At 50.1% G+C, this 142844-nt stretch overlaps 1 protein-coding gene across 5 annotated transcripts; it reads left to right on the top strand.

The window, feature by feature from the left end:
* Positions 1 to 36723: 36723 nt before the first annotated feature.
* Positions 36724 to 131552, top strand: SCN5A (sodium voltage-gated channel alpha subunit 5). 5 transcript variants are annotated; one of them, XR_006609302.1, is made up of 29 exons: positions 36798 to 36895; positions 53067 to 53381; positions 54890 to 55008; positions 62401 to 62490; positions 63772 to 63900; positions 70172 to 70263; positions 73402 to 73632; positions 75163 to 75226; positions 76567 to 76708; positions 77237 to 77434; positions 78637 to 78816; positions 79647 to 80018; positions 84720 to 84852; positions 86014 to 86252; positions 94195 to 94368; positions 95647 to 96003; positions 100291 to 100731; positions 101996 to 102148; positions 104921 to 105041; positions 105945 to 106099; positions 113328 to 113501; positions 116865 to 116987; positions 118926 to 119207; positions 121515 to 121568; positions 122083 to 122220; positions 122838 to 122942; positions 124508 to 124778; positions 127989 to 130108; positions 130199 to 131552. XR_006609302.1 is itself a non-coding variant. In XM_004759336.3 (28 exons), exons 2-28 carry the CDS (start codon positions 53109 to 53111, stop codon positions 129227 to 129229), a joined length of 6051 nt encoding a protein of 2016 aa, XP_004759393.1. In that variant the 5' UTR covers positions 36724 to 36895; positions 53067 to 53108; the 3' UTR covers positions 129230 to 131552. The 5 variants fall into 5 exon arrangements, 4 of the variants coding, with proteins under 4 accessions (XP_004759393.1, XP_044945080.1, XP_044945081.1 ...); XM_004759336.3 differs by having other exon boundaries at positions 36724 to 36895; positions 127989 to 131552; XM_045089145.1 differs by lacking the exon at positions 70172 to 70263 and adding an exon at positions 69945 to 70036 and having other exon boundaries at positions 127989 to 131552.
* The last annotated feature ends 11292 nt before the right edge of the window (positions 131553 to 142844 follow it).

The raw sequence follows: 142844 nt of genomic DNA, 5'->3' as shown, positions 1-142844 counted from the left end.
CATAGCCAGACTTATCAAAAGAAAAAGAGAAAGGACCCAAATAAATAATGCAGAATGAAAGAGGAGAGATCACAACCAACACCAAAGAAACACAAACAATTGTAAAAGAATATTATAAACAATTATATGACAACATATTAGACAATCTGGAAGAAATGGATGCATTCCTAGAAACATAAATAACCAAAACTGAAAAGGGAAGAAAGAGAAAACCTGAAAAGACCCATAACCAGCAAAGAAATTGAATCAGGGCACCTGGGTGGCTCAGTCATTAAGCGTCTGCCTTCAGCTCAGGTCATGATCCCAAGGTCCTGGGATCAAGGCCCACATCAGGCTCCCTGCTCTATGGGAAGCCTACTTCTCCCTCTCTCACTTCCCCTGCTTGTGTTACCTCTCTCGCTGTCTCTCTCTCTGTCAAAGAAATAAATAATCTTTAAAAAAAAAAAAAAAGATACTAAGAGGATCCAATAGTGCATTAAGAGAATTATACACTGTGACCAAGTGGGATTTATTCCTGTGTTGCAAGGGTGATTCTACATCTACAAATCAATCAATGTGATACACAACATTAATAAAAGAAAGGGCAGGAACCATATGATCTCAATAGATGGAGAAAAAGCATTTGACAAAGTACAACATCCTTTCTTGATAAAAATTCCCTGCCTTGTAGGGATAGAGGGAATGTACCTCAATATCATAAAAGCCATATACCAAAAAACTCACAGTGAATACCGTCCTCAGTGGGGGAAAACTGAGAGCTTTCCCCCAAGGTCAGGAACACAACAGGGATGTCCACTCTTACCACTGCTGTTCAACATAAACATAGTACTGAAAGTCTTAACCTCAGCAATCAGACAACAAATGGAAATAAAAGGCAGGCAAGTCATCAAAGAAGAAGTCAAACTCTCACTCTTTCACAGATGACATGATAGTCTATGTAGAAAACCCAAAGATTCCAACAAAAAACTGCTAGAATTGATACAGGAATTCAGCCAAGTTGCAAGATATAAAATCAAGGCACAGAGGTCCGTTACATTCTTATACAACAAAAATGAGGCAGAAGAAAGAGAAATCAAGGAATCAATCCCATTTATAATTACACTAAAAAACATAAGGTGCCTAGGAAAAAACTTAACCAAAGAGGTAAAGGATCTGTACTCTGAAAACTATAAAACACTCACAAAAGAAATTGAGGAACTCACATAGAAATGGAAAAACATTACATTCTCGTGGATTGGAAGAACAAATATTGTGAGAATGTCTATGCTACCTAGAGCAATCTACACATTCAATGCAATCCTTATCCACGTACCAACAACATTTTTCACAGAGCTGGAACAAACAATCTTAAAATTTGTATGGAACCACAAAAACCCTAAATAGCCAAAGGAATGTTGAAAAGAAAACCAAACCTGGAGATACCACAATTCTGAACTTCAAACTCTATCACAAAGCTGTAATCATCAAAACAGTATGGTACCAGCAGACACGTAGATCAAAGGAACAAAATACAGAACCCAAAAATGGACCTTCAACTCTATGGTCAACTAATCTTCAACAAAGCAGGAAAGAGTATCCAATGGAAAAAAGACAGTCTCTTCAACAAATGGTGCTGGGAAAACTGGACAGTCACATGCAGAAGAATGAAACTGGACCACTTCCTTATATAATACACAAAAATAGACTCAAAATGGATGAAAGACCTCAATGTGAGACAGGAATCCATCAAAATCCTAGACTCGAACACAGGCAGCAACCTCTTTGATCACAGCACCTTCTTGCTAGACACATCTCCAAAGACAAGAGCAACAAAAGCAAAAATGAACTATTGGGACTTCATCAAGATAAAAGACTTTTGCACAGCAAAGTAAACAGGTAACAAACTGAAAAGCAACCTACAAAATGGGAGAAGATATTTGCAAATGTCTTATCAAATAAAGGGCTAGTATCCATTTCTCCAAAGAAGACAAACAAATGGCCAAAAGACACATGAAAAGCTGCTCAACAACACTCATCATCAGGGAAATAAAATTCAAAACCACAATGAGATACCACGTCACACTGGTCAGAATAGCTAAAATTAGCTATTCAAGAAACAACAGACGTTGGTGAGAATGTGGAAAAAAGGGGGCCCTCTTACACTGTTGGTAGGAATGCAAACTTGTGCAACCACTGTTGGAAACAGTATGGAAGTTCCTCAAAAGGTTAAAAACACAAGTACCATATGAACCAGCAATTGCACTACTAAGTATTTATCTAAAGAGTACAAAAATAGTGATTTGAAGGGGCAATGCACCCCAATGTTTATAGCAGCAATGTCCACAATAGCCAAAATATGGGAAGAGCCCAAATATCAATCAATAGATGAATGGGTAAAGAAGATGTGAGATTATATATATCTAGATCTATAATAGACATATATAAATATATACAATATTACTCAGCTATCAAAAAGAATGAAACTTTGCCATTTGCAATGGCATCAATGGATCTAGAGGGTATTAAGCTAAGTGAAATAGGTCAGTCAGAGAAAGACAAATACCATATGATCTTACTCATATGTGGAATTTAAGAAATAAAACATATGAACAGAGGGGAAGGGAAGGAAAAACAAAGTAAGATAAAAAGAGAGAGGGAGGCAAATTATAAGAGACTCTTAACTGTAGGAAACAAACTGAGTGTTGCTGGAAGGGAGAGGGATCAGGGGATGAGGTAATTGAGTGATGGCCATTAAAGAGGGCGCTTGAGGGATGCCTGAGTGGCTCAGTTGGTTAAGTAGCTGCCTTCGGCTCAGGTCGTGATCCCAGGGTTCTGGGATCAAGTCCCACATGGGGCTCCTTGCTTGGCAGGGAGCCTGCTTCTCCCTCTGCCTCTGCCTGCCTCTCTGTCTGCCTGTGCTCACTCGCTCTCTCTCCCTCTGTCTTTGACAAACAAATAAATAAATAAATAAAATCTTTTTAAAATAAATAAATAAATAAAAATAAAGAGGGCACTTGAAGTAATGAGCACTGGGTCTTGTATGCAACTGATGAATCACTAAATTGTAACTTTGAAACTGATAACATAGTATGTATTAATTAAATTGAACTTAAGTTAGAAATTTTTAAAAAATAATATTTATAAAGATGAGGTAATACTGTGAAAATGTTGATAATCTAATGTTAAATGAAAAAATAAGTGTGAAAAACTGCATATGATGTAATATTATGATGATCTTTTAAATTCTATGCATTAAAAAAAGAAAAGATGGGATGAATACACCAAAATATTTTACAGTGGTTTTGTTTTGATGATGATAGAATAGATGATATTATTTTTTTTACTTTGTGCATTATCAAAAACTTTTTTGAATTTTTATATATATATTTTTAAAGATTTTATTTATTTATTCGACAGAGAGAGATCACAAGTAGGCAGAGAGGCAGGCAGAGAGAGAGAAGGAAGCAGGCTCCCCTTGGAGCAGAGAGACGGATGTGGGACTCGATCCCAGGACCCTGAGATCATGACCTGAGCCGAAGGCAGCGGCTCAACCCACTGAGCCACCCAGGCGCCCCGAATTTTTATATTAATATTAAATTAAAATTCTTGAAAATATTGTTTAAAGTTAATATTTATGTTAAAGAAATATCCAGGATTTGACCACTTCTTATCACCTTAACAATCAACTTTATCCAAATAATTATCATCTCTCACAAGTGTTTTTTCAATAGTCTCCCAAATGGTCCCCCATTTGGGACCAATTGTTCTCAATTGTCTATTCTCCTCAAACAGCAGCCAGAGCTTAAAATCCAACCATGGCACCTATGGTTCTCCAAGTAGATGTAATTACAATGGTTTTATGTAATTTGCCTCTCACTCCTTTCTGACCTCATCTCCCAGCCATATTGTCCTCCCTCCTGTTCCTTAAATACACAAGGCATGTTCTTGCCTTGGTATAAAGGCCCTTGGAATTTGCTTTTCTCTCAGGCAGTATATCCACATGGCTCTTTCCTATACTTTCTTCAGTTCTTCCTGACCAACCTGTCTAATTACCAGCTCTATCCATAGCACTTATCGCCCTCCCAGATATCATACATGTACTTGTTTATGGTCTGTCTTCCCCACTGGAATGTAAGCTCTATGAGGGCAAGGACTCTACCTACTTTGCTCACTGATAGTTCCCTATACCTAGAACATGTCAAAGTAGATTCACAATATTTGTAAAATGAATAAAACACTTTCTTCTTGATCAGTCCACAGTTTACTTCTTATAGCCCCTACCTGAAGGCTAGTCATCTGATATACAATAATATAGGATAAACATTTAGCTCCAATTAAAAAAAAAAAACTATTTAGAAAAGGAACCACCTCCAGAAGTACAAGTCCACAGTATACACTGGAGCATGTACTGCTTGCCCTGACAATGGAGGGATTTCTTGGCTCTGCTTCTGGGAGAATCCTTCATCCACTGTCCTACTCCCTCATGAGAAGGAGCACTGGGAAGAGACTCATTCTGAAGAATGGACAACTTATTGCACTTTCTGTTGGCATCTGTGGCCTTGGAATTGTCTTCAGGTTTGAGCAGTCACAAGCCATTATTTGCCTGGACTGAAGTCTCTCTGGCAATACAACTCCCTGAAAACAATGACATGATTTCCATCTCTTGCATTTTAGCAACTCAGTAGTTTTTGCTGGGTTATGGTCTTTCAGTCTAGACTTGTGGGTGGAATATTACTGCTTTTTATCAATAAATATCTTGTCCCTCCCACCCCCATCTGCAGTCCTTGGCTGAATGGCCTTCATCCTGGCCTTAACCACCCACTGTATACAGATTTTGTTGAAAAACGTTGGCTTGGGTGGGGAGGCACATCTCACCTGCCCAATCCCAGTCTATATCTCACTGAGCAGCTCTATAAATTAGAGTCATGTCTCCATTTCTCTACAGGGAGTAGTGGGAAAGGATCATTCAGGGGGAGAAAAGGCAGGAAGGGTGTCAGTCTTCTCCCAGCTCCCATTCTTACTGTCATCTCTCTGTTTCCAATCATTGGTATGCTGGAAAATGTTCAACAATTAGCTCTTCAGGAGGAAAAATCTCTGATTTTATTTTTTTAATTTTTAAATTTTTTATAAACATATAATGTATAAAATCTCTGATTTTAGCAGTTTCTGATTTATCGGGTATAAATACTCCCACCATGGTCCATATCAAGGCTACCAACATGACATCCCTGAAGGCAGAATGGAGAAGAAGTGTGCGCAGTCAACTAGAGCCAGTATGAGCTGGCTCCAACACATCCCTGTTTCCAACCATCATGCCCTTTCTCTAACAATATTAATCTAGGACACTCTCTAAGGCTAAGATTCCAAGACCTCAGGGTACAAGTCAGAAAAAGCCTCGCTTTCTGCTTCCATATGGACCGGTTGAGGCAAAGTTTGTCTTTCTTTATGTGCCTTCACTAAGGCTGCGGGAAGGAGCCCACAGATTTCCAAATCCTAGAGCTGTTGTTTTTTCAAAGTCCCTTAAACTCCTGCTGTAAAGAGCAGGTTATCTGAGTCTCCAGATACAACAAGCTATAGCTAAAAGCATAGCAGGAATTTCCAGATTCAGGAGTGTCTTCCAGGTTCAGTTGGTTAAATATCTGACTCTTGATTTTTGGCTTAGATCATGATCTTAGGGTCATGGGATTGATCCCTGTATAAGGCTCCATGCTCAGAAGTAGTCTGCTTAAGATCCTTTCTCCCTCTCCCTTTGCCCTTCCCCCTGCTTGTGCTTTCTAAATAAATAAACAAATAAGTAAAGTCTTTTTAAAAGAAGGAAAGAAAGAGAGAAAGAAATGAACGTCCAGATTCTGATTTGACATGGGAGAGTCTCAGTATCCTGCCACTTCTCAACATATCCAATGCCACACTTTAAGGTATATTAATAGCAGTACCCACCTCCAGGTATCAGTTTCTGGTTAAAAGCAACAGACACCAATTCCAACATAAAACAAATTTACTAGAAGACCTTGGGGAAGCTCAGAATGGAAATAAATGCTGAATAATCAGCCAGAATAGCAGCCAGGTCTCTGGGCAATAGGCACCAACAGACAATCTCTTCAGGGAGCCAGGACCAATTAGTTCCAGCCTTTTCCCTGCAGGTGTCCAGTCAGGGATTTGATTGGCCCAGCTCCAGCTAGACAGGGCAAGGGCATTTTGATTGATAGCCCCAACAAGACTCCAGTCAATTAGCTCGTCCCATCCCAGAAACACACACACACACACACACCCCAAAAACAAGTTAAGGCACTCTTACCAAATAGGAAGAAGTGATTGGACAGGCAAAAATGCCCAGTGAAGGTTACAGATGGATGTGTGTGTTGTAGAAATCACTCTGGCCACAGTGATGAATCATGGAGAAGCTGAAGTTTGGGACAGAGAGACTGGAGGTTGTGTCAAATGGGAACCTGTACTGTGGATTTTAGTCTCTGGAGAGGCTAAAGTCACTAGGTATGCTCTGTGAGAACCCCACTCCCCACCCCACAACATGGACCAGAATGTCAGCTTGCATCTTCATCTGTGGTGACAAATCCAAATCCTTTTCCTTCAAACAAATAGTTCTTGAACCCAAATATGAGCGATGCACTCTGTCTCTGGAAAATCACTCATATATTCCCTGATGTGGAAATATGTTTGAAGAGTGTTCTCTTCAGTGGCCCCAAATGAATCATCACCCAAGAGAGTTTAGGCAGAGAAAAGCAGGATTTGCCTATAGACATAAAATCTATACCAAGAAAGTTCATGTCTACTGCTGACCCATTAAAACACCGGTTCTGATAATAGAACCAACACCAAAAACAAAACTCAGTTGATATGTTTCATTATATGAAGAAAACAAATTCTAAAGGGGTATGCATGATGAGGACTCATTTTTTTCCCTGATTAGAACCAAGTGAATTTATTACTAGAAATGTGGCTGCTCCTGCTTACAGACTTAATCATATTATAAAGCAATATAAAGGCATGTGTTGTATGCCTGTTGAATGATGATGCTTCCTATAGTTAGAACAGGGAGCCCCAGAATCATTTGGAGGCTGAAGATGTCTGCAAATGACCACTCAATTCATCAGGTAAGCAATATGGTGCTCTAGACTGAGCTCTGGAAGAGAGGGCAGAAGGTTCTAATTTGATTCCAGGCCTTCCCTTGCTCACATGTCACAATCTTTGGTTGTGATCAAAAACAACTTCCCTTGCTTATACAATGGGAGTAAAGATTCCTGCCCAGTAGAACCCACCAAGAAAGTTTGAAGGAGATAAAAATGCTCTCTCTTCCCACTGAAAGAAGCAGAAAAATAACAGAGGAGAAAATCAGAAAACCCATCCTGCCACGAAGTGCCCTAGCGTAGTTCACAGAAAGGGCAATGCTGCAGCCCCACCCCATGGAGTGTAGATGTGTTGGGTGGGTAACACCGTACTTCGCTTGCAAAGGAGCATCTAACGACATGCAGGTTCCTCTCTGGAGAAGCTGGTGGACAGCTTCTCCAAAACCCATTTTGGGAGGCCATGCTTGCATCCTACAATTTTTGACCTTTGAGCAGATACCACACACTACACCACATTCCTTGCCTCATCCAACTTTGAATGACCATACAGCTTTCCATTCTCAGGGCCTTCTCCAAAGTCACTGAGCTTTTCTGCACAAGCACACAATAGGCACTACATCCCAGGTGTACACAGAGAAGGGGAGATGTTGAGAGCCTTCAGCATAACTCTCAACCAATGCAGTAAATACCCAGCTTTCTAGGCCTCAGAGGGCAGTTCAGAGTCAGCTTGATCAGAGACGTCTGAGCCCTGGTTATAGAGGCAGCTTTTTGCAAACCTGAGAGTTAGAGCCCCCTTAACTTTTGTGCCTTAGATGACTATCTTGGCTCACCCTACCCCCCGCACTGCCCATTTGCCCACAGCACTATCCAGCTTTGGGGGGATTTTCTGCTTTCCTTAGCTAACTCTCTCTGCTTCTTCACTTTTGTCACCTTCCAAATACTACCTGTCCCCAGTTCTTTGTCTCAGCTCCTGATCTGAGGGAACCCAAATTAAGACAAACTCCCAGATATCCCATTGCTCAGAACTAGGAAGCTGCTTTCTCAGGCTGTCCACAGACCCATCATCCCATCTGCAGGCTTGCTGTATATTATTCCCGGAAAAAAGCTGCAGGAAGGGAATCACTTCCCCTAAGTTATATGAGGTATATACAGGGTCCTGCCCAGAAGTGATAACGTAATCTCCCTGTTCTAGTATCCTACCCATCACCCCCCGCTCCTGATTGATGATGCTGGTGAGGCTCCTTTCCCTATCCTCTCAAAGTACTAACGAAGATTTGATTTGGGGGGGGATGGCCTTAGGACCAAGCAGATCCTTGCCTCCCCTTCAAAACTGTTCTGTGATAAACAAAGGTTCATTACAAGCTCAAGTTTGGGCTTTTCAGCACATCTTGTAAACTGACAAGATTCTTCACAAGTCCACGACCACCTATGGCTCCCTTTTCCATTACTGCGTTTATTGTACTGGGCATCTTGGAAGTCCACAGTTTGCACCAAGACCCTCAGGTTGGGACTTTACCGAGAAGTTGACATATGCCTATTCCTGGCATGTGGCATTATGTCACGTGGCACATGCTAAGTGTCCTTCACTTAACAAGTAGCTTAATTTGTGTCACTCAAAGCAGCAGAGGACTGAGAGAAACTTCCTGTTTTCCCCTTTGTTAGCTACCCCATAAAAGAAGTCAATGAGCATGTGAAGCTCTCTCCTGAGCACCAAGGAATAAGGAGTCAAACTGATGCCTTCATTCCAAGTGGGATCATATGTGTGGACTGTGATGTCCAACTACTCCACCCACTCTCCCATCTTTGGACAGAGCCTGCACTGTGTTTTACAAAGTTTTAAATCTCTGAATATGAATCTCCTTGAGGAAAATAGCACTTCAGATGTCTTTATCTTGCCAGTTGAAACATTTCCTATAGCAACCAGTTCTCAAAATCCCTCCCTGGATCTCTCCCATAAAGAATCTATTACCAAAACAAACTTCTCTTAGTACATGATGGGGAGAGGACTCCTGTGTCACCCTTAGTCCTCCAAGAGCTGATGTCAAGTCATAACTATATGTGCAAGAGATTTATTGGGTAGACCTTTATGAAGAATAAAAGGGAGGGTGCAGGAGTCTGCAGGGAGAGCCTCAGACTGAGATGCAAATCTGATGCTCTGGAAGAAGAACGGGAAGGAAGTAAGATTGGGCAGGAAGACCCTCGGACTGCAGCGCATCTGTGAGAGTTGCTGGGGAGTCCCAGAACAAAGATTGCCCAGTGGAGGACTATTTGTTGAGCAAGAATGGCCCAACTCTTGTTCCCCCACCATCTTCAGTCATTGGTGGGAGCAGCACAGAAAAAGCAGAACTTTTGCATTGCAGTAGATCCTGAAGACACCATAGCTGGAGCCCACCTGAGCAGATATCCAACAATGTATTGTCTGAGAATCCTTAGCCATATTGGACCAGAAAAGTTGTTTTCTAGTTAGATTTAGCAACACCTCCTGCCAAGTACCTGTGGTTCTCATGGATTGCCCTCAGTACCACGAAGCAGGGTTTCTGAAGTAGAGGTCCATTCAAAAAGCCTCCCCATGTTAATCTTGATCTTTCTCAGTGTGCCAAGTACTCAAAGAGAAGGCTAACCTCCTTCCCTTTTTCAGGGATGTCCTTTCCCCTTTAGTAACATTTACCAGGCTGGGACTAGAATGAGGCAAGCAAGGTGCTCTGAGCACTAAATTTAGGGAAGAGTTCATTCTCAAGGGCTGATCTTGCACTTGCATTAACCCAAGAGTGAGTGCCTCTTTATATTTTGCGCCCTGGCACCTTTTTTGCCTCATCCTAATCCTGGCCTTAATGACCAGTGCTTTTGATCTATCCACTGAACTCTGGAGTATCACTGGCAGTAAGTTTGAGGTTATTCTTCACCATACATCAATGCCATGGCCTCTGACTTGCTGTTCCCAACTCTGTTCTTATCCTCAGTTCCAGAGTGATTCATCCAGTACACAGGTTTCTCAGGCCCAGTGATGATATCCTCCACTCCATGTTCATCATTCTCTCAGGTGATCATATTCTGAACTTTGCCATCACCCATTGCAACACCAATCTCCTAATTTTGCCAACTTTTCCCTCCCCAGTACACTTAACTTATTATTCTCGTTGAAACAAGTCTTTCAGTGCTGTCTTAAGTGACTTTCCATCACTCTTATCCTCTCCTGTCCCACTTTGTTGTTGTTTCTTTAAGATTTTATTTATTTTTAGAGAGAGAGCAGAGGGAGTAGCAGAGGAGGTGGGAAAGAGAGGGGAAAAAGTCTCAAGCAGGCAGATCCATCTCACAACCCTGAGATCATGACCTGAACCAAAACCAAAAGTTGGACACTTAACTGACTGAGCCACCCAGATGCTACCTCTTACCTGCTTTGATGTCATGGTCTAGCTTTGTATTCACATGTTTGCAAACACTTTCACATTTTTGTCACCTTCTCCCTGCATCTTACACATCTTGTAAAACTTTGAACTGCTCCAGTTAAACCCAAATTGCTACATTCTCTACTCCTGCTCCAAACAGTTGCTGGTCTCACTTCAATTTCATGACCACAAACTTTAGATGGGTTCTAAATATTGTACAATGATCCCAATGCATTTCCTTAGAAAGTTCATTTTCCTTCCCGCCAAAATGATATTTTTGTGCCTCTTTCTCTTTCCTCAAATCTCCAACCCTCCTAACCCCTGCCTTATTCTCCCACTTAATTCTCAGTCTATGCCCCTAACTCTTTCATCTTTATTCAGTGATGCAACTTCATTTGTGTCATTAACCTTCCCTTAAATTTTATTCAGAATGGAAATTGCCACACTTCAGAACAAAATCTTGGATTGTCCCATAACTTTTCTGATTACTTTCATGTAATAAAAAGTCCATTGATTACTTTAAGTCCAAAAACACAGTTGATTTGATATTTAGAACCTTGGTCGCCTGTAACAGCCAGGGCTCCCAACTTCATTCAGAGTTCTGACTACTCCCCACCCTCAGGTTGAGGTCTGCTGCTATAAGCTGCCCACTGCCTGGGAAAGGGGTCCACTCACTTGCCTTCCCCTCTCTCATAGATGCTCTTTTTAACTCTTACAGGGCTTGGGATTGGAGAGACAAGGGAAGTAGAAAATTCTCTTCTTTCTGAGCCTGGGCAATGTTTAAAGACCATTTGGGGGCGGGGAGGAGGCTTTTATAAGTTCATCTAAAAGCTCTCATTCCTGGAGATCTCTCAGCTATAGTTCCTTTGTCTGGAGTAATATGCTCTTCTCCAGATGATCTGCCCACTCACTTCTTTCCACAGCCCTGAGAAACCCTGAGGGTCCACCTCCAGATTCTGTCTGCTTAGAGGCCCTGCTACTAGATGATCTCTCTTCTCTCTCTCTGGTAACTCACATTTGATGCATGGGAACACACAAGGTCCTTTACCTGAACAAATTCTGGCAGGGTATGTCTATCACAACTCCTTCAGCCTCTCTGCCAGCAGAGGCAGCTGTTTAACATCTTTAGTTTTTTAATGTCCCAAGCAGGAATCAAACACTAGCCACTACATCTCCCACACACATAACTCTCAAAATGGACCTTCTCACAAGATTCAGATAAAAGACAAGTACCCCACAAAACACCTCTCCAGGGCATTGGTCTCTATACATTGTCTTGGTACATGCCATATCCCCATCAAAGAATCATCCTCAGAAATCCTTCTACTTTCTTTTTTTTCTTTCTTTTTTTTTTTTTTTTAGAGAAGGAAACTCTTTTTTTTTTTTTTTTAAGATTTTATTTATTTATTTGACAGACAGAAATCACAAGTAGGCAGAGAGGCAGGCAGAGAGAGAGGGAAGCCATCTCCCCACTGAGCAGAGAACCCGATGTGGGGCTCAATCCCAGGACCCTGGGATCGTGACCTGAGTCGAAGGCAGAGGTTTAACCCACTGAGCCACCCCTTCTACTCTCATCTTGACAGCCTTACCTCTTCAACCCTCAATGTGGTGGGGTTTAAGAGTCATATAACTATTTTTTCAAAAAGTGGCATCGTGGTCTAACACCTTACTTCGGCATGTCAGTTCTGGAGTCTCAATCAACACTTCCAATTGAACATCCTGTAACACTTCATTGAAAGAATAAAGTTATCAGGTATTCTCCCACTAGCAAGTAGATGAATCTGCGTGGCTGTATGAGCGTATTCTCTGAATTCCCTGCTCTTAAAATGGAAAAAAAGAGTTTCATCTCCAGGGTCATTCTGTGCCCTGATCACATTATACCCTCATCCCCACTATGGTTACTATTCTCCTTTATCATCAATGTTGTCTTTCCGATCCGCCTTCCAGATGGGATGTTCTATATCCCATCTTAAAACATGGGGCGACTGGGTAGCTCAGTGGCTTAAAGCCTCTGCCTTTGGCTCAGGTCATGATCCCAGAGTTCTGGAATCGAGCCCCACATCGGGCTCTCTGCTCAGCAGGGAGCCCTCTCCCCCCACCCCGCCTACTTGTGATCTCTGTCTGCCAAATAAATAAGTTAAATCTTTAAAAAAAAAAATATGCTCCCTCTCCCTTGTCCACACATCTTCCTCCTGATCCATCTCCCTGCACGCCGTCACAGCAAATTGGCTAAAGAATGGTCTAGATTCGCTGTCTGCTCACTTCACTCTTGTTTGTTTGTTTGCCTTGTTTGATTTCTTTATTTATTTTTTTTATTTCTTTTCAGCATAACAGAATTCATTGTTTATGCACCACACCCAGTACTCCACGCAACACATGCCCTCCATAATACCCACCACCCGGCTCCCCCAACCTCCCACCACTCCCCACCCTTTCAAAACCCTCAGATTGTTTTTCAGAGTCCATAGTCTCTCATGGTTCACCTCTCCTTCCAATTTCCCTCAACTCCCTTCTCCTCTCCATCTCCCCAAGTCCTCCATGTTATTTGTTATGCTCCACAAATAAGTGAAACCATATGACAGTTGATTTCTTTATTTCTAATTCTTATTCTAATTTTAAGATATAGAGAAAAGCACAATGAACAATTCCACAGACAACCGCCCATTTACCCACCTCTCTGAATAACAAACGCCAGTCCTTCAGTAGTTAAGGACAGGACTCTGGGGCGAACCCTCCTGAAATCAAATCCAGATATGCCCACATGGGACTTCCAGTGAGTTATCTAACCTCTCCTGTCTCACCTTCCTCTCTGCAAAAATGGCTAGTAGTTGCATCCAGCTCATAGTATTGTGAATAATCAAGGATGGAATCAATAAGTCAGATCTCTGCTTGGAGCACTGTAACTGTTCAGCAATCCCATTACTTCAGATCTCTTCCTTTATTCTTAAAACAATTCAGACATTAAAGATGAGTTGAGGTGTCCCTTGTACCTCTTCCCAATCTCGTCTTCCTCACTTCTCAGAAGCAACTATTTTCAGAGATTTAGAGCACCTATATTTTTGCTGGGTTTTTATATTTATATTACATAAAATTTAATGAATAAGATACAATATCAGGTAATTTTGTAAAATATGTGTAAGTGACATTTCATGTGATTTTCTACATCTCATTATTTTTTGAACTTATCATTCATTTTAACTGTTAGTTATTTTTCATCTTATGAATATACCAGAGCCTAAATAAACCATTTCCAATTGGTGAACATTCACATTGTTTCAGATTTTTGGTGTTACAAAGAATGCTGCTCTGAACAATCTTATATACAATTGTTTGTGCATATATGCAAAAATTTCTTTAGGGTATATACCCCTCAAGGGTTGTATATACTCAAAGTGCTCAAAGCAAATTCTACCAGTAGTGTAGAAATTTCTTCCTTATTCACATCATCATCCACACTTTGGATGTCAGAAATTTTAATTTGTATTAATATGGTGAAATAATAAATCATTGATTTTTTTTAATTGTACCTTTTTTTTTAAAGATTTTCTTTATTTGACAGAGAGAGAGATAGTAAGAGAGAGGGCAGGAATGGGAAGGGGAGAGAGAAGCAGGCTCCCAACTGAGCAGGGAGCCCCACATGGGGCTCAGTCTCAGGACCCTGAGATCATGACCAGAACCAAAGGCAGCGGCTTAACCGACTGAGCTACCCAGGTGCCCCATCATTGATATTTTAATCATACTTTACTGGTTCCTATTTTTTCTTATCATTTAGAATTTGTATTTTGTACCTGTTGAAATAGCTCTTTTAGATTTTTTTTCAAGTAGTCTCTACACACTACATGGAACCCAAAGCAGAGTTTGATCTCACAATCCTGAGATCAAAACCTGAGCTGAGATCAAGAGTCAGTTGCTTAGCCAACTGAGTCACACAGGTACCCCTATATTTCTTTAGATATGTATTATATATCACTTCTATGAATACATGAAAAAGAGTATGTAAGTAAAACTTTGGTACACCAAAAACTAATATAACACTGTATGTTAATTATACTGGAATTTTAAAGAAATGAGTATATATGCAAAACTAATAAATTATTCCTAAAACATCTTTACAGTCCAACTTTTTCAAATCATTTTTTAATTTTTTTAATTTTATTTATTTGTTTTTATTTTTTTTATAAACATATAATGTATTATTAGCCCCAGGGGTACAGGTCTGTGAATCCCCAGGTTTACACACTTCACAGCACTCACCATAGCACATACCCTCCCCAATGTCCATAACCCAACCACCCTCTCCCTACCGCCCTCCCCCCGGCCCCCTGGTTTGTTTTATGACATTAAGAGTCTCTTATGTTTTGTCTCCCTCCCGATCTCATCTGGTTTCATTTATTCTTTTCCTATCCTCCAACTGCCCACGTTGTATCTCCACTTCCTCATTTCAGGGAGATCATATGATAGTTGTCTTTCTCTGTTAAATCATTAAAAAAAAAAATTCTTATTTTGAGATAACTGTTTATTCACATGCAGTTGTAAGAAATAATTCAGAGAAATCCCATATGTTCCTCATCCCATTTCACCCAATGGAAAAGCCTTTCACAACTATAGTATAATACCATGACCAGGAAATTTACACTGATAGGCTCCACAAACTTTATCCAGATTTCACCAATTTTTCAAGCCTTCATTTGGGTGTGTGTATTTTGTTCTATGCAATTTTATCACTTACAGTGATTCATATGACAGCCACAGAGAAGGCACAGGACAAATTCATTACAAAGATTTCCTGTGTTCCCCTTAACAGTACAGTCACCCTCTCTATCCCACGCCAAACTCTGGCAACCGCTAATCCATTCTCTCTCTCTACAATTATGCCATCTTGATAATGTTACTAAATAGAAGCATGCAATATGTAGTCTAATTAACATGTAATTGGTTTTCTTTACTCAGCATAATTCCATTGAGATCCTTCCAAATCATTGGGTTTATCAATAGTTTATTCTTTTTGATTGATGAGTCAGATGCCATGGTAGGGATGTATCACAATTTGTTGAACCATTTACTCATCGAAAGACATCTGGGTTGTTTCCAGTATTCAGCTATTAAGAATAAAGCTGCTATGCGGGTGCCTGGGTGGCTCAGTTCTTTAAGCGTCTGACTTCTGATTTCACCTCAGGTTATGATCTCAGGGTGATGAAATTGAGCCTTAAATCAGACTCTGCACTGGGTGTGGAGCCTGCTTGGTATTCTGTCTCTCTTTCTCCCTTTCCCCTCCCCCTCCCCTCACCCCAGGCTAGTACACATGCATTCTCTCTCTTTAAAAAAATAAATAAATATGGGACGCCTGGGTGGCTCAGTTGGTTAAGCAGCTGCCTTCGGCTCAGGTCATGATCCCAGCATCTTGGGATCGAGTCCCACATCGGGCTCCTTGCTCCGCAGGGAGCCTGCTTCTCCCTCTGCCTCTGCCTGCCATTCTGTCTGCCTGTGCTTTCTCTCTCTCTCTCTCTCTCTCTGATAAATAAAATCTTTAAAAAAAATTTAAAATAAATAAATAAATAAATAAAAAGAAAGAAAGAAAGAAACTTGCTATGAACCTTCATGTGCAAGTTTTTGTATAATACACACTTTCATTTCTTTAGGATAAATGTCCTAGAGTGCTTCTATAGACTGAATGCTTGTGTCCCCTCCCCCTTGTTGAAATTTAATCCCCATTATGATGGTGTTTGTAAGTAGCGCCTTCAGGATGTGTTAGGTCATGAGGGTAGAACCCCTGTGAATAGCATTAGTGCCCTTACATAAGACATCCCAGAGATTTCTCTTGCCCTTTCCACCACATGAGGACACATTGTGAAGACAGCCATCTGTGAACCAGGAAGAGGGCCTCACCAGATAGCACATCTGCCATGCCCTTGATCTTGGACTTCCCAGCCCCCAGAACTGTGAGAAATACATGTCTTTGTTCATAAGTCACCCAGTCTGTGATATTTTGTTTTAGAAACCCAAGTGGACCAAATATAAGTGCCATTACTGGATGATACAAATGCAAGTTTACTTTTGTAAGAAATTACTATTTTCCAGAGCGACCAGAATTTTACATTCCTACCAGCAATGTCTGAGTGACCCAAGTCCTCCACATTCTCATCAGCATTTGGTGTTACCACTATTTTGTATCTTAGCCATTGGAATGGATATATAATGATATCTTCCCATGATTTTAATTTGGATTTCTTTAATGATTAATGACATTGAACATCTTTTTATGTCTTTATTTGCCATCTGTAAATCTTCTTCAGTAAAATGTTTATTCATGTCCTATGTTCATTTTTCCTTTTTTGGGGTTTTTTTTTTTTTGTATTATTCAATGTTTCTGTGTTGAGATTTGGTAATACTATATATATTCTAGGTAGTCATCCTTTGCCAGATATGTGGTTTGCAAATATTTTCTCCCTGACTATAACTTGTCTTTTCATCCTCTTAACAGGGTCTTTGGGGCTGCAATAGTTTTAAATTTTGAGGAGATACAATGGGTCAAGTTTTCCTCTTATGGATCATATGTTTGGTGTCAAAATCTCAGACCTGAAATCTGACATATTTTTCTAAAGTTTTTAGATCTACTTTTACATGTGTGTGATCTATTTTGAGGTTTTGTGTGTATGTGGCTTAGGTTCACATTTTTGCTCACAGAGGTCTAACTGCCCCAAAACCATTTGTTTAAAAGTCTATCCTTTCTCCATTAAATTGTTTTTGTAGGGCGCCTGGGTGGCTCAGTGGGTTAAGCCACTGCCTTCGGCTCAGGTCATGATCTCAGGGTCCTGGGATCGAGTCCCGCATCGGGCTCTCTGCTCAGCAGGGAGCCTGCTTCCCTCTCTCTCTCTCTGGCTGCCTCTCCGTCTACTTGTGATTTCTCTCTGTCAAATTAATAAATAAAATCTTTAAAAAAAAAATTGTTTTTGTAACTTTGTCAAAAATCATTTGGACATATTTGTGTGGGTCTATTTCTGAATTCTCTGTTCCATTTTGTTGATTGGTATGTTGATCCCTCCACCATTGCTACACTGTCTGGATCACTGTAACAGTGTTGTAAGACTTAGTATCAAGTAGAGTAATGTCCTCACTCTTTTTTTCAAAGTTATTTTAGCTATTCCAGGTCCTGGGCCTTTCCATATAAAATTTACAATAAGTTTTTCAATGTCTATAAAAGCCATTACTGAGTTTTTTTATAGGAATTGCACTAAATTTATAGATTAATTTGGGCAAAATTGATATCTTTACCCTATTGAGTCTTAAAAATGAATAAGGTATGTCTCTTCATTTAGATCTTCTTGAATTTCTTTTATCTACCATTTTGTAATTTTCAAGATCTAGATCCTATGTGTTTTGTTTTAGCTATACCTGAGTATTTCATTTTCTTTGGAGTAATTATAATGATATTAGGGTTTTAATTTCAGTCTCCATGTGTTCATTGTTAGTGTATAGAAATCTAACTGAAATTTGTGTATTGATTGATATTGCATCCTGACATCTTATTTAACTCATTGATTAGTTCTGGAAGTTTGTTTTTGTAGATTCCTTGAGATTTCCTACTAGAAATCATGTCACTTACAAATAGGGACAGTTTAATTTTTTTCTACTCTGCATGCTTTTTTGTTTTTTGGGTTTTGTTTTATTGCCTTATTGTACTGGCTAGAACTTCCTAAGTATTATGTTGAAAAGTGTGGTAAGAACGGATATTCGTGCCTCATTCTTAATCTTAGAGGAAAAAGCATTTGGTCTTTTGCTATTAAATATGTTAGCTGTAGGTTTTTCGGTAGACGTTCTTTATCAAGTTGAGGAAGTTCCCCTCTATTCCTAACCTGCTGAGAGTTTTTATCATAAATAGGTGTTAGATTTTGTCAAATGCTTTCTTCTGCATCAGTTGATATGATCATAACATTTTTCTTTTTTAATGCCTGTTGGTATGGTGATCACATTAATTTATTTTCAAAGATTCAAATTATTTTCCAACCAGCTTTGAATACCTGGAATAAATCACACTTGGCAATGGTGCATAATAATTTTCATACATTGCTGGGTTACATTTATTAATTTTTTGATGATTTTTCATCTAAGCTCATAAAAGATATTGGTCCCTTTTCTCTTTCTTGGTATGGTCTTTGGCTTTGATATAAGAGTAGTACTAGCTTCATAAAATGAATTGGGAAATGTTCTCTCCTCTTTCATTTTCTGGAAGATATAAACATAATCCCTTTTTTAGTGTATGTGCTGCCAAAGCGAGCACAACATAATCCCTTTTTTAAAAAAAATTTACCATTTAGACCTCCTCTTTTATGTACTGCCTCTTTGTATTTTTTGTCCGCTTGTCTCTTACGTTGTCTTCTAAATTTGTGAGATTCTTTATGTATTCCAGATATAAAGTCATTATCTACACTGAGAACATTTTCTCCCAGACTATCTTTTCTCTTTCTAGTCTATTTAGAAATTAATTAAGAGCAGCATAATACAGTGGTCACGTATATGGCCTCTGGCTCATGATAGCCAAGGTTCAACTCCCACTTCTACTACTTACTAGGCCTGTGACTATAAGCAAATGGCATACCCTGTCTGTGCCTTCATTTCCTCCTTGACAATACGCAGATAGCAATGGCACAGACTTCAGAGGATTGTTTCGACCATAAATATGTAATAACTAAAAAGAAGTTCAAAACAATCACTTGCAAAGAATAAGCCTTCACCATACATGTTAGCTACTGTTTATTTTTAATGATTTTTATAAAAAAAAAAAAAGATTTTAGGGGTACCTGGATGGCTCAGTGGGTTAAAGACTCTGCCTTCAGGTCATGATCCCAGGGTCCTGGGATAGAGCCCCACGTCAGGCTCTCTGCTCAGCGGGGAGTCTGCTTCTATCTCTCCCTCTGTTGCTCCTCCCCCTGCTTGTGCTAGTGTGCTCTCTCTCGCTCTCTCGCTCTCTCTCTGTCAAATAGATAAATAAAATATTTTTTTAAATGTCAAGGAAGAAGGAGGAGGAGGGTGGGGGAGGTGAAAAAGAAGAAGAAAAAGAAGACCAGCTCTGGCTGCACCCTGGGCAATGGCACACCATCCATTAAATCACTTCTACAAGTCAGGTCTGGCCTACCCACAGTCTCAGCCAATGGTGACCAATTCTGAAGACAAGCTCCAAACCCACACTCTGTGGTAAACTCCTCTACCATCCATAGGCTGTGTGTTCCTGTGGGAGCCATTATCATCTTTAAATAGCCGTGGGGGTAGCGTTCTCCTAATGATTTTTTTCCCACTATTATGGTAGAAAATTTGTCCTCTGTCCATAGGACATAGCAATGTGTCACATCTGCTACTTTTAGATCCATTAAAGTCTTCTTTACTTCTTTTAGTAGCTAAGCACTTTTTACTAATTCATAATGGTATTTTCCTTATGTGAATAACTAGTATGGTTTCTGTCTCCTAACAGGACCTTGACTGATACAGTGGCAGTGTACACAACTGAAAATTTGATTACTTTGAAAATAGATTATCTCTGCACAGAATTCGGTATTTTTCTATATTACTTATTATTTGTTCCAATATCATTTTTGGGGAGCCACTCACTCCCTAAGTGATCTAAAATACCACCCCTGAAATATATAGTATCAAGCTCCTACATATGCTTGGATCTGTTTATGGGCACTCTGTGCAATCCCACTAACCTACTTCTCTATCCTTGTCCTTGCAACACACTATGTAAATTACTATTTACACTATATAAATTACTGTAGTAACTCTGGCAAGCAGTCTCCCTTCCCTGGTCTTACTCAGAATTTTATTACTGTCCTGGCCTTTTCATTTTCTAAATGAATTTTTGAATTATTATTTGTTTCATAAAATCACCTGCTGGAATATTTATTGAAAATACAGTGAATTCAAAGATTATTAGGAAAGAAAATGACATCTTGAAAATATTCAGTCTTCTAATCCAATATCAAAATACAGCTACTTATTCAGATCTTTATGTCCTTCAATAACATCTGAGAGTAATTTTCATAAAATACTTGCCAGTTTTTATTGTATTTATTCCTAGGAAATACTGTGTTGCTATTATGAAAATATCTTAGTTCATTCAGGCTGCTATAACAAAATACCATTGAAGTAGGACTTATGAGCCACAAAAATTTAGTTTCTGGAAGCTGGAAGTGCAAGACCAGGGTGCCAGCCTGGTTGGGTGAGGGTCTTCTGGATTTCAGATTTCTCTTTGTATTCTCACATGGAGGAAGGGGCTAGGGAACTCCTTGGGGTCCCTTTTGTAAGTGCTCTGATCCTGCTCATGAGGCTAGCCACCTCCCAAAGACCCCACCTCCTATTTCCATCACCTTAAGGATCAGGATTTCAGCATAAGAATTTTAGGAGGACACAAATATTCAGATGATAGCAGAAAGGTACATTTTACCTTTTATGAGTACCTCCCATGATTTTTGCTATTGGAGAGGAATGCTATTGATTTTCAAATGTTGATCTTGTATCTGGAAACTTTTTGAACTCTTTTTGGTGCTATGTTTGCACATTCTCTTAGATTTTCCTTGTAGACAGTCATGACTTTTGTTAGTAAATGTTTTGTGTCTTCCTTTCAACGCTTCAGCCTCCATTTCCTTTCTTCTCTTATTGCACTGAGGGCCTCCTGAGGGATGTTGATCAGTAGCAGTGAGAGTAGGCATCATAATTCTGTTTCTGTTTTAGCAGGCAACTGAGAGAATGGAGTTCAAAGGGCAACAACTAATATCTGAATTGAGACAGGCTCTGTAGGGAAGAACAAGACCTGAGCATTTGTTGAACAGAGACAGATCCTTGAAATGCCATATAAGCCAGTGAGAAGCTTGAGAGTGTAAAGTTCTTGCAGGGGCCCAGAAATAGTGGAGTTCACACCCTCTTGCATCCCTTTTCTCCCGAATTCCACCCGACTTTCACAAGGAAGATTAGGAAGAAGCTTGATAAAGGTCCATCCCTAGTGCTGGCAGGGAAGAGGAATAGCATTCACAGCCAAAACTCTACCCAGACCAGTGCTCCCTAATCCCTTCTTAAAAACAAAGATTATTATTCTACATATTCTATCCCATTATTAGAATTAGAATTATTCTATATTCTATCCCATTATTCTACAATGGGAAGGACAAAACATGAGCCTGAGAGCATGGTGGAAACCCACTACATCTGGGAGACAAAACAAACACAAAAAAAACCTCTACAGGGGCAAGGGGGGACAGGAATATGTGGGAGAACCAGGATTGTATTGAGAGGCATGAATAATTTTGAAGGATACATTCCCAAGATCCAGGTTCACATACCCTCCCAAAACTGAGGCTAAATCAATACATCAAAGGATGTTTACCTCCCTGTTGTCCACCACCATGCTAACAAGTGTCCTATAAGAATAACTGGAATACAACTGAGAGTGGCAGGAAATTGACTCCCTGAGAAGGGCAACATAAAAGGAAGACCTAAAGCCAATAGGAGAAAGCTTCAAACTCAGCCCAACCGCTGATTAGACTGCCACCACCACCACCACAACCACCACCTTCTACCTGACAGCCTGGCAAAAGGAGAAGAATGCTCAACCTGTACCACTTGGAGTCGATGGTGGCCTACATTTAATAAAGTTGAGATAACAGGACTTCCCTAACACAATATTAGAAAGTTCCCTAGCATGAAATGTAGAGTAGATTTATCATGCATAACTGCATATCAGCCCTTTCCAACCTAACTCTCAAAATAGTCAAAGACCCTTCCTTTCTCCAAGGCACTGAAAAACACACTAATGGCAGGGGGGGTAGGCCAGAAACCAGCATCTTTGAGAAGCTCTGCACTGTCTGTCCTCTGCAATCAGGTATCATGATGGTATATGCTGTCAGTGACCTGGGAGCCTTGATTTCAGTGGGATGATGGAATTCCAGAGTAGCAGAGGCCAAAAGGCAATGTGTAACTGCCTTAATTAAAAGATAAGGAAGTGTACTTTTACTATAATAGGTAGCAAAGGAAAAGAGGTAACCAAAATAATTTGCAACATAGCAATCATTGAGGATGGCTAATTGATGGGAATGAAATAAATGGGAAGCCTACTAAAATTCACTTGATCTACTTAACAGGAGAAACTCCAGATCCAGTGGCCAGAAACATAACTTGAGTCACTACATTTAAGAGTCAAACCTCTCCTCCTTAACAACTTCACAGGCTAAGATCCCTTCACTTGAAAGGAAGACAAATTCTCCTTGAAGAGTGGTATTGCAGAGCTCCTGTTAAGTATATACTGTAAATCTTCTACCAGGCTTTTCTCAAAGTGATCTGTAACCAATTACTATAGTAATTGTGCACTGGGAAAAGGGAAATATACAGACCTTTCAAAGGTTACAAAACACTGACTCGGGAATCGACACTAATTTGAGGGGACACAAAATGCCTCTATGGTCTACCAGTCAAAGTGGGGTTTTATGAGAGTCAGGTGATGAATAGTGTCAAGGTCAAATCATAATTGATTCTGTAGATTCACTGACCCATGCTCTAGTTACTGAACATAGATCTGTGTAGTTCAATGTAGTCACTACTAGCCACATGCAGCTGTTTAAATTTAAATTTCCACTATCACTGGAAGTTTATTGGACAGCACTTGTCTAGACCAGAGATTAGCAAATTATGGCCTGTGGGCCAAATCTGGCCTTTTGCCTTTTCCTTCTTTTTGTTCTGTTGTTGTTATTGTTGTTGTTGGAATTTCATTTTGTTTTGCTTGTTTTATTTGTTCTTTGGTTTGGGGGGATTTCTTGACATAGCCTGCAAGCTAAGAAAGGTTCTTATTTTTTCTTTTTATTTTAAATCCCTAAAATAAATCCCATTCAATTGTAGTGAATGATTTTCTTAATGTACCATTGGATTCAGTTTGCTAATATTTTGTTAAGGATTTTTGCAACTATATAAAGATATTGGCCTATAGTTTTCTTTTCTTTACTTTTTGTACTGTCTTTATCCAATTTTGGTATCAAGATAATATTGGCCTCACAGGCTGAATTTGGAAGGTTTTCTTCCTCTTCTATGTTTTTGGAATAGTTTCAGAAGAATAGGTATCAAGTCTTCTTTAAATGTTTTATAGAATTTGCCTATGAAAGCATCTGATTCTGGACTTCTGTTTGTTGGGAGTTTTTTCAATTACTGATGCAATCTCATTGCTAGTAATTGGTCTGTTCAATGTTTCTGTTTCTTCCTGATTCCGTTTTGGAAGGTTATATGTTTCTAGGAATTTATCCATTTCTTCGAGGTTGTCCAATTTGTTGGTTACATTTTTAAAGTATTGAGAAGGAGGAGGAGACAAATATCTGTCCCACAAATATTTAGTATCTGGTACTTTACAAAAAAAAAAAAAAAGTTTGTTGACCCCTGACAGTTGGAATGGCATAGTTGACAACAGGCAAAATCCCCACATTGGATCTTCAACATACAGTGTAAAGGCTATCATAATAGAAAGCTCCTTGAACTTGTTGTCTTTGTCCAGAGAGTGAACCAAAAGCAGTATCACACCCCTGAGGGAATTTAAAAGACTGGTGCCACCAACAAAGACTTTAAAGATGCAGAAGTAATGATACCTATCACATTCCATTTAACTTACTAGTTTGTCCTGTGCAGGAGGCAAATGGATCTTAGAGAATTACTGTGGATTATTGTAAACCTAATGAGGAGGTGGTTTTAATGGCAATTGCTGTTTCACATATAGTAGCTTTACAGCACTAAATCAACACGGCCCTTGGCCCCCATATGTAGTTACTAACCTTGCAAATACTTTGTCCTCCATATCAATTTGTAAAGATTGCCAAAAAGCAATTTGCTTTCACCTGGTATGGCTAACAATACTATTGCACAGTTTTGCCACAGGGCTGATAAATTTGCCTGTTCTCTGCAATGATACAGTTTGCAGAAATCTTCATCATATTGACATTCTACACAATAGCATACTTCAGTCTTTTTATAAATATTTTCTTTATTTATTTGACAGAGACAGAGAGCACAAGCAGGCAGAGTGACAGGCAGAGAGAGAGGGAAAAGCAGGCTCTCCACTGAGCAGGGAGCCCAATGTGGGGCTTGACCCCAGGACCCTGGGATCATGACCTGAGCTATATAAAGGCAGACGTTTAACAGACTGAGCCACCCAGGCACCCCAACATATTTCATTCTTGATATTATGCTGATTAGATCTGATCAGCTGGAGTCACCTTAGCAAGACAGATGTGAACCAGAGGATGCAAGATAAACTCCATTAAAAGGAAAGGACATATAACTTCAGTAAAAATTTCCAAAGGATCTGAAGCTGTTGAGATATTTCCTTCAAGGTGAAATATAAATTGAAATTTTAAAATAATTTACAATAGCACCAACATCAAATACTTGGAATAAATATCACAAAATAATGTGTACAGGAGATGTAAATTAAAAACTAAAAACACAATGTAAGAAATCAAAGAAGAAATAAATAAATATTCATGAATTGAATTGTTCATGAATTAAAAGACTCAGTATTTCTAAGATGTTAATTCTCCCCCAGACTGATCTGTAGATTCAGCACATTCTCAATCAACCTCAGCATAATTTTTTGTGAGAACGAACAAGCTTGTTCCAAAATTTATATGAGGCAAAGAAACTAGAATAACCAAAATACTTTTCAAGAAAAAAAAAAGAGGGACGCCTGGGTGGCTCAGTTGGTTAAGCAGCTGCCTTCGGCTCAGGTCATGATCACAGCGTCCCACATCGGGCTCCTTGCTCGGCAGGGAGCCTGCTTCTCCCTCTACCTCTGCCTGCCATTCCGTCTGCCTGTGCTCGCTCTCTCCCTCTCTCTCTCTGATGAATAAATAAAATCTTAAAAAAAAAAAAAAGAAAGAAAAAAAAAAAAGAAAAAGTTGGAAAGTTCTCATTACCAATTCATTTACTATAAATCATTAGTAATTAAAAAGTATAGTACTGATAACAGGAGACACGTGTGGATTAATGGAACAGAATAGAGAGCCCAAAAATAGATCCATAGCAATTCAATGAAGAAAGAATGGTTTTTTAAACAAACAGTGCTGGAACAATTGGACATTCATATGCAAAGAAAAAGAACCTCAATCCGTACTTTGCATCATATATGAAGATTAAGTCTAAGTGAACTATAAGCCCTACAAAATTCCTAGAAGAAAATCTAGAGGAAATATTTTTCAACCTCAGACTAGGCAAAGATTTCTTAGATACAACACAAAAAAGCATACACATATACATATACATATAGAGAGAGAGAAAGAGAGAGAGAAAATAAATAAATTATACATCATTAAAATGTAAAGTTTCTATACTGAAAAAGACATTTAAGAAAATGAAAGGACAATCCACCACTGGAAGAAAATGTCTGCAAAGTAGAAAACTAATAAAGGACTCGGATCCAGAACATATTTTTTTAAATCTCAACATTAAATAATAAACAAATAGCAAACTAATACAAAAAATTGGCAAAAGAATTGAACAGACACTTCACCAAAAAAAAGGTTTAAGGATAGCAAGTAAGCACACAAAAGGATGCTCCACATCATTAGTCATTAGGGAAATACAAATTAAAACTACAATGGTATACCATACATACAGAGTTGAAATTTAAAAAAAAACTAACCAGACCACATGTTGGGAAGTATGTGGAAGAAGTGGAACTATCATACAGTGCTGGTGGGAAAGTAAAATGTACAACCACTTTAGAAAACTGTTTGATAATTTGTTAAAAACTTAAGTATACATCTACCATATGATCCAGCCATTTTACTCCTAGATATTTTTACTTAAGAAAAAAGCATATATTTATACAAAGACTTGTACCAAATGTTCATAGCAACTTTATGAAAGCTAAAAACCAGAGACAAACCAAATTGTCCATCAACAGGATAAACAGACCATAATACCACCATACAGTGGAATACTACTCAGCAATAAAAAGGAATGAGATATTGATATATAAAACAACATGGGTGGATTTCAAAATAATTGTGCTTACAGGAGCCAGACCCCCCCCCCCAAAAAAAAATAGTATGGCATGGACCTCTTTTTTTGAATAAACCTCTAGAAAAATGCAAATTAATCTACAGTGACAACAACAGATCAGTAGTTACCTGGTGAGAGAGGTTGGGTGTAGAAAGGATCAGCAAGAAAGGATGGCAAAGGGCCACAAAGAAACTTTTAAAGGTAACGGATATGTTCACTATTTAACTGTGGCAGTACTTTCATGTATACACATGTAAAAATTATTTAAATTGTGCACTTTAAATTTTATTCTATGTAAATTGCATTCCAGTTTAGAAAAGAGAACTCATTACAAAATGTGATCCAAGGATCAACGTTTGAGTTATCTACTGATATGTAACTCCCTTGCCCAAAACATCATGGGCTTAAAACAATGACCATTTAATTTGCTCATAAGTTTGAGGATCGGGAATCTGGACAGGGCTTAGCTAGGTGGTTTGCAACATGTGCCAAGGGCTGGGGTCATTCGCCCAGCTACATTCAGCTGGTGGTCAGAGGAACTGGAAGACCCAAGAAGGCTTTATCCACATCATGGCATCTTGGTCCTCCTTCATGCAGACTGTATCTTACCACCTGGCAATCTTGGGCTTCCTCACAGCATGATAGTCAGACTTTTTCCATAGTGCTGATGTCCAAGAGAGGGTTCCAAAAGGAAGAAAACAGAAGCTCAGAGCTCTTCAGGTGCAGCCCCTTGAAGTTACAAAGCATCACTTCTGCTACATTCTATTGGTCAAAGCAAGTCACAGGACAACCCAGACTTCAGAGGAAGGAAAGCATACTTATCCCTTGATGGGGTTGTGCAAAGAATCTGCAGCCATTTTAATCCACTATGACCAGGGAGCCACAGTGACTGCTACATGTTGCCTCTTCCTACCCACAAATCAAGTCACATGTCACTGGAATAATGACAGAGAAAAGCCCAACATCTCCTTGACCATGTAGTAACAACCAAAGCATTAGGAAGATGGTTTCTGCTATTCAAATTTCCTAGAGCACGTCTAAATTCAAATCCAGAGTTCAATCTGCAAAAGACTCTAGGAAATCTAGTTTCTGGCTTGGGTAGAGAAAGGTACACCAGGAGGAGGCTAACAAGGAAGCCAAGTGCCTGACCCACTACATCCATCACAGCAGGGATCAGATGGCATCAGGAACCACCAAAAGGATCTTTTTTGCTCCTCATTGTGGACCAACAGGTATGGACTGGGCATGTGAGCCAGGAGGCAGATGGAAAGCAGCTCCCTGCTCTCTACCCCCAGAGGCCTGGATACAACCATAGAAGGCATGCCTACTAGATGCTTATCTGCTGGGGAAGGGCTTCCCAGCTGGCAGCTCGGGCCTGGGTTTATAAATTGAAGAGATTCCTGCTGAGGTCTGGACCCTGGGGACATGTGAGAGCCATTCAATATGAAATTCTGAAAAGACAAAAGCCAAGCCAGTGTTCACCCTTCTCTTCCCCTCTGAAGGTCTGCTGATAGATGAGAGTGTGGCCCCTGTGTCAGCCCAGCCTGAAGCCAAGCCCCCTGGGAAGTGTGACTGATCTGGTCCCCAGCATTGCTCTCCTAGAATGGGGTGGCCATAGGGATCCTGTCTTTACAACCCTCAGAAATTACAAGGCTGCCTCCATCAACAGATGAGTCCAGAGGAAGGTCACGCTCCTGCAATGCACATCTGGGGTACCACGTCCCGAAGCCCTCCCCCAGGAACCCCAGCAGTGGCCACAGCCCTTTACAGGCCCTTGTCAGATCACTGCTCGTCCTGGGCCTGGCTCCCACCACGAAAGGTGAGGGGCTGGAGTGCTCGCTGTCTCAGCCCTGGCAGCCAGGATGCTCTGAGCCTGTAAGAGTGGGAGGCAGCTCTTCTGCTCTCCTGTCAGCGCTCACTCGAGAAGCTTGCACTCCAGCCCCTGCCTCTTGATACGCTTACAGACAAGAGGCAGCTTTTGTACGTTGCTGCCAGTTATGAGCATTTTCTGGCTTGAAGCACTGACTTCCAGTGAAAAAACCAATTCTCCTACAAAGTCTTCTGAATTCTCTTGTCAGGTCTGGCACCTTTGTACATCCACTTCTCTTGAGAGCGTGAGGACGATGTGAGGTAGGCCTTATGCTGGCAAGGGCCACCCTGGACCCACACCACCCAGGGCAGAAATGAGGACAGAAGTCCCAGGCAGAGTCCCTCCTCGGTGCCTGCGGACCTAGGGTCTTTCTTCCTTCCCCAGGCTTTTCTCTTAGAGATAGGGAAAGTGAGGCCCAGAGGAGTCTGGCTGTTGTTCTGCACAGCACTAGGGATTGAATCCATTGGAGTGGCTGACCCCCCTCCGCATCCTGTCCTCTTCCTGTTAACACAACATTTTGTATTTTTAGGATGTTGTGGATGCTGGGGTAGAGCAGGTGCTAGGGAGGCTCAGAGGTTCCCTAAGTGCGCTAGGGACTCACCTGCAGCCTCCCCCACCTCTTCTCTACCACTACAGAGAGGAAATATCTGACTAGAAAAACACCACCACCATAAAATGAAACGTGACCAAAAATAGAACCAAAAAGAAACAAACAAAACAACAACCACACACACACACACAAAAAACACGGTATTTTGCTTCAAAGTCCACGACCCCTGTTTCTGGGCAACCAGAGCCTCTAGTTCAAGCTCATATACAGAGCAGTAAAGGTAGAATTCCTGAAGCCCTGCGCCTGCTCCAGCAATCTGGGGCTCAGAACAGTGGCTCTGACCACCGTCTCTTCAAAAATCACACATACCTGTTTCTCCTCCACTCACACACACTCACTCACGCATTCCTGAAGGAAGTACCACTTCTGTTCAAAACGGTAAGGATGTCTTCATTTTTATTTTTAAATTTTTAGTTTATTTATATTTTCATTTACACGCAGGCAAATTCATGCTTTTTGGTGTACTGCTCTGAGTGTTGACAAATGCGGAGTCACACCACGGTCAAAAGACAGAACATTCCATCATCCTGAAACCTTCTCTCCCTCATGCTATCCCTTTGTATGCAAGCCCACACTCCCTCCACACCCAGCCACCTAGCAGTCACTGTTCCTTTCATTTTTCCTTCTCCAGAATATCATATAAATGGAATCATAGAGTATATGTAACCTTTTGATGCTGGCTTCCTTCACCTAATATCACACATCTGAGATTCATCCATATTATGTATATCAATAAAAATGCTTCTTCAGCATATAAAAATAAGGTGTGATAGAGAATCAGTGGCCAAGCACAGTGCCTATCTGGTGATCCTGTCCAGCTCTGAGCATAGTTCACCAGGTCCTCTCTAACCAGCATCATACCCTGGGGTATGATTCCATCCCTGCCCCTGACCTGCTTGCTCATCACAGCCCACAGCCTGCCCAAGCCCAGATTTCCCAGCCATCCCGTCACCATCTACCTACTGCTGACCCTAGTTCATGTGACCATCCTGGGTGCTCCAGAGTCCTTGTGGGGCTGCTTGGCCCTCCTCCAGGAAAGAAAGCCTCAAATGCCCGCAGAGCCATGCAGGGAATGTTAATAAACCTAATACAACAAGAAATGGTGGGAACCAAAAAGAACTGGAGAGTGTATGTCCCAGCGAAAGACATTCACAGCAGTATAAACTGTTTCACACACTGTACCTGCCCCTTGAAAAGAAACTACATCTATGGGCTGCATTCAGGGGCCAGGATCCTGTCAGCCACCTCTGAATCTCTCCTATGTTCCTCCACTCCACCACTGCACTGATGGGAACCATGACAGCACACAGGACAAACATGTCGCCGTTTTGAAGGAGGCAGAACTCAGAGGGACCACCATGTTCCCCACAGAATGTGATGGGACATGGGGGATCAGGTTGCCTTATGTGGACTTGGAATACTTCTCTGGGATATGCTTCATGCAGGTAAGGCTGTCAGAAAGACCAGCTGAGTGAAAGGGAGAGTGCCAAGGAGACCGTGCCCCAGCCACAGGAGCCTGGGTGTGTACCCATTGTGCAAAATCCGTCGCATCCGTCGCTGGCTCTTTCCTTACTCCTGCCATGTCATAGCCACCAAGAACAACACACTCCTGGACATATACAACCCAGGGTAGGGGAATGTGGCGAGCTCCACACAACCCCTCTTGGGTAGAGCTCCCATTGTCCCTCCAGCTGCCAGCAATGTGACTACTGAAAGCTCACAGCTGTGTCCTTTCCTGATGTCGCCCTTGCCTCAAGGGAGCTGCTTCACCCAAGGTTACAGAGGCTCGGCGGGAGCAACCCAACACCATGACTGGGTAAAGTATAGGCAGTGAAGCTTGCTCCCTCTCCTCTGGTCTCAATTTTTGGGAAGACTCCAAGAGGGTTATCCAGCTCCAGGGTCTCCTGTTGGCTTAGCTGAGACCATTGCCGGTAACTCCTCCCTCTGCCCAACCCTGCTTCCCTCACACCCTACAGATGTGGTTTCCGAGAGCATCCCTATAAGCCCCTTGAATGCAAGTCTCCACCTCAGAGTCTGTTCCTAGGGAACCCAACCTAAGGCAAAGGGCAAAAGGGCTTTCGTTAATACAAGTATCAATTTCACCCACAAAGCATTCCATTTCTCAAACAGTTTTCCAGATGTTATTTCACTTGATCCTATCAAAAACTCAATGAGGTGGGTAGGTATACAGTTACTCCATTTATATATGAGTAAAGTAAGGTCCAGAAAGGTTTTGTGTCTCATCCAAGGTCACATGGACAGTAATAATCTGTTTAAAATAAACTTCAGGCCCTCCAAGCCCGGCTCTCAAGATCCCTATAATGGCCAGAACTGCTGATGGGAGAGGGGCATCATTTTGCAGGGAGAAGGTGGGACAGGCAGTGGTAGGAGCAGGCTGCCCCATACACTTGGGCTTCATACTATCCTAGGGCGCGATGCACCTTGCTAGACATCAGATTTTTATCTATTTTCTCTCAACTCTCCAGCAGATGGCAGTCGCGTGACTTGAGGAAGGGGCAGCTCTTCCTCATTTCTAGACCCAGCATCATTTGGGCTAATGGGGAGTCTACAGCAGCAAGGGGTGCATACATGCTTGTGTGTGTGTGTGTGTGTGTGTGTGTGTGTGTGTGTGAGAGAGAGAGAGAGAGAGAGAGAGAGACAGATTAGAGCAGAGTGTACATGTGGGAGACAGTATATCCCACCTGGCAACTGTCCTTCAGATGAAAAAGGTAGCCTGTTCATCATTTAGGAATAGGAGGGATCAGGTCACCATCCCCATGGAAACATGTCCTTGACAATGAATACATTTCTCTTTTTCTCTGCCCCTCCTAAGATAGAAGGTCTCAACTGCTCGAGCTCCAGAATAAAGCAAAATCTCTTCTGAGGGGAGCCCCAGCAACACACAGGGGTAACCTGATCACTCCTTACAATCATCTGGGGTGGGAACTGAAATGGAAGACTGCCTTCAAAATACAGTGGAGTGAAATACCTCTTGCACTGTCATGAAAATGGCAACGCAATCATTTAAAAAGGCATAAACATCACAAAAACAAAAAAACGTGGAAGAGGAAGAAACAGTGGTGTCAACCAGGACTTCATGGAAGTTGGAGCAGCAAATGACTTGGCAGCACTGGAAGGCTGAGCTCAAAGTGCTCACAGAGGGAGAGGTGCCAAAGGAAAACAAAGGACACTCTCGTTCCCCCTTGAAGTTCTAGCAAGTTTCTGGGACTCTGGCACAGGCCCGGGCACTGGGGATACCTTTGGAAATGAGGAGGAGGGGTGCAGCTAAAAACAAGGAGGCTGGGCAACAGCCTGTATTGAGAGCACCTGGGCTTCCAGATCCCTCCCCAGCAGACACAATCTGGTTCCAACTTCAAAGAGGCAGTCTCATTCAGTCACACGTAGAGTGGAAGAGAAGCATGAAGGTGCTGGCTTACAGTTGACTGTCCTTGGCGGCCAACATCTGCAAATCTCCTGGCCTTACCTCCATGTTTGTGCAATGATTATGTCATCTCCCCGCATGATGGTCTCGTTCAAGGCAGGAAGAAGGGGAAGAAAGCTCTTCTAGCTGCTCCAGTCCTTTTATCAAGAAAGCACATGCTCTCCCAGAAACCATCCCACCCCAGGCAAACTGTGCTTAGGACTCGTGGCCAGTGTCCAGTCATGTGGCTGGCACTGGGCACAGGGGACATGAGAAGGCAGGTACTTAGTCCGTACAGCCTCCCTGAGAGAACCAGGCAAGGAAAAAGTGTGGGGATGAATGTGGAGCAAGCGGCACTCCTTGATAGGGAGGCTTTAGAGGGAGGACAGTTGGGTGCCCAGGATCCAAGGTCTTTTCTCTCAGCTGGTCATTTTCTCAGTGTGGAATTCCCCCATCCTTTGCCAGAGGTCCAGCATCTAGCAGGGATAGGGAACCAGGGTCCCACTAGATCCCACTACTCTCGATAAAGCCCCTCACTCCTACAAGATGCCCCTTCCCAGAGTCAGAGATAGTTAGCCACTGATGGGGGAGGGGGACCAGCACCTGGCTGGGAGGACAGGGAGACACCTTTCTGGGTCTTCCTGGCTTCTGTGTAAGCGTTCCACCAGGCCTCCTGCTTTCAGCCTCCAACCTGTACTTCCGCCTTCCAAGATGCCTAGTCCTGAGCGTCCAAGCAAGCTGACCCCAGATCAGCTTGCTTCTTTACCTCTTGGGACCCCAGGCACGAGCAGAGCGAAAACAAGAGAAACACGAGCTAGTTACCGCTTTTTCCACCAATTAACATCTCCTACCCTACCTGTCGTCCCTCTCTAGGGGAACGGATAAATAAAGCGTGGTGGGTGCCTAACAGAGAACACACGGCAGCTGTCAGAAGCAAAGAACTGACTGCCCACACCGAAATGTGGCTAGAGCTCCAAAGCAGAGTGTTAGGGGAGAAACACAAGAAAAAGAATGGAAGTTAGAACAATAGCCATTTATATAAATGAAAAGCACATATACACAAATGGCCAATAAACCATGAAAAAGTGCCCAATTTCATTAGTCATCAGGGAAATGCCAATTAAAACCACAATGTAAAACCTCTGCACACCCACTCCAGTGGCTAAAATGAAAAAGATAAAAATACCAAATACTGGAGGATGCTGGAGGATAAACCAGAACTCTCATACAGTCACAGCTGATGAAGTATATATTGGTAGAACCACTTTGAAAAACTCTTTGGCAGTGTCTACTAAAAGCAAAAACACTCTCCCCCAGCAACTCTCTCTCAGAAATGCATACATACACTCCCCAAAATTCATACACTAGAATGCTCATAGCAGTGCTATATATGGGAACCCCACATTAGAAACTACCGGACACCCATCTGCACTCCAATGGGGAAATAAATTGTGGTATATTCACACGATGAAATTCCGAAAAGCAATGAGAACAAATAGCAATATGGATGGGTCTCACAAACTTAAAGTTGTTCAAAAGAAGCCAGATACAAGAGTTTCTACTCAAAGATTCCATTTTTGAAAGTATCAAATCTAGGCAAAACTCGGGTGCCAGGGTGGCTCAGTTATGCGTCTGCCTTTGACTCAGGTCATGAATCCAGGGTCCTGAGATTGAGTCCCACCTTGGGTTCCCTGCTCACCGGGGAGTCTGCTTCTCCCTCTCCCTCTGCCCCTCCCCTGGTTCGTGCTCCCCCTCTCTTAAATTAAATTAACTAGGCAAAACTAGCATGGGGAATTCAATGTACGCCAGTATAGTAGTTAACCCTGGGGGAGAAGCAGTTGTGACAGTTAGAAGTCACAGAGGAGGCTTCTGGGATGCTGGTGGTGCTTGGTGTCTTGATCTGTGTGCTGGCTATAGAGAGGTTTTCAACTAGTGATAACCCTTGAGCTGAACGCCTAGGGTCTGTGCTCTTTTCCATGTGAAAGTTATGATTCAGCAGAGAAAGAAAAGCCCAGGGCAATAAAAACAGAAAACACATAAGCGCGAACAACAATATTATACAATTTACAAAGATGTGTACGTATTTAAAGACCTGCTTTTTCTCCTAGAGAGGGAGCCTGTGTGGGCCAGAGAATGACAGTGAAGTGATGATGGTGACCAAGGGAGTAAAGAAAAGGAAGTAATGCAAGAGAGGAATTGGGAATGAATGTGCAAACACAATGTTCTCAACCCAGCTTTGAACTGGAAGTTGGGGGGGGGGCAGATAAAGAAAAACCCCTCACTTAAACTTTGATTGTTCTGGACTGCTGACTGCATGTTCTTGCTTCAATTAAATGGGGTCTGGGGCCCTTTCCAGCCTTTTCCTGCCCCCTGCAGCCTCTCTCAGACCAGCAGATGGGTTAGCTGAATCTCCACGTGGTCAGAACTCTGACATCTCCTTCTCATGGGCTTCCCTCCCCTCGTTTCCATCTGGGGTGCCTGTAGAGTCACGCCTTAGCCTACCTACCCCTCTGGCAACATCCAAGTGTCCAACGCTAAGGAAGACAATGAGAACTCCAACTCTGCTGAAGCGAGGGTGCTCTCTAAAGATCCCTGCCCCCATGCCATGGACCCAGCTGCCTCCGTCCTAGCTTGGTTTTCTGCTTGGCACGATGTCCATTTGTAAGTTTTAATCTTCATTCCGGGGTCTAGAATCTGGTCGTGGAAAACCTCGGGAGGACCCCCTTCTACAGCCCTTTCCTCGCACCAAGGAGGTGTGAGCTCAGGGGAAGGCGGTCCCGCGCGCCCGGGGGGGGGGGGGGGGGGGGACAGGGGGGGGGGAGGGGGGTGCTGCCAAGTTGACACTGCCTGCACTTCCCGCTCTGGCCGCTAGTGGGAGATGCTGGCCAACCTGAGGCCCGTCAAGGGGCTAGAGGCCAGCGTGCTGTTTTTATGATTCATCTGTCTGGCCAGGAGCCATCCCACCCAATCCAGGGCCCGAAAGCGTCCAGTGTCTTAAGACTCTCCTGTAGACCGACTTTCTCACCGATTCCCCTACCCTGGACTGGCTGTCCTGAAAGCACGGGTAGCTCCTCAGTGTATGTGTAAGGCCCCCAGTGACACCTGGAACCCCACACCCAGATCCCAAAGGGACAATGGACTCATCGTTACCTCTCCAGAGTTCCAGTGGAGGGGCAGGTCACAGTCTCTGAGATCTCAAATCCAGCACCTTGGAGCTTTCTGAGATACCAGCCCCCATTTTGCCCTCCAAGAGCAATTCTTGTATCTTGGGGCTTTGAAAGTGTCAGAAAAGTAAAGACGGCTGTGGGCAGTGGCCACTGTGCAGGGCAAAGCATACCGTCCCTTCCAACTATGTTACTGGCCTGTGGGGAAAATCTGGTAGCCCATTTTGTTTTAAAAACTTGTGTTCCTGGATATGTTTCCCTATGGGTCAGCCTGGGTATGAGCGATAATTTGCCACTGGTCTATGTGTCCCTATGTGAGAGGCAGTGTCTGTCTCAGTATCCACATGTTTGAGCGTCTCTCTGTGTGTAAAGGTGTTGGTTGTATGTGTCCCAACAAGGTGTATGTATGTGAGCATGTGTGTGAGTCCATTTCAGGGTGGGTGTCTCTGTGTTTGTTGGTTGTGCCCTTATTTCTGGTCTGTGTGAGTGCGAGTGTCTACTATTGTGCAGAATTGTGTACTATCCGTGTTTCTCCAGCAGAATGTGGTCCCATGTAACTGTGTGCCTCTGTGTCAAGGGATACGAGTCTCTGAGTCATGTATCACTGAGTTTGTCAGAGTGTGTCTGCCTCAGTGTGTGTGTCAATGATGTGTCTGCCTATGTCCGTGTGGGTGTCTGTGTGTCAGCGCAGGTGTGCGTGTGTCGAGTGTGTCTGTCAGCCTCAGGGAATGTCAGCATAGGTGTCTGTGTGAGCCCGCATCAGGGTCTGTCCGTGTCCAGGGGGCTGGTTCCCCAATGTAGGGTCCCCAGGTCAGGGAGGATGCCTGCGTGTATTCTCCCGTGTGTGCCGGGATGCGTGCCTGTCCGTGTCCGCGTGGGTGGCTATCTGTGGCGAAGCGTCCCTGGGTCGGTGAGTGTGTACCCCAGCGTGTGCCCGCGTCTGCGTGTGTCTGTCTGTGCCCGCGTGGGCGGCTGTCTTTGGCGGGGCGCCCCCGGGTCAGCTTGGGGGTGTGCGCCCCGGCGGGTGCCCAGGGCTTCACCCTCTGAGCGGGCGGAGCGCCACGTGCGGAGTCCGGGGCGCGTCGCTCTGGGGCGGAGCCAGCCGGGGGCCCCAAGCCCCAGGCCGAGCCCAGGCGGGGCCCGCCCCCGACCCCGCCCCCAGCCCGAGCCCGCGCCCGCCCGCCGAGCCCCGGAGCCCGAGCGGAGCGGCGGAGCCGAGACGGCGGCGGCGCCCGTAGGATGCGCGGATCGCGCCCCCGGGGCCGCTGAGCCTGCGCCCAGTGCCCCGAGCCCCGCTCCGAGCCGAGTCCGCGCGGAACCTCAGCCGCCCATCCCGGGGCCAGGGCCGGGGGACCAGCAGGTGAGCGAGCGCCCCTGCGCCTGGGAGCACCGGCCGGGCCGGAGCCCCCTCCGCCTGCCGCCGCCCAACTTTCCTCCCCGAGGGTAGGAGCCTCCGGCCCCTATCCACCCCCTCCCCTGCCCCGGGTGCGCCCGGCAGTTCCCTCCCCCATCGCTGCCCCCGAGGCGGGAGGGAGAGAAGAAAGGGTGCAGATCCTCCGGGCTGGAAGGGATTCCCCCCGGGGTGTGGGGGGGCGTCTGTAATCGCCGTGCGCCCCCTCCCCATTCCTTTCCTTCCGGGTTTCCCGGTGCGCTGTCGAGGGCCCGGGGAGGAGGAGCTGCGGCCCCGGCTTCCCGGCCGACCCTGGCGCAGGCTCGGGGAGGGTCTGGGATTGGGACCCGGATTCCCGAGGCCGGAGACCCCAAGGTCAGAGCGGCGACTAGGCGCGCAGTGAGTGTGGTTCCAGAAAGCCGGGGAGCCGACCGAGCAGGGCTGGGAATGGGGGAGGGAGCCAATCACCCCCTTTCTCTGGGCCCCACTGATTGGTCCTCTAGGGGTGTCTTCTTTGGGACCGGATCGCTGCCTGTCCTGACCTGGGAAAGATCTCTGCGCCCTGAGGGAGCAGAGATCTAAATACGTGTCCTATCTCTGCGAGCTTCGAGCCCGAAGAGATCTCTGTGCCCTTTGACGCCCTAACGGGGCCGCATCTGGTCTCTAAGCGCCTTGAAGGAGGAGAGACTTCCTTGTGCTCTCAGCAAGGGAGATCTCTGTGCGCTGGGATTGGAGAGAGTTCTCTGCCCTGCTTGCTCTCGCTCTTACCCGGGCAGATCCACTCGCCTTGACGGGAGGGAGGTGGCTTTCATCCTCTGTGTTATTTGATCGTCTTTGGTGGCATGGGAAGGAACGGGAGGAACGGTTGTACCTAGCCTTGTGGAGGCTGGAGGTGCAGAAAGCCGTAATGGGGGAAATGCTGGGGACGAGGCCCTGGCCATAGGCCTGCCTTGCAAACACCTGTTGGAGGCCAGGGCACAGATGAATCAGCCAGGAAGCCATGGCTGACGTTGGGGCAGGAGTCAATCTTCTCTCCTTAGAGCATTGAGACCAGTCCTAGGAGGGCAGGGTGAGCCGCCTCTTAGGCTTTTTGGTTGGCATTTCGTCCCCCCTCCCACTGAGACCCTAGTCACCTTCCTCAGTGAGCCTGAACAACGGGGTGGAGACAGACACACCACATGACCCCCACCATGCGGCAGCACCTCAGCCTTCTCGCAGATTCCCACCAAGCCCCTCATGATCTAGAGGGACTCAGAGTAGCAGAGGCCCAGGCCACTGGGAGCTCAGGCCCTTGTGGCTGTCCTCAACTCCATCTCCTCACCCTCAACTCCTCCCAGCTGGAATCGGGCAGGTGCACGTGAGTGGGTGGTAATGGAGCTGGAAGGCGGAAGGAGGGTGGCACAGGATGATAGCTCATACCATGCTGCTGTCACAGGAGTATCAGGAGGGGAGAGTCAGGGGACAGCCAGACCGTGGAACACAGATTTGATGCTAGAATGTCCCACACTGTGCTGAAATGAGACCCACTGAACTTTTAATCGAATTCTGTCATTAGTGCTACATTGGACAGGAGAAAACCAAGGCCGGGAGTGGGTCAAGGACTTATCCAAGGTCATCTAGAGAGAGTCAGTAGATTTGGTGCACCACTCAGGATGAAGATTCCTTGAGAACTACTTCCTGGGGACCAAAATGAGCTAGGACTGACCAAAGAGGATCTGGGCAGAAAGGAAACAGGCTCTGGGATGCCGGCAAAAAACCTTCAGCCCTGTGTGGCCTGGGCAGCTGCTGTGCCTCTGCGGTGCTTGGCCCATCCCTGGTTGGTGATCAAAGCTCTTCTGGAAAAGTTCCAGGATTGACTCACTCAGCATGAAGACCAAGCTCACAGGAGTGGTGGGAAGCACCAGAGACAGCTGGGAGTTGTGGAGAAGAAGAGGCTAGTGCCCAAGCCATTCCAGAAGGGAGTCGTGCAAACATCCTGGAGCAGTGGTCAATGGCAGTCTCTGTTCTGTTCACAGGAGGGTAGTTCCCACTGACTTTTGGGAAAGTTATTGGAAGGGTATCACTATCAGAAGTGTGACCCCATTGCCCCCCTGAAAGAGGAATGATTACTTTTGGCCAGAGGAGTCAAGAGTATCTCTCTAACAAAAATAACCTTCCTCATGGGTTTTGAAGGATGAATAGGAGTTTTCGAGATGGAGAAGTTGCAGTCTAGCCATCAGGACCGGCATGAGCCATGCAGATTTGTGAAAAACACCCTTGTTAGTTCAGCGACCCGTTGGGTCTCATGGTGCGAGGGAGGGAAGAGCAGAAGCTAAAGCCAAGGTCACAGTCACGGGGGCCCTTGTGAGCTCTATACTCAGGAATTGGGAATTTATCCTCAGTAATGGTACTAAAAATAGCTAACATTCACTGAGTGCTTTCTGTCAGCCAGGCATGGCACTAATCACTTTATAAGGCTCATCTCAGGAATCCTTACATCAGCCCGGGGGGTGGGACCTTACTGATGACAATACTGCAGGTGTCGAAACTGAAGTCCCAACAAGGTGAACTAACTCGCTCACTGTCACACATCTACTAAGTAGCAGGCCTTGGGTTTGAGCCAATGTGTCAGGTCTGCCCATACAGACCACGAGTGCCCTCAGAAGTCCTTCGGTTGAAGGAAAGGAAGAGTCAGGTCACCACAGGTGGTGGAACCTGTGGCATCCCAGCTTTCTTCTCTGTTCAGAGACGTGCCACTTCTTCCCTCCCTGACTTTGATTTCTCATTAAATGAGATTCTCCACCACCACCCCACCACACTGCAAGAGTGAAGTTTAGGTTGGTAAGTTTGATAAAGAACAAAGGAGAAGTGACAGATATTTCGGGGTACTGAGTGGAACCGTTACTACTTCCAGAGACAGATCCAAACATGCAGTGGTCAGTTGGAGGGGAGGGTCCAGTGTTTGGCAGGAGACCGGGGCTGGAGGTGGAAACTAGGAATCATCTGCAGATGCTGGCCACGGGAGTCATGGCAGTAAATTAGATTGTCCAGCAAGATTGCAGACCAGTGGTCCTCAAGCCTGGCCACATTAGCATCACTTGGACAGCTTTTAAAAATTGAAAAACATGGAGCGCCTAGGTGGCTCAGTGGAATAAAGCCTCTGCCTTCGGCTCAGGCCATGATCTCAGGGTCCTGGGATCGAGGCTCGCATCGGGCTCTCTGCTCAGTGGGGAGCCTGCTTCCCCCTCTCTCTCTGCCTGCCTTTCTGCCTACTTGTGATCTGTCTCTCTGTCAAATAAATAAATAAAATCTTTAAAAAATAAAATAAAAATTGAAAAACAAAACAAAACAAAAAAACCTATGCCCAGGCTCCACTCCCTCCCCTCAAGGTTCTAATTCATTTGACTCCAGGGTGAGGCCTGGGCATCAGAAATTTTCAAAGCACCCAGGTGAGCCTGATGTGGAGGAGAGAGTGCAAGAGAACAGCTTTGGTCCAGATCCCTGAGACACTCCAACAATTGAGGCCGGAGAAGTCTGCAAAGGAGGCTGAGAAGGAGCAGTCGGAGAGGTGGGAGGCAAGCCAGGAGTGGGAGGTGTCACAGAAAGCAAGGAGAGAGCATGTCCCAGAGGAAGGGGAGTCTTCTGTTTCTTTTCTTTCTGCTGAGCGTAAAGAAGATGGTTCTGAGAAGTTCAGGCATAGTTCAAGAAGAATGCCTACTTTTAAAAGGAGTGTCCATTAGATTGAGGAACAGTGTGGATGCTGGTGACAGTGAGCACCAGAAACTTCCTTAACACCTACAGAATGTGGTGCCCAACACAGATGGTTAGTTGTTGAATGAATGAATGAATGAATGAATGAATGAGTGAATGAATTGGTGAGAATAGGAGCCAGTTTGGAGTGGGTTCAGAAGTGAGCAGGAGGTGAGGACGTGGAGACAGCACGTGTAGACAGCTCTTTGCAAGAGTTTGATGGTTTAAGAGGGAGAAAAGAGATAGAAGGGAGCTGGCCAGTGGTGGAGTCAAGGGGGTATGTAGGGAGAGCCCAGAGTGGACTCTAGGCATGTGTATCCATGCAGTGCACCCACGGGTGGTACTTTTAGGGCAAATACTTTTCCTGACAGTGAGGGGCCAGAGGTCTGAGTTGAAGTTGTGACTCAGAGGGGGATTTTGATGGCAGGAACTGTGATTCCTCCTGGGGGTGGGGGACAAGAAGGGGAGGGAGATCTTGCTCTGAGATGAGAAGTGTTCCAAGCAGTGTTTGGAGACACATTGAGGTCCTCAAGAGCAGATAACCAGGAGTAGAGGGATAGGGTGGAAATCTTGTGGCAAACTCTATGAAGGAGGCAGAGAGCGAAGGGATGAAGCCAGGGGGCAGGCTGTGGACAGAGACTGGATGCTGCAGAGAGTAGACCAGGCATGGGGGGGCTACAGAGTAAGCCAGGACTGGATTCCCACTGCCTTCTGCCTCCCCAGGCTGACCTGAAGTGTTGGTCTAAGGCAGAGTTCAGCTTGGGGTGGTGGGGGAGGGCCCAGATAAGACATTCAGCATCTACTCGGTGCCACAGAAGATTCTAGAAGGTGTACAACTCAGATTCAGTAACTGCTCTCATGAAGTTCACATACTATCGGGGAAAGACAGACCAGATACCACTAAGCAAATAGATACTGAAGGTAATTTTAAATCATGACCAGGGCTATGAAGGAAGTAAAACAGGATGATGTGGTGGACAGACAGGAGTGATCCTAGACTGGCTGGTCAGGAAAGACCTCTTGAAGGAAGAGATTGAATTGAGACCTAAATAACAAGAAAGAAGCAGGGATGCTGGGTGGCTAAGTTGGTTAAGTGGGTGACTCATGATTTCCCATCATAATCTCATGGGTCATGAGATCAAGCCTGGCTCTACACTAGGTGGTGAATCTGCTTGAGATTCTCTCCTTCTGTGCTGCTGCCCATTCATGGGGTCTCTCTCTCTCTCAGATAAATCTAAAACAAACAAACAACAACAAAACAAAACAAACAAACAAACAAGGGAAAACCTATCCAGAGGAAATCTGGAGAAAGAATGTCTTAGAAAGAGGGAACTGCAGGTGCAAAGGCCCTAAGGCAGAGAAAAGCTCCTGAGGCATGGTTGGCTTCTGTGACCAGAGCAGAGAAAATGAGGTGGAGATGGAGAGGTTTCATGCCTCAGTTTCCAACTGCCACCCTTTCTGTCATCTGCCTCCTTCAGACTGCCCCTTTGTTATGCACAGCTTATATGACAGCCTGGGGCTGGCAGTGGTTCCTGGGGATGAAACTATTTTTAGACATAACTCTTCTCTCCGTGGGCCTAGAACATTCCGTGTCTTTTTAAGATGATCAATATGGAATGGGTGCTATTTATAGAGACCCCACATCAATTATTGGGGCCAGGGACCCTCAAATGGGAGAGGGAGTCCAGGAGTAGACTTTTCCGGGGCAAGTGCCATAGATGGCACAGCTTTGGCACCATGTGACTCGTGGGCTCTTTGAAACCTGTGTCACCTCCCCTGCCAGATCACCCTCATCCCGTTCCCAAAGAGTCACAGCCATGGGCTGGGGAGCCGGGTACCCACAGCTTTCCTACCTCCAACTTCATTTCCTGGACAAGGTTCTGGCATGCCCCAAGCCCCGCAGAAACTTTAGTGGTTATTGAAACTGGGGTCCAGTGGGACAGTTCTGTGACTCTCTTTGTCTATTCTTCACTCTGTTTACTACTCTGGTTAGGCAGAAAAGGAACCAAAGACCCTTGGGGCCTAGTAGGTTTACCCCTGGGGCCAGAGCGAAGGCTGCTCAGGACAGAGGAGATGGCTGGCAGGAGTTGGGAGCTCAGCATGCTTGCGTGCATGCACACACACACACACACACACACACACACCAGTGGAGGTCCCTGTAGCCCAGAGATGCCAGGGGAGGGTATCTGGAGGAGGTGGGATTAGAGCCCAGCCGTGGCAGATGCCCAGAATTGGGAGAGGGGAAAGAGATCAGACTGTGTGCGCGGGCCTGTTGTGGGAAGAGAGCATTTATGCTCAGCGGCTGGAGTTCAGTTCTTTCTTTCTCTTCTTCAGTTTCTTCTTCTGACTGAATCTCCAGGGAGGCAGTGGGAAGTTGTGCCCCCACAAGTGTGTTAAGCAAGCGAAAGGACGGAGCCGCTCTCGTGGCAGCTGTGTGGGCGCGGGAAGGTCCCTCACCCACTAGGAGATCCCTCCGTTGTCATCGCCAGGGTGTGTGCTCCCCTCCTTACAGCCCTGGAGGCCGGGGACCAGTGCTGGTCAGCCTCTAGGCTCAAGGTCACTCGGGTACGCGGGTGGTGCGAAGCCCGGGACCCGCGGTGCCCAGGCCCCCACCTCCTGACCACTGTGCCCAGGCAGTCCCCGTGCTTTCTGGGAATGGATTTTGAGAAGCAGAAAGGCTCTTCCTGGCATCAAGAGGGTGGTAAATGCCTTTCTGGCGGGTATTGATTCTTCGAAGTCCTGGGCAAAGGAAGGGCCTGGCTCCAGAGGCAGTGTTCAAAGGGATGGAGGGCAGGGAGAGGTTTGCCTGGAGCTGCTGATTTCAGTCCTCAGGTTTCATTAGCCGTCCCTCCAGCTGGCCTGGCTGGGTCATCTAAGATGTGGGGGAACATCAGACCATGGGAGGGATCAGCCCAGCCCCATCAATACTTCCTGTGTGGCCATCAAAGCCCCAGCCTCATCGATCTGGGCCAGTAGCAGGGAAGGGGTACAAAGGTCGCCTCTGAGCCAAAGTGCCTGTTCCTGCTGCCCAGCACTGCTGCCTGCCTTGGGGCCCACCCCTGGGAAGAATCCCAGCCCCTGAGTCTGTTCCCCCTGCCCCAGCCAGAGGACACCCAGCTGCGCGTGCGGGTGCAGGCAGGCAGAGGGGGCCCGCCACAGCAGGACTTGAGGGAAAAGAAGGCACAGGGTAGGGGCCAGCCATTTGCAGCGCCAACCCCGCCGCCACCACCTCCACCCCCGTGGTGGTTGGATGCGGCACAGACTGCCAGTTAAATAAAGCGACAGCTAGTTGCTAACAAAAGTGGAAACCCAGGGAAAGCCCCCACTCACTTGCTGAGCTGGGTGCCGGTTAGATGTATAATTGCTGAGTTTCTGTTTCAGGAAATGTCTGAGGGAAGGAGAGAAAAATATTCCCTAAGGATCCCCCGGGGGCGGCTGTCCCCAGAGATAGCTGGACTTCGAGTCCCTCCCAGTCCTCGCCTTTTATGATCAGGCGAAGGACTTGTCCCCAGCTGGGTCCCGCGTGGTCACAGTGCATTGCAAAGGGAAGTTGGCAAATGCGGTGTAAAAGCCTCAGAAGCACTATGTCAAGCAGGAACATTTGATGCAAACAGCCCATACAGTGTGCTTCTATATATGCGAAGTTCTAGAACAGGTCAGACTCATCTATGATGATGGAAATCAGAAAAGCTGACCAGAAGGGGACACTAGGGAACTTTCTGGGGCGGTGGGAATGTTCACTAGCTTAACTGAGGTGGTAGTTACACGAATGTATGTATACATTTGTTAAAACTCATTCAACTATACACTGAAAATCAGTGCATTTTCATATAGATAGATGTGCCCATTCTGTCTCATAAACAATTTTGTGGCATAGATCTTGTGTGTGGATGGATTGGCTTATCTTTCTCTGGGGGTTAAGGGACCCTAAGCGCCCCCAGGCTTCCCTAGGGTACTCCTGTCTCCCTAATGCACACAGTAGGTACTCCATAAATGCTTTGGTTGCCATGACTTCAGTGTACAGTTCCCCTGTGAAACCATTTTTTTTTTAGCCCAGGTGTTGAGAAAAATGAGTTGGAAGAAACGGGGCTAGAGACTTAGGATGCTGATTTCCAGCCATCTCGCAGGCACCTGTGTGCTGGTCGGGTGCTTCCTGGGCCACCTTTCTGGCCCAGTTGTGTGTGGTGTGTGGCTATAGACGGTACACAGTCTGGGCCAGCAGTGCCCTGGTTGACCGAGCCAGCTGTCTGACTTCTGAGTTCTTTTGGTCACATAGTGGATCCTCCAAGCCCCCACCCTGGAGTCCCTGGACCCCTAGGCAGCTCTGGGCTGTGAGTAACATCTCAGTGCCTGACATAACGTTCCAGACCCCTGTGCATGGAGAAATAATTGGGCTTACAAGACAGACTCAGGCCTGGAAGGAAGCGGATGCCAGGCGCCCTGTGCAGGGGGCCCTGAATGACCTGGGCTGTGTGTGTAGTTCCCCTGACCTGGCACCAGCAATACCAGGGAACTTGAGACGAGCAAGCCCTTTCCAGGCTCCCAAAGGGCCCTATCCTTACTGTGGGGAAGGTGGAGTTTGAAAAAACAGGAACTCTGGCTGAATCCAGGGCTCAAGCCAAAGGTGCCCCCACCCCATTCCAGCTCTCCCCTCAGCTCCCACTCCAGAGGGAAGGGTCTGGTCCCAGGGACCCCTTTTTATTCCGCCTGGGGAATCACTTAAGCAGAGCAAACGGGTGGGGTTTTCTTGTCAGCTGAATTAGCCTCGGCTTCAGCCAGAGTGTTGGAATAAATGAGATGCAAATGTATGTAAATGAGGGCATCCCCGGCTTCTGGGGTGGGCGTGTTCGCCTCCAGAAGGGATGGGGGTGGGGATTCTGCAGGACTTCCCCAGATTGCTGGGGGCTGGGATCAGGACTGGAGAAGGAAAGCCCCCGGGGGATCATCCTCCCCCAAAGCTCGGGCTCTGGGCTAGACAGAGTTAATGTCTATGCAGCCTCAGAGGAGCGGAGCCTACAGGGAGCCGGTTCGCTGAGGCCCTGCACAAGGACTGCCAATGTGCCTTTGATCTGGGAGCAAGGACCTGAATGCACAGGCCACAAGAACCAGCTGGCACCCCCACTGAGCCTTTGTCCAAGCCGTTACCCTGGGAGAGCCAGGACTGTGCAGATAATTGCCTGGGCTGGAGGGATGCCGTTGACCCCTCCCACTTCCCCCTCTCCCGACCCCCATCCCCACCTGTGGGTCCAGTCAGTACAACCACCCACAAGCCACTGCCCCAAACCGGGTGGCCACTTTCTGGGCTGCTGAAGACAACTCTCCTTCAACCCATCCCCGACCTGTCCTCCCCCTCTGCTTCTCTCCCCTCCCCCACCCCCAGGGCTAGCCTGAGGCCCAGCCCAAAGGCAGTGGAACTCTAAGTGTTTAGGGCCCAACAGCAGGGAGGGAATGCCATCTGGTAGAGAGGAACATGAACTACCCATGAGAGTCACATATGCAACTTAAAATTTTCTAGTAGCCACATTTTAAAAAGTCAAAAAAAAAAAAAAAAAACAAGTGAGATTAATTGTATCATTTCATTTAACCCCATACATCCAAAATGTTAACCAGCATAAATTGTAATCAGTGTTTAAAAGTTAATAATGAAATTTGTGGGGACTGTACCACTCTGGATGGCCACTGGGATAGCCACATTCCAAGTGGTCAGTAGCCATGTGGGCTGGGTGGCTACCCTTTTGGACAGGGCCGTTCAACAGGGCCAGAGCTGGAGATAAAAACTGCTGGGGAATCATTTCCAGCGGGGAAACTGCTGAGTCCCTGGCCATTGGCAGAAATCGGCCAGGTCTCCCTGGGAGCAGCCACCCACGCGTGGGCACAGGCAGGTCGGCCAGCCAGGCTGCTGAGAGGGAGGAAGGACCAGCCTTGGCTGGACTCCTCATTTTGTAGGTGGGGGGGGCGGTTCACAGACATGCCCCGCCCCTGTCGCAAATTGACCTTACCCCTTCCTCCCAGCCCTCTGTGCCAGCAGAAGTAGGAGGGAATGTAAGTGCCTTGGTGAGACCTGGCTTTCACCAGACAGACTGGGGCCTGCTTACTTAACCTCGAAGCATCAGATTTCCCTTTGTGTAAAACAGATACTAACCTACCCTCTCCCTAGAATTGTTGCAAGAATGAAATAAGGTGATCACAGCAGCACTTCCGGCAGTCCCAGACACATCATGAGCCTACAACCTTGCTGGATTGGCCCACCCAGTTTGTGGCTGAGAAAAACAAGGCCCAGAAAAAGGGGGCTTTGTGTTGTTCATCTCCAAGCTCACAGGCTGGGCAATAGGAAGGTTAATCTGGCATTCATTCATTCATTCATTCACTCATTCATTCACCAGGCCTTTAGAGGCACCTCTACTGGGCCAGACTGTGGTTCGAAAATTCAGGACACAGCCGAAGGGAGAGGGAGATGTGAAAGGAAGTCAGTTAACTGCATCCTGTGGTGAAGTGGGTATGGGGATGCAAGTGTGCTGAGAACACAGAAGGGAAGGCCAGCCAGGCAGGGAGGACTGGGAGTGGGAAGCAGAGGAGGCAGCAAGACAGGTCTTTCGAAGAGGGATCCTCTGAGTTGGATCTAGTAGGAAAAAAGTAGTGACCACAGCAACCACAATAAGAGCAACTGGCATTCTTAAGATACTTCCTGTGTGCCGAGCCTGTACAAGTATTAATAATCTAAGCCTCAGAACAGCCCTGTGCAGCAGGTACGATTATGACCCCCCCATTTTACAGATGGGAAAACTGAGGCAGAAACACATCAGTTAACTTGCCCAAGGACACGTGGAAATAAGTGGACAGGACCAGATCCCACAGGCACTTGAATCATGTCCCTATCCCATTTAGAAACAATATCCTGCAGAGAAGGAGTGGGAAGGCCAAAGGCGGAAGCAGAACCGGGCACAGGTCTGGGTTCTCTGGCCCAGGGCGTTTCCTCATGGCCCATCTTGGCAAGGCTGAGTGGAAATGTCCTCACAAGCCACCACAGAGTCTCTTTGCTGATGGCTCATCTTCATCTCCCCATCATCACCTGTTGATTTAAGATCCATTACCTTGGGAAGAAAAGTGTTCTATGAAGTCATTTGTAAGACCGTGTACACAGCGGGTGCTGATTACTGAATCATTCGATTAATAAAATGAGTCTATGAGTTGAGGTGTTAATTAGTTTTAACTCATTCTCCTCAAGGAAGAAATGAATTCACTCCTCCTGCCCTCACTGACACCTGTGGGGAGTGAGCCCTGGCCTCATGGGCACCCACATGCTCTCCCTGAACCTCTTGCTGAAGGACTGAGGAGCCGTGGAAGGCAGGGCCATGGGGCAAGGGCACAGGTGAGCTGAGTCTCCAGAGCGGGAGGGAGGAGGGAGGAGCCAAGGAAGCCAGCAGAGATTTTCTAGGAAGCCTGGGAACCGCTTCCACAGAGTGCCTTGCATAAATTTACATAGCAAAGAATATTCTTTGCATGCTGTGTTCCAGAGGCTGTGATTCCAAGGCGACCAAAATGCTAGAGGTGACTCAGGATTCCAGAGCGTGCCTGCCTTGGGATATGGGAGGGGAATGGGAAGGAAGGCTCCACAAGGAGGGACTAGGCTGGAGTCAGGCCCCTCTTCACCCCTCAGGTGACCAACCTTTCTGGTTTGTTCCCGACCAAAGGGTATCGCCTCTCAGGATGCAGGAATCTTAGTGCTGAAGCCAGAGAAATCCGGAGCGTCACTCCCTGGCCCTGGACCATACCCACAGCTACACTCTTTTCGTGTTCCACAACCTGGCAAGGTGACCACCACAGATTGAGCCCCAGCTATGTGCCCCGTACATTCAGGAAAGTCTTCCTTCAGGAAGGCCAGCTGAAGAGACAACACGGAGACAGGTCCAGAGGGCTCCGGTGTCTGGTGCGGACAGTCACTGCTCTCCCTCATGGTATCTCCACCTTGTTGTAATACCCATGTGTACAGCCAGCGACTCAGAGGTTTTGGGGCTATTTGGTGAAATCAGACTGCCTGAGAGGCGATACCCTTTGGTCCCAAACAAACCCAGGGACTGACTATCAGGGAACCTTTGTGGCCAGGAAGCAGGCAAGGGCTGGATGCCCAGAGGAGGGAGATCAGCGTGGATGGGCAAACATAGAAGGTATCCTAGAGAAGGGGGTCGTGAGGAGAGCCTGAGGTGGCCCTGCCATCGCACAGGGCAGGGGCTGTGTTTGGGAAGGGCTGGGCCAGGGAGTGGTGGAACTGCAGAGTGGAGGGAAAGAGAGAGGGGGCCAGTGGCCATGAGGTCAGCATTGTCCCAGCTGGGGGGACAAGGTCTGCCCCTGCGCAGTAGCATCCGGATTGGAGGGTGTAATGTTTGGTGGGGGGGGAGGGGGGCTTGTAGCCAGTGTCGCAGGAAAGGATCAGATTGAAAAGGAAGCTTCACAGATTGCTTCCCTGGGCTCAGGAGCCAGCAGAACTTTGACAGAGAAGCCCCCGGTAACCAGAAACTGATAAACTTGGGACAGGATTGGGTTGAGGTCCCCTGGAGCTTGAGTCAGGCCGACAGAACAGGAGCAACCAGGTTGGGCAGGGTGGCCAGCTGGAAGAAGACGTTCCAGCCCAGGGAGCATCTACAGGACTGATGGGGACAAAGAAGCTAGCCTGGACGAGGGAAGGGAGTCATGGGGTGCTGCTTCTAGAGGAACAGTCTCAGAATCAAATCAGGCCAGGCCTCTCCACACATTGGATCTGTGTAAGACTGAGACGTGTTCTTTCCCCAGATTGCTGGGGGCCTGACCTCCTAGGCCTGCAGGAGATGGCTGGGTCTGAGCCTGGAGTGTCCTCGGGCCCTCCAACCCCAGCCCCCCAACTCGGGCATCACTAGAAACCTTGCAGCCAGGGCTCATCCAGTCTCAGCCTCAGGCAGGGCATGGGCCCTGAGCTGCTAAAGGAAGAGCAAGGCCAAAACCAGGTGCAGGCAGGGGGAGAACAGGAAGAAAAAGGATCTGTCCTGCCTGCAGGCCCAGAGACAAAGGACACGCTTGACTGGTTTACTTTGGAACCTGAGGCTGCCTGGCTGCTGGGAACCTCACCTGGTTTCAGGAACCACAGAGTCCCAAGGATTCAGGTGCTCTACTGGAGGCCACGGGGAACAAGACGTTCCTCAGATCTAGGCCCCATTGTCAGTGCTTCTTTATTAACATGTGAAATAATGAGATTTGGCAGCAGGTCTGATAAGCCTTTTAATTGTGGAGTATCAATGAGTGTTCATGATATCTGAGATCCTAGGGGCACTGGTCACAGAACAGGAGAATGTCAGCAGGTTCTGTGGGTCCCAGCACCGTTAACACGATCACTTTGCTGCCTGTATTCGTGATTGAGGGAAGTGCTCAGTTGCATTTAAAAGTTAGTAAGAACAAGGAACATTTCCTCCTACGCTGAAATCTTTCCCACCCGTCCAAGAGGCTTTTAGGAACCCCTAAACTCCACAGACAAGGAAAGCTGTCCCTGCCATTAGCAGTCGGGAGCGTGGTCTCCCTTGGCCAGGGAGGTAGCTGGTGACTGGAGGGGAATCCAAGTGTGAGGGACAGGGGACAATTTTTTCCTTGACCTGGGTGCTCTTTCCAGCTGTGTTTAGTTTGAGAAAATTCATCCACCTGCACACTTAGAATATGTGCGCCAATCTACGTGAATCAATTGATTTTAATACACATTTTTTTTTAAAGATTTTATTTATTTATTTGACAGAGAGAAATCACAAGTAGATGGAGAGGCAGGCAGAGAGAGAGAGAGAGAGGGAAGCAGGCTCTCTGCTGAGCAGAGAGCCCGATGCGGGACTCGATCCCAGGACCCTGAGATCATGACCTGAGCCGAAGGCAGGGGCTTAACCCACTGAGCCACCCAGGCGCCCCTTAATACACATTTTTTAACACCTTTACTGGAACAGACGGCTACGTAGGTGTGAGCTTGTATGTGCACACACATTCTCTGTCTCTGTCTCTCTCTCCCTTACACACACACACACACACCCACAGTATATACCGGTGAACCTCTGCAAGTCCATGGGCATACACGTGTCCCCAGAACCCTTGCAGGCATGGGACACAGATGGATACAATGAGACAGAGAACACTATTTTTAGGAAAAAATTCCAAGCCAAAGAGGAGGCTTCCTGATTTACTTAAATAGTGATTGCTGATGGTGGAGAGGATTGTCCTGGAAAGGGCCATTGTCATCCTGGCTGGCTTTTTTTCTTTTTTTCTTTTCTCAGTAAGGACTAAGGCCCTTGTTTTTGTAAAAATAATACAAGATCATCCTAAGTAATTCAAGCACTAAAGAAAAGTACAAAAAGGAAAGTGTACCATGACCCACATTTTTACCAGCAAAGGAAAAAAATCACCATTCATGGGGCGCTTGGGTGGCTCTGTGGGTCAGGCATCTGCCTTCGGCTCAGGTCATGATCTCAGGGTCCTGGGATGGAGCCCCATATCGCCTAGGGCTTCCTGCTTGGTGGGGAGTCTTCTTCTCCCTCTGCCACTCCCCTTGCTTGTGCTCTCTCTGTCTCTCTCTCTCAAATGAATAAATAAAAATCTTTAGGGAAAAAAAATCGCCATTCACGTTCGGCAATGAGTGTCACAGACACCTTTCTTGTTCACTCAAAGATGGAAGCTGAACAGGGACACGCTTTTATAACAGGGGAACCTACTCCCTCACCTGCTATTATTATCAAAGGTGTTCCTTTAACTTTTCTTGAATGAAACAGAGGAACAAGACCCCGAAGGATGGAGTGGTTTTTAGAGTGCTAGGTCCTAGGACCTCTCCTCTGACCTCCCTTCACACCGGCCTCATTGCCCTTCCCTGGGGACCAGAGGTGCCCTTTGGAGGCCTGGCTGTGTTATGCTTGCTCACCGTTTACCTGTCAGCTGACCAGGTGCCTGCCTCCCAGCCATCCTGGGCCCGGAGCCTGGGACCTTTGCTGGCTATGTGCAAGGATTGATGCAGCGGATCGCCGGGGTCATTGGTGACGTATTTCATGGGAGTGAGATCAAGGCAAAGCCTGCCTTTGGTTGACGGAAAGGGATTCTGTCCTGGCAGAGATCTCCAACAGGTGTCCGCCCTGCCCCCTTGAGCTGGTGCCCAGCCATTCCTGGGTTTGATGTGGTAATTAGCGACACTGCCTCCCCCTTCCCGGTGGAGTCCCGGTCGGAGCTTCTGTGCCTACCACATCCTGTTTTGCTGGGACAGTCAGGAGTACATTCTTTGGTCTCCATGTCATAGGCAGAGCATGTTCACACCAGGTCCCAGATCGGTTGAGGCCACGGGGGCCCACATTCTCGCAGTCTGGCATGAGTCCCATGCGTGTGCTTCTCGGACACCCCTGTGGAGGGTGGTCCCTGTTTTCTGGTTCGGCCAGCACCAGGGGCAGCCCTCATTTGTTCGGATTTGGGAGGAGGGGAGCACATGGAGAGGTGTGAAGAGCCCAAGATGCTCCATTGGAGCTTCCTATCTTGGGAAGAATGCTCGCCCTGGGCATTTGGGCAGGGGGCCCTCCAGCAGGACATTGCTGCAGTTGTGTACATGGGGTGCTGACATCTGGATGACAGCTCTGAAGCTGTGCCCCTGCTGTTTCAAACCCCCTGGCATTTGCCTGGGTCTGATTCGGCAGACACAGGTGGTCCTGCAGGTGCCAGATGTTGGCACCTCCATGCCCCAGGGAAAGTCTAGGCACCCTTTGCCTGCAGGCACATGGTGCTGTGGGGAGATAGACAGAGTACCCCCCTCCCACCCTTTGGCCCCACTGCCTGGGCTGCCTCTGCCCAGAAAAGAAGCCTGGGCATTGGCCCAGGACGCCTCTGATCACCTTCCACAGGGCTCCAGGGTTTCCCATAGAAGGGACAAGCTTGAGAGGAGGGACGGCACTGGGTACCTTTCCACACCCTTCCCTCACCTGCACATTCTTCATCATTCCTTCCATCATTCATTTGTTCAGGACCAGCCTTGCCAAGGCCCTGGGACAAAAAGATGACAGGTCCCAGCCCTGCCCCAGCAAGTGTCCCTTCTTGTCCAGAGAGAGTCATCACCTTTGTAGGAAGTGTTTCATTCGGCTCGGTTCAGGAACCCACAAGGGCAAGTGTTCCCTTTTGTGTTGAGTGGGGCAGAACAAAGGACTTCAGTGACACAGCCACTCTTGACTAATTGCCATCAAATGTGCTCGCTAGGACGGGAAAGGGACCCTCCTGTGCATCCCCACACAGAGCCCGCAGCCTTGAGGACACTGGGTTTGCCCAGGCCAGCACCAGCGAGGTGTGCCTCTGGAGATGTTGGGGACTGTGGCCGGGACCCTCTCTGCAAACTTTGCGTCCTTCCCTCCACCTGCACAGCCCGTGTTCTCTGGCTTCCCCACAGGCCACGCGAGGACTGCCTGGGCCCCAGAAGCAGGATGAGAAGATGGCAGACTTCCTGTTACCTCGGGGCACCAGCAGCTTCCGCAGGTTTACCCGGGAGTCCCTGGCGGCCATCGAGAAACGCATGGCGGAGAAGCAAGCCCGAGGCTCGGCCGCCTCACAGGAGAGCCGAGAAGGGCTGCCCGAGGAGGAGCCTCCCCGGCCCCAGCTGGACCTGCAGGCCTCCAAAAAGCTGCCAGATCTCTATGGCAACCCGCCCCGAGAGCTCATCGGGGAGCCCCTGGAGGACCTGGACCCCTTTTATAGCACCCAAAAGGTGACTGCCGCCCACCTCCCTGCCCACACCTTCCTGCAGCTCCCCTCTCAGTGCAGTAGACAGGGAGAGGGCCTCGCCTCCATATGGGGCTGCGTTTGGGGCGGGCTCCCTGGGTTTGGGGGAGTGAGTCACTGGGGATCTATATTCTAATCATTTTCATTTTATTCCCGAATAAAAGCCAGAATCACGCAGCCTGATAATGTTTGGTGTTAGAAGAGAAGGAGCAGGCAGCCACAGTTGAAATCTTGCCTCCTTGGGGAGTGCCAGCTATGGGGGTCATCTGTAGTTAGACTTTCCCCTTGGGCAGACTCCAGCCATCCTGCAGGGTGTATGATTTGGAGCTGGACCCCAGAGCATAGCATGTGGTCCCAGGTGTAGCCCAGGGGGTTCACTGGGCCTGGCTGTGCCTAGGTAGCTCAGGCCGGCGGCCGCAGCAGCAGCTCCTGGGCCTTGCAGGCTGGCAATGGGGCAGTGAAGGCGAAAGGGAAATCTCAGAAGGGTGGGAAGAGAGCTTGTTCTGCTGTTGTCCTTCTGAGTATAGGGAGACCAAGTTGCTTTTGTCCACGAGTCAGGGTGACTCGGGCTCCCTCCCAGCAGGGATTTCCACCCAGGAGTTGGATTCCCCCATCTGGGTGCCCTGCCCCGGCCTCACCGCTCAAACCACAGGCACACGACGCTCCCACAGAGGCCTGGTCCCCAGCTGGTTGCCCACTCTTCCAGGCCTCGCTGCTGGAGGAAGGCGGGTTTGCATTTGAGGATGGAGTCAAGGGTGGGCTGGGTCAGGGACACTGTTTTCTATCCCTGTGATCAAGAATACTTGAACCATGGCCCAGGGCAGGTACAGAGGAAGAAGGTGGTTGCTCTCATTATTGGGAAAAAGCCAGAGGGCAGACAGGGTCAGTGCTCCCAGGGCAAGTGTGAGTCCTGTGGGTCTGTATCACTAGGTGCCTGAGTGTGTGTGTGACCGTGCATTTCAGAGACCAAGAGCCTGGGGACAGGTGTGGTTGTCTCCTGTGTGATGGGAGTGGGTGTGAGTGTGTGGGTAAAGGGAAAGCCCACCCAGTCTATATGCAGAGGTGGGAGAAGAGACCTTGAACCTGGTTCAAGTGATGCAAGTTGGGGTGGGGTCAGAGTTAGTCTGGAAGCTGGGATCCATCAGGGTAGGTGGGTCTAGGTCATGGTTGGTCACAGCTGGAAGTAACAATTAGGATCGAGGTGAAGGCCAAAGCCTGTCATTTTGAAACTGAACTAAGTCCCACCCAACCTGACATTCCCCTAAACTTGATCTTATCCCACTACAGCCACAGGCACTACAGCCACAGGCAACACCGTAAGGGGCCACTGACCTGCCCTCTCCATGCCCTCTGCCTTTCTCTGTCCCTCTCTTCCTCCCACTCCACCCTTAGGAAGGGTTCTAGGGTTCTGAGTCAACCACTGCCCCCCAGAATCCTCCTTGTACAGGGGCCTAGGGGCCACCACCCCAACTTAAAGCCGCTCTCTGTCCACAGACCTTCATCGTGCTGAATAAAGGCAAGACCATCTTCCGGTTCAGTGCCACCAATGCCTTGTATGTCCTCAGTCCCTTCCACCCTGTCCGGAGAGCTGCCGTGAAGATTCTGGTTCATTCATATCCTTTGCAGTGAGTCCCTGCTGGGTGTCTCCTCCGGGCCCTACACGGAGTGGGCAGGGTGTTTGGGGCTAAGAATGGTGCAGGTCTCTGAAGACCCAAGCATCACGGTCATAGCCTAGTGGCGGGTCGGAAATGTAGAGCCCTTGGACCCCACACCGGACCTGCCAAATAAGCGTCTGCATTTCAGCAACATCCCAGGGGATTCTTGGGCACGTGAAAGTTTGGGAAACCCAGTTTCAGTAGAGAAGCACCCTGGCAGCCAGGTTATTGAGGATCCCAGAAGACAAGAGTTCTGCCAATGTCCCCTGGCTCTGCTTTGGCTCCCAAGTCCCCTGCCACTGCCTCCCCATCCCCGCGCAGGGACCTCAAACAGGGCATCAGGGCTGGGCTGAGGAGAAACCACTTTCCAGTAAAGAGACGTCTGTTTTTTTCACACGTGGGCACCCTTCTAGGGAGGCAACACTTGCTTTTTGATTAAGTGTTGACGAAATGTTTGCAGTTTCAGAGTTCTATCAAAGAACTCTGGTTAGCATTAAATTATATAAACCACAGCCTAAAAAAGCTGCCGGCTGCGGAGGAACACTCTGGGAGTGCTGCAGTGTGACAAGGGACAGACTGGCCTTTGGGCCCGAAGGGAGTGTGACAAGGGACAGACTGGCCTTTGGGCCCGAAGGGGGCCTCATTCAGGCCGCGTGGGATGTGGGACAGGACGCCAGCACCCAATCACTGCTGTTCCGTGGACTTCAGAAAGGGGGCCCCACAGATGGGGAGGCAGCGGTGGGGAGGGTGGGGAGGCCGGTGTTCGGATGCAGTCAGAGGCATCTGTGTCTCGTGGTGCCGGCCTGGGCAGCCTTCCTTTGGCTGGCAGCTGGCTGGGCCATTAATCGAATCAGTGCTGCTGGGCTCTGCAGAGTGATTAGCCGTGGGCGCAGCAGGCTAGCCTGATAGAGCTCCCCAAGGCCCTCCCCTCCATCCCCTCTCTGGATGGACGTTTTCCGAGGCTGAGTCAAAGACCCATTAACCTCTGAGCAGGGCTGGAGGCTTCAGGAAAACAGCCGCCCCATGAGGAGCTAAGTCACCGAGACAGATGCTGACAGCTCAGGGGCTTTTCCTGGCCAGGCGGGGGTGAGGGATGCCCGTTCCAGGCTCCACTCACCTGTGCCCCAGTGCCCAATCCTCACCCCAGGGGTTAATTGGAAGAGCTCAGTGCCAAATCTGTTCTCTGCATGCAGACCCTCTCTCCCCGCCTCCGGCTCACTCCTGCCTTTCCCCCAGGGCTCGCTAGATGTGTGTGTCCAGGCAAAGTCCCACGTACAGCCACAGCCGTGGCAGCCTCAGAGAGGTCTCTAGAGTGGACAGACACTGAGGGGCGCGGTTCCGTTCAGGGAGCAGCCTGCCCTTCCTAGCTGTGTCTTCCTTTGTGAGGCAAGGGTAGTTCTGGATTTAATTTTGGGCCATTCTGCAACTGTTTCTAAACTCCTTGGAGACACCCAGCACTTTGCAGGGCACCCTGGGTGCATGGAGCTGAACAAGACCCTGTCTTTGCCCTCTTGGGAATTGTACCATCCCCTCAGACTGATAAGACAGCTACGAGAATAGTTGTCATTTCTGCCAGCGGGTAGGCGCCGGCTGGTGAGGACAGCGCAGAGGGAGAAGGCAAGGCCGGCCTCCGTTCCAGCTCAGAGCTGGTCTCCCCCTCACTCCAAGGGCGTGGCCTCCCTGAAAGCATGCTCCGGCTCCCACCTGGGGCTTCTCCTCCAGGTATCTAACCAACCCAACACTGTTTGGCAGCTGGGCGCCTCCAGGGATACAGCGGCAGCCCCAGGATTCCTGCAGGGCCCTGGGCTGGGCCCTGGGTGGGGGTGGCCAGATGAGGCCAGGGAGGTGGTTGGGAAGCACTGGCGCCCACAGCCTGGCCAGAGGGTCCGTTGAGCAGTGACTGAGGCTGTGCGATGCTGCTGGTGTCCCCCCTGCTTCCCCATCCCCGCCACCACCCCCACCCCCATTCAGGGCACGACCGACCCTGAGGCCTCAGAGCTGGCCTGTGTCCCCCAGGGCAGCTGCCCCAGAGAGGTGGCTTGCCATGGTTGAGGCCCTGAAGTGGGCTCCCAGGGGCTGTCTGGATCCTCCAGCTGCCAGGGATTGGAAGCACTCTGATGGCCCTCAATAGCGCCCCTTAGTGGGCTCGGGGGCAGTGGGGAGAGGAAGGGTCTAGATATATGAGGTTTGAGAGCTGCCCCTCTGTGCCCTTGAGCCTTGCCATTCAGAGTGTGGCACACAGACAAGTAGCAACAGCAGCCTGAGGATCTCGTAAGAATTGCCGAGTCTCAGGCCCCACCCCAGGACCTGCATTTTCTCGAGGGCCCGGCGATCCTCGCACACAGCTCCCTGGACAGGTGTTTCCAGGTGTGGGTCTCTGAGGGTCATCTACGGCTCACCTGGTAGTTTATTCAAAATGCGGATTCCTGGCCCTTTCCAGACCAGAAGCTCCAGTGTGAAGCCTAGGAATCCACAAACTCTTCGTGTATTTCTTTTTTTCTTAGTTGAAATGTAATCCACATACCATACAACATATTGTTTTGAGACGTCCAGCTGAGTGGATTTTAGTATATTCCTACGGTGGTACAACCATCCCCACTATCCAATTCCAGAGCATGTCATCACCTCAAAAAGGAGCCTCGTGCCCATCAGCAGTCACTGTGAATCTGCATACAGATTTCGTGTTCTGAGTAGTGAACTTGCACTCTGCTTACATTCTTTTCTGTTGTAGTGAGGAAAAAAAAAAAAAAACACAGAACATAAAATTCACTGTTGTGACCACGTTTAAGTGTAGGGTGCAGTGTTTATGTGGATTTTATGTGCATATTGCCCTGCAGCAGAGATCTAGCATTTCTGCCAAACTGAAACTCTGTTCCATGCTTGGCTTATGTTTTCATATCCACCCAGATACCTCTGAGCCACCCATGGGTGCCCTTTGGGGCTCGGCCCTTTGGAAAGGGTCAGGAGGCAGAGATGAACAAAGCAAGGGGCAGGAGGGTGGCCCCTGCTCTCAAGGAAGAAAACCCACTCACTAGGAATGAGTCAGGCATTCCCAGCAATCTGCTAGCAAGTGCCCCGTAATTCCGCTCAGCTTTGCTCTGAGTGCCACGCTTGTTCAGCATCCCTGGGAAGTGGCCTAAAAAGTAAATATGGGTATGTAGAATTATTTTTTTTCCAATGTATTTTTGTTATAATCCTGCAGAATGTGTTCCTGCCAGGATTAAATAAAAGAAACCAACTGAATTCCCAATTCTGCTGCAGTCACATTCAGAGAGGCATCACGTTCACGCCGAGAAGCTTTCTGCCTTCCTGGGTGCACAGGGTCTGTTCACAAAATCCTCCCACGTTTCTCTAGCAGATTCAAATGGGCAATCAAACCACATGTTTGTGTGTGTTTGTGTGTGTGTGTGTGCATGTTCACTGCATGACACACATAGATGAAAATGCCCCCCACAGCATCCCTTCTTTTCTCGAGGTTTTGTTGTTGTTGTTGTTGACTTCTTGGGATCCAAAGACAGGCAGTCTAGGCAGGCCAAGTTTAAGGCATTCCCCACCACCCATGCAGGCAGTCCTTGCTGGCATTTTAATCATGAGGCTGGGAGTGGGTGTTTGGGGACAATGACATGACAGGATTGAAGATGTTCAGCAGAGCTCAGACCTAGAGAGCTGGCCTTTGCCTCTGCCCACACATGGGGCCAGCTCAGTCATTGGCCTGAAACTGCCAGGCAGTGCAAACAGGTGTGCCCGGGGATGGAGTGCACTTGACTCATCTCTCCGGTATTGGCTGCCTGCCGGGCTCCATGGGGGACCCAGGGATGCTCTGAGCAGAGTCACGTGGACTGGAGGCACCTGTAGGCAGGAAGAGAACACACACACATAGTGATGGAGAATAATGGAAAGGTGGTCCTCAGGTTCGGGAGAGCCAGGCAGGGTTTCCAGTGGTCAAGCAGCTCCCAGTCTAGGGTTTGCTGCACCTCCCCCTAAGCCATTGCCTTTGGTCAAACAGCCAGAACCCAGGCAGGCAGCTCCTGTCATTCCCCACCATGGGACGCAGACCGTGGCTGGCAGCATTCCAAAGAGCGAGCCGTCTTCTCTGGCTCTTCCCTAAGTCTTGATGCCAGAGTTCAACTCACCTGAGCTCCAGCCACGTCTGTTGGTCCAAGGCAGCCTGTCCACTGCTGCCAGGGGCCTTTTCTTCGCTCTAGTGAGAGCTGTTGAGAGGGGTCTCCCCAGGCAGCCCAGCTTGCTTCACCGTGACCAGCAGGCTGATGGATTGCTAAAGGAACCCTGTCCAGCCTTGGGTGCCTGTCTAAACACCTCCTCCAGGAAGCCTCCTGCCCAGCCCTAGGCAGGCCCGTTTTCTCATAATGTCCCATCTTGGAACTGTTTCCTCCCTCCCTGTCTCCCACCCAGGGCCGAGCACACATGCTCTTTAGGTCTGTTCTTAAAAATGACAGTTTCAGGGGCGCCTGAGTGGCTCAGTGGGTTAAGCCTCTGCCTTCGGCTCAGGTCATGATCCCAGGGTCCTGGGATCGAGCCCCGCATCGGGCTCTCTGCTCAGTGGGGAGTCTGCTTCCTCCTCTCTCTCTCTGCCTGCCTCTCTGCCTACTTGTAATCTCTGCCTGTCAAATAAATAAATAAAATCTTTAAAAAAAAAAATGACAGTTTCATCCCCTAACCCCCACCCTGGCAGGGTGGCAGTGTGCACACACTTTACAAAGCCTTTCACTCATTGGTTTTACTGCCCTGTGGGTAACAGAGACCACGTATGAGGCAGCAATACCCATGAGGCAGTGTGACTTGCCCCAGACCTTCTGTCTGGAGGCAGGAGGATGACCCCTTGGTGTTCTCATGCAGAGACAGGGCTCAGAGTAGGGGGCCCTGCGCTGGGAGGCGGGGGCTCGGAGCAGGGCCAGGCCATTGACCGGCTTTGTACTGACAGTCTGTGGCCCCTTCAACAAATCACCACAAATATAGTGGTTTAAAACCACAAAATGTAGCATCATACACTTGTGGAGGTCAAGAGTCCAGGAGGGTCTCACTTGAGGGCGTTTAGGCGGGGCTGCGTTCCTCCCTGGAGGCACCAGGGGAGACTCTGGGCCTAGTCTTTTCCAGTTTCTAGAGGCTGTGTGGACTCCTTGGCTTAGGATAGCCCCGTGTGTGAAGTCAGCAACCGCTTGTGGGATTCTTCCCACAGACAAGGCTCCACTGCCAACCGTCCTGCCTACCTCCTTTGCTTAGAAGGAGCCTGTGCTGACACGGGGCCTGCCCGGACAATTCAAGGTGATATCCCATCTCAAGACCCGTCATTTAATCACATCCACAAATCCCTTTTGTCATATAAATTAACACTTGTGCTTGTCCAGGATTCGAATGCGGTTGTCTGCGGGGTGAGGAGAGAGGGCTCTTATTCTACCATTCTACCGGCTGTAGGAATCTCCGGCCTGACCTTGTGCCTCAGTCTCCTCAGGTCCAAAATGGAGACAAAGTCCCTCCCCTCCACTGACCCCACATAGGGTTGTTGGGAGAATTGAATTAGTTAATGGTTACAGAGAGCAGAGCCTGGCACCTAGGAAGGGCTCAATAAATATTTACTCTTAGGGTCATTACTTTCATATTTCAGAAATCACCTGGGATCCCCAGTAGTGGATCAGGTGGGAGATTAGTGAATAAAGCTGGTTGAGGGGCAAGTTAACTGTCTGCCCAATAAGGACAGCCTTGGCACAGAGTCTGGGTGTGAGGAACATGGGCCATGTGTGAGGGAGAAGGGAGTAGGGTTAGCCAGGGAGACCTGCCCACAGGCAGAGGGATGGGCAGCTCTCCAGCGGAGGGACCCCACCCCCCCGCAGGCTCCCTCCACCCCCCACCCCCAGCCACACCCCATGCCTCGAGAGGTGTCCTCCCACCAGGAATCAGGGCTTCCTGGAGCCATCTGCTTTAACTGAGGGAGGTTCCCAAAGCCTGATCCTCTTTCATCTCAGGTGAGAAATTGGAGAATTCATTATAAACTGGGGGTGGGGCTTGGCAGGCTATTTCTTAATTCCCTCAGTTCCCTAGAAGGGGGACTAGAAGTGTGGAGGTCTCATGCCTGCATTCTTTGAGAGGCCTCACTCACCTCTCCTCCCTCCCCAGCCGGAGCAGCCCCACACTCTCCCAGAAGTCTGCACCCCGGCTTGGCTGACTGCACTCAGACCTGAGGCGGGGCCAGGCCTTAGAAATCGGAGGAGCTCTGCTAGGGAGGAAAGAGGCAGGCCCCTAGGGCTCAATTACTTCAGCTCCCTGGCAGCCAGAGGGAATCTCAGGTGGGCTGCCGCTTTGCACAGGTCTGGGGCCGGGGACCACGTCGCCATGAGCCTGGGGGCAGCCGCAAGGGGCAGGAAGCCCAGCTTCTCTTCTTGGGCTGGGGAGGGAATTTGAGAGAGCAGCCGAGTGTTTCCCGTTCTGACTCAGGCCCCTTAGGGGTCCCCTGCCCTAGTCCCTCCATGGCTCCAGGGTCTGCCCCCTTGCTCCCTGTAGGTCTTGTGGTGGTGAGAGAGGCCAGGAGGTCAGTCAGGGCTTCATTTGCAGCAGAGAAGGTAGCCAGAAAGTTAGGGATGAACCAAGGCCTGGGGCAGTTCAGTTCAAGGTCAGGGGCCCAGAAGGATGCCCAAGACCCAACATCTGAAGAGCTCCCCTTCTGATGGGGAACAGATGGGCATTACCGCTTAGGGGGCAAGGGCAGGTGCCCCTGCTCAGAGGCGGTGCACCTGCTAAGGAGTTTCTTGAAGGATGGGGAGGAGAGCACTAGGTGGGGCATGTGCAAAGGGCAGGTAGCAGTATGAGGAGCCGTCGCCTGCATCCTCAGGGTTGTTGGGACAGCAGAACCCTTCAGAGAGGTCCTAGATCAAAGGTAAGGAGCCTTCCGGGGGAAGTAGGGGAAAGAACTGGGAGCCCCACTGCCAGGGCTTTCCTCTCCCTGCAAGCAAGTGGCCCCTGAGGAGCAGTTTCCAAATCCCATCTCCCTCCCACGAGGTTGTGGGTCAAAACTGCTCTACTCTGGGGGTCTTCCTCCCTGCCCTCCAGGACGGACCCTACGTGGAACTCTGCAAATGGTGCCATGTCAGCTCTCTGGTCCCTGAGGGGACTTCAGAGCAGGGCAGGGCTCCTGCTGCAAGTGCCGAGGAGGGGAGAGGTGGGCAGGGCCTGGGCCCTGGAGCCCCCACCTCGTGGGGGGGGGGGTCACCCAGTGACCACCATATGCCCATGTACATGGAGGCGGTGGCATGGCAGTGACAATCGCAAGGGCAGGACCCTCAGGCGCCAGTGGCCCGCCGGCCCACTGCACGCAGCTTTCCTTGACCTCTGCGCCACGTTGTTCAGTATGCTTATCATGTGTACCATCCTGACCAACTGCGTGTTCATGGCCCAGCACGACCCTCCACCCTGGACCAAGTACGTCGAGTGAGTATCTTCAGGGCCTCTGTGGCTGGCCTCTCCCTCCCTCCCTTTCCGTCCCATACCATGGCCCCGAAAGTCACCCCAGAAGTCACCGGCAGGACTCACCCACCTGGAGGGTCCTTGGCTTGGCCCCTTCCCTCTCTGGCCACTCTTGGCCCCACCGGCTCCTTACCTTGAGCGATGTCCTCAAGGGAGGAAGCTCTCCAGGTTGGCCAAGTGGGAGATTCCTTCCTGACCCACCCTAAAGAGCACTGAGCTGGCTGAGGAAGGCTCTGACTTACCGAGCACTTAGTGTCTGCCGGGCGCTGCCGTGGAATAGTAAACCACATCTCCTCTGACCCTCCGGGCGGCACCATAGGATGGGGACAACCACTGTCCCCCTTTGGGGGACAACCACTGTCCCCCTTTGAGGGACAGGAAGCTGGAAATTGGAGGCATATCTTGTCCAGTAGGGCATGGTCCAGGGGTGTCCCCACTTCACTACTCCCTCTGCTGCCTCCTGGGACCATTTGCTCAATTTCAGAAAACAGCTTCCAGTCCATCCTTCTCAAATGAGAGTATGGTACCCTTAAGTTTCAAACAGACCCGATAGCCCCTTGGGGCGCTTGGTGCCTGTTTTCAGGGAACTGGCGGAATGTCAGGGACAGCCTCTCTTACCAAAGTGGCTTGCCTTGTGGGTCTCTGCGTTCGCCCAGGACTGCGGGGATGAAGGAAGCAGCTCAGGGTCCCGGCATCTAGGCATCACGATTCTTCACCCCACCCAGCCTCAGGCATTAGAACCTCAGCCCCCTTCCCCAGTGCACTGGAGACAGCTGTACCCACCCACCTGTAGGTAGTTGAGAATACACCATGCTCTTGTCACTAGTTGCTGAGGAACCACCAGCAAGGATGAGGGAGTGACATGATCTGAGCATCCTTACAGGGTAGACCCAGTGACCACCATATGCCCATGTACATGGCCCCCAGGGCTGGAGTGAGGAGAGAAGTCGAGGGTCTTCTTACACCAAGACAAGAGGGAACATGGAAAGGTCAGAGGGGCACATGGTGGGCGCTCAGCAATGCTGAGTCATCATGTTATGGCATCGACTTACAGCAAAGATGCTGTAATTAGTCCCACATTTGGACCAAGCCTCCAGCTAGGCCAGGGGGGATGGCCAAGGGTCTGGCCTGAGGGCTACTTAAGAGCAGAGCTATCTAGGGCTCAGGCACGCACATGAGGAACCTGGCCAACCTGGCCTGCGGGCTGCAGCCTCCCTGAAAAGCCCTGCGGGTCTCTCTTCCCAGGTACACCTTCACTGCCATTTACACCTTTGAGTCTCTTGTCAAGATTCTGGCCCGGGGCTTCTGCCTGCATGCTTTCACCTTCCTCCGGGACCCGTGGAACTGGCTAGACTTCAGTGTGATCGTCATGGCGTGAGTACCTTGCTCTCTGCGCCGTACTGTGTCTCGCCAGGCCGCAGTCAGGGACGTGGGCGTCCTCCCTGGCCCTGCGCCACCAGGCCTTCTCACCCCCTCACTGCGGGCTGCATATGGCTGGGGAGCAGCCGCCTCACTGCTATGGCAAGAGGAAGACAGGATGGAGGCCCCCAGCCCCTCCTGGTGGGCCATGGCAGTCAAGCCCGCTCGCTCAGCGGTGGCCCAGTGCAGCCCTGGGCTCAGAATCCATTAAGATTCTGGCATAGCATCCTCTACCCCTTCCACGGTGGGAAACCAGTGTTACAGCCCCAGATCTCTGGAGCACTGTGATCAATGACCTAGATTCTAAGGTGATTAAGAATGAGTCAGCAGGAAAGACAAGGAGCCTGGAGAAGTGACTGGGCATCCCCAGGAGCCCACGCCGGGCACACCAGCACCTCTGCTCTCTCCACTCACGCACTCCATATTTTGGCACATTCTAAGGCACCTGGTCACTGGCATGATCCAGTGAGGTATCCTGGATGGAGAGCCCTTGTCCCCATTTTACAGATGACAAAACAGATGCCAAAGACCCACAAGGAGCCTGCCAGAGAGTGAATGGGAATATCCCCGGCCTGCTGCCATGCAGTGTCCTTGTCTGGAAAGAGATCCTCGCTGAGACTGGGTTGAGGCATTCCCCTCGGGATGTGTCCACAACAGAAGCTGCGTTCTGGAGGCAACGACTGATCAGGGTGGGCCTCCCGAGTGGGAGCTGTGGCCTGGGCTCAGCCATCAAACCCTTTCTGGAAGCCTGATGTGTGTGCGGGCCTGGGCACCACACCCTGGCAGGGAGCGGAGCTGGTGGGCCCAGTACTTTGCCCAGTATCCTTCCCTGACTCATGGAAGGATAGTGCTGGCCTCGGTGGTGTTGGAGGTTCAGTTCAGCGCCTGCTTTGTAGGATTCTCGGATTCACTAAATGTACCTATTCATGCCGGACAAGGTCTGCCTCACCCAGGACATGAGCAGCCCTGGCTATGAGCTCAGCCATGCTGTGGGGAAGAGAGGGGAGAGCGGGCAGCCAGACCCTGCTGATGGGGTGCTTTCCGGTGAGAGGGAGAGTCCACTGGTTAGAAAATGCATCAGGACATCTGCTTCTCGGTACTCTGCTTGTGAGCTGACACCAACCCACCGCCTTACAGGCGGGAAAACTGAGGCTCCGAGAGACACTGCCACTTGCCCAAAGCCGTTGTAGACTTAGGCCTGGGCAGAGCCAAGTGAGCAAGGGAGAGTGTAGCCAGAGAGAAGGCAGGGTGGTGGGGGACAGCCCTATGGCCTTGAGGGCCATGAAGAGAGCCATCAGGGGTTGAAAGGCAGGGAGTGATGAGACCTGAGCTATGTATCATAAGTTTGCCCAGCAGCTGAGGGGCTATTTTCCTAGCCAGGAGAGAGATGGTGGTAGGGACTGGGGTTTAAGTAGAGAAGCTGAGGGACATGGTCAGATTCTGAATGTACTTTAAGGGTAGGGCTGACGGGAGACCCCAAGGTGGGTTTGGCTTAAGCAGTTGGGTGAACAGAGTTCCCGTTTGTTAACATGGAGGCTGACAGGAGGAGCTGGCCGAGGGAGGAAGGGACTTGAGCAACTAGATTGGAATGCATTAAGTCTGAAAGCATCCAGGGTGAGATGTGGAATAGGCAACTGGATATTCCAATCTGGAATTCAGGAAAGAGGTCCGAGGTAGGGATATATATTTAGAAACCATCAGGGTGCAGATGAGACTGGCAGCCAGGAGACCAGATGAATGAATCATCTAGAGTGAGCGTGGCCAGAGAAGGGATGGCGCCTGGGGACTGTACCTCGGATGCTCCAACATCTCGAGGTCGGAGAAGAAGGGGTGAGCCGAGAAGTCTGGAGGGCACCGCTATGGAAGGTGGAGAAAAGCCTGGACTGGGGACTGGTTGAGTGTGGCTACCCTTGAAAGATGCCCTGAAAAGGCTGAAGAAATCCAAGGCATAGACCATGGCAGTCCGAGACGTGACACCGCCTATGACCTTGATGCCACTGAGATGACCGTGACCCCGCTGATTGCCTTGACCCGACATGGGGGTACAGACACCTAATTAGACAGGGCTCAAGAGACTGGGGCAAGTATAGACATGCACTTTGTGGGGTTAGCTGTAAACAGGACTGAAACAAGGATGCCGGGCGTGGGGAAGACGGCAGAGCACCACTAGAGGGGTCTTTGTAAAGGAGATGCGGTGCAGGGGAGAGGAAGGCCTGATGGTGGAGGAGGGTGAGTTGCAGGAGCAAAGCCCTTGAGCTGGCCTGAGGGCCAGGAATCTAGGGCCCACATGGAACTCTGGCCGTCAGAGCAGGGAAGGCAGAATTTCAGGTGGGTTGGGAGAGTCGGTGATGAAAGAAGAGAATTTCTGTTCTGATCACTCGTATTTTCTTCATGGTAAGAAGTGGGTTCATCAGCTGAGAACACGGAGTAGGGAAGCTCCTACTCTTGAGGAGAGAAGGAAACCTCTCCACACAGAGGAAGGACATTGCACTGACTTTGGAAGGGGGCAGGAGTGTTACGCCAGGCCCAGGCTCTGGAGTGCCTACAGGAGGGGAGAAGTGCTCTTTGAGCCACTGGGGGGCCTGGTGTCACAGGAAGGGGGCTGTGGCAGAACAGGACACAGCATCTGCCTGTGTCTTTCCTACTTCCCATCCTGGAGCCCGAGCAGGACTGTGTCCACCGCAGGGATGCTCCCAGACCCTGGGTCCCTTACCTAACTGTAGGTCTTTGGAAGATGATCTGAATGACCTCAGGCCCTTAGTGAGTCCTGCTGTCTTATCCCATGAGAGAGTCTCTGTCTCAGTCCCCATGGGAATCCACAGGGAACTTCTTCTTCCGCTTGGAATCACAAAGCAGGTGTGCTTTCCTCACCAAGGCCTGCCTGCCTGCCTTTGCTCTGGACCAGAACCAGGTGTGACAAAGCAGAACAGAGCCTTAGAGGCCAGCAGACCATTTCCAAGTTCCTGAGCATCTCCGGGAAACGGCACTTGCTTCCCCTGGGGCGCAGGGACCCACTGGAATGTCAGGGATCTGCTGTGTGCTGGACTGGCCTGGCAGCTCTGATTTGAGGTGTCCCTGCCTTCGGAGAACAGTGGTGCCCTCGTAGTGCAGTGAAATGCATCCTCCTATGGTCAAATGACTCCTTAAGGTGTTGGGGCGGGGGCTTCTAAAATAATTGAGGGAGCCTTGGGTGGCAGAAGTGGTTGATTCAATGAAACTCCCCCTCCCCCATTTTACAGATGGGGAACTGAGGCTCCGAGAGAGCCTGCCTCTTGCCCAAATTTGTGCAATGAATCAGCAGCCCTGCTGAAACTAAAACAGGTCCCCTTGCTCAAGAGGCACGCCAGGTCTAAGGTTCCCACCTGATCCCCCCTCCCACTCAACATAGAGACTGTAGGAGGGTCTGGGTTGCCAGGAGGCCTGCCAGGCAACCCTCCAGCCAGAGTTCTTCCCAGGGCCCCTCCCTAGCTGGGCATTACCTGCCCATTAGCACAGCCTCCCACCTCTTGGGGTTGTTATGGAAACTGAACCTGGAGGGGAAAGGAGGGAGGGCAGAGAGGAGAGGGTGGGCTGTACCTCTATGCCCAGCAGCCTGGGAGGCTCCGGCTGCATTGAATAGGAGGGCTGCACAGGAAGATGGGGGTGGAGGAGGAGGGGGTCTGCCCTTCCTCCAGATTCCTCTGGCTTCCAGAAGGGCTTCCCCTGCCCTGGGGCTGGTGTGCAGAAGTACAATGGCCTGGAGGAACGTTTTGCCAGCCTCACAGGGGCAGAGCTCTCTCTACCCCCAACCCAGCCAGTCCCAAACCTGGCCCTTTGCCAAATACAGGGTCTCTCCGGCCACACATCCTGGAGCCCCAGGAGAGGCCTCACTGGGGTGTCTAGGGCCCCCATGTGGGAAGCAGCCAGGCCAAAGACTCCGAATCAGCTAAAAGGGCAGGAGCCTCCATGTCACAGACACGCCATGGTCACGGACACGCCAACCCTTCACCCAGCCCTGTATCTTACCTTTGAGACTTCCTTCTCCTCAACATTGCTCTCCCACATGTGTCCTGACTTCATGGGTGACCACCAGCCCTGCTCCTGTTCTCAGCCACTCAGCTGGCCTTGCAAGCCTGTTAGGAGCACACACCCTGGGATCTTGGCTCCTCTGTGCTCAGTACTAGCTGCTGAGGAGGCGGACCATGAATGGAGGGCAAGCCTGAGGATGTAGGAAGGCGAGTTCTGCCCTGGGACAGGCAGAGACAGGCAGAGTCCAAGCTTCAGACAGGCAGGGCTTCCCTGGAGATGCGAGGGGACAGACAGGGTCTGCAAGGGACAAGAAGGGAAAAGCAAGGACCGTTGGTTCCCTCTGATGTGCACAGTGCTCTACTCACTCCCTGGGACCAGAAGAGACACTCTTGGAACCAGTGTCCTGAGTAGAAAGACTGCTGTCCCAGGCCACACTTACTGGTCCATCAGCAGGAAATGGGGCCCAGGGACACTGCAGGCTGGACCCATGGCTTTGTGTCTCATGGCAACATGAGCAACGTTCGGAGATAAACCTGAAAGTCTTGTGGCAACCCCATATCCAGATGGAAAGTAAAGCCTGAAAGAAGAATGTGGGACAGAGGTTTGAGAATCTGAGTCATCACAGAGGATGGAATAACCGACAAAAGCAGAGAGGGAGCTTGAACCAAATTAATAGTTGTATATGGGCCAGAATAAGGGAGGTGACATCTACTCCCCATCGGAAGTTTACAAGCTGAAGTGAGTCCAGGGGAAGGAACGGAAGCCACACCACAAAAAGGATCTGGTGTAGCCAGAAGAAAAGCTCTGAGAATGTGTCTGCTGACTTCTCATCTCTGCAGGTGTGTGGTGAGTAAGGAGGGAGCAGGCATGGTCCACAGGGCCCCATGAGGAGACACAGAGGAATCTGGTGTCAACCCAGTCAGAGAGCTGGACAAGGTAGGACCGGGCTGACTCCAGGATACTGAGTCCCTTGACATAGCCTACCAAGTCCTTCCCTGCAAATACCCACAGCTTGAAAGCAGATTCAGAAACTCTACGCGGAATGGAAGGTCCTGGAGGTCCAGACTGACTAGCAGTGAGTGCCCCCAGTGCACACTTGGCACTTGTCCAGCTTCATCGGTCTGCAATCCTGGGTCTGATGTCACTCAGATACCAGGTCCAACACACTTGGTTAAAAACCAGACATCCTGAGTCCACTGTCCTTTATTAAACATCAGACGCCTTCGCTTAAATGTCATGTACCCTGGATGTGAAATCTTTGGTTAAATATCACCAGTCACTTGCCACTGTCCCAATGGTCCTGGTCACACACTGTCCACCCAGCTCTTAGACATCCTGGTCATGTGGCCCATCCACACACACCCTCACACTTGCTTGGGCAGCTCCCTTCTCCCCAGGGACCAACTCCTTCCTCCCGTGCCTGTGAAGACTACAGATGGGTGACTGTCCCAGTTGTAGGTTGGAACGTCTCGACCACTTACTCTGCCAAGGGTCGCTTGAACCCAAGCAGACCTAGAGGGCTGCTCACTCTTGAGGTCCCTCCTCCTGTGAAGAACTAGGACCATCCTTGGAGGTCTCCGGAGGTCTTAGAATGAGACTGAGTTGGGGGACTCAGCCTTCAGAGACCTTACTACACCTGTGTGAGGCTCTCAACCAGATACTGGGGCAACCAGGCACGAGTTGATCACAGATGACAGAAGATGCAGAGCAAAGCTGGGACCAGAATGCCCCTTGGCTCCTCTGCCACCCGGCCATCAGGAGCACCTCACTGAGAGAGTCGCCTCCCGTGTGGGGGCTTCCTGTGTGGACATCCTTAGGTCATCTCACCGAGGGCCCGATGTCAGGAAGGTAGAGAGGAAGAAGAGAGCCGGAGGGAGCCCTGGGCTGTCGGCAGCCCTCCCTGTGGGAGGGGGAGAGGGACTGGGCGGGTCGGGGAGGGCAGGCTGAGGTGCTGCCTTGTAATTCCCAATAACTGTGGTTTAATTCTGCAGGTATGTATCAGAAAATATAAAACTAGGCAATTTGTCGGCTCTTCGAACTTTCAGAGTCCTGAGAGCTCTAAAAACTATTTCAGTTATCCCAGGTAAGATGCCCAGATTTGCCTCTCAGATCTCAGCTACAAGTGACTCTCTCTCTGTCTCCCCTCACCCCTTCCCCCATCGTGTGTCTTCTACTGGCGTGTTGTCACTGTCTCGTGTGTGACTTTCCCTTGTTACAGATACACAACTGAATTTGTGGACCTGGGCAATGTCTCAGCTTTACGTACCTTCCGAGTCCTCCGGGCCCTGAAAACTATATCAGTCATTTCAGGTGAAAAATCAGGTTAAACGCCAAGGCCGGAGGGACACGCTCAGGCCTTCCCAGCCAGCTGGGCCCAAGGCGGCCCTTGGGAAGGCACCTCCAAAGGTGCCTGTCACCAGAATACGTTTCCCAGAGCTCGGCTGTGGGGGCTGTCGGCGGACATGGCTATCCCCTCAAAGCCTCACGAGGGGCTTCGGGCTGTCCTCCCCATCAAAGCCCACCCTCACAGATGCTGGGGGGCACACAGCTCCCACGGCATGTCCTGGATTGAACCCCAATTCTTCCCAAGATGGTGAAGTCCTTCCCAAACTGAACTCAGGGCTTTGAAGAGCTGAAAGCTTATATGTGAATTGCTTTGGCCAGAAGCATCACGCTCTGATAAGGAAACCAAAGAACTGAGTTTGAGGGAAACCACAGGCCCACGGGGCGGAGGGCCCAGTCCCTGCATTGGGCCCCCTGTGGTGACAAGGGCACAGCTGCCGCCACAGCCCCATTTTGTAAAACAGTGTACTCTGCGGACAGGCGTCATCGGGCCTTGGCGTCTACCAGCCCTCGCTGCATGGCGCGGTGGAGGTGTAGTGGACCGTGCATGGTAGCCTCGGGAAGCAATTCTCCTTGACAGATGTTGGCAATTGCACCCGGGAAATCCAAGCTCGGGCAGCCTCTCTAGAAAACCAGCCTACCCCAGCCATCCAGGAACGCTCTCAAAAGGCTTATGATTTCACAGCCCACAGAGCAGTGCCCCGAGGTTCCTTCCAGAGCCTTTTCTGAATGCAGCCACACTCAGAACCGGAAAAGGCCCTTCTTTGAAGAAGGCAGCTGGAGACAGGTTGTATATACCACCGATTTGGGGAGGTGTCAGAGCCGAGGGAAGATTTAAATGAAGCTGATGGCTGCATCCACTCCTGATGTGGAAAGCCGTGGGCCCTGCTCTGGAGGAGTTCAGTCTCTCCCCTGATGGGGTTATTATCTTAGAAGAGGACCCCCATCCACTTATGCTGTGTTCAAACCGAGCCTCAGAACGTTCCTCCTAGCCTCTGAACCCCGTAGGATGTGCTCCCTGCCAGTGCCCCAGACCCCTCCTAAGAGTGAGTAGCAAGTGGGACAGTCTGCCTCCAGTGCACACAGTCACCTCCTTTGAGACAGGTTTTGTCATTGGCCTGGATGCACACAGACATGCTTAGAAGCTCTCAAGGTCTATCCTCTAAGGTCCCAGGGACAACCTCACATCATCTGCTCACAAGATTAGAGAAGCACACTGACCACAGCAGTTGAGAAAAGGCAAGTTTCAGTCTGTTTTATAAGAAAGGCTAGCAAAGGAAAATATTTCTTGGAGTGAAGGAGGAAGCCTGCCAGCCTCAACCCAGGCCTTCTTCAAAGCTGCCAGCAACCCAGTGAGGAAGCAGACAGCAGACCCTGAAAGTGGTCGTTAGAAAAATGTTGTGGTCAGCATTATGGAAGTCTCCCCAGAGGAAGTGTCCCTTGACCTGGGGCTTAAAGAGCCTTGGCCTTCTCCAGACCTCGGTCTTCTCTCCCACAAAATGGGAAGGAAATCAGAATGGTTGCTTCCCAAGGGCTCTTCACCCAGCCTGTTAGAATTTCAGTGGCTGGAGTGTTTCCCAGTTGATGCCCAGGAGCCTTCCCTTCTTGGGTCTTTCCTGAAAAAATCCTGTTACTTCATTGGACTCATTCTTGCCAGAAGTGAGCTCTCTCATCAGTATGAGAAATGTTTAAAGAACTGGATCTGTGCTCACCAACTGATTGTCCCTGTGGACACGATGTCCACAGGCCAGGAAGGGCTTCACAGGGGCCTAGAACTGGATGCTAGTTGAGGCAGAGCTGGCCGCCCACCACCTCTTGCCCTGTGCTCCCTGCCGCATACAGTACGGGCCAGGTCTCCAGGCCCGGTGAGCAGAACCAGAGTGTGCTCACTGATGGGGTCCTCGAACCTCTGCTAGAGATGGGGTATGCCGAGCTACAGAATAAGGATCCTACCGCCACCACCTCTCCAGGCCCAGACCCCTGCAGGGTTCACACCTGCCCAGGGCAGTTACCAACATCTGCCAGGACAATTTCTACCGAGTACACTGAGTGCCTCTGAGCTGTGGGCAGGCAGCAGTGCTGGGGCACAGTGGGAGGACTTCCTCCCCAATCCCGTGGTTGCCCATTGCTGCCTCCCTGTCTCGAGGTCATGGGCACAGCAGCTGTGGGCACGGCCACCACAGGTGCTCCTAACACATTAACCAGCTGAATGATGGATGGATGGATGGATGGATGGAGCTTAATCTGAGATCTGGCCGCTTGGTTGGGGGGTGGGGCGTGGGGGCAGGAGGCAGGCCTCTGCTGCTGGCAGAGAAGCCCTCTTCCTCCCAATGCTCTGCTCAGACTTGTCATAGGACAATAGCTCAGTGTCAGACCAAAGGCGTCTACACGTGCTTTTCTATCACTTCGCTGTGTGGTGCTGGCTTCTGCAGGGAGCTGGGCCATGCAACTAACACACCATGGCCTTGGCTTTTGGGAATGGGTTGGAAGGGGATGGGTCCCAGACAGACAGGGCAGGGGAGGAAAATGCAAAACAGGTCAACCCCTTCCCTGCCTTTGAAGCTTTTCCAAAAGGAGGCCCCTAGCCAGAGCAGTCGCTTTAGAACATTACCCACCATACCCTTGCCAGACCTCCTGATTTCCACCCCCACTGTCCTCCAAGAACACACCACATTCCTCTACCAGGAATGGCTTGTCTCTCCCTGTTTCAAGGATCAAGGGAGATTCCATTGCCTGAGAATGGGCCTGGAACTCAGTGTCCTTCCCACAGATTACATTTAAAGGTCTACCTTGGGACCAGCCAGACGGGGACAGGCTTTGAGCATTTTCTTCCTCAGGAAAACAGTATTTCCCATTTCCTATGTGATTAGTGGAGAGCAAAGAGGCCTGGGCCCTTCTGACTGCCCCTGGGAGAATCAGGACGCAATCTCAGTGATAGAGGAAATGGGGGCTTTGGTCTGGAAAACCTGAGAGAGGCCTCCTTCACCTGCCCCCACCTCACGATTGCCCACCTCTCCCAACACCCCCTCAGGACCGGCCCCCACCCAGTGGAGCAGGGAGCACGGGGCCTGTGGTTACCCCCCTGCTCATTCTTGCCTTCCCCAGGTCTGAAGACCATCGTGGGGGCCCTGATCCAGTCTGTGAAGAAGCTGGCCGATGTGATGGTCCTCACAGTCTTCTGCCTCAGTGTCTTCGCTCTCATCGGCCTGCAGCTCTTCATGGGCAACCTGAGGCACAAGTGTGTCCGCAACTTCACGACGCTCAACGACACCAATGGCTCTGTGGAGGCTGATGGCCTAGTCTGGGAGTCACTGGACCTCTACCTCAACAACCCAGGTGCAGGCTCACTCTGTGGCCTGGGCAGGGCTTTATAAGGCCACACGGGCCTCACTAGAGGTCAGACCTCCTCCCAGTGGCCATTCAAGCCCTATCTGAGCCCCTGGAGACCCAGAGGTTTGCTCAGGGATTCCAGCCCCTACCCTTTGGAGCTCTAAGAGAGGACAGAAGGGGAGCAGACTTTGGGCCTGCCCTCAAGAGTTCTGAGGCTAGATGGCTGGACACTTGAGGAGAAGGAAGGATGGAGTTAGCTGGAGAGGCAGACGAGGGATGGCAGCTGCCGTGGCTAGAGGCGGGGATGGACGCTAGAGAATCAGGCATGGGGAGAAGACCAGCTTACCTGCCTGGGAAGGAGTGCTGGCGGGCATGGGACATGGCGCTGGGGTAATCTGTGAGGCTGCAGAGAGCAGGTCCCACCTGTGGGGCACGGGATGGTGCATTCAGCTTCTGTGTTCCCTGCCAGAATGTTAATCCCATGCACATGCCCCCCAGAACCCCAAGAGAGAGTCAGAGCAAGCTCAGTGATTGTACAAATCACATGAGCTGCTCCTGTCATTTCACTGATATGTGGTTTTCTGCTTTCCAGGCTGATGGCCAGCACCTCTCTTAAGTAATGCCATCAGTCTGATTCAAAGGTAGATAGTGGTGTAAGGCCAGATTCCAGGCCAGGGACATTCTGAAGTTAGGGCTTCTTCCCTACAACAGTAGTCCACGCTGGAAAAAGAAACAGACCACAACTCATGGATTCCATTTGCTTATGGTTCAACTGTGGCCAAAGAGCAGTGGTTCCAGAACTTCCGCATGTACCTGGAATGTACCACATGTCACCTGGAGGGCTCCAGAAAGCACTGCTGGGCTGCACCACCCGGGTTCCTGAGTCAGTAGCTCTGGGGCAGCATTCGGGAAGTTACTTTTCTCAGCAGGTCCCCATTGATTTCCTGCTGCCACTGGGCTAGGGACCACAGTTTGAGAACTGTTGCCTTAAACTAAGGCCAGTAGTGGTGGGTGATGACCAGAGGGTAAGGGACAGGACTGGGTGCTCCATCTGTCACCGAGTCCAGCCCCAGCCCTGTCTGAGCAGGCCACAGTATCACCACGGTGACCATAGTTTGTACCTCTTGCAAGAAGAAGTGGACCCTGACAGAGCTGGGCAGTAGCCTGCCAAGACCATGCTAGGACTCAGTAGCCAAGATGCCTAGACCCTTGCCTCCCGGTTCAGAGCCTCTCTTGGCCCTGGGTGTCCTCCTGAGTGGCTCAGGGCAGGGTACAGAAGCTCCCTGTGGGGACTTCCTGAGTCTTGTGGGAGCTGGGGGGATGCTGGCAGCTGAATGTCTGAGGGGGAGCAGAAGGCAGGCCGGGGAAGCAGCTGGAATTGCATCAGGCCTGGCCAGGCAGTGGGTAGGGGTCAGGACAGGGGCAGAGAAGAGACCACCAGTGGCATCTCTGCCTCCCCAGAGGCCTGGGCACAGCGCGGAAACTCCGGGAGTCTGGGCCACACATGTCCTTCACCATCGGTTGTTCCTCTTTCAGGAAATTACTTGCTGAAGAATGGCACCTCTGACGTGTTACTGTGTGGGAACAGCTCTGATGCCGGGTATGTGGCACCCGCCCCCCAGGGCCACCTCACCCAGCAAGGGTGAGGTGAGGTGAGGGCGGCAGGCGAGGGCCCCCGCTCCTCGGTGCTTTCTCAGCTGACTGTGCTTTCGGTTTATGCCCTTGACCGCAGGCCTTCCCCTGCCTCTGTTCCCTGCTGGGGCCTGGCATCTTGTCACCCCACGCCCACCACAGGGGGGGCTCAGATCTGCAGGGAGGGGGACAGAGCCCAGGGCCTCCTGCCAGCCCAATCCTGGCTTTTTTTCCCTCATGGAAGCCCCCCAGGGCTGCCCCCTTCCACTCCAGTCTTCTCTCCTTCCCTATGCATCTGTCCTCTGGGTCAGGAGTAAGTGTGGCTTTCCCCAGCAGCCTAAATTCTCCTCAGGGCCAGCAGAGCTCACACCTGCAGCCTTAGTGGGGTGCCCAGAGATGCCCCGTAATCACGGGCAGCTCCCAGGGCTCTGTACAGATGGGGTCTGAATCAGTGTGACCGTGACACTGTTTGGGGAAGGGCGGGACCCTCCCTCCCCAGACCCCAGGTGAGTCTGGGGAGGGAGGGGCTCTGTGGGGCTGCAGTCCCACATATCTCGGTAGGAAGTTTCAGCCCTTCTTGTAGCTGAAGAGATTGTCTGGAGGGTCTTAGGACATGAGCAAGGCACAGAGGCTGTTTCCTCCCGCTTGCCAAGTCCCCTTCCCCAAACCTTCTGTCTCTCACACTCGTGAGTCCAGCCCAGTGGTCCATCTTTGGGAGAGAGGCTGTCCCATCTGGCTCTGTGAAACATCAGTCTGCCTCACTCCGCCTGTGTGCACCGTTGTGCAAATGGGCACATTCTCCAGACATGGCCAGGCCCCGGCCCATCCACCCCCGCATCATCCTTCAAGCCCGTGGCCTGGCATTTGCCCTGGTCTCCATGCTCTTCAGCTCTGTACTGTTCCCCCAAGCCTCACCGTCCTATCTGCACCACATACCAGCTCTGTGTTCATCTCCCCGTGGGGTAAACAGCCAGAGGAAAAGACCATGAGCCAGGCCCTTGGCACTTCCTCCGTGAGGGAAGAGGTCATTCACATAAGCCGCAGGGATGGGTATCGTGTGGGCAGAAGGGAGATGGATTAAGGCCAAGATGAATACAGATGGGTAGAGAAAAGATGGAAATGGTGTCCCAAGGGGGAGGCACGGCAGGAAAAGTCATGGCAGCAGGACAAGCAGTGTGGGACTAATTTCGTGGAACTCAGCCCAGGCATGTGCTGGGCTGCCCAGGGATAAGAGTCAGGCCCAGGGGGCATCTTGGTGGGGGGTGGGGCTCTCACAGCATGGAACAGAGTCTGTGTGTCTGACTACAGGACATGTCCTGAGGGTTACCGGTGCCTAAAGGCAGGGGACAACCCTGACCATGGTTACACCAGCTTTGACTCCTTCGCCTGGGCGTTCCTTGCACTCTTCCGCCTAATGACTCAGGACTGCTGGGAGCGCCTCTACCAACAGGTACATGGGTGCCCGGGCAGCAGAAACACCAGGAACAGGCTGGGGACCCACATCAGGGACCAGGATGCACAGGTGATTAGCCAGAAGTGGCCCCAGCAGCTTCTCCACTGGCAAGAGCTGGGGGAGACTAAAGGAGAAAGAGACAGGGACCTTGTGTTTAAGGGATGGGACACAGCAAAGAAACTTTGCTGGTAAACAAGTATTCATCCCTCTTTGTGGGACACTGTGCTCTGGGAGTGCAACATTTCACCCTATGTGATGGCATAGTCCCCTCTATGCATGCAACATTTCTTCTATTGATTGGAACACTCTGCCTCCCTCTGTGGGTGTGACACTATCCCCTGTGTGTAGGTCCTTCTGCTCTATAGGTTAGGACACTTACCTCTAGAGATAGGATATGCTCTACTCCCTCCCCAGGCTGTGGCCATTTGAACCCTTGGCACAGGCAGACTGAACAACTTGAAATTCCATGACCATGACCTAGAAGGGGTCCCAGTGAAAATAACCTTTATCGCCTTACTCCCCCAGACCCTGAGGTCTGCAGGGAAGATCTACATGATCTTCTTCATGCTTGTCATCTTCCTGGGCTCCTTCTACCTGGTGAACCTGATCCTGGCTGTGGTTGCCATGGCCTACGAGGAGCAAAACCAAGCCACCATCGCTGAGACCGAGGAGAAAGAAAAGCGCTTCCAGGAGGCCATGGAGATGCTCAAGAAAGAGCATGAGGTGGGTGAGCACCAGCCAAGGAGCCTCTAAGCCAAGCCCTTTCCTAACTGTGGGTGCCTATAAACCTGCTGGGCAAAACTGGTGCTTATAAACCTGGTGCATGCTGGGTAAAGCTGGTGCCTGCTGGGTAAAGCTGATACCTGTAAACGTGGCATCTGCTAGATAAAAGGCAGGTCCTGCTGGATAAAGCCAGTGCTTATAACCCTGCTGCCTACAGGGCAGAGCTGGTACCTGTAAGCATAGTGTGTGCTGGGTAAAGTTGGTGTCTGCGAGTGTGATGCATGCTGGGTAAAGCTGGTGTCTGTGGATGTGAGGCATGCTGGGTAAAGCTGGTACCTCTTTAAGTATGGCATCTGCTAGATGAAAGGCAGTTCCTGCTGGAAGCTGGCATCCGCTGGGTGAAGATATTTCATGTGACGATGGTGTCTTCCAGGTAAAAATTTGGTACCTGGGTAAAGACAGTGCCTGTTCATGAGGTGCCTGATAGGTGAAAATGGTCCACACTGGGTACAGGTGGGCACTGTGAGTGTGAGGCCTGCTGAGGGAAGGGTTCCCTCTGACCATGGTGTCTTCTGAGAGAAAATGGTGCCCTCTGGGTAGAGGTGGTAGCTCCTGCTAAAGGAGCCTAGTGCATGCTGAATAAAAGAGAACCACCTGTCCATGCACTGAGTTTATCCTAGTCAAGGGATGCCTTCTGGTAGCTTGATGAGGAAGGTCAAGTTTGGAGGCCTGAGCCAGCTCAGAAAGTAAGCATGGCAGCACTGGTTACCCATAGCCCCACACACAGGTGCTGCAGGCTAACTACTGAGCCAGCTGTTAGACATCCACTTTCTTCTCACTGCCCCAGGCCACCACCCTCAGCACCAGTCTGGGCCAGCGGAAGCTTCTAGAAGATCTCCTGCCCTCCAGTTCTATCACTTCCTCTGCTTATCAACTCTCCCCCTTCAACTGTCCTTCACACTTCCCTCTTCCAAGAGCTACCCACCTCAGCCACTTATTTCCTCTTCCCTGGACTTTGATTTTTGTCAGAATATTCTGGGTCTGTTTGAGCTCATGTCTCCATGATACCCTTGTCGGCAGTTAAGTGTGCAAGTCTACTTCCTGATGGGGAAAGTGAGATACTGAGAGATGTCTGGCCTGCCGTAGCCTGAGGCTGCACAGAGTCTCAATGACCAAAGTCATCCCTCTTCCACCTTTTCCAGGCCCTCACCATCAGGGGTGTGGACACCGTGTCCCGCAGCTCCTTGGAGATGTCCCCTTTAGCCCCAGTAAGCACCCATGAGAGAAGAAGCAAGAGGAGAAAAAGACTGTCTTCAGGGACAGAGGAGTGTGGGGATGACAGGTTCCCCAAGTCCGACTCAGAAGATGGTCCCAAAGCAATGGTAATCCCCAGCGGTGGCTCTGGCCCTTTCCGGGGGGGGAGGTTGGCATCAAAAGCCCATTATGTTGGACCCCTGGTGCCATCAGCGGCCCCCATGGTTGCTCCTCAGGGAAAGTCTCCTTAAACCCACTCCAGACCATTCCTGTTTTCCATGACCGTTCTTGGAGTGGAGGAGGTCTAGGCAGAGAGACGAGCTAGGTTTGGGCGTTGTGAAGTCCCCAGCACTGGGACTGGGGTTGGGACTGGGGGACACCTTGTGGTGTGGATTGGGTGCCCAAGGACATGGCCATATGAGTCAGGTGCATGGCTGATGGCCCCCAGTCCTGCTCAGGCCAGACCTGTTTGTACCACCAAGAGCTTTCCTGCCTCCTTCTCCCTCTGCCCAGCCATAGGCACATCTTCAGGCACAGGCAAGCTTGAGTCTCAAAGCCCAAGAGGCACAAACTTTAAGGGAGCAGAAGTCCTAGATGAGGCAGGATTGTCTCTACCCCCTCCTCTGAACACAGCTTAACTCAGCAATTCCCCCACACACACCCCGCCGCCAACCCCAGTTCCTGAGTGGCCAACAAAAGCCCTCAATGCTTGGGGCACCTGGGTGGCTCAGTCAGTTAAGCATCTGACTCTTGATCACAGCTCAGGTCTAGATCTCAGACTCATGAGTTCAAGCCCTACTGGGCATGGAGCCTACTTCAAAAAAACAAAAAACAAAAAACCCAACTCTTATTGCTGTGAGAGAACTTCTCAGTCTCGGTCTCAAAGAACACCACAGGGGAGAGGCTGCGAGCACGTGAAGAGCTGGCTTGGTCATGTGCCTTCTCCCTGTGCCCCCAGAATCGTCTGAGCAGCGCACATGGCCTCAGCAGGACATCCATGAAGCCGCGCTCCAGCCGCGGGAGCATTTTCACCTTTCGCAGGCGAGACCTGGGCTCAGAGACAGATTTTGCAGATGATGAAAACAGTACAGCGGGGGACAGCGAGAGCCACCGCACGTCACTGCTGGTGCCCTGGCCTCTGCGCCGGCCTAGTGCCCAGGGACAGCTCAGTCCGGGGACTTCGGCTCTCAGTCACGCCCTCAATGGTAAAAGGAACAGCACGGTGGACTGCAACGGGGTGGTCTCCTTGCTGGGGGCAGGTGACCCTGAGGCTACCTCCCCAGGGAGCCACCTCCTCCGCCCTGTGATCCTGGATCCCCCCCCAGACACGGTGAGCCAGCCCCACAATGCAGCCCCAGGCCAGATCTGGTCTCTGAAACTGGTCACCAGTGACAGGTCCAAAATTCTCACCTAATATTTACTGAGCACCTATTGTATGCCGGGCTCTGGGGGTGAAGAGCGGAAAAAAAAAAAAAAAAAGGCCAAAAAAATTCTCTGCCCTCGTAGAACTTTCTTGATAATGGAGGCAGATGGGCAAACATCAAAGAAGAAAAATAGGTATATATATCTATACAGTGTATAATGTTGATAAACAGGGAAGAGAGTTAAATATTTAGCAACTGGTAAGGCCCAGGCACTGAGATGCCACCGTGGCACAGAACTGGTATCCTGAAGGCTCTGTGTGTGCCAGGGGTTAGCCCGTGGAGTTACTGGATCTTGAACAATGCGGAGGCTTCTAGGAAAGAGGCCAGAATGGCCAGGGGATACTTACGGCATTCTGGACAACAGTTATTTATCAAGCCTAAATATTTCAGTACTTTGCAAAATGGTAAACATTAGCACAAGTAATGAGTGCTGTGGGAGGGCACGAGTAAGGGTGGGGGAGCAGGAACCCTTACCCATTAGGAAGCATTTAAACAAAGACCTAAAGGAGGCAAGGGTGGGAGCCCAGGCTGCTTTCTGAAACTGGGCGTAGGGGGTGATACAGCACCCAGATTCTAGACACAAGCTGGGTTTGAATTCCAGCTCATAGTTTACCAGCTGGATGGCCGTAGGCAAGTTGCTTTCTTTCTCTGTGTGTCTGTCATCTGTAAAATGAATTAAAAACACCCATCTCAGATTGCTATCTCCTATGGGTACAGCAATCAGGACATCATGAGTATGTTGATGCTGTGATAATGTTATAATTATACACCATCATTGGATCATCTGAGGGAAGCATGTTCCAGGCCTCAAGAGCACCCAGTGCAAAGGCACTGAGGCCGTGAGAGTGCCCAGCCTATTGAAGGAAATTCCATGAGGTCAGAATGGCTGGAACCCACGGAACAAAGGCGAAAGCTGTTGGAGTTATCATCAAAAAGGCAGCAGAGCGACAGGGCAGAGCATGAAAGGCCAGCCAGAGCTCAGATCAGTCAGTCAGCCCTGGAGTGTCCTTGCTGACCCCTGCCCCCAACACAGTGCCCAGAGCAGCCCACCCAGGGAAAGGGCACATGTGTGGTTTATACCCAAGGCCTGCAGGAGACAGAGGAGAAGAGACTTCCTGAGGAAGCTAGAATAAGACAGGGAGCCTTGGTTGGGAAGGTGGGGCTGAAGAGAGAGGGCTCACAGCCAAATGGGCTGTTTTGCTCCAGCTCAGACGGACTCTGGCTGCGGGACTTGGCACAGGTTAATGAATCGCTCTGTGCCTCAGTTTCTTCATTGGTTAAGTGGAAATGAAATTAATATCCACGTCAACAGTTTGTGGTGAGGACTAAAAGGGTTAAGACCTGTCTGGTGATTAGACTGGTACTTGCCTCATGTTCAAGTCATTGCTGTTATTATCTGTTACCCTTTATTACTGAGGAGGAAGGAGTAAAGACTCCTGGGCAGTCACAGTCCTCTAGAGCATGGAGTCAGAGAGAGGGTCCTGAGAGAGCACTGGAGGCAGACCACCCCTTCCAGGTGCGCCTGGAGGGCCCTGGCAGTCACCTGGAGGGTGGGACTTCTGGCCTGGCCTTTCAGGAACACTGAATCCCAGTGGCCTAGGCCCTCCTGCAGGTCTCAGCGCATGTGTGGAATCAGGTCAGCAGCCCAGAACACTAATAGAATTTCCTAATCTCATTAGGGAGAAAATCATCTCATTGTGCTGCACATGTCAGAAGGAATCCAAGTTCAAACACTTCATTACCGGACACTCTGACTTCACCCTTTCTCACTTCTGCAGGGCCCATTTGTAACCTCAAAGGGATTAGCGGACGAAGGGGCTTATTTGCAAAGTTAAAGGAATTATCAGACCAAGACGGAAACATTGTAAAGTTAAAGAGATTAGGGGGTTGTAGGCCAGGGGGAATGCCTTCTCTGCCTCCACCGGGTCCCCAGTGAGGCCTGTCTGCCCAGTTCTAAAACTGAAGACAGAGCATTGTGTGGGACACATAGTGGGCACTCAACCAAGATAAGAGGGGGGGAAGAAGGGCCAGCCCACCAGACAGCTCATGTTTAATTTATCCCAGTCAAGGGGGTAGAGGGTGAAACTTTCCTTTGTCTACAGGAGAGCATGTGGCCCAGAAGGCCAGATAGGGGTGGGGAGCAACAGTCTTCTCCCTCCCCCCCACCCCGTACCCTCATCTAGCTAGTTAGAGGCAGGGCTAGAGCTTAATCTAAGCCTTCTGATTCTCAAGTAATTATCCATGCAGCCAACATTTGTCCAATGCCAGCCTGCCACATTGAATTGGAGGCTGCAGGGATATTGTGAACAGAACAGATGAGCGCCAACATCGTGGAGTTTACTTTGTAGTCAGGAAGACAGATGGCAAACCGGTCAGCGTTTCCAGGTTAGCAGTAAGGGTCATGGGACAGACAGTTGCTGGGGGTGGGGGGTTGGGGATGGCTCTTAGAATCCTCGGGAAGTCCTTCCTGAGGAGGTGACATTAAAATTGGCAGGCAAATGATTTGAGAGAGCCAGCTACAAAGATGTGGAAGAACCATGTTGAAGGCAGAGGGAACAGCAAGTACGAAAGCCCTGAAGGAGAGGAGGCTTGGCGTGTTGGAGGCATGAGAGAGCCAGGCAGAGTCAGGTGTGATGGAAACAGCTAGGAGGGATACAGAAACACTTTTGGTGAGTTAGGATTTGGACTCTACAGTGCCTCGTAGGTAATAAAAGGTTTGAATTTACTCTGAGTTAGATGGAAAGCATGGGGAGAGGGGAGGCACGGATTATAGTGGCCTGATTTCCTTTTTAAGGGAATCCCTTTCTGCTGTGTCGGGAAAATGGAAGAGATGATAGCATGCACTAGTGCAGTGTAACAGCTAGCTCCTGCTCCATAATGCTGTGTAACGAACCACGCCCAAAGTCAGTGGCTAAACATAAGCCTTTATTCTCACACTGACTTACCTGCCACTTACCTGTGTTTTGGCTGGTCTAGGTCGGGCTTGGCTGGGCAGCTCTGCTTCTGGCTGCACATTGGCTTGGCTCCTCACCATGGGTCAGGCTGAGGGCTGCTCTAAATGCCTCAGTGCTGAGGTTCAGGTCAAACGTGTGGCAGCTACCTGGGGAAACTGTTTTCATAAATGATTACTGGAGCCAAAGCCAGTGTGTCATTAGTGAGACAGGGAAGGGTGCTTCCCCACAGTGGGAGAGCAATGAGGAAATATTTACTAAATAATAACTCAGACTATCACCGTCGAGGAGGAGGTAGAATGCTTGAATACTTCCATGACCAGAAGCTCACTCCCTCACTAGGCACATTTCAGGGCAGTCCCACCAATGGCAAAAATTGACTTTAACTGGAGTGCAGATCAATTTGGTGACCACCCCAAGTCCTGACTCTGCCTCCCTGGGTAACCTAGGCCCCTCTTCCTTCTGACCTACAGAGATCATAGGGCCTCACACTTGCACACTGAACAGCCCCATGCCTTCCGCAGCCCCAGCTCAGGCTCTTGCACTGTGGTCATAGAGGGCCACGCTGATGGGAAGGCTTCATGCCCCGCCCTTCCCCCTGTACTGGGAGGCAGGGCTCTGAGTAAGCCTAGAGAGTTCCTGCCACCACCTCCTTCTATCAGACACACCACATCTGTCCGCAGATCTGGCTCTTTTGCTTACAGAAATGATGCCAGCACAAGGACAACGAATCCCACAGTGCAGAAGCGTATGAGCACAGGAAGACTTCTCCCTCTCCTTTGCTCCTCCACCCCGCCACAATCCCATTACCCAGATATCCTCACCTTGACAGTTCCGTGTGTATCTTTCAGGGCTTCTGCTTGTTTTTTCATCAAACTGTTTGTCTCAGAGGTGCTCCCATGGGAACACACATGGGACTGCCTCCTCTCTTTGTGTCTGTATCAGGGTCCAGAGTCAGACTGTATCCATAATTGATTTTAATATTCTTTCTATTGATTGGTTTTGTTTTTACGGGAGGAAGAACAATGCTGCAATGAACATCATTGCATATATATTTTGGGTGCACGTGTATAGTTATTTATGAAGTTAGATGGCTAGATGAGGAATTGCCAAGCCAATTTAAAATTTTCTTGGTAGGTAGAGCCAAACTGCCTCCACAGCTGCTCCCACCAGCTATGTCTAAGCATTGTGCTTTATGCTTCTATTAATGTCACCTCAGAGCAGGGTTTTGTTTTGTTTTTGTTTTGTTTTTTCCCTTTACGTTTCTTTATGCTCTTGACTCCAGAGAGCTTGTGGTCAATTAAGACTCCCAGACTGTTTTTGCATGTACTAATGTACAATGACAGCATCTGGTTAATAGAACTTGGTACATGTAGTTTCCTGTCCACACTCAAGAATTACCACTGATGAGAGACAGTGAAGAAAGGAGGATGGAGATGATGATTGGCAAGAGAGATGGGGGAAGTTATGAACAGGGAAGGAGTTGGGAGCAGAGAAACCCAGCATCTGTGTCCCATTAAGACCCCCATCCTGTCTCCCCATGACCCCCCCACCCCAATCCTGAGTCCGGGACCACTGTTCCAGGCCCAGCAGCTGCCCCAGGTTCAGGAGGACCCCCCCTTCCCGGGCTGATGCATATCTCCTGGTTGCTCCCAGACCACCCCGTCGGAGGAGCCGGGCCGGCTCCAGATGCTGAACCGCCAGGCTCCGTGCATGGATGGCTTCGAGGAGCCGGGAGAGCGGCAGCGGGCCCTCAGCGCAGTCAGTGTCCTCACCAGCGCCCTGGAAGGTCAGCTTCCCCTGATGTCATCCAAATGCTCCCACTCCTGCCCCCTCCCACTTAACCTGACCTGAGCCAAGCATCCCCCAGCTTCTAGGTTTGCCTCAGACATACCCACAGTGGGCCCAGACTTTCCAGTCTCTGTTGCCTGTTCATCCTCCCGAGCCATGTCTGTGTTTCTTCCAAACATTCCCACAGCTGTCCTGGACTGTCCTGGGTGCTTCCCAGTCTCACCCTGTCCTTTCCCAAGCATCCTCATGCCTTCCCGAAACAATTCTGGCCCAGGCATGCCAGCCCTAGCCTATTCCCACCCATTCCATGCCCACCCCAGGCTATTCCAGCTGGGATAGGAAGCTATCCCAGCTGGAATAGCCTATGCCCTATTGTAGCAGGCACCCCACATCTGTCCCAGCCAGTACCCCCCAGGAAGCCCCCAGGCATTCCAGTCTGAACTTGGCACCACCACCCCCATCTTGTTTCCTCTTGTCCCATATGTGTTCACATCTTCTCTGGCCTGTTCCAGGCACCTGCCATCTGTCCTAACATGTCCTAGATGCCAACGTCTGTTCTTCTTGTTTTGGGTGTCCTTAGATCCAAACTTGCCTGTCTCAGATGTTGTCTTGTCCTTTTCAGCTTGTCCTCCCCAGGTGTCCCCATGTCTGTGTGAGACTGTTGTCTCAAGAGAGCCCCTATCGGGGCGCCTGGGTGGCTCAGTGGGTTAAGCCGCTGCCTTCGGCTCAGGTTATGATCTCAGGGTCCTGGGATTGAGTCCCGCATTGGGCTCTCTGCTCAGTGGGGAGTCTGCTTCCTCCTCTCTCTCTCTGCCTGCCTCTCTGCCTACTTGTGATCTCTCTCTGTCAAATAAATAAAATCTTTAAAAAAAAAAAAAAAAGAGAGCCCCTATCTGTCATAATCTGTCTTGCCCGAGTTGTCCTCACATCCATCCTGACCTCCTGCCCCTGTGGCCCTCCCCTATCCTATTTCCAGAGTAAGGGGCCAGGTCATAAGCCACATTTTCCCTTAGCCTTCCCTGTCCCTTTCACGGTCCCCCTGTCACGAAGGAGCCCTGCCATCTCCCCAGCTAAGTCATACATCTTTTCTGGGATACCAAATTATCTGTGAGTCAATCCACAAAAATCAAACCAGCTCATTGGCTGCCCCTGCCCCTAGAGCTGGAAGAGTCTCACCGCAAGTGTCCACCATGCTGGCATCGCTTTGCCCAGCGCTACCTGATCTGGGAGTGCTGCCCACTGTGGCTGTCCATCAAGCAGAAAGTGAAGTTCATGGTCATGGACCCATTCGCTGACCTCACCATCACCATGTGCATCGTGCTTAACACACTCTTCATGGCTCTGGAGCACTACAACATGACAACCGAATTCGAGGAGATGCTGCAGGTTGGAAACCTGGTAAGGGCTGCCAGCAGTTCACTCTCAGATGGGCATCCTGGTGTGAGGAACTCTCGGCTAGCTGGCACAGCCTTCATGGGTAGTGATGGGGGGTGATGCAGAGCACGAAAGGATCTTCTGAAGGTGGGAGTCACCGTGGAAGAATCTTGGAACAGGAAGGGTCAGGATCAGGTTTTAAGGAGATGAGAGCTATAGCTGGGAGTGAGTTGGGGATAAAGATGCCCCAGGGCTGGAAAACAAAAGTGAGTTGAGGGTAAACTTGAAATGTGCAGGGATGTGAGATATGGCAATTAGTACTGGGAGAGGAGAGTGTATGCAATAAGAGGCAGTTCTCTCAGGGGAAGGATGGATGGACGAGAGAGGATGGATGGATGGACGGATAGTTGGGTGTAGTTGAGCCAATCAGGCAAAGCCAGATTTGAATTCTGAGTCAGCTCTTACTAACTATGTAACCTCAAGCAAATTAGTTACTCTCAGTCATTGGCACAATAAGTATTTGTTTAATTTAATAAATGTAAAATTAGTATGACAATTGCAAACTCATAGGAAGCTAATGAGAATTGAATAAGATAATGTGTATAATGGGCTTGGCTCAGAGTTTGATAAACAGTAAGCACTCAAGATAAATGATAGCTGTGGTCTGTGGCTATCATCACTGTTGCTGTTATTAAAGAGGCTGCCCCTGGAAGTCAGAACGTCTGGGTTCTGATTCTGATTTTTTTTTCCTTGAGATCAAATCAGGTCCTACCTCTTTATTCTAAAGATGGGAAACTGAGGCTCAAGAAGTGACATAGTGGTGACAGAGCTGGGCATGTGACTACTGTCTCCTGAGTCTAAGAGACAGGGCCCCACTGGCTCTGCCCAGTTAAACACAGACAGCCATTCTCTAGGGGATCCCGGGTCAAGCCTGGCAGAGAGCCTGGTGGCTTCTGAAAGGAGCTTCCGGCACCATCACTGAGGTTGGGTGGAAGAGAAGTCTATTGCTAAGAGAAGCAGAAGTCCAAGCTTCCTCTTACTGCAGAGCCAGCCCTATCTTGGTCCCTATGGCGCAGGTGACCCCCCCCAGGCAGGCAGGTCTCCTATGCTGCAGAGTGTGAGGATTTTTTTCCTTTATTACTTTCCATATCTAGACCTCTAGATCGTTTTCTTGGGGTCTTCAATTCTTCAATTCTTTTTCACAAATCAGAGTCCATTTTGCTATAAATCTACTTTCTTTCCTTCTATATGCAAACAGAATGGAAAGCTCTATTACAGTCTACAGGTGTCTCATGGCGCAATTGTGCCAGCCTTGTGTGGGCTGGTCCTCAGGTGGCGGCTATGTAGGTTTGCAGTTAAATGTGGTTTTATAGGAATGTGACCATTGGGTGGCATTGAGCGCAAGTCAAGGTGATAAAGATCTCTGGTGGCTTCCCTGGATCACTGAGCTGTGACTGAATTGAAGTTGTATTAAACTTGGGGTTCTATTCCAAGGTCATGTCCTTGGAATATAGCTTTGTTTTATTTCATCTGGATAGCTTTATTGCTATTGTGTAAGGTTTTGATTGTCTTGAAGTTAATATATTCTCCATGGTTTAAATGTTACATGTAAAGAAACAAAACCACAACAATAAGCATGGGAAAATAATCTTGGTAGGGGAAAAAAACCTTTCAAGCATGTCATTAAAGACCACTTCCATAAAAGAGAAGATCAGTAAATTTGAACTTTAGCCCATCATCTGAAGAACAAATGCAACTTCTATTCCTAACATTGTGGGCCAAAAAACCTGAAAAGTCCCCTACTAGGAAGCAACTAAAAATACAGCAAATGTTCTTTGAAATGCATATCAAAGCTCATGAGAAAGTAACAAAAATCCTGTAGTGCCAGAAACAAAGAGGAACTTAAAAACCATAGCAGTAATCATGTGAAACGGTTCTGTAGTTGCCCTGGTGGGAGCCAAGAGCAGGTAATATTGCTGATTTGGGTAATCTGGGGACATGGATTTTAGTGTAACTATAGAGACAAGGCAGGTCTTTAGACAATGTGAGTAAGGGTTGGAACTGAGTAGCCCCATAAGAATATAACCCTATTTTCAGTAGAATGGTTAACCAGAAAAAAACTCCTGACACTGAAATTGGGAAATGATAAAGGAAGCTTGTCATTCTCAGCCAGGGCTGAAGAAGAGGGGAAAAGTAACCTCTGGAAGCTTGTGACTGTGAATTTGGCCTTATATAGATTTGGAGTTCAAATTTATAGCTCAGTGTTTCTGGGACCAGTGCCTAAAAATTTAACAGATAAAATGGATCCTATGATATCTTGGGGTCCCTACAAGAAGTAATCACAAAACTTCTCTGGAAAGACATACTTTTAACCCAGGTCAAGCATATTCTCCAAATTACAAAACACACAAGGAAATAAACCACAATGAGGAAGAGTCAGCAGACAGATGGACATAGATACACACACACACACACACACACACACACACACACGCTTATCTTCTTAAGAACATCACATAATATAACTGTCTAATACAGATTATAAAATAAGAATGTTCATAATAACTAAAGACATAGAAGAAGGAATTAAACATTAAAGAATAATATAGCTTTGGAAAAGAACCAAATCAAATTTCTAAAAATGGAAAATATAGCCACTGAGATTAAAATCTCAATGTATAAATCAAATAGCACATTCATATAGCTAGGGAGAGAATAAAATTAATATAATTTTAGATCTAAGGACGTTTCCCAGAATGTAGAGAGATGAAGAGAGAGAAAATATGAAATCAAGGTTCAGAGACATGGAGTCAGAATGAGGTCAAGCACACAGCTGATTGGGGTTCCAAAGGAAAAGGTAGGACAATGAGGGCAAAAAAGTGTTCAAGAAAAGAATAGGTGAGAACTGATCAAAGAAATGAACCCTTAGATTCAGGAATTACATCACATCCTCACAGGATAAATAAAATATTTAGACACCATGAATGTAAAAAGCAAAGACATCATACAGCAACCAAAACAAGAAAGATAGCTTACTAAGGAACAACAGTTAGATAGATGGCAAACTCTACAGTAGCTTCAACAAAATTCAGAAGACAGTGGAATAATCATTCCGAAGTTCTGGGAGAAAACAGTGGACACCTTAGAATTCTGTATCCATTGTCCTGCCATTTTCGAAAGACACTGATTACTGAGAGTCTACACACACACAAAGTACACAAAAATCTGTATGTCAGAAAGAAGTAAAATGATTGCAGAAACAGGATTTGAGAAGAACCTGAAAGGATTAGTAAGAATGTGGGTAAAGCTAAGCAAGCATTGACTGTAAACACAAGAATAAGAAGAGTGCTGATTGCAGGGTATAAAAAGTAGGAACTAAAACATTGGAACTAAAATGTCCCCCACTTCCTGGGAAGCCACCATCAGCACTGCTCAGTGGCCCTCCCTCCAGGAGTAGCATATAAAATAGGCATGGAGCAGGGATTGGAGGTAAGAGGGGCTGAAGTTCATGTACACTCTGAAATAGTACCTTAGACACTCTTAACTCAAGCCTGATTGTTAAAACTTTTAGAGTATTCTAAGAGGATAGGGATGGGAAGTCTTAATTGCCAAGCCAGAAGAAAGGAAAATGGAGAAATTTTACAACTTAATCTAATAGAAGAAAACAAAGAGGAAAAAAATACAAGATACAATAAAATAAAAACAGAAGTCCAAATATACCAGGAATCATAATAAATAAAGGTAGGGACCACAGACACCAGTTAAATGACAGATTGTTGGTTTGGTAAAGAAATCAAATGAAGTTATATGTTTTTTACAGAAGGTACCTGAGTATATTTTGGGATCCAGAGTCCTAAAAGGGATTAAATAAAAAGAGATGGGGAAAAAAATAGAACAGGCAAATACTTTAAAGAAAATTGATGGAGTTATATTAATATAAAACAAAATAAACTTTAAAGAAAAAGTATTATTAAAGGATAAAGAGATATAAAACATAAAGATGAAAAGAACAACTCACCAGGAACATATCATTCTACCTGAATGCGCTAAATTACATAGCTTCCAAATATATAAAGCAGACAGAAAGATCTATTTAACAAGACCACAATCTTAGTGGGAGACTACCCTTCATAACTCACGGGTCAAGCTTACAAAAGATCACCAAGGATCTAGAGGACTTAGATAACAGAAATGAAAAGCTTGACTTAATGAATGTACAGAGCACAACACCCAGTAGTTAAAGAAATCATACATGGAACGTTTACAAAATGACCACATTTTATGCCTCAAAGCAAGTCGCAGCAAAGATAGGCTATTGTGCAACCTTCAATCTCCAGGCATTGCCCAATTAAAATGTATGTGTCAGAATCTCTAAAAATGCTCATTGACTATGCAATTCCATTTCCAGAAATTTATCCTAAGAAAAGAATTGGGCAAGATGTTTTAAAACAAGTATGTGGAAGGATATTTATTATGGTAATGTTTCTAATAGAGACAAAAGGCTCATCACAGGGAAATACTATGGCACATCTGTGCAGTGGAATATTCCACAACTATTCAGGAAGGAAGGAAGGAAGGAGGGAGGGAAGGAGGGAGGAAGGGCAGAAGGAAGAAAGGAAGGAATGATGGATGGAAGGGAGGAAGGAAGGGAGGGTAGAAGGAAGGAGGGGAAGGAAGGAGAAAAGAGATGCTGTAGATCATTTTTCATTGACATTGAAGGATGTTCCCAGGAATTAAGTTGCGAAAGCAAGTTTACATAAAAGATATTAAAGAAATATGGTCAAGGAGAATTCAAAGTTTCCCAAAAGTACCCCCACTTCCTGGGAAGCTACCATCAGCGCTGCTCAGTGGCCCTCTTGCCCAGAGTCAGGGGAAGTGGGTCCCCACCCTCCAGTCTCTGACTGCCAGATCCCAGTGAGCCTATAAAACATGCAGAGTTGTTTGAAGGCAGCCCCTGCCTGGGCCTGGCACTCTTGGCTTCTCACATCAGTTATAATAAATAATGCCATGGTAACAATAATGGGCCTGTGGTGGGGAGCATCTGCTCTGCATCCATTAGCTCTAACTCTTAGTAACTTCCTATGGAGCTGTCCTTATCCCCATTTTACATATGAGGACACTCAAGGCTCTGGGAGATGAGGAAACTGGCCTGAGATCACACAGCAGCAGACCCAGCTTTGGAAACTGAGTCTGGCCGCCATTCTCTACATGTCTTTAAACCAACAGGCTTTGATCACATGGCCTTAGAAAGCCTGGGCTGGTCCTTTGGAAGGAGGAGTCTGGCACCAAAATTTATGCCCTTATAAATCAGTGGTTCTCAAGCTTAGCTGCATACTAGCATCACCTAGGAAATTAAGAACAAAAAACACTTAACTCCTGGGCTGTCCTCCAGTCCAATTTAACTAGAATTTCTGGGAGTGGGACCCAAGCATCTGTATTTTTAAAGCTCCCTAGGTGATTCCAAAGTGCCCCACATTTGAGAACCAGTGGCCTTTCTCAAACTTAGAATCTGGGTATCTAGTCAGAATACAGGTTCTGCTCGAGCAGGGTCAGGGGTCTTCAAGATTCAAGCATCCAGGTGATGTTGTTGGTTCCTTATCACTTCCCCCAAGAGGCATTCCCCAAGAGCTTCTGCTATCTTGCTCTTCTGACTTCCAATGCCAACTAATATGTGCTCTCTTACTGCCAAGACAGATTTGCACTTGGGCAAAGGGAGGCGGGATCTCTCCTGAGTACTCACACTCATTCCTGTCCCTGAAATGAATGTGAGCACTCTTGGGTCTGGTGAACTGGCCTTAAGAACACACCCACCCTGGGGTCCTCAGAAAGGATAAGGGAGACCAGAGGGCCGGCAGGGGTGAGGGGAAGGGGCTTCGCAGGCCCCACCCTTAGGGATTCTCAGGGAGACCCAGGGCAGGGAGTGTGGCTGACAGGACACAGGGCATGCAGGAGCTGAAGGTCGGAGGCCCAGCTATTTGTATGTTTATATTCAACAAATATTGGGTGGTTGCCTACTGGCTGGGCACCATTCTTGTAACGTAAGACAGAAAAGGTCCCTCCTGTGGAGCTTACAGTCTAGCCAAATCTGTAGCTACATATACAGTTTGTTACATGGTAGAAAGTGAGGGAAAGAAAAATAAAGCAGAGAAGAGGGAGGAGGAGTTTGGTGGGAGGGGGCCATGATTTTAAGCATCAGGAAGCCTCATCCATTAGGTGGCTTTTAAGCCCAAACTTGAAGGGAGTGAGCCCTGTGAATGGGGAGAGCAGAGGTGGTGCAAGGGAAAGGGAGCAGCAGGTACAAAGGCCCTGAGGAAGGAACAGTGAGGAGACAGGCTGGAAGAGCAGTAGGAGATGGAGTCAGAGGGATGGAAAAATTATGGGTATAGAACCCCGAGACAGGCTGGGGTGCTGAGGAAATGGGAGAAGAACCCCAGCCTCCCCACACAGGAGGGAGCCCAGGCATTGAAGCTGAGGCCAAGAGATGTCACAGGCCCTCCTTTCCGTAAGACCCCAGCTGGTGGGAGAACAGTTCTCTCTGGGTACAAGCCCTGAGCGGATCCCTGAATTCACGAGGGCTGGCTGACCGGTGATGCCGTGGTAGCCCCCCGCCAGCCGTCCTGGTGCCCTGCCCCAAGGCCCATAGCAATCCCTGCCCCCTAGCCCACCGCCACAGGGCCTTATATGAGCAGAGGAGGAAAGGGCTAATGCAGGCATCCCTGCATTGCCTAGGAATTACCTTTGCCTCCCTTCAGCACAGAGCCCCGGACAGGGGTTGCCGAGGCCTGGGTGATCACCCCTGTTTGCCGACCCCAACAAGCTACTCAGTCTCGCTATCTCTGACCTCTCCTCCCTCACAGGCCTGGTGCTATCTCTAGGGATGGTCTGGCCCTCCGACCTCAGCCCTCACCCACAGAAGACCTCAATGACTCCTCCCCACCCTCACAACAACCCCCTGAGATCCAAGAAGGCCTCGGAAGCAGGTCCAACTTCCTGCCAGCCACACCCTCCTAGGGCGTCCCCTCCTCCAGAAACCATGGGCCCCTCCAGGCTATTGGCCCACTGAGGAGCGGTTGGAAATGGTCACAGCTGCATGACCCACCACATGATGGGCTTCTTGACCACAGGACTCTGCTGGCCCAGGCTGAGGAGCTCCAAACTGTGTCTAACAAATGGAGGGAAACCCAGCCTTTGTCTACCTTAGGAATATTTCCAGAAGGAAAGAGGGGGTTGCTCTAAATCTTGAAGGACAACCCTAAGTTCATTTCCTGGTTCTCAGATGTACCGGCTACGTGACTTCAGGCAAATTATTAACCTCTCAGTGTCTCAGTTTCCTTCCCTGTAGAATGGGGATGATGATACTTTCTTTGTGGGTTGTTGGGCATATGCACTGCATTCTAGCCCAGGACTGGCATGTGGTCATGCCCTCAAGAAGAGTGGGTGATTGTTATTACAGAGATAATAAAGCAGATAATAAACCACCCCAGTGTGTGGACAAGATGGAGCAGGAAGAGCATGGGCAGAGGCCCTGAGACACGGAAGCCGTGAGTGTTCGTGGGAATGCGTGTATTTGGCACATGAGGAGTAAGAGTGCTTCCTGTGGAGACAGGGACTGGAGGGTGTCAGGCTGGGTTGTGATACCCCCCACCTCAGCCTCCCCTGCCCCCAGGGGCTTCCTAGAGCTATCATTCTCTTCAGGGCCTGAGATGGGCCTGGCTGTTTCTGAGGACCATGCTGGCAGATCATGGGTGGCGAGCTGAAGAGGGAGTGGGGACATCAGGCTGCATATGTCCCCGGGGGCCTGGTCCATGGCTGAGCAAGCACCCACTGGGAGCCAGGTGCAGTCAGAGCTGGCAGCCCAGGAGGGGGTTCCTGCAGGAGCAAGAGTCAAAAAGCGGGGCACCCCTCCTGGCCCGATGGTCTTTCCAGCCCAAACACTGGGAACCCCGGTCTCTCTGTTCCACCCCAGGTCTTCACGGGGATCTTCACCGCAGAGATGACCTTCAAGATCATCGCTCTGGACCCCTACTACTACTTCCAGCAGGGCTGGAACATCTTTGACAGCATCATTGTCATCCTGAGCCTCATGGAGCTGGGCCTGTCCCGCATGGGCAACCTGTCAGTGCTGCGTTCCTTCCGCCTGGTACCTAGCTGGGCCCTCTGCAGGAGGGAGGGGAGGGGGCCTAGGGCACTGAGGCAACGCCCTCTGAGGTCACCACTCAGTCACCCCTACTGTGATCCATCATGCCTTCTCCCAACAGCTATTTGCTGGGTACCCCAATGCTGGTGATGCGGGTGGTTGGGGGAGGGCAAGAAAGGAGATATCCTTCTGGGAAGCTATGGGGATGGCCATCCTGATGACTTGCAAAGCCCTTTATGGCTCACCATGCCCCCTTTAGCCCTCGTAGTATCCCAGGAGAGGAACTAGTATTACTACATACCCATTCCACAGATGAGGAGACTAAACGCCAGGTGAAATGAATTTCCCAAAAGCCACATGGCAAATAACAGGTGGAGCCAGGCCTGCCAATAGCTCTCCTGGGGTTCTGCCTGCTGGTTTCAGAGTCAGCACTTTGGAAACTCTAACGTGCCCGCAAATCATCTGGTGATCTTGTTAAACTGCAGTGCCTAATTTAGTAGGTCTCGAGTGAGGCCAAAGCTGCTGGTCTTTGGACCACTCTTGGAATGCAGAAAGCCTGAGAGGTCCACACATGGGGCTGGAGGTAGGTCAGGGAAGGCTTCCTGGAGGAAGTCTGGGCAGTGTTGTTAGGTTCACTGGAGGCTTGGAAGGCAGGATGGTAGAGGCAGTAGAGAAAGCCCAAGCTATAGGTTCTAACCCTGACTCCACTGCCATGAACTAATGGACTCAGATAAGTTACTCCACCAGAAGGGCTGGCTTCTTCATCTGCCAAAGGAGGCAATAACAGTGCCTACCCCATGTGGTTGTCGGAAGCTCTGAATGACGTGAGTATCCTAAGCACAGGCCTGGCACAGCAGGTATTCAATAAATGCTAAGCATCTGGCCCCCTTTTCTGTGATAACTGAGCAGAGAGAAGGTTGGAGGGAATGGGGCAAGTCAGAGATGGATTGACCTGATGAAGATGAGTCTGGAAGAAGAAGAACACTCCATGCTGGAGAAGTCTATGGGAAGTTCCTGGCAGTGAGCCTGGGGTGGGTAGGAAGCTGGTATGGGGATGAAGAGCAAGGCTGAGTTGGGGAAATGAAGCTGGAGATGTTGACCTGACTCAGAGCTGAGCCCAGCGGAGCTGCCCTCAGGCTGTAGAGAGAAAGAGCAGTGTGTGCTTCTGGAGAAACACGTGTCCAAGGGCCCCCTGGGGTTTCAGGTAGGAGCTAGCAGGGGGTGAGGGTATCCATGGGCGGCGGGAACTAGAGCCCCTCACAAGGACACCTCCCTCCCCAGCTACGGGTCTTCAAGCTTGCCAAATCATGGCCCACCCTGAACACCCTCATCAAGATCATCGGAAACTCGGTGGGGGCACTGGGGAACCTGACGCTGGTGCTGGCCATCATCGTGTTCATCTTCGCTGTGGTGGGCATGCAGCTCTTTGGCAAAAACTACTCTGAGAAGAGGTACCGCATCAGTGACTCAGGCCTGCTGCCCCGCTGGCACATGATGGACTTCTTCCACGCCTTTCTCATCATCTTCCGCATCCTCTGTGGGGAGTGGATCGAGACCATGTGGGACTGCATGGAGGTGTCTGGGCAGTCACTGTGCCTGCTCGTCTTCTTGCTTGTTATGGTCATTGGCAACCTCGTGGTAAGTTGGCCAGTGGCCCCATATACACCAGCCCACCGGTCATCCCTCTGCCCATTCCCTTAACTTCCTTCCATCCACCCACTCATTCACTCAGTGAGCTATCGAACTGTCCATTTATCCATCAATCTCATCATCCATCCCTTTACCCATCTGTCCACCTATTCATCATCGATCCTTCCGTCTATCTACTCATCCATTCATTCGTCCACCCACTTATGCACCCATTTACTCATCCATCTGTGCACTTATCACCATTCCATCATCCACTGATTCTTCCATCTCTCTACTCATCCATGCATCTTCCTATCCAGCCATCGATCTACTCATCAGTCACCCACCTGCCAATTCACCCATCCTTCTGTCCACCTCTCCATCAATCTGTCTACTCAGTTACCAGTCCTCCTCTTTATTCACTCACTCACCCAGCCATCCAATCATTAACTCCCCACTTACTCATTCTCATATCCATCTGCCCATTCATTCACCCATCATCTATCTGCCCATCAACCACCCATCCGTCAGCCGCTCTTCATTCATAAACACACACACACACACACACACACACACACACACACACACATACACCCTACCTATTCATCCACCCATTCACTCATCCACCCCACCATCTATCCATTCATTCATCACCCATATTTTTATTCTCTTATCTTTCCCTCCACTCACTAATCCAGCCCCACATCCATCCGTCAACCCACAGTCCATTCACTCATTCACCAGTCTTCTTCATCTACCTATTCATCCAACCAGCTCTCTACTCACTCACTCATTGACCTATCCATCCATTTCCATCACTCCTCATTTACTCCTTCATTCATTCACCCACCTAGGTACCTGTTTTTTCATTATATACTCATTTAATATCCATTAACTTACTTATTTACTCATCTGCCAACTACTTCATTAGTCACTTGCTGTTCAATGATTTATCACACAGGTTTTCAGTTCAGCTTAACAAACACTTCCTGTGCCCCTGTTGCATGCAAAATATTATGGCAGGAACTGCTGGGAATACAGAATTGAATGTGGCCCTGCCGTGGCTTACCAACTGGAGAGTGGGGAGATGGAGAGCTCAAACAGGCCTGAAATAACTCTTAAGCTGGTCAGAATGATCAGAAGCATTAAGGAGTATCCCTTGGGTGCTGATCCCCACCATAGGGGAAATCAAGGAAGGCTTCCTACACGAAGGTTTGGGGTAGATGTGATTGGTGATACTAGAGTGGGAAGGAACAAAGGGAGCAAAGCACAGGTGCAGTAGATGTTGGTCCAGATAAGGCAGGATCCATGGGAACTTGTATGTCACCCTGGGTAGTCGTGGGGGAGTCCGAGCTACCCTGTCACAAGGGACCCAGCCTTGCTTCCCTGGCCATCTGTGCATCCTAGGACAGGTGCCTCTTGCCTTGTACCTTACAATGTGGGGAATTCTGCAGTTGAGAGAGATCAAAAACCCCAATGTCAGAGAAGGAGCTTTGGAAAGCTCCTTCTTTGGAAAGCTTCAGGTGGAGGCAAGTGAGTGATTCAGGAAGAAGTCAGTGTCCACTGTGGATGTGGAGCTACTTGTCTGGGTACACAGGTGGTCCACACATGCTCAGACCTCACATCTGCTTGATTTGACTCTTGCCAGTGTGGACAGCATAGACTCCCATCACCTCATAGAGGCCTCAAGTACCAGGGGCTGCAGTTTCCAGACAGATCCCTTCCCCAAACCTCCCTGGTTCTCCTCCAGATGTGCCCTAACCATGCAAGGGTGGGCCCAGGCCAAGTTGGTGGTCAGGCTGTCTCTAGCCCCACTTGTTGGGGCCCAGAGAGGTGGCAGGGCATCGGTGCACACTGCCAACAGAATCCAGCTCTTGGGCTGCACCCTCTTCCTCATCTTCAACTGGCTGCCCCTTGGGCTGGAGCCTCATTCAGCCCTGGCCCTGCTCCAGGGGCCAAGACTATGTATTCTAAGGAAGCTTATGAGTATGCCAGGCTCTCAGACCGGGGCCAGGCCCGCTGCCCTCATGCACACAGCCCTGCCATTTCCTAGCGGATCTGCCTGGGGATGAGAAGATTAGAGGCTGCTGGAGGAGGGAAGCTAACACAGCCCATGCTGCCCCCTCCCTGGTCACCTCAGGAATTGGGCTGCTGTTGGGCGTGGGTGGAAGCAAGATTGCCATTGAAATGGGAAGTCATGATCAGGCAAAGGCTGGGGAGCAGCAGCCCGATTGAAGGGGAAAGCACTGGAAGAAGCCAAACCTGGGCACCAGGCCACAAGGGAGGAGCTGGTGTTCTTGTGGGGGCGGACAGGGCTGCCCCCACACCACTCCCCTCCACCTTATCCCCTAGCCTGGGCTCCAGATACCTGGACGTGAGGCATAGGTGAGGGCGGAGGAAGCAAGGTGGGCAACTGGGAGCCGAAGCAGGCCAGGCCCAGGCCAGCGTGGCCGAGGCTGGGGACTCAGCCAGAGGTCAGTGTAGACAGCAACCCTGAATCATGTCACGTGCCCTGCCAACCAAAGATGACATTTTGACTTTTGACAGGTGTCAAAAGTGATCCTCTCCCCATACAGAATGCCAGATCCTGCCTCTTCCCCTTGCCATTCTGTCCTCCTGAATGTATATTGCTTCTTAAACCAAAGGCATGTTTCTGACTCCTGGAGCTCCAACCTTACCACTGCTTTCCTCAGAATTCTCATCCCTAGCTCTTTGAGAGGCAGGAGGTGTGTCTTCGGGGCTCCTGAGGAGCCAAAGAGGGGCCCATAGTGGGTTTCCAGTGAGAACCGCACACCTACTCTCACATACCTCCCTGCCATAGGGGTCCCCCTTCAAGGGAACTCTCTGCGGGGGCTGGCTGGGTGAAGGAGGCGCCAAGCCCAAGGTGGGGAGGGAGTGTCTCTGGCCTGTCAGCTCCAGAGCCCATCTGACCCATGTGAAGGAACAAGCCTACTGTCATTTTCATTTACCCTCCACGAGGCTGGGAAGTGGACCCACGGCCACCCTCTTGTCACTCCATGAAAGTGCTCTTTCTTTTTTTTTTTTAATTTTTTTTAAAGATTTTATTTATTTATTTGACAGACAGAGATCACAAGTAGGCAGAGAGGCAGGCAGAGAGAGAGGAGGAGGCAGGCTCCCTGCTGAGCAGAGAGCCTGATGCAGGGCTAGATCCCAGGACCCTGGGATCATGACCTGAGCCGAAGGCAGAGGCTTTAACCCACTGAGCCACCCAGGCGCCCGAAAGTGCTCTTTCTTAACAAAAGCTAAAGCCTTGCCCTTCCAAGATGGTTTAACAATAGCAGTAGTCCAGAATTCTGCAGAGAGAGATGAATTTTGCACACCTCGCTTAAAGAGTCTCAGATCCCTAGCTCCTGATAAATAGCTTAAGTACTGCCCTTCTGGCACTTGGCAACCCCAGCCCCTCCCCTGACTCCTGGCAGCTCCGACACAGGTCCCTGCACCTCCTCCCCAGTTGTCTGGTCCTGTACCCAGCGCCCATCCCAGCATCCCTCACTGCCTAGACAGCCACCTCTCCATGTTCTGACCCCGCAATTAGTCCCAGAGGCCCGAGGATTGCCCTTGCCCCTTCTCTGCTCCATCCCTCACGTCCCTCACCTGGAAAGCAGAGTCAGACCTGGGGACACATGTAGAAGATGCTAGATTTTCAAATGTTGAGACAGCTCAGAGGCCCATCACAATCCCTTCTTTCACCAATAGACATAGAGGCACCTTCCCAGGAAAGTCCTCAAGAGCTCTGCATTGCTTCTGGGTGGGATTCTGCCTTGTCCCTGGTGATCTCAGTTTGGAGCCCACTTCCCAGGGAGAAATTCCATGCTCATTCTAACCCCGCTGTCTGCCATTACTCCCAGGCAGCAAGACCCCATCTGCAGGCTTCATCCCTGGATGAACCCATGCTTCTCCCTTAGACCCCGGGCCAAGACCCGAGATCTGGGGCCGAATGCCCTCAACCCAGACTGCATTTGAGCAATTGGGAAAAGGGATGAGAATTGGTCTTTCATTTTATAGCCAAATTCACTATATTCAAGAGAACTGTGGGGTTAGGATGAGGGCCAGAGCTGCTGGCCATCAGCAATCCTTAAGGTCCCTGGGCCTCAATTTCCCCATAATGGCCCCAAGGCTAGCTGCCCCTATGGTGCCTGCCTTGACAGGTGTCAAAAGTGATCCTCTCCCCATACAGAATGCCAGATCCTGCCTCTTCCCCTTGCCATTCTGTCCTCCTGAATGTATATTGCTTCTTAAACCAAAGGCATGTTTCTGACTCCCTGGCCTCCACAGGTCCTGAACCTCTTCCTGGCTCTGCTGCTCAGCTCCTTCAGTGCAGACAACCTCACAGCCCCTGACGATGACGGGGAAATGAACAACCTCCAGTTAGCCCTGGCACGTATCCAGCGAGGCCTGCGCTTCCTCAAGCGGACCACCTGGGACTTCTGCTGCGGGATCCTCCAGCGGCGTCCCCAGAAGCCTGCAGCCCTCGCCAGCCACGGCCAGCTGCCCAGCTGCATGGCCACCTCCAGCACCCCACCACCCCCGGAGTCAGAGAAGGCGCCTCCGGCCCGCAAGGAGACGCGGTTTGAGGAAGACGAGCGGCCGAGCCAGGGACCCCCCGGGGATGCAGAACCTGTGTGTGTGCCCATTGCTGTGGCTGAGTCAGACACGGATGACCAAGAGGACGATGAGGAGAACAGCCTGGGCACGGAGGAGGAGTCCACTAAGCAGGTGACTGCCCCACCCCCCGCACATATGCAGCACCTACCTGTACAGGGCCCGGGTCTGTGCTTGCCAGGGCTCCCAGCAGCCTTGCTTCACGCAGCTGACCCTGCCACCCTCAAGAGGCAGCGTCACAGTGGGGTGCTGAGGCCAGCTGTCAGCCCTCTCTTCCCAACCCAGCCCTGAGGGGACCTTGGAAGGGGCTATTGTCCATTGTTTGCCTGATACTAGCCAGGAGCAGCGAACTGTACAGAAAGGGGAACTGAGGCATGGCAAGAGAGAGACTTGCTAGGAGTGCCTCGCACACCTACGACAGAGTCAGCACTCCTGCCCACCCCTTTTCCCCCAACCATCGTCCCCCTCCAGTACTAATATGGCGGAATGTCTTAGGGAGGGAGGAGTGCAGTCTCCTGACCTCCTGACTGCCCTTTCCCCTCCTCCCAGGCCCAGGACTAACTTGGAGATTTAAAAATAAGCATCCCTAAGATGGCAGGTGTCAGAGACAGCACTATCTTATCTCCCAACCTGTTATTTTTAACACTTAGGACCAGAGTCTGGACAAAAGAGACAGTGCCCCCAATCCCCTCAGTTCTCCCGTGGCCTGAGCCAAGCACAGATGGCTTCTTCTTAGGTCTTTAGGTAAAGCAGTGAGTGGTTCTCTGTCTGACTGGGCCCGTCCTCACTGCTTGCTGTGGGCCTGCGCCGGTTGGGTCTGCTGTGAAGGGACACTGCTCCCCACGTGGGGAGTTGCTTCCACATCGTTCTGCCTCCCAGTGGTCCCAGAGGCCAGCTTCTACCCCTTCGGTCAGGCTGTGGGACAGGGACAGTGTAAGCTGGGGAAGGGCAGTGCTAGCAGTTCCCAGACCACGGCTACCAGTTATCTCCAGGATGCTCTCTTTCCTGCTCCTCTCCTTCTCTTGAGGCTGTTGGCTCTGGCTCCCCGGGGCCAGTGTGCGTGCATGTGTGTGTGTGCGTGCACACGTGTGTGGAAGGTGCCATGCAGAGTGCCGTGGGAACTCATGGGGGAGGTCTGTATGTCCCTCCTAAGTGGAGTTGCCAGCATTTGGGAACTGGGCAGTGCACCCCAGCCACACCCTTCCGGGGAGTGGGAGGAGGGGAGACTTAGGCCAGACTGACCAGGATCCTCCCAGAGGGAGAGACCTTCGGTGACCTGAGGCCCCATGAAGAGGGCAGGAGGCAGTGCTCCAGTTGCTTATGTGGGGCCCTGGGACACTCGGCCAGGGAGCTCATGGGCTGGGGGTCTCTTCGGCAGGAATCCCAGCCTGTTTCCGGCAGCCCAGAGGCCCTCCCAGAGCCCAGGGCCTGGAGCCAGGTGTCAGAGACCCCCTCCTCCGAGGCCAGTGTGGCTCAGGCAGACTGGCGGCAGCGGCGGAAAGTGGAGTCCCCGGCCCCAGGGTGCAGTGAGGTAACACACACCTTTGTCCCTGAAGCCAGCGGGGTGCCGCACTTGGATCGGAGCCAGTCTGAGGGGTTCTCGCACACACCTGCATTTCCTGGTGGGAGCCATAGCCACGGTCATAGGCAGTGTGGGAGACCTGTCCGCAGAGGGGGGCACGGGCAGCCCTGCCCTGACAGGGGAGGGGTGGCATGGGGCCCAGAGCTTCTGGAAGGTTCTGGAAGCTGCCAGCCTCCGTGTGCTCCGTGTGCTAACCCTACCCCCCCGTGTGCTCATCCCTCCTCACTCAGTTCCCATGCTTTGGTCCTCTTTGGCAAATGTTTGTCCTGTGAATTACCCCATTCCAGGGGACTTTGGGGGCCCCTGAGAACAAGTTCTTGAAGCATTGGCCACCAGCAGCTTCTCTCCTGGACTAAGGCCGAGGCCGCAAACGGGAGGCCTAATCTAGGGTTTTGTTCTGGCTACAGAAGGATTTTAATTTGAATATGCTACGAACATTTAAAACTTGGTAGCTTTTATGTAAAAAAACAAAAAACAAGAAAACAAACAAAAATTCTGCATTGAAATGCAGAAAAAAAGTAGGAAAAATGAAAAAAAAATTGGAAGAAGAACCACCCCGCCGGAGACAAGTGATGACCACCTCCATGACACTGACTAGAACTCCCTGGTTTGCCACATACCCACATGCTTAACTTCATTCCACAACTTGCAAGCATTCCACGCCTGTAAGCATTTGAGTCTGCAGCCCCTGAGCTAAAGGACTGCGGCGTTGGTCATGCTCCCTGACCCCACACAGCCACCCCCCGTGCATGCCAAGCATGGTGGAAGGTAGAGGGCAGGTGTTCAGAGGCAGAGCAGCTTGACCCTAACCCTTGGTCCAGCAACTGTGACTTGCTTCAACGGAATGTTGTACCTTTTGTGCAATGGGTTTATAGGAGACTTTGTGATCATGATCAGCTCTGGAGCACGAGCACCTGCTGGAATCTTCATCCTGACAATACAGGTCACTCTTCTGCCCTGGAGGTTCTGACACAGAGGCATGTGGGAGCAGGAAGATGCAGGAGGGGTCCAAAGTCATGGAGAGGGAGGGTTTTCATACTGGAATGATGACACTTCTTCGTCTCCTCAAATCAGTTCATGGTAGGACCCATCAAAGGAAGAGAGAGGTGGGCTGGGTGTTCCTGGACAAGGACCCCTCATCCCACCTGCAGCGGGTTCCTGAGAACCTATCTCCCAGCCAATGCCCCCTGGTACTTTGTGCAGCTCCAGCGTCTGAAAAACAAAGTAGTGCGGAGATCTCCTCTGGCTTGTGCCTTTCCCAGTTCAACTGCGCAACGAAGTGGGGGGCAGAAGGATGAGCCCTCAAAGCCACGGGGACCCCAGAAGGGCCAAGGCTCCACCCTGCACCCAGAAGCCCTCTTGACTTTCCCATCAGCATCCAACCCTTCCCCATCACAAACGCCAAAACTGAAGAGGACTTTGAGAAAGCAGCAGAGGGAGTCACGGAAAGAAGGGAAAAGAAGACGGCTTTAGGAGCAGAGGCAGGCCAAGGACTCCAGCCAGCTCATCTCCAAGTGGAGCATAAGGCTGAGCTACCCAGGCATGCCCACTTGGCTGGCACCATAGACAGGATCCAAGGCCACCAAAGGCTTCCCTTCCCTCTCAGAAGCCTCTTGCCCCTGCCACGCCTTCTGTAGGGTAGGCTCCTAGGAGCAGAGCCTGAGACGGGCGTCCTGGGCCCCCAGAGGGAGTGCCCCCAGATAAGCTGATAGGGAAGAGCGAGAAGAAGGATGAAACCAATGAAAAAGCTCCGAAAGGCTCGGTCCTGGATCCAGGCCTCAGCCTGGTCCAGTGGGGAGTCCTGGGGCACACACTGCACATGGCATTGTCCCACTACCCCCTCCCCAGGCAAGGGGCTGGCCTCATGTCTTCCGACATCTGTGCAACAGTGGGTGTCAGCCACCTATGGCTTGGGTTGAAACCCACAAGCTATTACGGGGCATGGCCACTCCCTGGCTATAGACCGTGTTCGGAAGAAGGGGCCAGCTCCACATCAGTGTTCATGGTGCAGTGGACCTACCAGAGGGAACTGGGCCGAGCACTGGCAGTGACCACTACTGCCTCCCCCAGTGACCGCATCCACATGGGACCGACGGACACTTGCAACGCCGCATGCCCACGGTTCTCTGTAATCAGATTATTCAAGGGCTGGCTGGCAGAGCCCTGTGTGGCCAGGCAGGGCAGTCTCCAGGCCCTTCTTGCTTTGACTCCGGGCTCTGCTCATCACCCCAGCACTCATGAACTGGCAAGAAGTGTCGGTTGGGTGGCTGGCCCGTGCTCTCTGTGTCTGACCCCATACCGGTGTGTGCCTTTGGCCTGGTTCGGACTCTGTTCTGGGTGTGGGGGGCATGCCTGTTTCCACTGCGTGTGCCAAGCTGCCACTGTGTGTCCTTGTCCGAGTGTGTGCCCGTGTTGCCACCCATGTCTGTCTCTTCCCAGCTGGACACATTCCCCAACCCCAGTGCTTTCCAGTACCCCCTGCACCTGACCCTAGACCCCAGCAGACCAGAGCCACAGACTCAGGAGCCTCTGAAGTCCAACCTCAGTTCAACCTGGGGCAGGTTACCACCCACCCACCCTGGGCTCAGATTTCCAGGTTATGCAGTGGGAAGAAGTCTGGGCACCTCCCCTCAGGGAGCCCCTGGCTGCCCCAGACTCGGGGCTCAAGGCTGGAGCTTCTACGTGACCCTCATTCACCCCATCCCACACCCCTGCCCACAGACTCACGAGGACAGCTACTCAGAGGGAAGCACAGCAGACATGACCAACACTGCTGACCTCCTGGAGCAGATCCCTGACCTGGGTGAGGATGTCAAGGATCCGGAAGACTGTTTCACTGAAGGTACTGCCCTGAGTGGCCCTTTGCCAGAGCCTCAGCCCCACCGGGGCAGGGGGGGCGGTGTGTGGGCAGAACAGCTAGCAGCTCCTTGGGGCCCAGGGCCATGTTGCACCTCACCCTGACCCCAATGCTTGCTCTCCCTCCACATTCCTCATGACCTGGGGGGCCCCCTCCTTCTACCCAGGACCTGATGACACCCTTGCCCGTGGACTGCTGGGCTGGGCAGCTGTGGGTCAGCCGCACGGAAGACCCATGACTGCATTGGTAGAATGACAACACGAGTGTGGACCCCCAGCAGCAGGGGCTCCATCCTCTTCCCCATGCCTCTAGCACACGGTGCCTGGCTCATTGCAGGCCTTCTGTAAATACTCACCGGTGGTGACATGTGCCCGTCATCAGCATCTGTGGCTTTTATGAATTGGTGGTGAATATTCAGAAGGCAACTGGGGATAAAATGAGAGTTTCCCCTCCACATGGCATGTCCTTTGGGGCTATCAATGAGGGCTTTGCCCTTGCCATGGCTCAAAAACTGCAAACGTGGAAAAGACCCAGGGACCCGAGTACTCCAGGAGTTCTGGAATATCCCCCCAGGGGGAGAATTTCCCAGGTGAGCAGAGGAGAAACTGGTGCTCAGCCCAGCCCAGCCTTCCCTCTGCTCAGATCTGCCAGGCCCTTTACCCACTCACTGGATGCCTAGTCCATCCGGCCTTTCCACAGAGCTCTTGCTGAGCATGGGCCCCTGAGGACAGCACTGCAGTGCTCCCTGCTGTCCCATCACGCCTGCCTATCACGTCACCCTGTTCACTACTCCACGTGATAACCTCGTTCTCTCAGTCACCCCTTCCGAGGGGTGGGCATCTGCAGGCCCCGGATTGGGCCTGACCCTTCCTTCCCTCCCCTCCACAGGCTGCGTCAGGCGCTGTCCTTGCTGCACCGTGGACACCATGCAGGGCCCCGGGAAGGTCTGGTGGCGACTGCGCAAGACCTGCTACCGCATCGTGGAGCACAGCTGGTTTGAGACGTTCATCATCTTCATGATCCTGCTCAGCAGCGGAGCCCTGGTACCCTCCTGGGGCTGCAGGGTTGTGCAGAGAGGGATGGTGGAGCGGGGAGGGCAGGAAGGGTAGTCTGCCACTGGGAGCTAGGCCAGAAACTGGGGCAGAGCCTCTGCTGTAGATGGGCTTCCCCCGGCCCCTGGCACAGGAGTCAGCTCACAAATTCCCATCGCCACAGCAGGAACGGAAGTCAGAGCCAGAAGGGCTCACGGAGGTCATCTGGCCAGAACCCTGGGTCCTGCCAGAGGGGAATGATTGGCCCCATTTCACAGCTGGCATAGGTCATAGGTCACAGGTCACCAGCCTCCCTCCGCCAAGTGCTGGGGACACACCCACCTGCACCTTGCACCGTTAGGCCATTTCAGTGCAGTTAACGATGCTGCCTGAGATTCCACTGGTAGCTCCCTTCATTCCAGCTGTTCCAGGGTTAGAGGCAGGGCTGTGTAGTTCACACATTGTCACATTTGATCCCAACAACAACCCTTTGCAGAAACATTACATAACCTGCCTAAGGTCCCACCACTTGCAAGCAGCGGATGTGGCAGTCAGATTCAGGAGTCCTTTGTCTTGACCTTCCACTTGTTCAATAGGTCTCTTCTAAGTTTTCCTTCTATCTAGTCCTTTGAGCCGTGGGGAGCAACAACAGGAGGAAGAGACACCAGCCCCGGCCTCACTGGCTGAGAGTCTAGCTGGGGAAACCAGATTCAGTAGGTTTGAGGTAGTCAGAGATCAGCTCGTGAGAAAACATTGAAAAAGAATAAATGACTGGGAGGTCAGGGGAACTGGAGCAATCAGGAAGACTTTCTGGAGATAGCAGGTGAAGCTGGGCTATGCAGGACAAGGAGGTTTGCTGAGACCAAGAGTAGCAGGGAGGCCCTCCTGGAATGCCCTATGTGGTTCCCAAGCACCCTATTCTGATCTCTCAGAGTCCATTTAGGAGGAGATGGGATGGCACTGGAGAGGGTTCTAGAAGATGCTGGTGAACGGGGAGATGGGTAGTCAAGAAGACAGAGGAGATAATCACTTTCCTGACCCAGGGGAGCAAGCACTTGATATCGTTGGGGAGGTGAGAACCCCATGTTTGAGCAATTGACAGGAAATGCTTTGAACCCCAGAGCAAGAGCGAAGGGCACTTTGACCCAAGGCTATGTGCCTCCACTCTGTGCCACCTCCTGAGCTTAGGTCATGGGGAAGTGCCATGGCAGTCACCCCTGTATCTCTGGGCCTCTCGTCCCATCCTGTACTCCCCTCCCCTGTTCCAGAGTGGGCCTAGAGACCTGACTTACAGGCCGCATGTTTTACCATTGGCAGCTAGAGCCAAATCTCTGTAGGCTTCAGAGAAGGATGATTTGACAATATGTTAACGAGTTTTGTTTTTAAACAGCCACAAACAAGGGCAGCCAGAGCCATGTAGTCTGGGCTGTGGAGGAAAAACTCAGCCTGGCATAAGTGAGGAGGAGTTTTGGCAAGCAAATGGTGAATCTAATCAGGGTAGACAGCCAAGCACGGCTTTAAAAAAAAACACGTCGATGATATATTGAGAAAAAGAAGTCTGAGTGTGTTATTTAAAGTTATAAACTCGGTTAACAGAAAGCAAACTATATATCCCTTCCAAATTGTTGAAGGGAATTTTCTTTTAAAGAAAACAGAGCTCTTACAGCAGAAGATAGGAGAAAAAAGAAGGAACAAGGCGACATTAAACCAGGAAACAAAAAATATGGTGGCAGAGGGAAAAGCAAATACGTTTTAATAATAATGATAACTGGATAAAATTCATCTTTTAAAAAAGGAAAGGAATCTGAATGGATTTAAAAAACAAAAACAAAGACTTCACCTATGTACTCTTAAATGACAAACCAAAACACTGTCACTCAGAAATAGTAAAAGTAGAATAATAAGATTTATCAGGCAAATGCAATCATGACAAAAATCAGAGTGTTTGTGTCTGTTAATACTAAGCAAGGTTGAATTCAATGTAAAAAATGTGAGATAAAACAAAGCAGGTCACAGCTATAACAAAAATAAAACTACTGGGGCACCTACGTCGCTCAGCAGAGGAGTCTGCTTCTCCCTCTCCTTCTCCCTCTGTGCTCTTGCTCACTCTCTCAAATAAATAAATTTTTAAAAGTAAATAAACTATTATGAATATATTTTTGCTTGGGATTGCATAACACTTATATCAAACAAGAACTATTAGAAAAAAAAAAGAAAAAGAAAAAAGTGGCAGTGATGCAATAATACAGGGAGATTTAACCACACTTTTACTAGTTCCTGACAAATCACATAAAAAGAACAAGACTATGAGAGAACTAAATTATGTATATATGTAGTTAACAAGGTTGATCTAGCCTAATAATAAAAACAATAACATTTAAATAGCACCCACTATGTGCCAGATCCTGTCATAAGCATTTTACAAAGATTAATCCATTTGATTCTCATAATAACTCTAAGAAATGAGTCTGTTATTAAGTCTGTCTTACAGATAAGGAAACTGCTAGATGTAGCAAAAATAGAAAGACTAAAAAACAACAATAAAAACAATCCTTAGAATTGTAAAAGTCATTCTTAAACTGTGGATCAAACAGAAAATAGTTGGATGGTACATTCATGGGTGCTCGTTATATTAAAAAGTAAGCAAATAAATAAAATACAAAGGCTACTCATGGGCCAAAGATGACAGTGTTTGTAAGTCAAAGATTATGATTCAACCAGTTCTGTCCACTTAAGATCTAGAAAAATAAGAAAGGAAAATTAGAAGTAGAGAAAAAAAAACTGGCTGGGGAATAAAAAACTAGAAAATAATAATATTGAAAGCACCGCGTGTAGAATGCAGCCAAAGCTGTAATAAGGGGAAAATACATAGGGGCGCCTGGGTGGCTCAGTCAGTTAAACATCCCTTTCTTGATCTCAACTCAAGTCTTGATCTCAGGGTCATGAGTTCAGGTGCCATGTTGGGTTCCACACTGGATATGGAGCCTACCTGGGGGGGACAGGGGGAAGGAGGAGAATTCATAGACTTAAACACTTTTATTAATAAATAGAAAGAATGCAAATTAATTATTTAACTCAAGAAATTACAGATGTAGCAACAAAATATTCTTAAGGACAATAAGAAAATAATAAAATTTAAAAAACAAGTTAACCAATTAAAAATAAATAATAAAACTGATATGAAATTCCAAAGCTGATGCCTTGAAAAGTTAATAAAATAGATACACCAGTAGCTAATTCTGATCTCTCACATCTCCAAGGATGGGTTCTTTTGCATTCCCAAGGAAGAAAATAATTCCAGTCCTGTTTAAAATGTTGTAGTGTATGAGGAAAGATGGAAAGTCTGCACATCCTTTTTATACAAGCTAAATAATGCTGATTTTTTAAAACCTCAGGTATAACAACGGGAAAACCATGGATTAGTTTTCATACACCATACTTATGAATAGTGTTGCAAATATCTGAAATACATGCAGATAAGAACCAGCAATATACTTTAAAAATTAAATAAGTCATACCAGGTATATTCTAAAATGGGAGAATAGTGCCATACTAGGATATCTATGTATATGAATAGGACAGAGATTTAAAAATATAATTATCTCAATGCATACCTGATTTTTAAAACTCCAGTAAGAGTAGAAATTAAATATATTTTCTTAGTGAAAAATTTGTTCAAATTAACTTCTATTATATCATTAGTAGTAAAGCACTTGAAACATTTTTATGAAAGTCATGAGTAAGAAAAGGTTGCTTTAACTACATTTTAGCTGTAGTTCCATTATTGAATAATAATCTTGAAGTACTAGCCAGTGCAATTGTAAGCACAAAATAACAAGGAATAAATATGACATGAGATGTTGTAAGAGGTACATGCAGAAAACTCTAAAACTTTGCTAAGCACTGTAAAAGAAGACAGACCAATAAGTATACTATAAATACACTCTGGTCTTGGGTATGGGAACTCCATATTAGGTCCTAATGCAGTTAATAATTTCAGTGCAATAACAATAAAATTGCAACATTTTTAAAGGGAATTTGACAAAACATTGCTAATTTTATCTTGAAAATTACTAAAAACGGCCAGGAGAATTCATACTAATTCAGGAACAGACAGAGCACAATAAAAGCACACAGAGAGGTCCAGTGGGCTTAAGTAAGTATAAAAATGTATTTTATATGGTAAAGTTGACTTCTAATCCATTAATAAAGTGTTGTAATGGTGAAAGCTACTCTGAAAAAAAAATAAAATGGATATTTGCTATTCACCAAAATATATCGGATTTTTAAAACTGTGATATAAAATAATGAAAGTTCAAAAGGCTAAAAAGAAGAAAAGAAGCGTCATTTTTTCCCTCTAGCCTTAGACTAGGTAAGGGCTTTCTTAACATGACACTGAAAGTTTTACTAGGTGAAAATGATAATAAGTGATGTAATTCTATTAAATGATATAATAACAAATGAAAATAAAGTGTGAACATCCAGTATGGTAAACAAAAGTAAACAAGATTTTTTTTAGTAGGTTGAATTTATTTAATTTGTTTTCTTTTCCAATTTTTTATTTTATTTTAAGATTTTATTTATTTATTTGACAGAGAGAGATCACAAGTAGGCAGAGAGGCAGGCAGAGAGAGGGGGGAAGCAGGCTCCCCACTGAGCAGAGAGCCTGATGTGGGGCTTTATTCCAGGACCCTGAGATCATGACCTGAGCCGAAGGCAGAGCTTAACCCACTGAGCCACCCAGGTGCCCCTCAAGTTTTTGTTTAAATTCCAGTTAGTTAATACACACTGTAATATTAGTTTCCAGAGTAGACGTTAGTGATTCATCGCTTACATACAACACCCAGTGCTTGACACACCCCCACCTTCATACCCATTCACCTATTAAGCCCATCCCCTGCCCACCTCCCTCCATCAACCCTCAGTTAGTTCTCTATCATAAAGAGCCCATTTCCTGGTTTACCTCTCCCCCCCCCATGTTTATCTGTTTTGTTTCTTAAATTCCACAAATGAGTGAAATTTTATGGTATTTATCTTTCTCTGACTGACATTTCACTTAGCATAATACTCTCTAGCTCTGTCCACATCGTGGCAAATGGCAAGATTTTGTTCTTTTTGATGACTGAGTAATACTCCATTGCACATACATCCCACATCTTCTTTGTCCATTCATCAATCGGTGGGAAAAGTAAACTAGATTTAAAGGCACACAACTGGGATGGAGTGTATAAAACTGTTAACATTTCTGATTAAACCAGATACTCATGTAAAAAAAAAAAATTAGATGAAGAGACACAGGCAGTTTGCAAAAGGGATACTGCAGATATCCAAAGCAATGATGTCAGCATTACTAGCAATAAAATAATTAAAATGTAAGAAAATACAACTTTCATTCTTTAGCCTGAGAAGAGTGACAAAGGAGAAACCCCACCACAGTCAGGGGAGTGGTGAGGAAAGAGCCAACTTGGTGCACTCTGGAGGGAGTGTCTGTCGGTGTCCCCAGCCGGAAATCCTATTCCCAATCTGTACCCAAACTACACCCTTGACCCAGCATCACAGTTCTAGAAATTTATCCCGAACAGATAATCAGACACACTGCTCACTGCAGTGTTGTTTCTTTTTTTTTTTTTTTTTTAATTTATTTATTTGTCAGAGAGCGAGCGAGCCAGGGCGAGCACAGGCAGATAGAGTGGAAGGCAGAGTCAGAGGGAGAAGCAGGCTCCCTGCGGAGCAAGGAGCCCGATGCGGGACTCGATCCCAGGACGCTGGGATCATGACCTGAGCCCAAGGCAGCTGCTTAACCAACTGAGCCACCCAGGCGTCCCTGCAGTGTTGTTTCTACTAGTGAGAAATCGGAAACAAATGAAATGTTCGTTAATAGGAGTTTGGGCTAAAAACCCAAGGGTATATGCAAATAAAATATTAGGCAGCCTTTTAAAAGAATACTACATATCACATGTGTTCACATTAGAGAGTAAATAAACACTCAAAAGATTGTTTAATGGAAAAAAAACTTTAAAGCAAAATAGTTTATCTTAGGAAACTGTGTCCTTGTATATACACATAGTGTCAGAAAGAGTTTTGCCCTAACTATTAGCAGTGGTTACTATAATGTCATGAAATCAGAGCTGCACTCTGTTCTTTTTTATAATGTCTATATTTAATTTTTTGTGCACTCATTTTTATAAGGAGGAAAAAAAACCCACCTACTTTTTGTCTTGAACAACTCCCAGAGTCCATTTTAGGAATCTGAATTATCCTGCCATGCTGTCTACACTGACTGATTAGCCACACATATCCCTGGGTAGTGCACGTCAGGGCTGACGGCATGGACCACCTGGGCCACTGGCTCATGCGGGCCCTGCAGGCTGGCAGGGAGGCCCATAGTGACAAGCAGAGGTGACTCCCCTGGGCCCCTGGTGACGTGTTCAGTTACCTAGACAGGGAGTCTCCAAGCACACTGTGTGGGGGGAGAGGTGGCTTGAGAGGCCCAGGTACAGATCAGGATAGGAGGTACCAGAGGGCACTTGGGAACCGGCAAAGTTCCTCCGTTGGCTCAGGAATTCAGGTTGAGGCAGAAACGAGGTGGAGAAAGACACCTGCCAGCATCTTAGAAACTCTTGACTCCTGGATTCTGAGGGTTGCAGGAGCTTTGGGCTCCCCAGGATACCTGGTCTTGTTCTTAGTAATGCTAGTAAGACAAACTGTCTTTGCTAGCATTTACTGGAGATTTTGCTTTCGATTAGCTCTCCCTGGTTGTTGTGTGTTTCCATAAACACATTGTAAAGGGGACTTTTAATGATTGTTATCACTGGACACCAATGTTGTGTCCTATGAAAAGTAGGTAGCTGCATCAAGCACATAGCAAAATGGCAACAAAAGGAGGGTTGGTGGGGTTTGCAGCAGGAAGCCCTGAGCTGCTCCTACACACAGCCTCCGTGTTAACCCAGGAGATCAGCACGTTTTCGAGAGATGCACTAGCTCAGAACTGAGCCTCACTCTCCAGCATGAAGCGTTCTCACCACACACTGTGCTTTGTTGTCCTCATACCGTGTGAGATCATTTCATGAGCCAGGAGAGCAATGCTGTTCTAGTCCAGTGTGACCTCTAAGGGGCCCCTCCACAAGGGGGTCTGCTCCTGCCCTCCTGGGCAGCACCTCCTGTTAGAGATGAAGTCTCTGAAGGGTGGGATGGGTGGTGGTTGGAACGTCATGTCCCCCTTGTCTGGCCTGATCTGTAGGCCTTTGAGGACATCTACCTGGAGGAGCGGAAGACCATCAAGGTTCTGCTCGAGTATGCCGACAAGATGTTCACCTACGTCTTTGTGCTGGAGATGCTGCTCAAGTGGGTGGCCTATGGCTTTAAGAAGTACTTCACCAACGCCTGGTGCTGGCTGGACTTCCTCATTGTGGATGTGAGTGCGGCCCAGAAACGGAGAGGGGTGGGGAGACCGGCTGCCAGGGCAGGAAGGAGCTGAAGCAGAGGGACGGGAGGACGGGAGGACGGAGGAGAGACAGGGCAGGTGGGAGTCAGCAGGCTGACGTGAGGCACTCAGCTGGGCCACAGAGCATGCAGAGGGGAGGGAGGCTGCCATCTGAGGTCACAGGAGAGCCCCAGGACCTGCCCATAAGGTTCCCTGGTTGGGAGGGATAGGAACCTGGGTGTGGCCATCAGAACCCCAAATTGGAGAGACAGAGGAGCAGGGGGAGACCTAGGCTTCTGGGGAGACGTGACTCACTACAGGGGAAAGTGAGGAGCAGTCCAAGCAGGAGTGCTCCCCTCCCCCGCCACACACACCGCCCCCTCAGGATGGCCAGAAGTCAGGGAGCAGACTAGCCTGTATCCCAGCACTGCCCATGTGTGTCATGAAGTGTCTATCAGGCCCCCTAGACAGGTGGCCAGTTAAGAACCTCTGTGTCCCCACATGGTAGGAGACTGTCTGTGCAGAGGAGAGAGGGAGCCAAAGGCCAGAGGGGACAAGGCTGGTGAAGGGATTCTGGGCAGGGAGGGGCAGGATCTTCTGGACTCAGGGAGAAGGTACTGCTGGGGGAAGGTGAGAGAGGGGTGTGGTCACCTGTGACTAAGGGGCTCTGGATTGCTGCCCTGGACAACTGGGTAGCTGGCACAGCTTTTCTGCCTGTCCAGGGAGGGTCTAGGACAGGAGGTGGCATTTCCTCTGAGCACCCAGTTGGCAGATAGAATGGGAGGCCTCTGCCCCACAGCCACCCAGGCCCCAGGACACTGCTGGGTACCAAGCAGGGTGAGCGCAGGGCCCCACGGGGCTCCTGAGCACAGGTGAGTGGGAGAATAACCGGAGGGGAAAATGAGACCCGAGTGTGGAGTGGCCTGAGGGCAGAGGGAACAGGCAGAGATGGAGGGCTCCGGTGAGGCTCACCGTCTGGTGGTGGAGGGTCCTGTGGAATGGAACGTGGGTCAGCATCTGCAGACCCAGAAGGCTTTCCAGAGGGCACACGGGCTTGGCCTCAGGCTCTGCCCACCAGCAGGGGCTGTCCTTCCCATGGTTGCACAAGAGGCCCAAGCGTCTGTTCAGCCCCCACATCCCACTCAGAGGCTAAAGGGAGGAGGGGTTCAGCCCAGGTGGGAGGTCAGCCCATGGGTGGCCATAGCAGGAGAGGCTCCTTGGGCTAGTGTGTAGAGACACAGATCCAGATCCTTGGGCTTCTGGTTCAAGCCTCTTTGTATCACCCCAGTGACTGAGAGGATGCTAATGTTGGGGGGAGGGGTTCTAGGAGGACAGAGAGAGCAGGAGGGAAGTCTAGCTGCCCTTCTAGCCTGGGGTCCTCAGAGCCTCCCTGAGAGGAAGGAGAGGACCCAGAAGCCTCCTGCCCTGGGGCTGTAAGAGGGCCCGGGATCCTGGCAGCTCTGCCCTGAGGCTCCTCACCCAGCAGCTTCTTGGGAAGTGGGGCCTGCTGAACGACTCTCCTCAGGGAAGGCAGGGGACAGTTTGCAAGGACTCTGGGAAAGCCCCCCAAGACACCCCCTTGAGGAACTCAGGACTGAGGCTGGGCAAAAGGGATTGTCCAGTGCTTCCCGTCCAGTCCCAGAACTGGAGAGTGAGCTGTGGACAAGGAAACTGAAGCTCTCAGCAGAGAGGGGCCTTGCCCAAGGTCAAGGAGAAGGAAGTGGAGGCTGGAATCCAGCTTTCCTGATGAGGGCCGTGCTGCCCCCTCACTTCACGGGAAATGCCATCTTCAGGCCCCAGGGTCTGGAAAAGGCTATTTCCAGAATCAATCCCTGCTTTTTTTTTTTTTTTTCAATAAATATTATTGGGTATCTACTATCGTAAGTGCTGGGGATCTCGGGGACCAAAATAGACTAAAACCTCTGCTTACATAGAGGAAGGCAACCACAAACAATAAACGTACCCAGTAAGCCAGCTTTACACTCAGAAGCTGACGTGTACCAGGGAGAAATAAGATGCGGAGAACGAAAGGGGATTAAGAGGGCCAGGACGCCAGCAAGGGGAGGGTATAGATGACAACTTTAAATAGGCTGACCAGGTTGGGTTCACTGAGATGACACTGGAGCAAATGTGAAGGAAGCTGGGGTTAGCCAGGCAGAACCTTCCACACAGAGATTGGAACAGCAGTGCAAAGGTCCTGTGGTGGGGCATGCCTGGCATACTTGAGGAACTGCAAGGAGGCCAAGTGGCTGGAGCAGAGTCAGTGGGGAAAGGAAGAGCAGCAGATGAGGTGGAATGGCAAGGGGCAGAGCAGGGCGCCACCATAGAAAACCATGGACTTTTATTTAGAATGAAGTGGGAAGGCACTGCGACACTCCAAGCATGAGAGTGGCATGAGGTGACTCCTCTTACTGGAGGAGTCCAGGGGGTGGGGGTGGGGCACCCACAGTGGCAGGCATAAGAGTCAGGAGGCCGTGGCGGCTGTCCAGGGGAGAGAGGACAGTGGCCTGGCCAGGATGGTGGCAGTGGCAGTGGTGAGAAGTATTTGGACTTCTGATGTATTTTGAAGGCAGAGCCAACAGGAAATCCTGCCGGGGTGGGCGGAGGGTGTGAGAGACAGAGAGGAGGCAGGGATAACGCCAAGGCTTGTGGCCGGAGCAGCTGGAAGGATGGAGTGGCCCTCAGCTGAGACGGAAGGGCTCTGTGTGGGGCAGGTGCACAAGCTTCAGGGGCACAGACAATGGGGGCAAACTGCTGGGAACGAGGGGACAGACTGGCCAGAGCTGGTCGCTGGGCCGCAGAGTCCCTGCTCGCGTGTCCCACCTTCCAAGATGTCTGATGTTGCAAAGTCCGGCTTTGGGGGAGAGCCCCAGGATTGTCTGTCCACTCACAGTCAGCCGAGGCCCATCCTTCCTTACCAAGAAGAGACTTCTTTGGGGAAAGGCTGGGGAGGCCCAAGAATCTGACTCGAAGGAGGGTCGGTGGGGACCAAAAGCCCAGGCTTTGTGTGCCAGCTCCTCCGTGCAGTGGCTGGCTTGGGAATTCAGGTTTCTATCCATAGAACAGGAAGAATGCATCCCAAGTCCACGGGTTAGTGAGTGCACAGAGCAAGCTCGCTCTCAGCAAAGATCTGAAAGCTGGGACACACTAGTCTCACCCCCAGGCTCCTTGGCCCAGGAAGGCCAGCCCAGTGCGTGGCGGCCACAAAGATGATGCCACTGGAAATAGCACAGACTAGACATGGGGAAAGCCTGCTGGCTCTTCACACTGGCCTTGCTTTAGGTGGGCTGGGAGACCCACCACCCGTCTCTAGAGCTGTCCCCACGGCATTCATGCCCACCTTACCTCCCACAGGTCTCCCTGATCAGCCTGGTAGCCAACACCCTGGGCTTTGCCGAGATGGGCCCCATCAAATCGCTGCGGACCTTGCGTGCGCTCCGACCCCTGCGAGCCCTGTCACGGTTTGAGGGCATGAGGGTAAGGGAGGGTGACTGCCTTCCTGCCAGGGCAGTGGGAGGTGACTCCACTGAGACAACCCAGGTCCACTGGCTGACCGAGAAGCCCAGCCCAAAGCTGGGACTGTGGCCCCCCAGCCTGTAGGGGCAGGGTGCCAAATCTCTAGGAGGAGTGCTGCTGGGCTCACAGGCACCCAAAGGGTGGAGAGCGGTGAGACCCCTCCCCCTAGGCCTGCCACCTCCTGCTTCCGCTCTGGGGCGGGGGGCCATCTGTGTGTGTGCTCTGCCTCCACGGGCCCGCCTGTGTGCCCTCCTCCTGGCAGACACAGGCTGTCTTCTTGGTCTGCCATGGGCAGCACGGCTGTGCCAGTCAAGGTGAAGGAAACAAGGAGGGAGCGGCTCTACCCTCACCATCACACAGCGGTTGGCATTTACTTAGCAAACTCTTTCACACTGATCTCTAAGTGCAGAGCCCTATGCATTTTTTAAGTCATCAAATTTCACCAAAGAATATGTGCATATAAGACAACTTTAAAGGCCCCACCAAGGCGCCTGGGTGGCTCAGTTGGTTAAACCTCTGCCTTCAGCTCAGGTCATGATCCCAGGGTCCTGGGATCAAGCCCCACATAGGCACCCTGCTCAGCAGAGAGCCTGCCTCGCCCTCACCCTCTCCCACTCCCCCTTGCTGTGCTCTCTCTCTCTCTCTCTGTGTCAAGTAAATAAATAAAATCTTTTAAAAATAAAATTAAATAAAAACCTCACCAAGAAAAAACATTACCCCATAATACATAGCAAGAAAACAAACATGTGTGTGCATTTGTGTGCACATGTGTTTTTTGTTTTTTTACAAAACCTGCGCAGTTCTGCTGCGGCTTCATCAGCCACACCTCTGTGTCTCTTGCTGACCCAGCAGGCTCCATCCCACAGCCCCCATTTTGTTGATGGTTTCAAACTTTGCCCACACCCCTATGAGGGAAACAGGTCACTTATTCCTGGTGCGAAAGCATTCACAAGTGAATCATCCCACCCCAAGTTCAATGTCTCTTGGGATTAAGGGCATTTGATTCCCAAGGGCTGTGGAGGAGATGGGAGTAGCCTTGAGTGCCTCTGCTGGGGCTGTCGGCCATGAGCCACCTCCATGGTTTCCACCCTGTTCATCATGCCTGCTGGGGACAAGGGAACCCTCCTCACCTGCACGTGTCCGCATCACCCGTCCCAGCCCCATGCTCACCATATGGCCCCACACCAGCGTCACTTCCAGTCAAACACCTTCCTGGCTCCAGGATGGTTGGACACTTGGCCCTCAGGGGAGCAGAGCCCACTGTATGCCTTTGCCAAGGAAGCCTCCCTGGGTTGCTCTGAATTTCGATGACAAGACCAACACCAGGGCTCCACGGGGTCAGAGAGCTGCTCACGGGAAGGCAGAGGCCCAGGGAGGGCCCACACCAGACCACCACCACCTCCGCCCTCTCAGCTGGGCTCTCACCACAGTGTTGGAGAACTGCCAATGCCCCTACCAGACATGCCTCACAGAGGTCCCCGGGGCATCCTTTATGGAGAACACCCATCCTTCCTAGTAACAGCAACCTTAAAATAAACCAGAAACTTAGCTCAAAGTTGTGTCTCTGGAGGCCCTTTCCCATCAAACTGCTGGCATACTTAACTAGAGAGACCCTGTTGAAAATTCAGTGTGAAGGTCATGAATTCAGGGCAGGAGGACCAGAAGGGAAAGGCAGAGTTTCCGGAGTTGCAGCAGACATTAGTGTGCAAAAACAACAAAAAGTGTGTGTGTGTTCTCTACCCCCCCCAACCCCCCATCATCTCTCCTTTTATTCCCCATCAGGGCTTCCACGCAGGGTGGAGTTAAGTGGGGGAAGTAGGGGCATAGGTAGGCGCATCTTGAAAAGGGCATATGCTCTGGGCACTCCCAGGAACAGAGCCTCTTCTCTGTCCACTTGAGGTCGTGGTCAATGCCCTGGTGGGCGCCATCCCATCCATCATGAATGTCCTCCTCGTCTGCCTCATCTTCTGGCTCATCTTCAGCATCATGGGCGTGAACCTCTTCGCGGGGAAGTTTGGGAGATGCATCAACCAGACTGAGGGAGACCTACCTTTGAACTACACCATTGTGAACAACAAGAGCGACTGTGAGTCTTTCAACGTGACTGGTGAACTGTACTGGACCAAGGTGAAAGTCAACTTTGACAACGTGGGGGCCGGGTACCTGGCCCTTCTGCAGGTGGTAAGTCCTGGAGGGGAGAGACTTCCTTCCTCCCACTGGCTGTCCAGCAACAGGCTCCTTCACCCACAGTGTGGGCAGGAGGGGGACAGTGGGTCCCCTCTGGGTCCTCACAATAGGGTCACTCTGCCCAAAGGAAGCTAAGGAAACTCTAGGACTTTTTGGCTCCTTGGCAAGTCCCTGGATTTTCCATTCTAGAACAGGTGCCACATTCTCTAAGAAGCATGGCATGGGGGTTCAGCACTGAGGCAGACCCAGCTCCCCAGCCAGTGGCCAAGTTGACAGCCTCACGCTACCAATTTGGCAGTGTGATGACACAGGTTAAAAATCAAAGACCAGAGACACACAGAGACTGAACTATTAGCCACACAGTGACTCCAGCCTTCTGTTACGAGATGACAAGCATCTCGTCACCTTGGGTGCTCTCCAGCAGCTGGTTTCCAGAGCATACCCAGCCCTCTCTGCACCAGACAGGGCTTCCTGGCACGGGGAGCTGAAGTAGCTTGCCTGCTCTGGGGCAGCCTCAGTTTCCCCATCTGCCCTGCCTGTGTCCGAAGAACTCTCAGACATGAAAGTTTGTATGGGCAGTTGTACCCATACAACTCTGTCAAGACTCTGTAGCCTTGACAGCAGACAGAGTCTTAACACAGAGAACCATAACTTGCTTCACTTGCTACCCCAGTCTTAAGCCCAGAGACCTGTTTCTAGTCCCCAAAGCAGAGGAGCACTCAGTGGGCTCTCATCTGAAAATTTAATGCACATCTACTCGCTCCTCCAGCTCTCCCTTCAATCCCAGGGGTAGCTTTTTCCAAAGACTCCCTGAAATACCTCCTAGAGGGCAAGATTAGAGCCAAATCCAGAGAGCCTTCTGTCCCAGAGACTTCCCTCTAAAGGTCAGCACTTGGAAGGAAAGGCCATTCCAACAGAACGACATAGTGGCCAGAAAAGCAGTCACAAGCATCTCGTCACCTTGGGTGCTCTCCAGCAGCTGGTTTCCAGAGCATACCCAGCCCTCTCTGCACCAGACAGGGCTTCCTGGCACGGGGAGCTGAAGTAGCTTGCCTGCTCTGGGGCAGCCTCAGTTTCCCCATCTGCCCTGCCTGTGTCCGAAGAACTCTCAGACATGAAAGTTTGTATGGACAGTTGTACCCTGAAAGGAGGCTTGGGGCAGGATTGGCTTTTGCCGAGGACAAAGGTGAGACCCCCTGGATAGTCAGCCTCACCACCAAGCATGTCTCTCAAGTTCTTCCACAATCTTCATAGCAGCCCAGGCTGGGGCGGATGGCGCAGCCAACACCAGAACCCTGTGGCATCTGGCCGCCTCCTCTGCTGCCTTGGGGCAGCAGTCTTGTGTGGGCTCATGGGAGCTGATTGTTGCATTTTCAGATATTTTGCAAGCCATGGTTAAAAATCAGATGTTATAAACTTATAATTCATTAAGTGATATTAAAACAAAATCACAGGGTGGCTGGCCAGCTCAGTCAGAGGAGCATGCCACTATTGACCTCAGGATGGTAGGTTCAAGCCCCATGTTGGGTGTAGAGATTACTTTAAAAAATAAAATTTAAAACAAAATTCACTATTACCACCTATTATCATGTATGCCCCTGAGGTTGATCATATGTGCTGTAACCATACAGTGGAGACCACAAAGCCCCACTCCTATGTGTCTCTTCCCACATCTGTGTTCAGTAACAGCCTGTTGGTAACTTGAAACTGACCATGGCGGAAGTGTTTACCCAGAAAAACTGGCAAACACAACAATCAGGGCTTTGTTCTCTTCTGGAAAACCATTTGTTAGCCACTTACCAACACACCACTGGCAAAAGGACCCCCCTTAAGTATGAGGGGAGGTGGGCATGCTTCAGGGCCATCCTGAGAGGCCACAGAGCAGAAGCCACAGGCTGCTCTGAGGTGCACGACAGAGGGGACCAGGTCGGGACAGGGATCTACCGCTCTGTCGCTGACATCTGCTGTAGGACTGCATCGTTTTAGAATCTGGAATGAAGGTAGATCTGATAGGCAGACCTCCTTCAGGCCTTCTCAATCTCCTAGCCAACTTCAAGAAACTTCTTAACCCACTCCACAGCCTCCTTACGGTATGAGCTCAGCCAGCCTCCCCTCCGCCTCCAGCCCTGAACAAGGCCTTTTCCTGACCACATAGCCATGTGTGGACCTGGCCAAAGGACCAGGGCACGATGCTTGCTTCTCGTAGGAAGCTGTTGCCTGACCTCATCTGTCCGGACAAGAGCCCCTCATAGCTCAATAGATGCAAGTTCACTGATTCTTACTCTTGTCTTTTCCTTCCAGGCAACATTTAAAGGCTGGATGGACATTATGTATGCAGCTGTGGACTCCAGAGGGGTAGGTAACCATGCTGGCCTCTCCCACCAAGTCAGGCAACTGAGGCTCCAGAACGCTTGGCCTCTAGCGCCTCAGTGCCCACACCCAACAGCCCACCCCATAAGGACCAGTGTCTTGTGTCAACCTGCAGTTGAGAAGGCCCTGGAAGGCCCAGGCCAGGCCCTGGGGCAAAGTTGCATGATCTCCCAAGGAACCCCAAATCCTCAAATATCTTTCCAATTAACTTCACTGTAATTTACGTGAATCTTGGTCTTACCCAAGAAGAGACCGGGTGGAAGGAATAAAGACGCAGATCAAGTTTCTTCTGTGTCCTTATACCCTAGCCCATCACAGTGTCAGCCCCCAGCCATCACTCTTCTGAACTCTGGCCCTGCCCGCCCTGGCCCGCTCTGCATACACAGACACAGACACGCAGCCCTGGGCTGGTGCCCTCGCTCCGGACATACCCTCTCTCCCAGGCAGCCCTGCCCCATTCCTGCCAGCCTGACTCCTGTGTCTGGCTTCTCCCCCTCAGTATGAAGAGCAGCCGCAGTGGGAATACAACCTCTACATGTACATCTACTTCGTCATCTTCATTATCTTCGGGTCTTTCTTCACCCTGAACCTTTTCATCGGTGTCATCATCGACAACTTCAACCAACAGAAGAAAAAGATACGTAGAGCACCTGCTCCCCGTGGGCCAGCAGGGGAGGGCTGGGTACCAGGGGACTGAGGAGCCATTCTGGCCCTGGCCCCATTCTGCCTTCCTGCTGGGGACAACCGGTCTTCCTCCTATGCTGCTGGAGTGGGTGGGAGAGGGATGTGTCCTTGACATAACAGCCCCCCAACCCGTAAGAGTGAAAGGAGGAATGCCATGCCTGCCCTAGCCTACCTGACCCGGGAGGCTCCTGAGAGGAGCTGGGCTGAGGGATGGGACTACTCACCCAGTCCAAAATTGAAACAGTGGCCTGGGGTCTCTTCAGCGCTACCAGCTAGGCAGAGAGAACGTCCAGGGTGGCTGAGCTGAACAGAGGAGAGGGTGGGGGATGGGGACTGGATTTGCACCTCCCAAAGCCAGAGAGGCCTCAGAGTAAAGGGAGACAGGGACCCTGCAAAAGCAGATTTGGGGAGGACTCTCTGGTGCAGGATAGGGACATACTCCTTTCCACCAGGAGAAGAAGTGAGGAGGAGGCTGGCCAAGGCACCCAAATCAAGGAGGCAAGATCCCTATATGCCCCATGCCAGAGCCCCTCAGAACCCCAAAATGAGTCTGGTGCTGTCTCTCTGCACTTAGGGGGCCAGGACATCTTCATGACCGAGGAGCAGAAGAAGTACTACAACGCCATGAAGAAGCTGGGCTCCAAGAAACCCCAGAAGCCCATTCCGAGGCCCCTGGTGAGCCAGCTTCTGATTCAGCAAGAGTGGAGAGTTGGGCTGGGGGGGCCTGGGAAACCCCAAACCCCAGGACTACTGAATTTTCCAATGAAAGCCTAAGTGAGCTTGCCCAAACTGTCCACTCAGATTTGTGTATTTCCTTAATAGTAAAAATTCTTAAATATGTACCTTTCAAATTCATTAATCAATAGAGTTTTTATAGGATGATATCACTGGAAGCAGTTTTACACTACAGAAAATGGAAATCTGAAAAGTTTGGGAAAGTTGCTCCAAGAATGTATTAAGGAAAATAACACAGGATTTGACATCTTGTTTAATCCTTTCTCTATAGTACCACAAACAGTTTGCCGATGTCAGGAGTGGGGTTTGGACCCAAAAGGCTAGAAAAAGTGCCAGGAAGACCACAAAGAAGACTTATCATGCATTTGATCTATTCAGAGACTGAGGAAGTGTTGAAAACAGGGCTGTGAAAAATCAATACTCTTTAAAATATGATATGTGATATTTTAATATGAACATTTTTATTTGGGCATTTTTAATCTGATGGTATTTAATGTAAAAGAATGAAAGAACATGAAACTGCTTCAAAATTTAATCCCCCCCCCCAAAAAAATCAACCAGGGCCATCGGTCAGTGGGTCAGTGCAGGGACGGAGGGGCTCTGTCAGGCATCTCAGACTCCTGAAGGAAGTGAGGAAGGCATGGGCAGCTGTTCCAACCAGGAGGGCCCCCTCCCATGGGAGTCCTTCTCCTCTGAGTGCGCCCTCTTCCCCTGCCAGAGTGTGAGAGCAAGGCAGCCTCTGTCTACCCACCCCCATTCACAGCCTCTTCCTTCAGGGGACGGACTCAGCCTGAGTCCCCTGGCAGGTGGTGCCAGGAGGGACACTCAGTCCCCTGTGAGACTGACTCCCTTGCCTGACCAAGCCATTCTTCAAAAAAGTGGGGGGTAGGGGATCAGTACTCAAAGTAATTAGGTGACATAACCCAAATCACTAGCTAGGAAGTGACTGTACCAGGTTTTTAATCCAGTTCATCAATTTTATCTAATTCCTAGCTTTTCACCATGCTTTGGTTTATGTTAGTTGTGTGTGTGTGTGTGTGTGTGTGTGTTATAGTTTTCTCTCTTTCCCCAGATAATCTGAGGTGGCTAACGATTAAAGACACTTAAATATAGTTAATTGAATAAACAGAATCAATTTCATAAAGGATGGAGAAAATTTGTTAACCTGAGGACCAATTACTAGGCTTGAACTTTAAATTTGACCTTGAGCCATCAGACAGTGGGTGCGTGGGTGCAAAAAAGAGAAGCACAGTGAACGATGATGTGTTAGGGAAGGTCCCGATAGGAGAAATCTTTCCTGAAGGTTCAGAAAAGACTTCAGGGAAGAGAGAGCCCGAGAGCTGGGCCTAGAAGCAGGAGAGCCAGGCTGTTTCAGCCTCGTGACCTCCTCTCACCCTAACGGTCTCACCAGAGGGTGGAGAGGCAGAGTGGATGGTCTGGGCTGAGGGGCATCAATAGGCCTATCTGAGGTCCCAGCTGAACCCATCCTTTGCCCCTCCTTCCAGAACAAGTACCAGGGCTTCCTGTTCGACATTGTGACTAAGCAGGCCTTCGATGTCACCATCATGTTTCTCATCTGCTTGAACATGGTGACCATGATGGTGGAGACAGATGACCAGAGCCCCGAGAAAGTCAACATCTTAGCCAAGATCAACCTGCTCTTTGTAGCCATCTTCACAGGCGAGTGTATCATCAAGATGGCTGCCCTCCGTCACTATTACTTCACCAACAGCTGGAACATCTTTGACTTCGTGGTTGTCATCCTCTCCATAGTGGGTGGGTATGCAGGCCTTTCCTCCTGTGCTGTGTCTGTACTTAATGCCAAGTGTACTAGACTCCTTTGTTGTTTCCGCTGCATTCCACACCTCTCCCTGTCACACACACACACGCACACTCACCTCCACAGAGAACTTGTCTGGGAAGGCCCACTCAGGCCAGGGGGGCCATCCTGGCAGAGCAGCCCCATGGGATGCTCTGTGAGAGCTTCAAGGATGAATCTCGGAAAGGTAGTTGGAGCTGGACAGGCTTCCCGGCCCTCCCAAGGGAAAGGTGAAAGGAAGAAGAGACTTTCCTAGGGTGAGATGAGTCTCCAGGGATGGGAACAGGTAGCACTCTAGGGTAGAACTGATGCCTGGAAATGGAAAATTCTAGAGTTTAGCCACGAAGATGTGTGCCAGACTCTTTCAGACATCACCCACCTTGTGCAATTGAACTTACAAAGTCTACCTTGAGGCAAGGAGATCATCCAACTAGGAACAGAAGAGATAGGATTCACATTCCATCTGTTCAGGCTGCTATAACCAAACACCAGACTGGGTAACTCATAAACACCAGAAATTCCTTTCTCACAGTTCTGGGTGCTGAAGGTCCAAGATTAAGGCACCAGTGTGGTCATGTCTCCTTGTGAGTGTCCTTCCCCTGGTTCATAACCAGCACCCTCTTGACTATGTCCTCACAAAGTAGAAGGGGCAAGGGAGCTCTCTGGGGTCTCTTTTATAAGGCACTGATCCCACTCATGAGGGCCCCAACCTCATTACCACAGCACCTCCCAAAGGTCTCACCTCCTAATACCATCATCTTTGGGAGTTGGAATTTCAACATACGAATTTGGTAGGAGAGTCAACCATTCAAACCATAACACACGTCCATGTCTGTTGACCTCAGGGTTCAAATCCTCTTTTATTTTTGTTATTTATGTATTTATTTATTGAGTGAATGAGAGAGCAGGGAGGTGGGAGGGGCAGAGAGAGGGGAGAGAGAATCTGAAACAGACTCACCACTCAGCGCAGAGCCCAACACGAGGTTCCATCTCACCACTCTGAGACCGTGACCTGAGCCAAAATCAAGAGTCGGACGCTTAGCCAACTGAGCCATTCAAGTGCCCCCCCTTTTTAAATAGTAACTTTATTGAGATACAGTTCACATACCTTAAGATTTACCTTTTTAAGTTTATGATTTAGTAGTTGTTAGTATACTCACAGAGTTGTGTGACCATCACCGCTACATCTCATCTTAGAATATTTCCCTTGCCTCCAACAGAGACTCTGCACCCTTTTAGCAGTCACTTCCCATTTTCCCTCTCCCCAGCCCCTGAAACCACTCATCTAAGATTTTGAAGGACTGCCAAACTGTTTTCAAAGGCAGGTGCCCCGCTCTACATTCCCACCCTCAATGTAGAAGGGTTCCAGTGACTCCACATCCCCACCAACACTTGTTACTGTCTATAATTTCTTACCACAGCCACGCTGGCAGATATGACATGATCATCTCATTGAGGTTTTGGTGTGCATTTCCTTAATGACTAACGATACTGAGCATCTTTTCATGTGCTGATTGATGACTTCCTGTGGTGTGTCTTGGTCTATAACAGAAGAAATGTTTTAGAGACAGGTCTATTCAAATCCTTTGCTTATTTTTTTAATCAGCTTACTTACATTTTTATTGTTGAATTGTAAGAGTTCTTTATATATTCTGGACACCAGTCCCTTATCTAATACACAATTTGCAAATATTCTTTCCCATTCTGTGGGTTGTCATGTCACTTTCTTGGTGGTGGTTTCTTGAAGCACAGAATTTTTGTTTTGATTAAGTCCCAGTTCATCAAGGTTATTTTTCCTTTTTGTTGCCTGTGCTCAGAGCCCAAACTCTTGACCCCTCCGCCATGAAACTCTGCCATGGAGTGGCTGACTTTTCCTCTTTCTGCCGCCCATGTACATACAGCCCATGCCTTTGGTGACCTCAGAGGAAAACGCGGGGGCTGAGGCAGGGGCTAGCTGTGGTGACAGAGAGATGTTAGAAGCTGGATGCAGGGTCAGGAAATGCTCTGGGAGGTCCCAGACAGGGGTGAGGGTGAGCATGCCGGGTGGGACTGGAGAGAAGCTTTAGAGAATGCAGGATGTCAGCAGCTGCAAGGGCCAATGAGGGGTGGTTGTGGGGAGCTTTGGGAGAAAGTGTGTCATGTACCTCAGAAGCACCTACGGGTCCTGGTGCCTGGCCATACTGGAAGGACTTGGCTAACAGCTCCACTTGGAGCCACAGGGTCTGAGTCGAATCCCAGCATCTCACTGACGAGGTGACAGCTTAGGTCAGTTACTTCACTTCTCAGTTCCCACTTCTGGAAAATGAGGACGATGGTATCCTCTTACCTCCTCGGGTGACCGGAAGGGCTAAATGGATGGATATAAAATGCCTAGGCCAGTGGCTTATTGACAGTAAACATGACACATGACAGCTGGTGACATGCTTACATGAGGAATCTAGAAAGGTCACTTGGGCCAATACAAAGAGTTTTTTTCACTCTTTCTCCTATAACTTATATGCCTGCTTCTTGAAACTCCAAACCCAGAGTTGTCAATAGAGACCAAGGGGAAGCCCCAGAAGCTAGCAGGGCTGGGAGGATGACAGTAACGATGGCAGAAACGCTGAGTTGCGACAGGCACGGCGTAGTGGAGAACACAGACTTGTAGGCTGGTGCTTTTTGCCCTTCCATGAGCACATGAATCATCTGAGCTTATTAAAATGCAGTGGGACTACGGGTGAAACTGAGAATCCACAGTTCTGATAATCAGCCCAGGAGATCCGAGGGCTACTGGTCCTCGGACCACACTTTGAGTAATGAAGAGCTGAAAAGCCCGAGTTCTGATCCAAGCTAGGCCACCTTGAGGCCTCAGAACCCAGGATCTAGAAGATGGGCCCAGTATGTCTTTACTGTGCAGGTGTTCTCAGAAGGCTAAGGGACAAGAGATCTGGGAAGGCACTTTGGAAAATGTGTGGGTACTGTGCATCTCACTTTCTGGATCATAAATGAGAAATGGAGCCCCAGAGAGATGGGAGGATGCTGGGTCCTTGCACGCCCCCATTAACTTGGTCCTCCTGAAGGGGCCTCCTCCCCTTAGCTCCTTGCCATACTGAGACCCATCCAGTGACACAGGGCGAGAGGGAGGACAGAGGTGCACAGGTGGCCATGGTCTCTGTTGTTTCCCACAGGTACTGTGCTCTCAGACATCATCCAGAAGTACTTCTTCTCCCCAACACTCTTCCGAGTCATCCGCCTGGCCCGAATCGGTCGCATCCTCAGGCTGATCCGAGGGGCCAAGGGGATCCGCACGCTGCTCTTTGCCCTCATGATGTCCCTGCCTGCCCTCTTCAACATAGGGCTGCTGCTCTTCCTCGTCATGTTCATCTACTCCATCTTCGGCATGGCCAACTTTGCTTATGTCAAATGGGAGGCTGGCATTGACGACATGTTCAACTTCCAGACCTTTGCCAACAGCATGCTGTGCCTCTTCCAGATCACCACGTCAGCCGGCTGGGATGGCCTCCTCAGCCCTATCCTCAACACAGGACCCCCTTACTGTGACCCCAATCTGCCCAACAGCAATGGCTCCCGGGGCAACTGTGGGAGTCCGGCCGTAGGCATCCTCTTCTTTACCACATACATCATCATCTCCTTCCTCATTGTGGTCAACATGTACATCGCTATCATCCTGGAGAACTTCAGCGTGGCCACGGAGGAGAGCACCGAGCCTCTGAGTGAGGATGACTTTGACATGTTCTATGAGATCTGGGAGAAGTTCGACCCAGAGGCCACCCAGTTCATCGAGTATTCGGCCCTGTCTGACTTTGCCGATGCCCTGTCTGAGCCGCTGCGCATCGCCAAGCCCAACCAGATAAACCTCATCAATATGGATCTGCCCATGGTGAGCGGGGACCGGATCCACTGCATGGACATCCTCTTTGCCTTCACCAAGAGGGTCCTGGGTGAGTCTGGGGAGATGGATGCCCTGAAGATCCAGATGGAGGAGAAGTTCATGGCGGCTAACCCGTCCAAGATCTCCTACGAGCCCATCACCACCACACTCCGGCGCAAGCACGAAGAGGTGTCAGCCACAATCATCCAGCGGGCCTTCCGGAGGCATCTGCTGCAGCGCTCCATGAAGCACGCCTCCTTCCTCTTCCGCCAGCAGACGGGCAGCAGCGGCCTCTCTGATGAGGATGCCCCTGAGCAAGAGGGCCTCATTGCCTACATGATGAACGAGAACTTCTCCCAGCGCTTCGGCCCACCCTCCAGCTCCTCCATCTCCTCCACATCCTTCCCGCCCTCCTATGACAGCGTCACCAGGGCCACCAGTGATAACCCCCAGGTGCGGGTGTCTGACTACAGCCGCAGTGAGGATCTCGCGGACTTCCCCCCATCCCCAGACAGGGACCGCGAGTCCATCGTGTGAGTGGCAACCCAGCGGTCCAGGATGCACCGGGGGCGCAGCCTGTTGCTTCGCAGCTCACGTGACTGCGACCACAAGCCAGCATCTGCTGGGCCTTCCTTGCTTCGGGCTCGGGGTGTGAGCAATGAGCCTCGGCCCCACGGCTCGACAAGGCAGAGTTCGGTGGCGCCCACGCTGACAGCCAGAAGCAAGTGGCCAAGCTGACCATTCAGGGTGGCCTGACACTGGAGGCCCTGCCCACGCCGGTGGCCGGGGCCAGTCAGGCCACATCCTGGGGCTCTGAAAAGCTCTACCATCTCAGTTGCTGAGAAGAAACACAAAACTGAGACTGTAGATGTTGTGAATGGGCTTTCATAAATTTATTATATTTGATATTTTTTTACTTGAGCGAAGAACTAATGTTTTTTCCATGGACATCGGCAGCAGTTCACACTGCCTTTTCTTAACTCCCAACGAGAGTGTCTGTGAAGCTGCCGGAACTTTCTTCTCAATGCAAAAGTACAACCCAGTGTGGCTCCCACAGGCCCTCACAGCCCCGGGGCCGGAAGGGGTTCCCCTGCTGCGTGGGCTGTGGCACCGGAGGCGCTGAACCCCACTCCTCCCCCAGTGTCTGCACAGAGTCCAAACAGAGGCCAGACACCGGCCACACGCAGCCCAAGCTCCCCTCACCCGAGCCTCAGGCAGAAGGGTTCTTGTCAGTGGGGGCTCACTCTGGCCTTCCCTTGTCCCCAGGGTCCTGTTTGCCCCCTGTGTTTTTATGCAGGCCATACTGGGGTCATTTCTACAAAAATACAAAGCTTCCAGAAGAGAGTAACCGGAGTCCCAGGGCTGGTCCTAGGCGCTGACGTTGCCTTTTCTTCCCAGGAGAACCTGGCCTTCTGTGTGAGTATTAACATTAAAGGGAAGGGCACGAGGAAACCAGCCCCAAGCTTGGCCTGGCCCCCAGCTTGTCCTTGCTCCTGAACCCGGCAGACCCCGCCGCACAGGCCAGGGAGAGAAGTCTGAGCCCCGTGCCACGAGGGCTAAGAAGCTGAACAGCCCTCCACCGTGGGACCCCAGCGCATCTGAAGAATGGAATCTGTTGTCATGACCGGAGCTCTCTTTCCAGACCTTTCTGCCTCTCACCATGTGTGGGGGGGGGGTGAGGGGGAGTGGGGGGGGAGGACTCCTGTGTGGTGCCCAGCAACTCTCCAGACAGAGTGGGGAGGGCAGCGTGGGCCCTGTACCGGGAAGGAGCCTTGGGAGGGTCAGACACTTCCCTGCCCTGGGAGGGGAATGGACTGTGGGCAACCTTGGGAAAGGGAGCCATGTGGCCCCGGAGCAGCCCCTCTGGGCTCAGCCTGGGGTCCCGGAGGCACCAGCCACAGGCAACCTGGGGCAGGGTCCAGGCCCTCCACAGGTCTCGGGAGAAGGCCTTTTCAGGGAAAAATACTTTTTCTAGTCCAGTTACCCCCAGGGCTTCTTGAGCTGCTGACAATCCTATTTAGCATATGCAAATCTTTAAATGCAGAGACCTGTCTCCCTGAGAGTGACAGTGTTGGCTGGTGGAGACTGAGCAGGCAGGGGCTCAGCTGCCCGCCCATCCCAGCTCTCCAGCAGAGCCGACACCCACCTCTGGGCAGCCCCGGAAGCTGGAAACGCTGCTCCTCACCTACCTCGCCGAGCTGTCAGAGGGCTGGATGTTCATGAGCTCGTGGCAGTGCCGAGGGGGCATTGCTGGCTAGTCAAGTATTACGTTTCTTTCTGTTGCCCCGAGTTCCCTTGGTGGCTACCCTAGCCCCCGTCCCCCCACCCACCCCAGTGATCTCTCTTCTCCCGTGTTTCCCCTGAGTCCAGTGCGGGATGTGGTTTTGACCATACCAGACACACTTCTCCGAGTGGAAATCTTATTTTTGTAGCTCTTTGTGCTTTGCTCTCAAGGCTCGGAGCGGTGTGTGCCCCTCCCTGGCACTCGGCGCCCACTGCAGGGGCGGGAACACGGTTTGGGAGTGCAGGCCTGCTGGCTGCCCAGGTGGCCGGAAGGGGGCTATGGTTTCGAGTGTGTGTGGGTGTGTGTGTGTGTGTGTGTAAGGCCTGGGGGCCCTGACACAGGTGCCCAGGGCTGTGGCTGAGGCTGGATAAGCTAGGCCTGACTCCTTAGCTTTTAGCGTGGCTCTCATTTTCTTTTTCCCAGAATGGCACGATGACCAGTAAGAGGGAAGAGGGTAGAAAAAGGAGGGAGCATCAAGTGCCAGCTGTTGTCTGAGCTAACTGAGCACTTCTCACCAAACTCTGTGTATAAATAAGATACATATTTTTAAAACAAACCAATAAATGGCTTACATGACCTGGCCTGGGCTCTGTTCTTGTGATTTGACAAGGGCGGCGGCAGAGGCCCACCGAGCCTAAGAGGAGATCTCCCCCTGAAACCAGCCAGGGAGACGGTGGTGGTGCGGGGACAGGGGCAGGATAAGACCCCGAGAACCACGTGGGACTTCCCCTCATTTTCCAAGGAGAACAGATGGGAGCGTGGCTGGTCTAGGAAAAGTGGGGATACCTGAGGCCTGCCTTCCAGGAACCCTCATCTGGAGCACTGTGGAGGGCGAGGGCTGCCATTTGAGGCTTCCATAATGGAGAAGGTTGGGAAGAGTGAGGCCACAGAGAACAGCCAGATGGTCTGTGAGTTAACACAGGTGGACTTGTGGCGCCTTCCTCTGGCTCCTCACTGCTGCCCCAGTGCCCCAGCGCCCCACCAAAAGTGCTCCACAGCCAGCAGAGGCCTCCTTCTGGCTGGCTCTCTGTCCTATCTCATGGGTTCACTCCATGGCCTCTGACTCAGCAGACATCTGCCCCCTCTGGGGGTGTTGTCCAGGCTTTCTTCCAGGCTCTGGCATTGCCTCCTTCAGGGGACACATCCTCTGGGATCTGACTGATCTTGGGCCCTGCTTCCAGGAAGAGAGAGCAGGAAACACCCTCTGCCCCTCCCCACTACACCCCCCTCCTGCAGCCACGCTTAGAGTGGAGCCTTGATATGGAGCCCAGTTGCTACCACTGCACCCCAGCCTGGCACGTCCAGCTGCTTCCTGGGACACCAGCATGGCTTTCAAGCCCAGCCACCCAACACTGGGCTGGTCTGTCTCAGCCTGAGTCCCACAGTGGCCATCTTCAACTGCAGAATCCTCCTCACTGCCTGGCCAGCCCAGGCCCTACTGGCCTGCCTTGTCTGCATCTTTCACTCCTGCTGTAAGGGACTCAGAGGCTTTCCTTCTTTCCTTTCCTTTCCCCTCAGCTACCAGAGTGATTTCATCCAAGATGGCTGCCTCCTGGATGAAACCCTTTGCTGGCTTCCTGCTGCCTTGGGATCCAGGCAAGCGGTACCTGGGCCTCCAGCCCCACCAGCCTCCGTGACCATCTCTTTCTCCAACCCTCAGGGACCCAGGCTCTTCCTCAAGACCCTACCAGCGGCTGTTCCCTGCACTAGGAACACACTGGCCTCCTCTCCACTCAACCCAGGGGCCTCATCTTAACGTCACCTCCTCTGGGAGCCTTCCCTGACCACCCAGCTCCCTTCCCCATCACCTGCCCCCACTCTAGGTACTGCCCTTGTCACAGCACTGAATACCACTATTGCAAACACCTGCAAAGCCCATTTTATTCCATTTTATTCAGCAGACACAATCTTGCCCTGACCCTGGATGAAAACAGGGCTGACCCTGAGGCCAATTCCATGGCCATTCAGTTCCATCTTGGACAAAAGAGCAGCCTGCAGCCACGCTGTAAATATGATCTTAGCCAGGGCCCAAAACTGCCCATCCCATGGACAGAGACAGGGTGGCTGTGCTGCTCCTCCTCCCCACCAGCAAAGGTACTCCTTGCTGAGCCTTCTCCCTGCGGTTTCCTCAGCCCAGGTGTGCTCTCTTCCAGGGACCCCTGAGACCCCTTCCTTTGCCCATCATGGGCACCCTTGAGTCCAGCCACAGCCTCTTCCTCCACGCCCTGTGACAGCCCCCCCACCCCAGGCGGCTCTCCTGTGGTGGCACACAACGGTCCCTCTCAGCCACCTGCCACCTCTGGTCCAGGAGAAGCACTCAGAGTATCTGCCCCCAGACACACATACACACACATGCTGGGGTGCGACCATGCCCAACCATAGCCTGTTTCACAGCCGCCACCAGAGCAGGGGGCCCACAGCTCCCCTCTACATCCCATGCAGTCAGGTCTCATCACCTGTCCACCTGAGCTTCCCGAGACCCAGTGAGGCCCCATCCTCCTTGTCTCCAACATGTCAAAGCTCTCCAAGAAGGACCCCGTGGACCTGGGGAAGAGCTTCGCATACCCGACATGGGCCCACACCAATGGAAAGCCACACGGGGTCCTGGAAAAAACAAGTGATAGTTCTTCCCAAAGAAACCCTCCCACAGCTCCCCTCAGCCCTCCACTTTCTTGGGCCCCTTTTTATATTCTTGATGTGACTGTGAGGTCCCAACATGCAGTACCACTTCCCTTGAAAACCATCTGCATATGAGAGACATGGGGTTTGGGACCCTGAAAGCCTTGGTGTTGGTCCCTTGGTCAAAAGTGGGGCAGAAGCAGGCCACCCTCACCTCTGTTTAAACATCTTTCCCCAACCAGACAGAGGTTTTTCAGAGGGCAGGCCATACCCCAGTGTTGTGGGCTATCAGCAACTGTTGTAAAAAATGTCAGAATTTGAAACAGCAGCATATCCTATGCAGTAAGGGTGAATGTTGTCATGTGAAACCACTGTTTCAGAGAGATATATATTTTGGGTGGGCACCCACATGAACAGAGGGAGTGATGGAAATGTGCTTCCCATCACAAGAAAGCAGCCTGAAGACTGGGTTCATGGCTGGTCTCGTCACCCTGCACGCGGGACCTAGCTCGGGAGCGGGCATGGCAGGAGCCCCGCACGTGTTGATGGAGGGAGAAAGGTCGGGCCCCCCACCCTAAGCTGGGAAGGGTCAACCTCCTCTCTGGCAAGCTCTAGGACACGATGGCTCGGTCTGGGCCCAGGCTGCGGCTTCCCCATCATTCTCGAAGCCCAGGCTTGGCATCTGGGGTTCCTGATCTCCTTATGCAGGGTCTGCCCCAGCTGCCTGAAGTGGACCTTCGCTTGGCATTGCACAGGGCAGGCTCCTCTGGAGGGAGGCCCAAGTGGGGCCACTGCTGTCATCAGGCCGCCGTAGGGTAAGGCTGGGGTCCAGGCAACGAGTGGCTCTGAGGGACGGATGCCGGCTCCTGTGTCAGAGGGAAGGCATGTGGCCCAGAGAGCTCAACCCTTGGCAGGGAGAGAAATGCTCCTGGTTGGACGTCAGCTCTCACCCTGGGGCCATGGCTTTGGCAGCCACCCTGCCCCGTGCCAATGGCTCCCCCGCCCTCGGCCCCAGCAGCCATGAGACTCGAGCCCTGGTGTCCGGAGGCTAGGAGGGCGGGAGGCATGGAGACGGAACTGGGACAGAGCCGGCACAGCAGCCGCTGGCTCAGGGAGGCCGCAGCATCGTGTCCCTGGGCAAGCACCGTGTCCCTGCAGCGGATGCTGCTGGCACCTGGCCCTGAGTGCCCCTGGAGCAGGTTAGTGGGACCCTTTGCTGAATTCACCTGTTCCTCTCCTGTGCTTGATTCCTTCATGGCCTCTGCATTCCCTGCCCCTTTCTCATAGGCAGTCCCACCTGCCGCTCTGGGTTCCCCTGGCAGGTCAGGCATGGGGCTGTCTGACATCCTCACCTACATGGAGACACGGGCGGATTCACACACACACGTGCATACTTGCGGCGCTGTAAGCTGGGTCTCCACTCTGGGGCCAGCGGTGTGACATCAGGAAGATGCCTGAAATGCCAGGGATGAACCTTAGGCTTCCTGTCCCAACATCCCCTGGACCAGGGACCTCAGGACATTCCCAGGACAGAGATAGGCAGACAGGCCAGAGAGGGTGGCCAAGGGACTTTGTTTCAAAACTATGCTCAAAGGTGGCTGACACGGCCAAGTTCTGTCTGGGGACCCCAGGAGGACCACAGTGGCCCTGCCAGAAGCACAACTCTCTTGCATGTGTGCCAAGTCAGCCTGAACATCAGGGGTGGGGGCTGGGCCAGTTGGAGCCCAGCACGTATAATGACCACCCTGACAAGCACTTCCTCCTATGCCAGCTCACGGGGCTGGCATCCCCGGGCAGCTGCCAGGCACCTGCTACCGGAGAGAAAATCCCCATCATCCCAGCCCTTGTGGAGAGACGAACTGGCTCAGATTCCAGAAAGACATGCAAGTGAAACAGAGCCCCCCTCCCCGGATGTGGGCTGGCCGCAGGCGGTATGTCCTGTCCTCCATCCCTGCTCCGTGCCCAGCCTCTGTGGGCAGAGCCTCGGGGAGCAGGATTTTAGGTGCAGCCAGCCAGGGCTCTGAGCTTGCCTCCAGCATTTGTTCTTGGAGGAGCCGTATCTCCTGGGGGACCATCTGTCTGCCACTCACCCTCTCAGCTGTACCCCCTCTTCCCAGAAAGCCAGGCATGGGGCTGTGGGAAGGGCTGCGGGCCAGCTGAGGGCTGGGAGGGTTGACCAATATATGAGGCTGGCTTCACTGAGATAATTGGGCCTCCTGTATCCTGTATCAATCCATCACATTTATAGTCTTCTCTCCAGACAGGAGGCAATGAGGAAATGACAGAAGCCAATAAGGCTAATAAATAGAGAGTAATAGAATAACCAGTATGTACAGCCCATCCCCTTAACCCCAGAGCCAGGAGCAGGGCTAAGCCCCTCCCCTCCCTCTCTGTCTTGACTTCAGCCACAGGACGAAGTTCACAGTTGAAACCACTCCCTAGGGGGTGGGGGATGAGGCAGGGGAACAGCTGGATTTCCTGCTGCTCAGGCCAAAATCTTGGTGTCATCCCTGCCTCTTCTCTCAGTCTCTCTCTCTCTCACACACACACACACACACACACATCCAACTTCCAATCCAGTAGGAAATCCTGTTGGCTCTACCTGTAAAATATATCCCAATCCAACCACTTCTCAGCTTCCACGGCCACCCCTGGGCTGAGCACTGTCCCCTCTTGCCTGGATTCTTACAAGTGCCTCCCAGCTGGTCCCCGCTGCAGACCATCAGGGCAGCCGGTCGGACCCCATGAATGCTCAGCACAGAGGCCCCCAGGGCCCCCTTGCACTCAGACAACAGCCTGAGCCCCCCACAGCCCTGTTTTAGCCATCCCCGCTCCCTGCTGCTTCATCTCGGGCTGAGCACTCTTCACCGTGGGACCTCAGCACTGGCTGTCCTCTGCTAGTCACCCTCTTCCCCTAGAGACTAGCGCAGCTCCCCCTTTCTTCAGATTTCTTCTGTCACTTTTACATCGAAGCTGCCAAGATCATCCTATTGTCTACCCTCTGCAGCCCACTGCTTCTACACTTGAATCAGGGTTCAGCAAGGTATCATTTCCATACCACGAAATTCATTCACCTCTTTACAAACGTGGCTTGATGTGTTTGACAAATGCACAAGCAGTAGAGCCACCACCATCAATATATTAGACATTCCCATCACACCAGGGAGGTCCCCCACCCTCGCGTCTGGCAACGGCTGAGCCTTTTCCTGTGCCTGTGGATCCACTTTTTCCAGCAAGGTCATATGAAAGGAGTAATACTGTACGTATCCTGTCCCGTCTGGCCGTCGCTCAGCATAATACATTTGAGCCTCAGCTGTGCCTTAGCTGGAGTGTTAGTTTCTTGCCGCTGAATATATTGCATTACAGTTCATTGTGCGTGCAGTGGCTGATGGACATTTGGGATGCTCACAGCGTCTTGTTATCATGAATGAGGTTGCTAAGAATGTCTGTATACAGGTGCTCGTGTGGACCCATTTTTTTTTAATCTCTTGGGTAAATACCTAGAAATTGAATGTCAGGGTCCTACGATTAGTGCACATTTAACTCTACAAGTTAGCAAATGTTTCCCAACATGTCTGCTCGGTGCTCATCCCCACCAGCAAGGAGAGCTCTGGTACCTCTATCTCCATGCCAGCATTTGGAACTCTTTTTATTTTTTTCTTCAACTGTGGCCAGTGGAGTGGGTGTACCCATAATTTTAATTTGCATGTCCCTGTTGACTGATGATATCGAGCCTCTTTTCATGCGCTTATTGGCCCCTGTTCTCTTCTTTGGTGGAATGTCTGCCATTGTGGGGAAGGAGCTCTCAACCACTGCTTTATATGCTGACGTCGCCATCTGAAGGAGCAAAGAGCCTGCGCAGGGTGATCACATCTCCGTGCTCTGCGTGGGCCTGCTGTGTGGTCTGGAGTCTGGTCTCCCTTTCCCCATCGGTGAGACAGGTGTAACAGGAACGCGAAGGATGGGGTAAATTAAGACATGGGAAGAGTTTACAGCAATCCCCAGTACACAGTAAGCACTTCGTAAATGTCCAGTGTGGCGAAGACGAGTGTTGTCACTAACCCCTGGGTGACTTGCTCCTGTCGATCCCATTCCCCTCCTCACAGCCCTGCGTTTTCTTTTCTTTTTTTTTTTTTTTTTTTTTTAGATTTTATTTATTTACTTGAGAGAGAGACAGTGAGAGAGAGCATGAACGAGGAGAAGGTCAGAGGGAGAAGCAGACTCCCCGTGGAGCTGGGAGCCTGATGCGGGACTCGATCCCGGGACTCCAGGATCATGACCTGAGCCAAAGGCAGTCATCCAACCAACTGAGCCACCCAGGCGTCCCAGCCCTGCGTTTTCTAAGTGGTTGGCCCCACCTTCTGCAGTAACGTCCTCTGGTTTCGTGAGTTGTTCCATTTACTGACCCACCTCTCTCAGGCCCCTTCCTCCACCCAGGGGTACCCCTGACAGCCACGCAGCCCTGGGACCCTCATCGCACACACAACACTGCACCATGCCCTAGGGCCAGCTCCTCGGCCACACAGTGAGAGGGACCATGAGAAACAGGAAGGAGTCTGAAGAGTAGTTGGAAGGCAGATGACACCAGACAGGACCAAGAGAACCTGAGAGTCCGGAGAAAGTGGTGTGGCCTTGCCGGGACACCACCCATACCCCACAGTGGCTCACATGCTCCCCCTGCACCCCCGCTTCCCGCCCCTGCCCTCTCCCGAGCTCAGTACCATAGGTGGGCTGCCAGGCCTTTCTGAGCCCCACTCTGGCCCCAAGTGACCTCTGGAGGAGAACTGGGCCCCCTCCTGAGGGAGGGAGTGGGGAAGGGGAGGGAGTAGGGGGAAGGCAGCCTGCACAGGTCTGGGGCCGGAGCCAGGGCGCCATGGGGAGTGAGGAGGAGGTGGTGAGAGGACAGCCCAGCAGGCCCAGGGACTGCCTGCCAGGGTGGTGACTGGGGAAGCTGCAAGGGCTTAGGGGCTGCAAGCTGGGGGTTCTGGAGGCCAGAGCGGGGGAGGACAGGAAGCTCTACCCCCCTCCCCACACACCCACTCCCACACCACCCCAGTCCTTCACTTCCACTAGGCAAGCTCTTCACGCTCATTGTCGCCTCAGTCGTAGGCAGTTCCCACCCAGCCTCCCCAGCCACCGGCCACCGCCAAGACTGCTCTGGCCCACCCGTGCCCTCCTCTCCCCGGGGTGAGTCACCACCTCAGAGTCTCCCTCACGACACGCCTGCTGTCAGGCCCCAGCACATGTCCCCATTCCCACCCCCAATCTCATTTCTCTGCTCCCAGGTAGCAGCCGAAAATCACTCAGCCCAAGGACAGCCTCGCCAGGAAGCCCCATGCCAGCTCCACCTGGGACATGGCCAAGCCACCCCCACTTTCTCCTGTGGAGACCACCGTGTTTGTAGGATAAACAAAAACTGAGCAGCGGCCAAGGCCCTGCCAGCAAGGCCGATGCCAGTGATTCACACCAGGAGAAAGTGGCAGGAGGCCTCCGAGCCAAGGGGGTCCCCTTCCTCACTCACTCCCACTGAATGATGTCAGCCCACACAGAGGACCAGCTGGGGAAATGGTGGCATCTGTCCATCCTTCCTTCAGCAAACACGTACCACGCATCTTCCAGCTTCTGGAGTTCTAATAATGGGCAAAAGCAGACAAGGCCCCTGCCTGTGTGCAACTCACAGTCATGCTGGCAAGGCAGATGTTTACCTTAAGATCTACAAACAAGGGCTGCTTCTAGCACCCCCAAACGGGACAGGGGATTGGGGGCAGCAGTGGGGAGCACCAAGGGCTATGAGCAAGAATGTCCAGGTGGTGGAGTCCAGGGGAATAAGGATCTCCTGAAGACACGGCATTTTTGTTTTCCTGAGACGGATGCTTCCAAGCAGAGAGAAGAGCAAAGGTGAAGGTCTTGATGTAGAAGGAAGGGGCCCACTGCAGAAGGAAAGTTGGCGCCTGGGGTTGGATCCAGGGAGCCCTTCCTGGGGAAGGATCCAACATGAGCCTGGGGCCCTGCGGGACTGTAGACTGGGTTTACTATCTGTCCTTTGTGCTGTTTAGGCAAGGACAGGGTTGCTGAATGGGTTGGATGTTGGTAAGACTTTGCCTCCTGCTCTGAGGACAAGATTTGTGGGAGACAAGAATGAACAGGGAAAATAGGTCAGGGGGCCTCTGTCAGGAGAGGTGATAGTGACTTGAACCAGAATGGGGACTGTGGAGAGTGAGAAACGTGGGAGCTATTTCGGATGCAAAATTGGAAGACTGAGCACCCAAGAGTAGGTGAGGAGGCTCCTCTGGGCTCTGGCTAGGACAGTGGGGAAGGAGCCACAAGGGGTCTCCTCGGGTCCCCTCCTAGGCTGCCACTCAGTCCTCTTCCTTCTGCCCCATTGATGGGTGATTTGTTGGGGGCTTATTGTATTTAGGAAATAATTCTAGGCCTTATCCTTCCTAATCCTGTCCTGTGTCTACCATAAGCAGCATGAGCTCAAAAAGACCACAAGTTCCTGGTACCTGCTTGAGGCAATCATGCATTGCCGGTGACAGGACAAAGTCTGCTTCTCTGGTCACTGTGAACGCACCTGTATGAACAGCCCCTTGTGCGTGAACTGCCCCACAGCACAGAGCACAAAGGTGGCCTCGGGCTGCTTTGAATTTTTCCCATTAACCAATTAAGAATTTACATGACATACCCCTCTTGAGGGGACTTTGCCTTCAGCTTGAATTTCTTAAAAACAAAACAGTATTTGGGGTCTACCACCACATCACTGTTGAGGACACCCAGACACCTCGCGGGGTCCAGCCCAGGCTACCAGAAGACAGTACCATTCTTCAAAGTCAAGGGCAGCCTGGTGGGAGCCCCTACTTTGACTCCTCTCTAGGTGATGGTCCTGCGGATAAAAAACTCCAGGCCCCAGCCAAGAGCACCAGCAAACTCTCAGCATGGTGAAGCCTTTAGAACTCCCCACAGCCGCTTGCCTGCATGCTGAAGTCAGCCCTACCCCATGACACAGAGGCAGGCCCTTGCTGGAAACCTCAGCCACCACCCCACCACCCCGGACTTCTGTTTCTCTTGGGCCAATTTCACTGTAGAAGGCTGTGGCCCAAGGCCCTTATGGTTGCGTCCCCCACTCTACCCCAACAGATCTCCTCCTTCCCTTGCCATCTCAAGAAGTAGCAGCTGGGTATTTTCTTCCCTTCCTGAAGCTTGGGCCCCTTCTGTAAATTGATGCACTTCCTCCAGGGACCAGCTTTGCATACCAGGGATCTCAGGGAGGAGAAGACTTGGATCTAGTTTCAAAATAGTTAACTAACTCTAAGTGGGGCACCAAGGCTACTCACCCTACTCACCCTACATTTGCATGACTGAGAAAGCCAATCAAGTGGACTCCAGGCATTTTCCTTTAAACTCTAACTGTACCTGCTACCTGCAGACAGAGCAAGTAGGCTGTACGGGGCTGTTAATCTTCCCTGCAGGCCCCAGAACCTTGAGGAGGATTATTTAAAGAGCAGATCTCCAACAGTGCTCCAACCCAACCTCAGCACAGGCTTGGGTCTAAGTGCTTTTCATGCAGGAAAAAGGAAAGTTTCCAGGTGGAAATCTTCCAAATGTGTCTTCCCCAATCACCTTGTCACCAGACTGTTCTAAGCAAAAACTTTCTCATAAATTATCTTTGCCTTAGGCTGTTCACACACAAAGGTCACATAGTTGTCTGCCTCTTATATCACACACGTAGCTGGGGAAACAGTTTCAGAGGTTCCCACAGCTGGAATCTCCAGAGGAATTCTGACCAGGAAAGGGCAGATGAGGTCATGATGAAGAGGGAAAGAAGGAAAGAGAAGGCAGACAAGACCCAGAGAGCTAGACAGGGAGAGAGGACTCTCTCCGGGTTATGTCGCCCCTTTCCCCCTTCCATCTCTAACCTGCAGCTTCCTCGGCACTCCCCCCACCATCCCATCCAATAATAATACACTGGGTCAATGAGCACACGCAGCACCCAAATCTTGGTTTATAAATCCCATTCTCAATTAAAAGGAAACAGACTCCTTGGTGAGGTGGCTGATTCATTGCTAGAGGAGAGAAAATACGAGAAGAACACAGAGTATGTAGCGCCAGAAAGGAAGAGACTGCTCAAAGACTGGCAGGCACCAAGAGACATGGGAGCCAGTGTGACTGGGCCAATTGATGGAGCTTTAATGGAATGATGAAGTCAAAAACCCACCAATGGGTGAAGACCAGTGGGGAAAAGTGTCCCTCACAGTGGGAGACTGGATATTGGGAGCCTCCCCATGTGATACTCAGAGGAAGACACAGCATCACTCTTCGTGTGATCTTGCCAAAAATGATCACCTGAAACTGGCAAGAAGGCAACAACAGAACAGAATTTGAGCCACATCATTCCACAAAATAACTGGCCAAGACTTTCAAAAATGCCAAGTTCAAGAAACACAAAGAGAGGATGAGGAATTTACCCCGATTAACATGACAGCTAAATGCAGTGGGTGACCCTGGAAGAAGAAAAAAAGAGACAAAAAGGAGATGTGATTGAGACAACTGATCCAATGTGAATATGGACTGTGAATTAGTAACAGTATTATATCAGTATTAAATTTTCTGCTTTCGATAACTGGGCTGTTGTTTTGTAAAATTCTTGTCCTTACCGATGCACACTGAACTATTTAGGGATAAAAAGGCATGGTGTCTTCAACTTACTCTCAAGTGATTCGGAAAAAAAAAAAAGGTGCGTGTGTATGTGTATATGTGATATATAGTATATATACGATACTGAACATAGAATACATTATATATACACAATGCAGAATAAGAATTATAAAATAAATGGGCCAAATATGAATAATTGGCGAATCTCCATAAAGGACATGGAGGCATTGCTTGCAATTTGAAATGCACTAAAATTTACATAATTCGTGACAGTGGCCAACAGTTACATGCTACTTACCCTGTGCTGGGCTGTTTAAACGCTTTACCTGTCTTTTTTTTTTTTTTAATGATTTTATTTTTATTTATTTATTTGGCAGAGAAAGACACAGAGAGAGAGGGAACACAAGCAGGGGTAGTGAGAGAGGGAGAAGCAGGCTTCCCGCCAAGCAGGGAACCCGATGCGGGGCTCAATGTAGGGCTCAATGCGGGGCTCGATCCCAAGACCCTGGGATCATGACCTGAGCAGAAGGCAGACGCTTAACTGGCTGAGCCACACAGGCACCCCATCTTCCCCATCCTAGAGCTCCAGGCCCT

Source organism: Mustela putorius, unplaced genomic scaffold, assembly GCF_011764305.1.
Source record: "Mustela putorius furo isolate JIRA1106 unplaced genomic scaffold, ASM1176430v1.1 tig00003834_pilon_pilon_pilon, whole genome shotgun sequence".
In the NCBI taxonomy this organism is placed as follows: Eukaryota; Metazoa; Chordata; class Mammalia; order Carnivora; family Mustelidae; genus Mustela; species Mustela putorius.
This window is presented reverse-complemented; position numbering and strand designations above follow the sequence as displayed.

What these genes read in the sequence shown, in the direction of transcription:
- SCN5A (XM_004759336.3), top strand. Translation starts at nt 53,109, where the DNA reads ATGGCAGACTTCCTGTTACCTCGGGGCACCAGCAGCTTCCGCAGGTTT. An exon ending in AACTATATCAGTCATTTCAG is followed by an intron (nt 70,264 to 73,401) that starts GTGAAAAATCAG and finishes TGCCTTCCCCAG; the next exon opens with GTCTGAAGACCATCGTGGGG. An exon ending in TGGACTTCCTCATTGTGGAT is followed by an intron (nt 113,502 to 116,864) that starts GTGAGTGCGGCC and finishes TACCTCCCACAG; the next exon opens with GTCTCCCTGATCAGCCTGGT.